This window comes from Populus nigra, chromosome 7 (assembly GCF_951802175.1).
Source record: "Populus nigra chromosome 7, ddPopNigr1.1, whole genome shotgun sequence".
NCBI lineage: Eukaryota > Viridiplantae > Streptophyta > Magnoliopsida > Malpighiales > Salicaceae > Populus > Populus nigra.
The window spans coordinates 16,245,255-16,387,337 of NC_084858.1; the positions used below are offsets into that span (position 1 = coordinate 16,245,255).

A 142,083-nucleotide genomic window follows, 5' to 3' on the forward strand; every position below is an offset into this window, starting at 1 on the left:
TAAAACAATAAAAAAAGAAAAGAAAATCATTACTTGGCCACATTGAAGCCATGAAAAAAGGATCATTCTTAATGTTAAGAGGGTTCCATTTGAATCCCCCCCCCCCCCTTTCATATTACTTGAAAACATAGATTGGGGTTTAGAGATGATTTTATTTTATTTTATTTTTTGATTTTGTGTTTTTAAATGAATTTAAATGTGTTTTGAGTTATTTACATTATAAGGATTTTTTGAGTATTTTTTATGTTAAAATAAGTTGAAAAATAAAATTTTGAGTAAAAAAACCCCTAGCTGATTTTTTGACCACTCTTTTATGATAAAAAAAAACTGGCTAGAAAGACGATATATTGTCCATCTTTAATTGTTTTTTAAAAAAGAAAAAGTAATAAAAAAAAGAAAAAAAAAAAAGACCACACCCGCATGTGTGGCCTTTTCTTTAACGAGCAAGACACATTAGGCCACCCCTTTTCTTAACTTTAATTTTTTAAATTTGAATTAATTAAAATAGAATGATTAAATATAAACGTGGAATGCTCAGCCTAGTAGATATTAAGTTTCAACTGAAATTAATTAAAAAAAAATTAAAAAAAATTATAGATTTTTAAATAAAATATCATTTAATTTTTACTTTATTTTCGAAAACGATTATAATATTTTTTTAATATTAGTAGGCTTCTTTTTGTACATCCCTATATGATATTTTTCTCCTTGAATTCTTCTTTGATTAAATAAAAAATTAGTTCCAAACAATAAAGTTATTAATCCATGACTCATGTTATAAAATTATATATTTTGATTCATATCTATTTCTTAATTTTTTCCAATTTAGTTTCTAATTGTGTTATCAACTTTCTCTCTCTCTTTTTGCGCATATTATTCTAGATATATTTAATTATATATATATAAGATTTTTTTATTTTTTATTATATTTTTTATATTAAAAAACACGTTGAAAAGCTTTACAAGTTGTAAAGCCATGTCAACGTATTTTATTTCAAGTTGTTTATGAAAATAACTTTTAAATTGACTCAAAATAAAAATAAAAAATCAAGCCAAAAATATTCTAAGTTATTTCTTTCTATTCTAGTTCTAGCACATCCTGTTTTGACCCTTTTTTTTTTCCCGCTGCTTTTTAATTTTATTTTGCGTTTCAAATTTACATCTGTGTGAGGATTGATGATATGTAAGGCCAGTGGTGGAAACAGAGAAAAAAACAATATCTTGATTGCTTTTTATGGAAATTCCTTTAGTTCTGGTTAAATTGCTATAATTCAACATAAAATTATTTTCTAAGCAAATATTTTGCAGTTAATTGCCATTAATGCAGTAATTAAAGAGGTAATAATATCCTCGGTGTTATAGCAGAAAAAACATCATTTCAATCAAAGTTTCGAGGATATGAGAGATCCATACTGGATAGTAAAATCAAAATCGCAACATATTCAACGGTAGTAGTAGAATATAAGACTTTATAATTTCTAATAATAGAGAGAGCGTAATTATAGGAAAATATTGCATTATGATGAGAAATCCTTTAATTTTCTTTCTAGTCAAATTTCCTAAGGGAATTGTGCTTTCCCCCCTCTTTCCCAGCTATCCTCACTCGGACCAAGACATAACTTTTACTTGTTCAAATAATAATTATGGTGAAGCAGGTCAGGAATAATAAATCTCTTTACGACAAACAACTCCTACAAAAAATCAGATTAATGACGTATACAATACTTAAATTCTTGATTTAGATATTACATAGTTGATTCTCATCCTTCAGAGACTATAAGTGTAATAGGAGCATCCGTTGACAAAAAGATCACCCTAAGATGATCATCTCATAACTATTGAGAACGAATCAAATCAGATGGTTCTTTTCTACTAAATAAAATAATTTTAATTATTAAACATCTTAAAATATAATTTATATTATTTTTTAACATATAATAAAAGATGAATACATAAGATGGTCGGCAAGAACCCCCACCCTTGCAAAATATTTTTTTCCCCGATAATTTTAAATCTTAACCCTAAAATTAGTAAATAGAAGACAATATATATATATTGCGGTGCAGAATGAACAGCATTGTCTCGCAGGGGACAGGCTCCAAAATTTGTTGGATAAAGGATGTGCAAGAAAGGCAGCCATTGTTTCTGAGGTTAGGGACAGCCCAAGTAGAGAGAAACCAGAGATTTGCTTGTGACGTCAACGTGTACACTACAAGATTTCTGGAGAAAAACAACTGTTCTCTACATGTTTTTCCATTACATCCAAAGTTTGTTGTGCAAGAAGTCAGCTATGCTCTGCTTCTCTGACACCTCTGTTGTAACTTCCAAGTACGTAGGACCACTCACTGCTTCTTCTTGACTTCTGAGATGTGTAGCTTCCCTACATTATTTTTCTTCACCTAATTTAAAGCATGTATGTTTTTATGTTGTACAAATATTTTAAAAATATATATATTTTTTAATTTTTTAAAAACATGTCTAAAGCATGTTTATTTTTTTATTTTTTTACTTTAAATTAATTTTTTTATATGTTATTAAAATGATAATTTTTTTTAAAAAAGAAAATGGTGATATATATACCATTTTCTTATTTTTTTAAATTATCATTTTAATATATATATATATATAATCACTGAAATTCAACCATCATTGATAATTGGGAAAGCTAAATCAATCAAATTATCCAGGGAAGAATTGAATATAAATGATAGGAGCTGGAATCACATGTAAAAAGTAAATTATAGCAAGCAGAATCAACAAATTCCTCAAGGTTGTGAACAGCTTGGAGCCAGCCCTGAGCCACTTGCAACACATTACCTAACACAGAGACCTCAGTTTTGATTATCTTTTTGTTTGCTTCTGCTTCTTTCAAAGACACTGCCAGCACTGCACATGGCCTTTCTTTGCCTTATTTTTCAAAGAGAACGGCAGCATATAATCTTTTGTTTGTAGGGTTTTTTCTGCTTTCCTTCTATCGTGCCATGCACACCAAAATATAGCTAGCCTTTTCCACTTCATAGATTGACATGAATTCTAGGTGAAAATTAATTGGCATGAATTCATGTTTGCTGTGGGATCCGGGTAGGATTACAACAATTCTAAAATTAATTTTATATAAATTATATTGTTCCATTTACATTAATCATAATGTGCAGTACATGTAATTAATAATATCTATATTACTATAAAAAAAAAGCAGAAAAGAGGAGAAAGAGCACTAAAAAAAAAACTTAATTTATAGGCTATGATAGCCCACCACATGTGACATTTAATTTATAATTAAAAGAAGTCACACCTGCTCTATTGGGAGTAGTTTATATATTGATATATAATTAAGATTGTGGGCTAACTATATAAGCCAGAATAACTTCTCCAATTAGTACTGTTGATGTTACACTTTACATCTAGGGGTTAGGGTTTGTTAATTTAATAATGCAAACTTTAAGAGAAATTGCATGTGCCTTGCACCTCATAATATTATTATTATTGTTATTGTTGTTGTTATAATAATTATTAATAAAAGCTAATTAACTGGAAAAGGACTTTCAATTAAACATATGTTTGAGAATATTATTTACTTGAATAATATTTTATGGTTTTGCCTCTCATACAATTTTTTTTTTTGACAAAGGCTATTAAAATCTTTTTATAAAATCTATTAGTCATTATTAAATTAATTTGGAGCAAATAAATCTTTTTTCATTTTAATTGCACAGTGAAACGACCAAAATATCATTGAAAGTAAAAAATTTAAAATTGGCTTCAAGAAGATTTTTTATTTTTCACAAAGGTTTTTTTAGTTATTATCACGTCAACTGATTGGTAATTTGGTATTTGACCTAATATAAAAAATAAATATAAAAAACAAAAGGCACAATGAAACAACTAAAATATTTTTACAAATAAAATCAATAAATTAGTCTCGAGATGTTTTTTTTGATCTTTTCACAATTACTTTTTTCGTTATTATTAAATAAGTTGAAGGATAATTTAGTATTTGAATAAAAAGATTAAGTCGCGTGTGATGCATTTTTTGACACGTATGGCGCTTTCTGGAATCTGAAAATGTCCTTTGATTATATCATTAAAAGCGTTGTCATGTATTTTTTATTGGTGAAATGTATATCAACAACTATGTTCTAGTTGATCCCCACATGGATTTTCCTCCCTTTTTGTTTTATCTCCCTTTAAAATTATAGCTTTCCCTTCAATATAGTATATGGTACTAGAGAAAGATCAAACCCCCTCCTCGAAATATTTGAAACAAAGACCAGCACTCATTGTGCTAGGGTACCAAACCCCAAATGTGTCCTTTCCATGGCTATTTTTAATAGCCTCATGGCATAGCTCCATTGAATCAATAAAAAGGAGAGAGCACTAAATTCAAATGGCACCTGTAGAAGGCACACTTTGAGGAAAGCATCACTTTGAGGAAAGCATCACTTTGAGGAAACACTGCCAAGGGATTGAGAGCAGAGATTATTCCATGAAAAGCTGCAAAATGAAGCAGCATTGATCTGCTACATAGAAACAGACACCTTCAATTCTATCTGTAAAAAAAACAAAGTTTCTTGATATTAGTGAACCTAAAGCACTGCCATGCGAGTTAAATCATTTCCTCTCATCAAAACCCTTGTTTTTTTTCCTTCGAACCTACTGTTTACTGCCTATTTTGATCTAAGGAAACCTATGCGTTTCTGCACGATGGATACTCAGTTGGACCCATGCTTTTCCGACTTTTACCCGGCGTAGAAAAGGGTGTGGATGCATTCATCTCATTCTTCTTCTTCTTCCTCAATCCATTCATTTTTAACTTGAAACGGTTAGATAATTATAAATTTTTTTAAAAATTATAGTTAATATACGTATTTTTTTTATTAATAAGTTTTAAAAATATATAAAACTCAACTCAGTACAAACTCATAAAAGACTTGATATTAAATTATGATATATTATATTTGACAAAACCCAATGGACAATGTACACAAGATGATCAAAATAATATTGAGTTCATGTCTATCCATTATTGTACCTGTTTTAAACCTTTTTTTTCTTCCACTTCACAGATTTGTATTATTGAGTTTGATGTGCCCTTAATTGTTTTTTGACTTGATTAAAAATATTTAATAATTTAAAGATGAGATAGATAAAATTATTGCACAAACCGATTTATACCATAAATACATTATGAATCATTTTTTAATATATTACTAAATGTGAAAATATTTATATTCTAGAAGCGATTTAATAAATAAATGATTTGAATAATTTAGTTATTTATAATAGTTATATTAAATATTTAGTTCATAAATTAATAAATGGTTAATAATTTCTTGAATTAGACATGATAGAAGACAGGTCATGATGATGATAGGCCATCCAATTGGCAGGACAAGAGCCTGACTTGGCTACCTTAATTGACTGCCTAACAAAAGAGTGACGAGACTCAAATACTTTATGCATATCATCCAAAAGAAATTCGAAGCTCATAAGGTTGTGTTTAAACGAACCAGATACTTAAATATATACTACAAGGAATTTCAAAATATTCATTCAAATTCAAATATATATAAGGTTGTGTTTGGTTAATGTTTTATGACAAGAGAAACATATTAAAAAAAACAAAAATATATTTTATTGGAGAGACAAAAATAAATACATGAAATAAATTTGTATCTGTAACAAAAAATTTCTGTTTTTTTTTAAAAAAATTAAATAGAATTGGTGCAAGACTGTATAACGTTAATTTCATATCTTACACAGAGCATCCATATAAATCTCTCTCTCTCTCTCTCTCTCTCTCTCTCTATATATATATATATATATATATATATATATATATATATATATATATATATATATATATATATATTCCATGAATGCATGGAATACAATTTCCATCTGAGCTTTGGATTCTTTCGAACCATGGTCAACAAGAATCTTGAAGATTTCATCCCAGACAAACAGTTGAAGTTAGTTGGAAAGAAGAGGGCCTTTTGTGACTAATCAAGGAAGTTGGCTTTTAGTTAAAATAATTAACATAAAAAAAGGATGATTATCCTTTTTCATGTTTTGATTAATTGTACCGCAGACATGCTGGGGGTATAACCTAAGACAAACGTCCAAGATTATGATCCAAAGCTAACAATGATATATTAATGCGAAAATAATGACAATTTAGGTTCCCCACAATCATAGAGCACTTGGTTTAATCATTTCAATCAAAAAGAGATTAGTGATGGGAAACGCGATTAGTGTGGCCAGTTTAATTAATTGAGATTTAGAGATTACTAGCTATATTTTTTTTCTTTAAAATGTTTAATTGAGATTTAGAGATTTAAAAATGTTTTAGACCTATAGAATTCCATTTTCAATCATATTTCAACCCGAAAAAAAAAACACTATAGACACCTTTAAAACATATCGATATCTTTTAACAACCTAGAAATTGGTTCTAAAATTCACAATCAATTCAAAATAAAAAAAATCTTTTTGGATTCAGATCTACAGTTGCAAGCAAGTTTAAAAAAGAAAAAACACCTTTTATAAACTTTTTTCATCAAAAAAAACTTATTGACACCAAAACCACCTGTTTTCATGGCTAAAATTGGTTTCAACCATGATTTTCTCTTTCCATTATTAAAATTCGGTCGTTTTCTCTCTTCACTCTCAAACAAGGAACCAAAAAATAAGAAAAATAAAGTTTAAGATCAAAATTGAATTTTATAAATTATTAAGGACTTAAACTTTATAATTTGAAAAATTTAAGGACCAAAGTGTATGTTTTGCCTAAAGTTTAGAAGAAGAAAACATATTCTTTTGCCACATTTTCCATCTTAGCCCCCTAGGTTTGAATCTTGCTCTTTCTTAATAAATGTGTTTTAATTGGCCATTAATTTAAGCATATAAGGGTGTAATAATTAAAAAAAACTATATAAAAAAACAAATCATTGTGGCAATCCACATTGATTTGTTCCTTGATAATCAATGGCATGACATGGTGAACATTATTTTTCTCATGCCTTTTAGAGTATTTATTAATAATTTAAGAATTAAAAATCTCAACCATAGTTATTAAACTTGACTTGGAAGTTGACTTGACACAAGGCTCGGGTCATGGGTTGAGTAGGTTAATCTCGGTTTATGCATTGTTGATCAATTTTTTTTTAAAAAAATTAAAACGATGTCATTTTGATTTTTTTAAAATTAATAGTTTTCAACTAGGTCATGAGTTAATTCATCTAGTTGATCAACTTAAACTTTTCTTTATTTTTTTGAAAGAGTGAAATGATTTATTTATCCTCAGAAAAAAAAAGATCTATTTACAAAGGATATTTTGGTATTTTTCCTTTTTTGTTTTAAGAACAATCAAATAACTTTTTTGCCCCTAGAATAAAAAAAATAAAGGCATGTGTTCAGGGGCGATTTCATCTTTTTACTTTGGATTTTTAGTTGATTTCAGAATCATGAAGGGTATTTTTAACATTTTATGCTTAATAATTGTTTTTTTAATCAAAAAGTTGTAGGCACGTTTTTCTCATGTATTTGCGCGTGTGTGACACTTGCACCTTTTGGGTGGCATGTGGGGCATCTTCGGGTGCTCAAATATGTTGTTTCATCATGTCATTGGAAGCTCATTTTCTTCATCTTTCTCCTAGTGCGGTATGTGATGGTAGTTGACGGGCGGTTTGTCGCCGATGGATGTTTATTTTTTTTTCTCTTTCTTCTAGAAAAAGTGCATGTTTGTTCTTTTCTTTTCATTTTTCAATTTCAATCCCTATTATTTTTTATCATTTATTTTTTTTCATGAACCTTTTAGAATTTTTTTTTAATTTTTTTGATTTAGTTCTTAAATTACAATTTATCATAAATTAATTTTTTTTTAATTCGATCCTTATTCTTTTGATTTGATTTTTTTTACTTAGCTCTTTTGTTAAAGTTTTGTTCATTTCAATTTCATCCTTTAATCAAAATTTATGTTGTTTTATTTTTTCTTATTTATCCCTCATTCTTTTGATTTTTTTTCTTTAGTTCAAGTTTTTTTTTTCTTTTCAATTTAACCCTCCAATTTAAACTTTCTTGATGCTTTTTAATTTATTTTTTATTTTGATATTCACCCTCAGTTTTTTAATTTTTTTTATGTGATTGGTTTTTTCTCCATTTTCATCATTCGGCGTTTGAATTGTTGGGGATTAAACTTTGTTGTTTTTCCATTTGTTGTATTTTTATATAATGACACGAGTTACGAGTTTTAAGAGGATATAGTTAGGAAACCTTTTTTTTCTCATTTTTTAATGATTTTATCATTCTGCATTGTTTTTTTTAGAAAAAAAGTGGTTTTGTGTTTATCTTCAATTTCTTTTCTACCATTTTATCCAGGTCTCATGGCTAGGCCATAAGTTTTGCAAGAGTTTTTTGAATAAAGGTTTTTTTAAAAAATGTTTTGTTTTGTATTTAATTTTTGAAGAATTTATCTTTATTTTATATAGATAAGCTTTATTTTATAAAAATATTTATTTTAAAATAATATTTTTAATATGTTTAGCCTTGAATAATATTTTTTCATTTTTTTTACTCAATCAATTTTATATGTATATGTATTTCTATTTTTATTATCTTTTTTTTTAGTTTAATAAATAAATTAAAAAGACAAAAACATGTAAATATCTTATTTTATGAGATCAAATATCATAATCTACGTATATTTCTCAATTTTTTTAACTTTTCTTTTAGTTATTGTTAATGATTTTTTTTGTTTATTTATATTGATAATTATCAGTTTATTTGATTAGATTTTTGAATAAACTTTTTAATTTATACTTTGAATTTTTTTATGTAAAAAATATATTGAAATAGTCATTAAATTATTTTTTTTTAGATATAACCGATGATAGAGCGCATGTTAAATAGCCAATGTTAGTGTGTGTGTGTCTAGTTTAATTATTTTTTTGTAATAAATAGATGAAAGACTTTGTACAGCCAATGTTATGCCAAGTACAAACACAAATTACTCTATAAATTTTCTCCGAGGCAACATTCCTTTAACAAGCTTTAATTTGAGTATATAGTACCAAAAGCCTCACTCAAAGCAAGCTCGCATCTATGAGAATTATTATTATTATTATTATTATTTTGATTAACGTAAGAGAATTTTTATTATGGGAGAGGGCTTTTTATTATTATTATTATTATTTTATCTGTTTTGTGGCCAGGGTGAAAAGGAAGAGTGTCTTCTGGTACAGGAGGACAGTGATGGAAGAGATGGGCTTTATTGAATGTCTCGAAAGGTATCTCTCTCTCTCTCTCTCTCTCTTATATATATATATATATATATATATATATATATATATATATATATATATATATATATATATATATATATATATATATATATATATTGTAGTAAAGTAATGGAGGTCCAAGTAATAGGGTTTTCTTGCCAGAGTGCTCATGTCTTTTATAAAGTCTCCAAAATAACCATTGTGTAACCGTTCATTGACAAACAAACCTGAGACACATTAGTTACTGCTTGCCCTAAGTCCACACCATTTTATGTCTTTGGATGATGATGATGATGATGATGATGAATGGCTGAGGGTCACCCCCTCCGGCCTCCTCAATTCCTACCTGTCCATTTTGCGTTTGTTGTCGCTCTCTGACCTCTTCTGTTCTTCTCAATTAATCACATAGGAGAGTTCACGTGGTGGTGTATAGTTTTCTTTTTTCTTTTTTAATATTTATTCTAATCAAAGTTATTAAAACTCATGACCCAACTCACCAATAAAGAAATTGAATACTACCGATGAAATATTTTATAGGTTTTGTTGCTTTTCATCTTGATTTTCTGCCATTAGCATGTCCAGGAATTCCTTTTCAATCACTCCGTTTTCATTTTTTGTTTGTCGACTGATTCTCAATCTACACGTATTCTTTATAGAAACACAGAGCATAGGAGATGACTGTGAAGGCAAAACATAATCTACACTATACCGAACAATTTGGATCAGAAACCCAAAAAATAAAAGGCAAATGGGCACTGGAGGGGAGGAAACACACTTATACTATATCTAATAATATTTCTTAATTTTTTAAGTATTTTTATTCCACCAGCAATTTTATCAATATTTAGTGATGAAAAATATTATATTTAGTGATTCCATTGTTGTTTGATAATCTCTCTCAAGTCATATGTTAAACAAGTGAATGTAGATCAATCAAAATAATAATAAAAAGCTAAAAAGTTAAATTAGGTTTTGATTGAGTCACGAATTTATTTGTCGGGTTAACTGTCACCTGTTTTTAAAATATAACTCGAGTAAGGTTATGGATCGACTCACTCACTGCGCTACTAGATTTAATAAAAATTGCATTTAAGGACCCTTTTCAATCATGGAGATAACTTGGCCTACGAATGACAAAGGAATTTTGTTTTTCTCAAATTTTCATCCCGGCCGGGTCATTCAAACATGAAAGGAGGTTGTACGAAAGTATTTTTCATGGATCGATGTACCAATTTTGATTAAGACAATTTGCTTAAAACTGATTTTCTTGAAAAAGAAGAAGAAGAAGAAGTTCTAACATGCAGAAACTAGCATTAGAACGTGTTTACTATTGAAGAAAAATCCAAAGGGGTCAAGAGTACTGATAAGATTGTTCAATAACTTTTACGAGATTCTTTTATGATGAATTAAAATCACCCAATCTGCTTTTGTTATGACTCAGACATTTCAAGAATTCTTTGAGAGGTTTCTCAAATTGCTTCTTGTGTAGACAACATATTCACCTAACCAGGTGATGAGTTACATCTACTATAAGATGGACAACTACGTATTTGGACACTAAATTTTACTAAAAGACTCCATGATTGTTAATTAATCCTTATCTCTATTATTGAGCTAGGGTCTGTGTGTAGTACTCCTACTGTCCTACACTAGCATCCTAGCTAGGGCTAGTCCTCAGTGACAAGAACCGAGCTGATCCATTGAAGACTATGATCCATGCATGCATTGCAAAAGTTCTCCACTTAGACCTTCACGTGTGCACTTGTCTTTTAATTTTTGGGATAGTTCACATAACTCTCTATCCCATTGTTTTATGCATTTGGTTAGCCGGATTCTGATTGACTAGTCTAGCAATGAGGTTTAATTTCGTGTAGTTAGATGATGAGGTTTAAATTATATTCAAAGATGATTCTACAAGCACAGATGTATAAGGGATCACTTCGTTGATCATCTGACACAGGTTTTTTCAAATTAAACACAAATAGAGTGTTGTTTTAATATTATATTATTGAATTACAAATTTTTCTTAAGAAAATATCATAATTTTCTCTCTAAGTCTCTGCAATTTCAAGTTACATTTTTAGAACTTAAAAACCTTGGTTTTTATTCACCCTACGCGCTCCATTAAAACTCCTCTAAATATTGGCCATAAAAAATTAAATCTAAAAATGAAAAAATAGCAAACCTTAGGGGTTAACAAAGTGACACTTTAAGGATTAATTGTGCTAGTTGCAAATTCAAGCACCAATTAGCAACCAAGAAAAATACAAACTTTGAATTAATTTTATCTCTCTTACAATTCACTCCAATTCAGTGTCGAGTCTTGACTTGTAGCAACGACGTGTCATGGGGTTTGGCCATTTGGGCAGGATGAATACAAACCCTTGGATTGGACTATATATATATATTATGGGTAAAAAACATGGGAGGGTTTTGTTAGATTGAAGAAGGAGGCAGCTTGGGACATGTGGGTCTCAAAAACGGAGCTTGTCACAAACCCTAGATCACAGATGGAATGGGCGTCTGAACGAGAAGGGATGCATCGGACACATTTAATTAATGATATGCCCAAAAGGCTTCATGTCCACATGCCTATGGAAGATGCTACAAGACAGTGGCATTGCTCTTGCTGACAAACAGGTATAGACATGCTACAAAAGTGCTTCCTCCTCGACCATACATGCCTCCATGCACTTCACCCCTGAAGAAATCTTGGAAGAGGAGTACTTGTGCTGGTGGGTTCCATTGCTATAAATCAGTGCATGATGCCCAGTACTAGCAGCGGCTCTAGATCCCGAGACACCTTCAACGTGACAGTTCTTTCTGGCATGCACAGAGAGTAAGGCTTTGATGGCATGTATATATAATATATGGAAGGGAAGATATATAGCCTAGCCTACAACAGACTGAATACTGATACATCGATCAATTGGTCATCAATACATGTCGACAAGCTTGAGGTCGCCCTCTCGATCGTGCAAAACTCACTGCCAGCTATATTTCAATGCCCTACATGAACACAGATCATCACTCACCGTGGGTCAGGTGATTTGTTTTTTTTTTTTTTAAAAAAAAACAAATAATCATCCAAGTTTATCAAATATATATATTTTTAAAAAAATTAATTATAAATTAAAAAGTCTATATATGTATTTTATTGAATACATTAAAAATTATTTGTGCCATTAAATACGAAAAATAAGGTGTTAACGTGCCTCTTTAACTCGCCTCGCTACGGTTCGATTAATTTTTTTCTAATGCAAAAGAATTATTGTGTATATGTTATTAACGTGTTTTTTAACATCAAGTAAAAAATATTATCGTGAATCAAAAAGTCGAATCTTACATATAATAAATTATAGTAAAAGATCATATGCGTTAATAAAAACATTTAAGATCTTAAGCTAATTTTTAACGTAATAAAAGAATGAAACAATACTGCAATTGATTAAGTGAAACACTATTTCCTTAGTCTTTATATAATTGTTTTTCAAAAATAAAAAAAAATGGATAGAAAGAAACTTAGAAAACAAATTACAAAAGAATAAAGATAAGAACAAAAATAATGGTATGAATAGTTAGGTGAAGTATAGAGTGATAAATATTCAAAATATAAGAAATAAAAAATAATATTTTTTCCAAAAAAAGTGTAAAGAAAAAAAAGAAAAAACTAAAAAAATATTACAAAAAATAAAGATAAGAAAAAAAATGGTGATAAATAGACCAAGTGTAAAATGATAAAAATATCAAGTATAAAGAGGAAAAAATAAGAAAAAATGTTTTCTAAAATATAAAAAAAAATTGGCAAAATTTATAATTATACTAATATTTCTATATACAAACATCATTGTTTTTAGTATTTGTATAATAATATTATCACTGATAACCATGGAAATAATTACTTTCAGATGTCAATGGGGTTTATATACAATTTCACAGGGAGAATCATAGTTTTAAAAAATCTAATATGAAAATATAATTATAATGCACTGGATCGATGAGAAAAAAAGGCCAGGGTGGCAAATTCGTGAAGCTTTTCAAATATTATAAAATGAGAGTGCAGGTTCTTCTATACATTTATATCTTGAATCTGTTCTTAAAATATAAGAGATGCATTTTTAAAATTATTTAGAAAAAAATACTAGTTCCTTGCAAGTGTGTTTGTTGTGGGTTGCACCTAAATTTTTTAAAATGTAATAAAATAATATCTAGATTGTAATTTTTTTTTGACATTGCTATTAAATTCAGTTTCACGAATTAGATTTAAAAAATCATGATATGACTTTTTGATTAATATTTAGTAAACTTGTCAAATCCACGACTTGATTTACAAACTTTACTAGATTAAATTAATTTTTTTTATATTATTATCTGATAAAAAATACAAAATTTAATTTACCATCATCCAAATATTAAAAATTAAAATTCAATAAAAGCTCCACTGAATTTTAAAAAAAGATATGAAAAGTTAAAAAAATTCCAACCACATTTTTTAATTAATATTTAATCAATTTATTAAATTCACGATCCGAGTTACGAACTCCATTAAATTATTTTTTTAAAAAAAAATTATAAGATAAAACTTATATTAAATAATAAAATTAAATTATTATTTTTATAAAAAATAATAAAAAAATCTATAAAAAGGGACAAGTAAAAATATTGCAACCACACTAGGTTAAGCTTATCCAAATTCCAAAGCAGCCAAGTGCGTGGCCCATTATTTATTTATTTTTTTATAAGATTGTGTTTTTTTTAATCAAGACGCTTGTCCTACATGATTTGTTTAAAATTATGATTATTTTGGTTGTTTTTTAAAATATTTTTTATTTAAAAAATATTAAAATAATATATTTTTTATTTTAAAAAAATATTTTTGATATTAGTATATTAAAATGATTTAAAAATACCAATAAAATATTAATTTGAAGCAAATAAAAAATAAAAAATAAAAAAATTTCAAATTTTTTTAAAAGCGTGTTTTGGAACACAAAAACAAAGAGACCCTTGATCAACTAAACTAAAAACTATTTTATTCTAAAATGCTTAAAATAATATATTGATTGGTTTAATTGTTTATATGAATAATTAAATCAACCCTGTTAATTGATAATACAGAAAAAAAGAAGAACCCATATGAAATTTGAACGTGTAAGGATAATTTTTAATTCTTGATTTAAAAGTTTCGTTTTTACTTGATTATTTTGTACATCTTTGATCATTTATGAGTTTAAATTTAATTAGAATGATTTTATTTTAAAATTTTGTTATGAGATAAAACCCCATACTAAATAATAAAATTATATAAAAAAATTAAAAAATCTCAATCTAACTTTTTGATTAATATTAATCAACCAGCTTAACCTCATAATTTTGGTCAAGACTCGACTAGATCAAATTAATTATGTTATTATATTATATTATAAAAAATAAAAAAAATAATTTGACATACATAAAGGATAAGATTAAATAAAAACTTTATAATAAATAGAAAAAAAAAGATAAAAACAAATTGTTAAAAAAGGTGCAAGTAAAAATAGCCCAACCACACTGGGTTGAGCTCGTCCAAAATAGCCGAGTGTGTAGCCCATTAATTTTTTTTTTTTCTTTTGATAAGGTTGTCCATGTTTATTTTAAATCAAATAGCATGGATAAGATGTCTCGTACTCATAACCATATGTTTATCCCGCATGTATGCTCTAATTAACTAAGAATTATTTTTTTTCTAAAATGCTTAAAATAATATATTAATTAGTTTAATTGTTTATATAAATAGTTAAATCAATTACACGTTTTAATTATGTTAATAATAGCATTGAAAAAAAATAACACGTGTGAAATTTGAACGTGTAAGGATAATGTTTAATTCTTGATTTAAAAGTTTAATTTTTATTTGATCGATTTTGTACAACTGTGACCATCCATGAGTTCAAATTTAATTGATGCCTCTCAACAATGAGAATATTTTGCACTCTACCAGAAAAATCAATGGGGATATTTCAAGAATTGGGCTGCATGGGCCCAGTCACACTCTTGTCTTATGTCCTTGACTAAGGCCCGGCCTGGTTTCTTTGGTTTTCGGAAATTCTTAAGACCTTTTTATTTTTGTGTTTTTTTTTTTAAAATAAATTAAATTTTTTTAAAATAATATATTTTTAATAATTTTAGATCATCTTAATATATTTATAAATAAAAAGCATTCAAAGTTTATATAAAAAATAAAACGAGTTAACCTAAATTATCTACATCAATCCAAAACTAATTAAACATGACTCGTATTCATAACGTCGCATTATCAATTAGTCTAATTATACTTTTTTTTATTTTAGAAAAATAAAATTATTCTTTGATATATATATATATATATAAAATAAACTCTTTAATATTTTTTTGATTGGATGTTAATATAACACTAACACTGTAACAAGTAATATTTAAATTCCACTCCACATTTAATCAAGGAAAAGAAAAACTAAGATTGAAGAAATTCTTAAAGCTTAAAAAAAGGCTAATTCCTTCTTTTTTTTCATTATTTTTCTACTTAATAACTATAAAAGTCCTAAATAATATTAAATAAAATTCTTTAATCACTCCTTATCTCTATAAAACATTATTAACAGTTTATTTTCCCATAAAATCTCTAAAAAAGTTTGAAAAACCAATTATATCAAAATTAAAAAAAACAATAAAACTACAAGTTCATTAAATTATTGAATTGGATCCTTATTTTTTTTTATTGTCTTATATGACTTCTACTCATTTGAACAAAATAATTCACAAAAATTATATTATTCTTTTTTACAAATTTTATTTATTAAAAAATATGTATTAGATGGAATTTTTATTAGTTATATTCACATAACATATAATTAAAAATAACACTTTCAAATAAAAATATATTTATTCTAATGCCATATTATTATACTAAAAGTTAATAAAACCCTCAATAAATCTTTTTTTTCTCTAAATAATGCACATTATATATATATATTAGCTTACAAAAACATCTTAGAAAAATAACCTTAGAAACGGTTAACTAACCTTAAACCCCTCACAACGGTTCTTTTCCTTACCTTAAACCCTACAAAAGCACACCGCCAGTACCGCCATATCTCTTCCAGTTAAACACCATGGCTCAAATCCTCCGCGGTTACGAACTCCGTCTCCTCCGCTGCACCCTAACACCGCCGCCTCCGCCGTCTGATTCCCCTTCTCCATGTCCACCGTCCGATCCTAACAACCTTCACTCCCACATCAATTTCCTCCTCACTTGTATCCAATCAGGAAATTACCTCCAAGCTCTCTTCTCTGACTCTGCCAAACTCGTCACTGCGTCAACACAACTTGACTCAACTAAGTCACCCGACCGAGTTTACAATGAGTTGGTGGAGCGAGTTGAGCAGTTTATAAGGGATGGCGGCGGCGGCGGCGATGAAGAAGATGGTTTCAGAGTTATTCTGGTCATTTGTGTTGCTATTGCTGCGTTCTTTTGCTTCATTCAGGGTAACATTACTGGGTAGGCTTTTGTCCCCTTTCTTAGGTACATTTTTCAAGTGGGATTTGATTATTTTGTTTATGTATGTATATATTTTTTTTATTTTTGTTCATTTTTTTTCAATTGTTTTTTTTTTTAATTATGAATTTGTTTGTCTATGTGTGTGTGTATATATATATATATGATTTTTTATTGATGGTTTTGTTTTTCGTTTTTTGGTGTTTATTAAATTTGTTTTTTAGGCCAGTGAGTGAGATACCTGAATGCCCTTTGCTATTGAAAGTTGAAGAATCTATAGAATGGGATAGTTGGGCTCGAAATCAGCTTATATCAGATGGCGCCCATTTGCTTGGGAAGTTCTCCAATCTTGAGGTACTGATATTTTGGTTTGCTAATGCAATTCATTGGTGTATTTAATTTGCAAGATGATGAGTTGGGTCTATAATTTTTAGTTATTCATGAAGTGAAATAGTGCTTTTGAGGGCAACTGTCGTGTAAAGTTTTCCCTTTTCAGCTGTTTCATGTTTTATTCATTGATAGCAGGAAATGAACTGTGGTTTTTAGCTTGTTCATAAAAGCATCTAGCGTCTTGAATTTGAATTGTTCATACCAATCAATTTTGTTTTGTTGTTCTGTAGTGTATAGTTTTTGCTAAAATGTTGGTCATGAAGGCAAAAGATTTGGAATTTGAAGGAAGCATCTCTTCGGCATATGGAATCAGAAGCATTTCATGGTGGCTTGCTAGGGTCTTGCTTGTTGAACAAAGGATTTTGGATGAGCTATCTTCTTCATTATTTGATTTATTGCAAGTGTCTATGGGTGAAACCCTACGCCATTTTGGCACCTTGGAACATGTAGCAAATTACTGGGGTGATGAGTTGGGTAATGAAGAAGCAGCTGATATTGTCTCAACAGTCCACTTGGAAGCAGGAATAATGGAACAGACCTATGGACGTGTCGATTCGTGCAGGTATTAGATATTTGTTAACTTAAGCTTTGAGGTTGACCTAACTTGTATTGTATCCTTATGTAGTCAGAGATTAGAAAAATTATTCTGGAGATGTTTATCTGTTTCCTTTTTTCTGTGAAAACTTCCTATCGTTCTGTTTATCAGTTACAATAGTTTTTGTATTCATGTTGAGCCTTTGTTTTGTTATACTTTCTGATTAATGTTGGTAGCATTAAAGCAAGGCTTAATTCGATGTAGTTTCATTTGTTTGCTTCCATAAAATTGGTGCGATTTCTTGATTTACACATTTTGTTGAACATAAGTAAAGAATCTTGAAAAAAATAGTAAATCCGGGCGAGGTTACTTCAAAATATGTAAATGTTGGCCATAACAGATCTTTAAGTAATTACAGTCTCTTAATCACTTAGTTGTCTGCCTTTAAATTCTTTTTTCTGAAGCATTTCTGCGGTGTCAGACTGCATCTTGAATCAGCTGAAGTAGCATCAGGGATTCAGCTTTCCCTTACGGGGGTTCTTGGCTATCGAACCGTGCATCAGGTAAATAATTTTAAATGCACTATTTCCGAATCTTTTGGAAGTTTTCTTATTGGCTTCAGGGATCATTCTTGTACACAGGTAGAACCGAAGCAACAAAGGCTACTTGTTGTGGATAGAAGCTTATCACACACTGGCGGTACCAGCTCCACAATGAGCCTTGGCATCAAGACACATGATTCGACTACTACTAAGAATGATCAGCATGAAATATCTCAAGCCTCTGACATTCATAGGACACCAGTATTATTGGAGACTGGTGACAAGTCTGAAATTGGAGCACAAGGTAATCAAAATGTTGCTCCTCACGGTGCTGCCCCTTTAAAAGCAGTTCAACAGGCAGTGATTCTGGCACGGTGCCTTTTGATTGAAATAAGCAGTCGACATGATGAGCTTCAAAGTAAGTTTCTTGAATACATCTGATCTGTGAAATGAACTGTCTGATTGAGTTTTGTGATCAACCCCATATTACTTATTCCAAAAGAAACTAGCCAGTTTTAACTGCATTTACGTAATGACCAATAAACTGTTTCCTTTATCCCCAATTTAACTCTGGTTCAACATAAAGTTCGTGTGGAACATAAATTCTAATATTCTCACATTAATATTCTTTTGGACGTAGATGATGTGGTAAAGCATGGAATGCTCTCTTGTAAATTTGAGGGTAGGGAAGGATGCTTATGCAGTGGCCCTTTTGGAAATATAGTAGAAGCTGTCTTTTTTTTTATATATAATTATTTTTCAAGTAGATTATAGGGGATGCTATGTACCTTTCCCCTTGTGGTTGGCGCAAAATTTCTTCTTTTAAGGCCTAATTTTCCTGGACCTTCTGAGTTGACTGAGACTAGGCAAAAACCCATTGTGTTTGTTGAACACAGTAGGTTGTTTGATACTTTGATGTACTTGCTGTTCATTTTTATTGGCCTTCTTTATTTGCATTTGTTAGGGTTTTTTTTTTTTTAAAAAAAAAAACTTGCATGCGAGGAGTTTTAAGGACTCTCACTCTTTATGTGGGTGCTTGATTGGTGTTACATGATATATGAATCCCTTGATCTAATAGTTTAAGATTCAATCAAATACTCTTCCGTCTAATTTCTTTCATCTCTCTATTGTTAAGGGGTGCAGTGGTTTGAACAATAGATATTGGTGGCTCCTCTTTTGTTTACTTATGCCGTAATTTCTGTTTCAGGATGGGATATGGCTCCATTCATAGAGACCATCGATTCTCAGCCCACATCATTCTTTACTGTAAGTTGATAGAAGCTTGTACTTTTTGTTTCCTTGAGTAGTAGATATCGCATAAAATAGAAAATTACAGGGGATAAGTGCACTTGAGGTCCTTGGCTCATTGAGCTTTTTAACAACTTTTTTATTAATATGGTTTATGAACTCATTGATTTTTGCCAATATTGTCCTTCAGGGAAAGGGAAATTAGTTAGTTTTTAACTTTTGAATTCAAACAATAACTGATATTAGTACTTTCATCATACAGTCCATTTGAATCTACATGTGGCTGTGTTTTGTGGTTGTCTTCTATATGTGTAAGGGTTGCTTCTGAAGCATTGAAGGTTTTATGCTTGCCAGTATTTTGTCATGCATTTAATAAGAAAAATGATCTAATTTTGATCGTACACTCCTAAGATTTTTGTGTTCCTGCTTGATTTCCTTGTTTAGTTACGGTGTTTTTGTGACCTCCTACGTATCCGATGGGAAAAAACTCGTTCTCGCACAAAGCAGCGTGCTTTAGAGATGATGGAGAAATTGGTATGCTGCACATCCTTCTCCCATATCAGTCTGGTCTTCTGTTAATATTAAGTTGTTTGGGCTTCGTTATTTACATTTTCCTTTTGAATCATTTGTTCTTCCCATCTGTTTCCCAACATTTCTTTAAATTGTCAGCACCTGTTTGTGCTAAATACATGATTATTGGTACAAGAAATACGCTAAACACAATCAAGAATTGGGAAATTTTGGGTTATTTGATCTTTTTGTTCTAATAATTATGCTATGGCATGCGATTATGACTAAATGCTGTCCACATTGTCTGTCACAAAATCATCCTCAACATTTTTTTCCTTAAAAAAAAAAAAAACAGAGAAAAGAGGCTTACCATCTGAATGTGTCTGAACAACAGCCAAAAAACATGTGACCCAAAGAGCTTAACTATTACTCATAGGAAATACAATAATGATTTGACCTTCTGTTGAGGCTTTTGTGGAAGCTGAGAATATTCTATATTTATGATATAACATGGGATCAGAGCTAAATTTTGTAACTATATAAGGGAGGAAAAACAGAGAATGGTAAAACATGATACTAAGTTGAGGTCTATACAGGCTTCTTGTATTTAAATTCATGCCCTTTCAGTGACTGCATATAATAATAGTATTTTTCTTGTTAATCCTTGCCAGTAGATTATATTCTTTAACCTTTTGTAATTGTTATTCAGTATAGCATCCAGCACTAATTATTTCTCCACCACTTTGCTCCATGTACTACTACTACCTTTTCATTGCTAGGGTATTTGAGTTCTCAAACACTCCCTTGGGGGGAGTGCAGAAGGGAGTTGTTTGATTGAGAATTTCACAGATACTGTTTGCAATTATTTCAGGTTGAGGGCATGCACAACTCTTTGCCTGGAGTGGCACAAAGGATTCCATTTTGTTATGTCGCCAATATACCTACTATTCCTGCCCTGCGAAAGTAATTTTTTTCCCTTCTGTCAGCAAATGGCACTATGTTTCCATTTATAGTTCCTTAAGTACATTTTAGTGATATGAAATATTTGTTAAAATTGAAAATGTGTTTAAGTGTTTTCTTGATTATTTCTAATTCCTTGTTTCATTTTTTTCTGATTTAGAGAACATGGTGAACTTCTAATTAGTTGTGGCTTGATGGGAGAGGCAATTACAATCTTTGAGAGTTTAGAGTTATGGGACAACTTAATATACTGCTACTGGTGAGATCACCCATGATAGCCTTGGTCAAACTGACATCAACTTGTTCTTATCTCTTCTTGTCAATTGTTTGCACTTTTGTGTTTTTTGTTTGTTTCCTGCTGCCAGTGGGAGTCTCATACAAGTTACTGCATAAAAAACAGCTTATTGGAGAAAAAGGCAGCAGCTGTTCAACTCATCAAGAAACGACTGTCTGAAATGCCTAACGACCCAAGGTTATGGTATGTCTGGTTCCATTTATTTAATATTCTCTTTCAAGTCTTTTGTTCTTTTTTCCTGTTTGATTTGTGAAACTATGGTAATCAAGGAGTAAGTTTAGGTTTTTATAAGCTATTATTGTCATTGAGAAAGATTTTCTTATCCAAGACAGACGTCATTGATGAGCTCATGTTGAGTTAGTGAATGCTGTGAGATCGAAGGGGATGTAAAGTGCATGTAATGGATTAATCTCTAGTAATTCGACTAATCTTATGTTAAAGCAATTGCTCTTATTAAGTGCAATTGTTGTTGTGGTTGTGCTGTTTTCTTTTCCTGGGAGAAAGATGGCTCAATGATTTTCTAACATTTTGAGAAAAAAACGCCTGGGAAGGACAGCATTTTCTGAATATGGTGTGACCATACTATAAAATGCAAAAACAATTCATAGAACTTCAGCTTGAACCAAATTAATTTCTGTTAAAGAGTTTAATCAAATTGAATTAAGAAAGGTAGGCCAACTCAGTTTTTTTTTTCTTACATTAAAATTTCAGTTTTCAAAGACTAGAACAGTGAGGTTTGTTTAGATTAGTAAGTTGCACAACAATGAAGGTTCCTTTTTTTTTTTTTGTATTTTAAGGAATTGGTTATGCTGTCATCAAGATGATTGCACCTTAAGTGTGTGCTTAATATATGCTAGATGTCAGCTTTTTCAACATTGTCTTCCGGCTTAGGAAATGTGGAATATGCTTGTTGTTTCTTGTGGAGAATGGCATATTTCCTCAAGTAGGGTGGAGGTCTATTATTTATGCACTCAGATGCGTTTTGGGAGCACAAATGGCTGTAAAAACTTGTAGAAGTGACTTCCTGTGCTTTAATTTGTGATATTTAGATCAGGTTTCTAGAATGCTAAAACAATCATTCTCTATCGAAGTAGTTTTTACAGCATGACATGCAAAATTGTTTACTTGGCCTCCTGCAACCTGCTTATGAGCATTTAGAATTGCATGTCACTTAGCTGCTATTTAGATGAACTAAAAGGCCCTTTTGGTTTTATTTTCTTCCATTTAATAATCTTTGTATTCCTTGCTCATATATATATATATGTTCTGTGTGTGCATGCGCATGTGCACTCAATGGACCCATTTTGCAATGATATTTCCTACTTTCATTTTTAGTTGAAATTGAGATTTGAGCTCCTTTGCTTTCCAAGAAAGATGTTATGGTTTTAACTTGTTCTCGAATTATTCTATATGTTTCTCCTCTTCATTTATTCTCTGATGGAATTTGCACATTCATGAACAAAAAGGAATGGGATAATGCAAGTAACTCTCGTAGTCACAGTTTTTGCTTTTCTTTTCTGTTCTGTTCTTCTTCTTCTTCTTTTTTTTTTTTTTGAGGGGGGGTCTCTCTCAACTGAATGGTTAGCATACTCCATTTCACATGTGAGAACTTATTTTGCAGGTGTTCGTTGGGCGATGTTACAAATGATGATAGCTGTTATGAAAAAGCCATTGAAGTTTCAAATAATAAGTCTGCACGAGCCAAGGTGATTTTCATTCAATACAAATAAATTGTCAATGATTTGCTTATATGATGATGCATTTTTAATATTATTGTTTTCTGTATGCCAGCGATCTCTTGCTCGTAGCGCTTACAATAGAGGAGACTATGAAACATCTAAAATCATGTGGTATGTTTACCTGTTCCCCTTCCTTTTCTGCTTCTACAATTGAATCTTATTATATTGTCAAACAGGGATAGATCCTGATTGCAAACTATTTCTTGGTTTAATTACAGGGAGGCTGCACTGGCCCTGAATTCTTTATATCCAGATGGTTGGTTTGCTCTTGGTTCTGCTGCATTGAAGGTAACTTGTGCATCTAGAACATATTGAAAAATCTTTCTACTGCGTGGTTACAGATTTTAAGACTTACTTAAAATAATGATGCAGGCTAGGGATGTTGATAAGGCACTGGTTGGGTTTACTAAAGCTGTTCAATTTGATCCTGAGAATGGGGAGGCTTGGAATAATATTGCTTGTTTGTATGTTATATTCACTTTAGTTATTTTGCTGTTTGTCCATCCCAAATTGACTCTCTCTCTCTCTCTCTCTCTTAATGCATCAAAGTCCCCCACAAACAAAGATACAAATTACCAATGACCTTGACATGGTGGAACATAAAACATAATTACTACTAGACCACTAGGGAAGCTGCAGCTAAAGCATAAACAACTATCGAGGACACTTTCCACTTGTGGCCCTTTTAATTATCTTATATTGACATTATGTTTGCTGAAAGATAATTATTTCTAGATGCTTAAATGTCACACACACACACACACAATCTTTTTCATTCTTTGAGAACGGCCATCTTCATTCTTAATTATGGCACCCCTCATTGACAACAGACATATGATAAGGAAGAGGAGCGAAGAGGCCTTCATTGCATTCAATGAAGCCCTGAAGTTCAAGTATGTCTTTCCTTGTTAAATACTGGATGTGCATGTTCACATTTTCTTTCTTTGTACTAAAGTTGGCATATAACTTCATGATAGACGAGACAGCTGGCAGATGTGGGCACAATATAGTCATGTTGCCTTGGACGTTGGCAATGTTCATAAGGTACACCTGCATATGCACTTTGTTCCTTTCACCCTGCATAGAAGTCCACATCCAACATGTTTCTAGAACTACCATCAGGTGCATTCTGATCTGATGTCAAATTTTAAAAATGTTTAAGCATCATAGGATATGCTTTAAGCAGGCTCTCAGGGACGCAATTCTGTTTAAAATGCTAGTGCTGTACTGCATGTGACACTGCAGCACTGATTTATAAAATTCCACTTTGGCACATCGTAGAACTTGTTGACTGACATGTTAATAGTAGAATATTTTCGTCATGGTTTTGCAGGCTCTGGAAGCTGTTCGGATGGTTTTGAATATAACCAGTGGCAAAGCTACTGGTAAAGAAATTGATGCCGATATATTAGAGAGAATTATGTTAGAAATAGAAGAGCGGATTTCAAGGAGACCTTTTAAGCCCCCCAATGTGTCGGATGATACTAGTCTTACCACTCAACATTGCCCTGATGATTCTCATAATGATTCCATAAACGAGTCAGAACAAAGAATTGCAGTTGGAAGGTCACGCGAAACTGAGCAGCTGGTGGAGTTGCTTGGAAAAATCCTACAGCAGGTTTGCAAATACTTTAATGTTACCCTTTTCCATAGCAAAGTTTCACCATTTTGGGCACAGTTTTGATGATTAGATTTGTACAATTTCATAAGTAATCTCTTTCATTCATTCTGTGAAGCCTGTCTGTTGATTACTGCATTGAGCATGTTCAAAACTAAATGGGCTTTAAAATCTTGTTATTGGTGATTTTGATTATGTTTGAATGGCTGCAGTCGTATATTTCTGATTGTTTTGATTATCTTTCTTGACTAAAGTGGCATATAGACATGTTATAAATATGGTAGATTCATTTTAACATCTCTGTTTTACGTTTCAGATAGTTAAAAGAGTAAGTAGAGCAGATATTTGGGGCTTATATGCAAGGTGGCACAAACTTAAAGGAGATCTTACAATGTGCTCTGAAGCCCTATTGAAGCAAGTTAGATCATATCAGGTATATACATATAGAGTAATAATTATTATATTATATTATTGCGACTCGATATTACTGCTTTTGATTCATTTCTAGAGCTTGTTTGTAGTACACAATCATTGCATATGTGACTGAGTAGGCTATGCATTCGACAAATTGATACTTAACACGTCATGTTATGGTCTTGTCAAATCATAATTTTTATGTGTATGTTTTCATTACACATAATTACATCAATTTTCTACTTTTATAATATAAATTATATCTTGGAACCTCATCTAATAGCTTAAGTTATTGAGTTGAGTTGGTTCTTTAATATGGTATCAGAGCCTTAATGACTAAACGATCATAAGTTCGAATCTCACCATTCCCATTTATTTGATAAAAATTAAGCACAAGACAATGCGAACTTGTGCAAGTTTCAAGCCTAAAGAACTTTTACTTAAGGGGATGTATTAGAAAATAATATAAATCATATCTTGAGATTTCATCTAATAACTTGAGCTATTGAGTTGACATCACTTACTGTAGCATCATAAATCAGGTTACTATTAGAAGAGAGATAATTGTACATTCTGAAATCTTAAATATGCATACACCAACAACCAAGCCTCAATCCGAAACAAGTTGGGGTTAAATGTGCATGATGTACAGGGAGGGAGGGATGTGACTGAGTAGGCTATGCATTTAATAAATTGATACTTAACATGACATGTTATGGTCTTGTCAAATCATAATTTTTGTATGTTTTCATTGCACATAATTACGTCATGTTTTCACTACACATAGGGAGGGAGGGAGGGATGTGACTGAGTAGGCTATGCATTTGTGTTATGGTCTTGTCAAATCATAATTTTTGCGTGTATGTTTTCATTACACATAATTACATCATGTTTTCAATACCGTCCATTGAAGTGTTGCAGAGATTCCAATACCGTCCTCTTCTGGCCTTGATGCTTGTTCTCCACCACTTCATTCTACTAACAGGTTTCTTTTGGTGGTAGCCCAATCTTCACTACCCAAAACTTATGCCGCCATCTTTCTGGTGTATCAATCCATCTTCATTCACATGGCGTTTGCATCTGCATCAACGCCCAATGCCCCTCTTATAGTAGCTTATCCTTACAAGTCATTTCCTTTTTCCTTTCAGATTCTTCCATCTTGTCCTTGCATGTTGAACTTGATTGTTTCTTTTCTTCTGTTTTCCTAACGCACATGTCTGACACTAGCAACCTATGCTAAGTTGTGATTGCCTCCCTGGTCCAAGGTTTGGTCAACTGTCCTTGGAAGGAAAAAAGTCTACTAACCACTGATAAAAATTAATTTGATGAGATCTCTCTAAAGCAGGTTTTGTTAACACTAAATGATAGACCAAGTCAAATTCTTAAAATAGCCCCTGAATCGGTGGCCCCTGCCACCATCTGAAAACAATTTTTATTGCTTTCATGCGCCAATTGGATTGAAGTTTCCTCCTGTGATATCTTTTGCTCATGGGTGCTCCTTGGATTAGCTTATCCAAATATTTCCAAAATTCATGCTGTGTCCATGTCCAAACCCGCATGTGATGGCCATGACATTAATTACGATGACTGTCTCCTAACGTTTGATGGGTTTGCTAGTTTTTTTAGTCTGCACCGTTATTGGGTATTGCTTGATATTCACTCATACCAGATGCAGAGATTCATCATGTCCTTACAAACAGATTTATTTTAGTTTAAAAGGCCATTGTTAGAATTGATTGTTTCTGTTAATTAGTTAAACTCTTTCTCAGGGATCTGATTTGTGGAAAGATAGAGATCGATTTAAACTTTACGCACGGGCATCATTGGAACTGTGCAAGGTGTACATGGAAATTTCATCCTCTACTGGTAGTCGTCGTGAACTCTCTACAGCTGAGATGCACCTGAAAAACATAGTTAGACAGGCAAGATATATGATTTAATGATTTTTACTGGAAATTGAATTGGTGCAATGTATTTTCCATGTCTTTTCCTGCTCAGTGTGAACATTTTAGCCTTAGTTGACTGTCCATTGTATGAACTAATTCAGTCATTCACATTTATTCTTCAATTGTTTTGTAAACAATGATAAATATGATGTATCTGAAAATTCAGGCCGGGAGCTTTTCTGACACAGAAGAATTCAAGGATGTTCAAGCTTGTCTTGATGAAGTGAAGAAACGTCAATCTGATTAAATGCCAACATAAACAACTTGGAAGACTGTCTTTGGATCAGGAACCATTCCATATGGTTAAGCGTGGACTAGTGATACTTTTGCTGATTAAAATATTCAAGCATGAACACTTTGCAGTATTTCCCTTTGTGTTGCTTTTTCTCTCCTTTTCTTCTCATTTGTCTCTCCATCCTTCTCTTGTACTAATGAAATAGCGAGGCATTATCCAGATACTCTGGAACAGCAAACCGTAATCATTCTAGGTTCTTGTTCTATTGCAAATGAGTGTTTTAGGTTCATAAGTTTGAGAAACATTGCTTAGTCTTGTGGTGCTTCTTTTAAAGTTGAGTTTAACCTCCATTGTGCACTATCATTAGCTGTGGCTTTGTATTACAATTTTGTTCTGTCATTTTGTCTGGTTTGAGAAGCTTGCTTGTCCGCTGAATGAATTGTAGAACAGACATGAACCAACTCCATCTCCTCAAATTAAAGGTGAATGTTATTTTTTAACTCTTTAACAATTTATGTTCTCTTCTATTTTTAGGATTTCTGAAGCTTGGAGACATACAGTACACGAGGGTGCAACTCTTTTCTGGGTGTTCGTGCATTTACTGTAAACGACACATGTAAAGGTAGTTTTCTTCTGGCTGTGGACTGGTATACAGTTAGCATGCTTTACCCCCTCTCCCTTTCCTCTTCTTTCATGATTCTTCCATGTAGATGTTTTGCAATTGCAATGAACATAATGGACGAGTTAAGTCTCTACTGAGATCTGTTTTCTGGCAAGGAATAGATTGCATCCCTATTGTGACTTCAACTGTGCCACTTCTCAGTGTTGATCACACACACACACAAACACAATGCCTTTGATACAACAAGAAGACAACCATGGAATTATCCCTTTCTTATTCACAGATACAGGTAGCCACAAGTGAGTTGAGAAAAATGGTTATTTTCCCTTATTCCCCCCCCCCCCCCTTATAGAAAGGACCAGAAAGAGACCATAGCTGACAACGCTAAACTCAAATGTGCATAAATCTAATTATTGCACAGAGTTGAAGGGGCATAGATGCATGCATTTGACTACTCAATGCCTTGCATCTTTCTGAACATGACAACAAAGTCATAGACCTTTTCTGGGTCCGGAAGAGCTTTGGCCACACTCTCCCTCTGCATACTCCTCTTAATCCAAGCTGACAGTTTCGGACACTCGGCCTCGACTGTGAAGTTTCCAAACTTCTCACTGGCATAAAACCAGCTGGCCATAGGGATTGCCACTATATCGACAAACCCAAAGGTATCACCACCAAAGAATTTTTTCTCCCCAAGGGCTTCCTCTAACACCTTCAGAACTTCAATGAAGTCTTTCTTGGCTACCGCCACAGCCTCTCCTGTGCTCCTCCAGACAGTGCAGGTTGCATCAAATAGCTGGCCAATGAACAAAAACAAAAACAAAAACAAAAATAAATATCTTCATTGATTAACGCAGCAAAATGCAAGGTAAAAAAGAGAGTGCTAGAAACCAACCTTCTTGTCAATGTAATCAGCCCAGAAACGGGCTTGGGAACGGCCATATGAACAAGCTGGCAGCAATGGGTGTGAAGGCCATTTCTCATCAATGTAGCCAACGATGATAGCGGACTCATTCAGTGGCTTCCCATTGTGTAAGAGCACAGGCACCTTCTGGTAAACAGGGTTTGATTTGAGCAACAACTCACTCTTCCCACCAAACAAATCCTCCTCTTTTGATTCATAGTTCAAACCCTTCTCAGCCAAAGCTATTTTCACCCTCATGCAAAATGGGCTCACCCAGAAATCCAAGAGAAGCAAGTCTTCCTTAGACATCTTTTTGCCAGTCTCTCCTGCAACCCTTCTCTTTCTGCTGGTGGGTGTAAGATGAGAATGATCAGATGGCTTATTTATAAAGGAGATGTAAACCCCATCAGGTGATGTTCTCGAAGTCTTTTTCTTGTTTTCTTTCTCCGTAAGCAACTAAAACTTTGTGATTATCAAGCCACTAAGTGATGGGTACTCTTCAAGTCGAACATGCTCAGACAAATTAAGCTTGTCTTCACCAGTATGGACAGTTGTTATGCCATGCCGGATATGAAGCAACATTAAAGCATGTTAATTGGTATTTTCACCAAGAAAAAACACAGAGTATCTTCAAAGGGATCGAGGTTTTCATTTTTCTTCTCTCTTAAAAACAAAAGCAATGTGTTTTACTTTTTACCATGGGAAACAATATCACGCGGAGGTAACCTTTTGTTCGAAAACATTTTTAAAGCACATGTCTTGGTTTGCGCTGCTTTTGGCCTGAACTCGAGTCTTGCTAGTGTGGGCCATGCTTCCCGTTGCCTTCTTTGAGATTCTCGTTCCTTGTACACCGTCCTTCTCATGCTCTCATCCTGATGCATCTGAGCTCCGAGACATTCGTAAAGATACTTGGCTGTGTCTTAGTTTTTATAAGGCCGTGCGACTGAAGGGGCTTGGGAGGATAAATTGGAGCGACTTAGGATTGAATCTTAATGGATCATAGCAACAAGATCACTTGTTACTCGTTGAGAATTGTACTTTAAGGCGGATCGTGTAGCTTGTTCACTGCTATGGCTTGGCTAATTACACATGCCTCCAGAGCTAAGAGACCTCACTGTAGGTCAGCAATCAGACGATAGGTACATGCATCTGATTTTATAACCAAGTGCGATGATCAAGTATGCAAATCAACAGTTTCTCTTGTACTGAATTGAATTATCATTGCGACACTATTATTAATACAGAGGATATTATATGGAGCATCTAGCTGGAGATTAATATGGAAATTATAAGAACACCTTGCTTCTACCGCAGGTGTGCCTAATAAATATATAGATTTTATTGCAATACTACTAGCTAGGTAGGATATATATGAAAGATTCCATACCTGAATTATCCGAGCCAGCCAAAAGCTCTACAAAGAAGATACGAAAAGTGTTTCAAAATTTGGAATACCCTCTCGTGTTTCCACAGCTAATGTGGCCAATTACAGTATGTTTATTTGTGAGGTGCATCACGCTGCGCATCTAAAAAAAAGCATGAATTTTATTTATATGGTTGCCTTGAAAGTTCATCATAGTGTATCTAGCCCCCATATATATTTCATAAGCCACATCCTAATTTTGTTTTTGGCATTCAAAAAGACAATTTAGCTCTTGAATAATTTCAATAATATGGTCTAATTCCATATATATGTATATATATATATATATATACATATATATGAGACCTCTTAAATCATTGAAATAACACCACATGCTGCTGAGTGCAGATTTATGCTCAGCTCTTGGTCTAGGGTATAGTCGTGGAAGGACTATTGCTGGTTTCTATTGTCAGACCTCTATGCAAACGTGATTTTTGTGTAGCTTTGTAAATGAATTTGCTAACTCTATACAATAACTAGTACGTAGAAAAGTCTAGTTCACTGGGAAAATTGTGAAAGCAACTTCATTAAGCAGCTAAACTTGACAAAATTTTGTTATTGATTTGAACAGGAAAAACTTAAAAGTATTAAACTGTTGCGTAATGTTCACGGGATACGCTCTTACACTCAGTCATCTCCCTGAATTTCTAATATGTCAGGTCCTTGACATCATCAGACTTGGCTGATACACTACGCGGCTCACCATTATACATGGCTCCAGAGATTATTCAGAATAAAAAGTATGATACAAAGGTGGTGATGTAGCATTGAGTTTACATGAAATTGACAGTAATTGAAGTTAATTTTTAAAGTATTATGATCACCATAATTTCTCATACATGCAGGCTGATTTATGGAGTGTTGGCGCAGTTTTATTCCAATTGGTAACTGGAAAGTCGCCATTTGATGGCAATAGTCAATATTAGGTTTTCAAAAGAATTATTTACAAACTAAACGTAATGAGAAACATTAAGTCTTTCCATATATTATGAAGTTCAAGTTTTTCCATATATATATATAACCTCTTAGGAGCTCGGGCCCTGCCAATCTCCCCCTATCTCCGCCACTCTTATTGAAAAAAATACCAAATTGATGTTTCGGCATTTCAAACAGTACTTCCAATTAAACTTGACTGTAATGGCAAATGAGCCAAGAAGACACTGAAGTTGAGCAACTTGTTGCAGCACATGAATTAGAAGATTTAAGCTCATTGTAGAAATAAGCAACCAAGGCAACAGACTAACACAAAGGCCACACAGCAATATAGAGAACACTATGAGAGGGGTCATTTCTAATCATTTCAATCAATAATGATAGTTCTTGGAAAGTGTTTCAGCCGGTGACTAACCAAGAAAGTGAGTCATGACATTATAAGAGCTCAAAATAATCCAGGAGAGCAATTTTATGTAGACGAACTGTATGGGATTGATGAGACATGTGCATAACCTTCTTGTTATTTCCATTGATCATGTAATCTGCCTATACACATATCCAAACAAAGTCAAGGAATTTTACTTCTACACCATAAAATTAAAAGTATGACAAGATCAAAGATAAAGGTACGAAGTGCATACAGAAACTTGATCAGAACATAATAGGCAGGTGTGAAAGAGAGAAAAGGTAAAAAAGAGAGATAAAAGACAAAATGAGCTGCTAGAGACATTAGTACTTCGGTCACTCTATAAGCTCAACGAATGGATTTGGTTTATTTGATGTCATTATAGTCGTCGCAAGTTTTCTAGGGAAACCGGATTCCGAGCAGCCATATTCGTCAGCTTGGTTCGCCTAATTTCACTGTTGAATCGGATTCATTTTTCACACAAAGGTTCATCCAAAGGTCCTCTTAGGTCTGAACTGTGGAAATCAGATTCCAAAATTCTTGGAAAGTTTTTTACTCCTCAGAGTACCTTCGGTCAATTTTCAGATCTAATCGCCTCTTTGTAGATTGCGTTTGATCTAACTGTTAGATCACTCTAGTTCTTTGATACGTTATATTATACCCTTTTATTTTGAACTAGATCATTGGATTTTAACTACTTTTATCTTTATTGTGTGTGTTGTTGTTTAGAAGTTATTGTCCAAACATGGATATAAATCACCCAGAAACTGGTCAAACGATTCACCTGAAAACGATCAGCCTGTTCACCACACTACCTATTTCCAACCTAGCTATAGCCATAAAAAAACCCTTTAACGCCTCCACAAACAAAACAAACACCGCAAACACCGCAACCACAAGCAAAACCACATCAAAACACCAAGACTAACCCTAAACAACCCCACAAAAAAAACCAAACTACCCCCACACAAAATACCACCACGACCCACAAAAACACAACCACCTTTAAGCATTTCATGGGCAAATAAAGTAAAGGTCTTAAATGTTACAACTCATGCCAAGATAACCTCTTTTCCATGGTAAGAGGTTGGCACCATTTTGGACATTTCAGATAATGTCATTGATGAGAGTACATCAAAATGAAACTAGTGCTTGATGAGATTCTTCTCAGGCTATAAGATGCCCTATCATGCAACTAATTTTATTACATTTCGAGTATAGAAGAATTATGGCCTTGAGAGTGTCATAACAACACAACAAGGTTTCTTGATCTTTCATTTTAAAAGTGAGGATGATGCTAACTCAGTTATGGAAAAAGAACCATGAATATTTAGAGGAAAATCCATTATCCTCTAATCGTGGCACATTTTGTTCTTGACAAGAACAAAATCATGAAAGTATCGATATGGTTTGTCTTCAGGGATTACCTTTCCCCTTTGTAATGAGACCGGTTTAGGCATGGCCACAAGTATAGTAGGAAGACCTTTGGCTTATGACGAACACACTCATATTGACACTCGACTTGATTATGCAAGAGTTTGTGTGGAATTAGATGCTTCACTACCCATGGTTCATGTTTTTCATCTTCAGTGTAGGTTATCTACAAAGCTTATTATAGTTACGATTGATTATGAATGAAAGCCAGTAACTTGTGAAATTTATGAAGTCTTTGGCCACTCATGTAAGGCATTGGTTGGCCGCAACTGTGTTAAAGGAAGATATGCTCAAGATACATACATATATATATATATATATATATATAAAGAGGAGATGATATTCATGTTTATAGCTCACCAATTATTATGACTGAAGGGGTTGTATCTCCTTTGATTGTTGTTGTTGTGGTAAAATCAATAACTCAGACACATAGATCAGGTGGAATTGGTAAACCGGTGTAGCCATCCATGAACCGAACGACCGGTTAAACATAATAGAGATTCCGAGAGATATTTTCCTTGAGAACAGTCGACTAGTTTAAACTCCAGAGGAATTGATCGACCAGTTAAAACTACATGCTACTGCAGAAACAATCGAACATTTTGATGCTGAGAGGGCAAGGATTATTGATGATTAGGGGTCATAAGTTGACTCGAATCATGACATGTTGCCTTCTGAGCGGGACCAACATCTATTAACTTCACCAATAAAGGGTTTTGCAATCATTAAGGTCCTTCCATCGGGTAGTCCGAAGCTCGAACCTATTTGGGACTCGATTACTTAGGCTATTTGTCGTGGAATATTAAGGTCTCAAACATCATTAAGAGGGATACTTAGGCTTTTCCATCGGGTAGTTTGAAGCTCCAACCTATTTGGGACTCGATTACTTTTAACCCATGAGTGCCTACCAAACCACTATGTCTGAAATGGTCACTCATCGGGGAGGTTCTCTATTGACTCGGCATGAAAGGTTCTTAGAGATTTCAGACCCACAAACTTTATGCACCATTTTCTCTAGTTCCCAGGTTCCATCCCGAGACACTTTTTTATCCTATGGCTTGCCTTTATAGGTCGTCTCAACACCATAGACATACTACATGCTTTTCAGATCATTCTCTCTTCAACATGTATCCTTTGTGGATCGTAGGTTGAAACACATAAACATTTATTCTTTTAGTGCCCTTTCTCTGCTACAGCTCGGGGTGTTATCATGAGCATGACCCTTGTGGGTTGGTCTTCTTTGACATAGCATCAACTACTTCAATGAGAATACACGCACTTTAAAAAGAAGAAAGAATTTACGCATCTCCTTGCTCGGTTAGCCCTCAGCTTCGATTTACTTTATTTGGTATGAAAGAAATAACAGATTCTTTCATCAAATTTATCAATTTTATCAGGATGTTTGCAATGACATTTTTTATTTACTCCGGTCTAGTTTAGTAGAGCTCAAACCAATGTTTTACATCTCGGGTACTTTCAGGTTCATTTGGTGCCTCCAAGAGTCATGAGATACCATTGCTCTTGCTAAATTCGAGATTATATTTAGCGCAGGTTCATATGTAATCAATCGATCGACTAGTTAAGGAATTTTCAAAAACCAGTCAACCAACTCATCTGTTGTTTGTTTTCAAAATCTGTTTTTGTTCTTTTTTTCGGTTTTCTTTTTAGAATTTTGCTTCTTTTCCTTTTTATTTTTTATCAGATAGACCACGGTAACAAGTATTTGTATTTCTTGGGATATATCCCTCGTACTCTATACAATTTCTTCCCTTTAATACAATTATTCTTATAAAAAAATGATCAGATATACATCCAATAAGGACGTTATGAATACAATATGGTTTTAAATAGATGATATGCTAGACAACTTTATGAACTTTTATTTAATTGAATCCAGGTACTATCCTTTTCTACTTTATGAAATACGGAGTTTTAATTTATAATACAATTGCATATTCGGAGCAGAGGTTTTTGTTATCAATAGCTATGGTAAAGGAGATAGTTTTTTATTAGTCAAGGAACCTGCAAGTGGTAGCGCTGGTAAAGGAGGGAGTTTTTCATTAGTCAAGGAATCTGCAAGTGGTCTATACACTTATAAGAGGGACAAGTTTTCAGCTCGTAATGAGGATCGTCACTTCTCAAAGGTGTTTATTGTTGAAGGAAGAAAATGGTAGAAATAGATTTCTGTTTTGTTACAACAATATTCTTTTGCTTAGACTGCTTCATCTACGTGTCCCCCATCCCTCTCTCTTGTTATTATTATTATAAATAGCTAAAAGGAATCAGTGTTTTACTATGGATTGCACAGTGCAGTCTACAGTAAAACACTGATTTTTTAGGCATTTTTGTTTTTTTTTATTTTTTTGTTTTTTTGTTTTTTTAAGTTGTCTAAGTTTTTTTAGCTGTTTTTTTATGCTTTTTGAGATTTTTTTTTTGCTTCTTTTTCTTTGTATTTTTAATTAAATTTTTTCGTTTAGTTTAGTTTGTTGATGTTAAATTTCTTTCTATTTAGTTATTAGACTTTTATGACACATGTCCCGAGTTTCACGAGTTAACTGGTTTCACGGGTGAACCCAGTTAATTCCGGGTTGATCCGTCAATTTTATTATTATTATTTTCATAAATATTTTTGTTTAATTTAGTTTGTTAATGTTAAATTTTTTTTATTTAGTTATCAGACTTTCATGACACAAGTACTAGGTTTAACAGGTTAACATGGTTTGACGAGTTAACCCGGATTTTTTTTCTTTTTAATTAATTTTTTTTGTTTAGTTCAGTTTGTTAATATTCACTTTTTTTTATTTAGTTACCAGACATTCATGACACAGATCCCGAGTTTAACGGGTTAACTTGGTTTGACGAGTTAACCTGAATTTTATTTTATTTTTTGCTTTTTTTTTCTTTTTAATTATTTTTTTCGTTTAGTTTAGTTTGTTAATGTTAAATTTCTTTCTATTTAGTTTTTTTTTCTTCTTAGAGGTTTTTTTATTTTATTTTTTTTAATTAATTTTATTTATTAATATTAAATTTTTTTCTAAGTAGTTCTCGGCTGATGCTTTTAGTTTTTTTTTTTTATGCCTCTGACTGTGAACTGCACAGTGCAGTCCACAGTGAAAAGGCTGATGCCTTTTGTTTTTATTTCTTTTTAATTAATTTTTTTCGTTTAATTTAAATTGTTAATGTTAAATTTTTTTCTATTTAGTTATCAAACTTCATTACACGGATTCCGGGTTTGACAGGTTAACCTGGTTTGACGAGTTAGCCCAGTTAATTCTGGGTTAACCCATTAATTTGTTTTTTTCTTTTTAATTATCAAACTTTCACGATGCGAATTCAAGGTATGACGGGTTAACCTGGTTTGAAGGGTTAACCCAATTAATTCATATTTTTTTTCTTTTTTTTTCATTAGTTTTTTTCTTCCTGTTGGTTTTTTTTTAACTAATCTATTTAATTATTACACTTTTATGACACGATCTTGCAGCGAGACCCACGTCCAATGCTATTGGGTCTGGTATTGCAGTCCAGACACTTTTATGCTAAGGGTTAACCCAAGTTTAATGTTATTATTAATATTATAAACATTACTCTTGGGTCAGGCGTTGCAACCAAACCTGAGACTCTTGAGTATAACTTTGCAAAAAACCTAACACTTTTAGATCTTGACTATTTTTAAAATGTAGAAAATAATTGACCCGAAGCATCGCGCGGGGCATGTAACTAGTTTTATACTGTTATTCATCAGGAAGCTGAAACTTTTATCCCAAGGGAGGTTCAATGGTATCAGGGACACACGTATTTCTGTTTCTCACATTAGATGATTCAGAGTCTCTCAAACCAAGAGGAAATTGTGTGTGAAAGGGTTGCTTGGAATAAAGGACCTCTCAAACAGCAATAACTATGAAAGAATTGATTCACAAACTTCATAATGCCATTTAAACTTCCCTGTTTCTGAAATAAAACTAAATTCTATGGTTCATTTGCAGTTGATGAACGATGGTTTAAAACCCCAGGCCAAGGGTGGGGTTTCAGTGAGTTCACGTTGCTAAGTACTCTCAAGGATCCATCCAAGGGTTTCAGAGAGTTCATAAGCATCAATCCCATGGTTCTTTGGTTTCTCCAAAGAATTGGTTAATAAATAATACGGGAAAGGAAGAATACCAAATACATTAATTAGATAGCTTTGAAACTATGTACAGAACATACAACTCCAGTATATAGAAAAACACACTCAAATCAAAGAATAGCCAGTAAACAGAACTTTATTTGCTGCTACAAGCTACCAAAAAACCATCTATTAACTTTTCCATACAAATCTTTCATGCCTGTAATGGCCATTGAATACAAGTTTTGTGAGTGTCCAATATTCATTCACGTGAGAGAGAAATAAGAAAAAATGGATTTCAATATGCAAGTAACAGTACAAAATTTTACTCTTGCATCAATCTAAAGGCGAAGGAGAAAAACCTGTACCTAATCAAAGAAGCAATACAGGTAGGAAATTCAGCCTCCTGTGTTTGTTGTTCTAGTGATCTAGATTGGTTCTGTATAGTCTTTTTGTGTCCTTCCAGTGTGAGCTGCTCAGCTTTGTAGAAATTCAAAACTATGTGGATCCAAGCTTCTGATGAGATTCAATCAGCAATGCATTTAGTAGAATATGAACAGCAGCTTCATAAACAGTTCCATCATAATGCATCCCATCATTTGTACACCTCGGTCCACAATTCCAACTCAATGATTGAATATCCAACAACAGAAGAGGACCACCGTAACTGCGCAAGATCCTGCTATCATGCAGTGCTCCATAATAAGCATGCCATATTTTATCATTCATCTTCTCCCTCTTCTCTTCTGTATTCAACATCTCATTTATCAACATCGGCATCCCAAGCCAGAACAAATGTGGAGACCTGACAGATACAGAACCTGTCACAGGCCCATCAGTACCTAATTCTGGCGAAAAGGGTAACAAGGAAACCACCGAACTCCTCAAATTCTCCAACGCAATATCATAATCCGAAGCATTGTTCACATGAAGCATATGCCACAACCCTGCTCCGATCACCAAGACATCAGGGTAAGTTCTATTTTGCTTAAACCCCACCATCAAATTCGTCAAATTAACCACATATGGAGCCCAAACAAAATCCAATTTCATACCAATATCATCCACAACAATCTCATAATCACTATGCCTCTTAAACAAATCCCCCATGATCATTCCCATCCTTTTCTCATCCAAAATCAAACTTAACAAAGACTGCACAAGCAACCGAGCTTGTGAATCCCCAGCCACTACAACCCAAGACCCATTAAGCAAATCTTTAACATCTCCCCTCCCCAACTTCTCAAAATCACAACCTTTCACCTTCCCATTTTTAGACCAATCCCATATCTTGTCATGACCAACAGAATCATTACTACTATCACCACCATTACTACTGATAATACGAGGTTTCACATTCCAAATAACTTCATTAACCAAATTAATACAAGAGTCCTCACGATTATCAAAAACAACAACAGATTGAACTGAAGTAACAAAATCAGAAACAGAAGGGAAATAAGGAGTCAAATGAACACCTACCGCTAGTGTAATAAAAAGGGCCCCACTAAAAAAAAGCATCTTGTTTCTGCTTAAATGGTAACCTGCCATTCCCATTGGTACAAATAACACCACACAAGCTGCCAAGACTCCTATCTGTGTGCCACCGAACATAATTGGCATAAAGTTTTGGTCTTTTTGGTTTGTTTCTGTTCAGATCATTGATGTCATGATTTGCTATTGAATCCTGAATGGAAAAAGGAAATGGAGAAGTGGGTTTTTTCTTGTTTAATGGATTTGTTGTTGGTTGTGGAGAAGATCAGAAATTGAGGAAGGATTGGTTTGGTATGGTATGGTATGGGGGGTTTGTGAATTGTAAATGAAGGGAAAAGTGTTTTTTTTTCTTTTTTTTTCTTTTCTGGTTCGTTGATGTTAACTGGACAACAACAGTTTAGTTTAATTTTTCACGAATTAGTTTCGGTAATCACCGATGATGTTTTTTTAGTTTATGTTTGGCACCGTGTTAGCTTACGTGGTTGCAATTTAAAATAAAATAAATAAGTTTTTAAAACATATTTTTAATTATAATTTTAAAATAATAGATTAAAAAAATGTGTGATTAAAACTGATAGAAAAAAGATTTTTGTTTGTAAAATAAATAAATAACGGGTTTTTATAAACAAAAAATAAATTATTTTAATTTTTATAAAATTTAAATTTAAAATGCAATTATATATAGAATTTAGTGTATAAATCAAAAGTTATTTATCCAAACAAATGAAAGAATGATTTTCTGGTATAGATGGGGATCAGTTGGACGTCAGCGAAGTAAGTAAATGGGGCAAGAACAATATTATATTGGACATTAATAGGGACGGCAAGTCGGCAAATTCATCCAAATATGACCTATTTGAATCCATTTAAATGTTTGAGTTCTAACTATCTAGTAGATAGTATAGTAGTAAGATTTAAGAGTGTGAAATTATAGGGTTTGTTTTACATGTGGTCTCAGGTTTAAGTTTTATAGTTGCTAATATAATAATCACTAGAAGTTTACACAGTGGTTAACTTCAGGGCTCGTAAGATTAGTCGAGGTACGCGCAAACTAACCTGAATATCCACGTTAACAAAAAAAAATGTTTGATTTCTTCTTATAGTTATTTTATTGAATAATTGAAATGACATAAACATTATCAAACTCTACTTGAAATCAGATTCAAACATAATTCAATGTGTGTGTGTATTATCATAACATATAAATCATAGTTTTGAAACCCGATTCGGTCATCGACCGGTCAAGTGATCAGGTCACGGATCAGATGGGTTGACCCGAGTAAACCCAAAAAAAACACCTATAAAAAAAACACATAACTAGTTGCAACACTTACATAAACCAAATTTAAATTATAAACCAAATAAATAGAATCTTGGGCATCAGAATAAGTATGAAAGGCAGATGAGTTCTACTAGTTTTAAGAAAAAATTCCTGGATTCTTTAAATGCAAGGAATGGAGGATTCAATAAAAATAAACACTTTACTCAGGTACCAATCTCAATTTCTAGAACTTGTGGGTAGAATTTATTTCTAAGCAGCCAAATCTTTGCATTTTTATTGGGATGCAGGTCAATGAGAAGGCTCTGGAAAGACATTATGAACTTGAGGAAGAAGAGAACCCGCAAGTTTTGTTCTACAAGAATTTGTGGCTCGAGGCTGAAGCAGCTCTTTGTTCCATGAAGTATAAAGCTTTTGTTCTGGGTATGAAAACTTAGATGGAAAAGATAAAGATGGCAATAAGATAAAAGATATTGTAATTACCTGAGCTCTCCCTTAAGGGCTTTCGATGCAACCTTCTATTCTTTTTGCCCTCTGCAGTGAGGTTGGTGATTTTATTGTAAAGTTCTTGCGTTGGGAACCCACCTTGCATCCAGATGTAATAAGCATCAAATCATACACAAACAGAACCATGATAACAGCATTCTAGAGTTCATCATCGATTAACATTAAAAACTGCATGGTTCATTTTTTTGACAGAAGTTGAAATTGGTCTGCAGAAAAGAAAAGACAGAAATTGATGTAGAAATCGGGCTAGAAAAACATACCTGAGGTGACTGGGTTGCGAATGAATCAACGAACAACAAATCGATGTTAGCGATTGAAATTGATGTTAGCGATTGGGTTGCAAAGGAATCAGTGCCAGTAATTCAGAAAACGGCCAAGAATAAAGAAAACAAAGAATAAAAGAAGGAGATTCAAACCTTTTTCGTAGAGAAACAACAGCGATCTGCTCCTCAGACGTCCTATGCTCCTCTACTCCTCAGTTGGGTTTCAAAGAGTTGGGTTAATTAGGTTTGCAAATTGCTTCGTTCTTCTTCACTTTTCAGTCTTCAGCATTTTGGCCTTTTAAAAGGCCAAAACGACGTCGTTTAATGACTGCCAATATAAAAAAAAAATTGACCGGGTCTCACCCGGGTGGACCGGGTCCTAGGTCGACCGGGTTTCGCCGAGCCAATTTTCAAACGGGTTTTTGCCTCCACCCGGACTGATCCCAGGCACGGGAATGCCGGGTCCCGAGGCGACCCGTCAGACCGGTCCAGGTTTTAAAACTTTGATATAAATACATATGTATAACATTCTCAGCGCTATGTTACAGCATGAACTTGAAGTATTTTCTTAACTCAAAAAAAGTTTGCAAGCATTGTTAATGGTTTTTCTATCATAAAATAAAAAATTACTTTAAATTGAAAAATTTATATGTTGATTAAATAAAATAAATCAAAAATTATATGTGTTAATAAATAATAACAAATTTATTGATTCTAATCAAATATTAAGTCAGGAAATTAAGATAAAAATATTATCGTTTTAGAAAAAATAGAAGTTGGATATATTTTTGTTTCAGATTTAAATTGAGTTCATAAATTTTAATTGGTTTGAATTAATAAAATTAAATTTTATTTTGTCAAAACAAGTATTAATTCAACGTCAAAACTAATTTTTAACATTGCAAGAGCTTCATTTAAGATCAATCAAAATAAAATATCAAACTCAATCTTAAATCAACTTAATATTAAAAGCTTAAATTGAGAATAAAAAAAGTCAAATAACATAAAAAAATAAATAAAAAAAAAATTATGGGTAATTATTACAACCCATAATATATTGTTCTTTTTTCTATATTATATTTTTATCATGTTTTTAATATTTCTTTCTCACACTGCCTCCCATGTTCATAATTTTAAAAATTATTTCACGATTTATCAAGTGTTAATTTTATGAAACTAAACTACAATTTTTTTAATGGAAAGGAAAAGGATGCCATAAAAAAGTACCTAGTTGAAGAAAAATGACCTAATAAAAAAAACTTAAATAGTAAATGAATAATAAATATTAATGGATAAAATAATAATATTTAGATTTTTCACCCTTTCAATAATTAATAATTATTAGGGTATAAATATAATAGAAACGCGATACCCATTCAAATCCCTGGGCATTAATTTATTACAACAATAGGTTTAATTTTATTTCAGTATCTATAGTTTGTTAAAAATAATTTATTGGTCCGTATAGTATAAAAACTAATTAATGATCCATTGATCAACACTTGTCATCCTCAATTTAATAATTTTTGGTTTAAAAAAACGCCTTCCTTCCCAATCTACCCTACCTCTCTTTCATTTTATAACCTATTTATTCAAATAATTAAATAAAAAAAATGGAGAAAACATGGAGTTGATGTGGAGATTAAATTATAAATAAATTTTAAAATATAAATATTTGATATGTAGTTTTTGAAACCATAAAGAGAAGATTAATCAGGTTTGTTAACTATACAATTTAAGTTATAGTTAAATCTTGGCAATAAATGCTTAAATATAGGGTCATAAAATTTCAAGAACCGAACCACCCTTGCTCAATTGCTCGGGGGAATTTTTTTAACCAATTTTGAAGTATTAGCTCCTGTGATAAATGAGTTTATTCTCTGAATTATCATTTTTTATGAGTTTTAATTCATATATATGCGTGCAAATACACCATGTATAGAATATAAATAACTTTTTATTTTTATGTTTTTTGAGCTTAGTGAATATATAATACTTTTAAGCTAGTCGTTACCTGTCAAAATTAGAGGTTCAATTCTTTAATCCAATACAAAATAATCTATCTACGTGTATTTGGTATCATAGATAATAATGGCGTTGGTATCATAGATAATAATGGCGTGCATAGAGCTATTTGAGCATCAAACATTACCTTTTATGGTGTTGCTTGGAAGGTTTTAGCATCCTCAACAAAATGGAGTGGCGTGTACACCTAAAACGCATCGGGTTTAGAGCTGAAAGTATTTTTTTTTTTTTCTTTTTCGTATTGAATTTAACATCAATCCCTTTAAAAATTCAGATCAACCACTGTAATTTATTTTTTCTTTATAATTGGTTCTTATTCTTTTAATTGTTATTTTTTAAATATAAATAATCTATAAAATTACAAATAGTTTTCAATTTAACCCCTATCTCTTTTTAATCTATAAATATTCTATCAAATTACAAATATTTTTCAATTTACTCCATGTGATTTTTTAATCTTTCAAAGTTGATTCTCATTCTTTAGATTGCTATTTCTTTTTGTTTAGGATAGTTTTACAAATTAATTTTTTCTGACAATTTCATCATCAATTTTTTTCTATTAAATTTTATCCTCATTTTTTTTGTAGCTATTTTTTTGCCTTCGTAAGTGTTTTTTTATTAATATTTTTTTAAGTTTCTTGATTGAACATAGATTCAAGATTTCATAAATTGCAAGTTTTAAAATTAAATTAAGTTTAAAATATTTATCCAAGTTTTCTTTGATTTTTTTTGTTTTTTTTAAGGTTAAGTTATTGCTTAATAAATCATCAGATGACCACCAATCATTACTTGGAGTTTAATCTCTATTCAAGCTGTTGGCAATTGTATTAGAAATTAAAACTCCATAACTCCATAAAAGTAAAAAAAAAAAAAAAAAGTGGTACTGGATTCAATTAGTGAAAAGTTCAAAAAGCTGTCTAGCATATCATCTCTGTTAAACCTTAACTGTATTCAGTCACCTCCATATTGGATATATAGCTGCTCATGTTTTCTATACGCACTTCATGATTTTTTCTATCATATTCTTAAGTTTATGGTGTGGATGTAAAACTCCTTAACCGTGTTTGGTTGTGTGAACAGGCAGATTACATAATCAATGGAAATTGCCGGAATGTTATGAAAAGTCTCCATCTGATCAAGTGGAGCTGTGGCGCGCTGTCGTGGATGGTGTGTCAGCCTGTTATGCATTATGTCTGTCTTATACTTTTTAATGCTCTGTCATAATACTTCTTGAACCAACCCAGGGAATCTTTCTGCACATCCAATGATGCTGAAATCAAACTCATCGGCATCCTAGGGTTCAATTATTATGTTCTTTTCTTTCAAAATTCAATATTGTTATGATAGAAAAAAACAGAGCTAGGATATATGAAAACACAAAGAAGAATTGAAAATGATTCTGAGTCAAGTAATTGTTTTCTTTTGGTAGTCAGACATTCATTCTTCGAGCAATCAAATTATAATCTTACAGCAATTAGACACTTTGATTATTGAAGGGGTACTGTCACATTCCCATGATACAAGTGTCTGGCTTCTTGTATTGGTTAAGACCGTTCTGTGCCTGGGCTGGGTGCTCTTTTGCTTGGCCAATGCTGAATTGGGCTCTGAGGATTAAAGTGACATTAGATTACCTCCCTTTAGGAACCCTTTCTTGTAATGGCTATGGCCCTTTTCTGCTGTTAGTTTTGCTCGTCGATTGAACACCCCTTTACTACGACACGAGGGTAAGTGTGTTTGATTTAAGGTTCCTTTGGCATGGCAGTCAAGTTTTGTACTATGTACCATTCTTTTTAACAGGTGATTGAGCTATGATGTGGTTTGCTTCAACGTCTAGGATTTGATTCTCAGCATCTTCTTCCTAAAGGACCATACGATTTCGAGCGCAACTGCAACCCTGGCATTGGGATGAACCTCTTGCCATGGTAAAAAGAAAAACAGAGAAACACGTTGCTTTTGTTTTTAAGAGAAAATAAAAATGAAAACCTCGATCCCTTAGAAGATACTGTGTGTTTTTCCTGGTGAAAATACCAATTAACATGCTTTAATGTTGCTTCATATCCGGCATGGCATAACAACTGTCCATACTGGTGAAGACAAGCTTAATTTGTTTGAGCATGTTCGACTTGTAGAGTACCCATCACATAGTGGCTTGATAATCACAAAGTTTTAGTTGCTTACGGAGAAAGAAAACAAGAAAAAGACTTGGAGAACATCACCTGATGGGGTTTACATCTCCTATATAAATAAGCCATCTGATCATTCTCATCTTACACCCACCAGCAGAAAGAGAAGGGTTGCAGGAGAGACTGGCAAAAAGATGTCTAAGGAAGACTTGCTTCTCTTGGATTTCTGGGTGAGCCCATTTTGCATGAGGGTGAAAATAGCTTTGGCTGAGAAGGGTTTGAACTATGAATCAAAAGAGGAGGATTTGTTTGGTGGGAAGAGTGAGTTGTTGCTCAAATCAAACCCTGTTTACCAGAAGGTGCCTGTGCTCTTACACAATGGTAAGCCACTGAATGAGTCCGCTATCATCGTTGGCTACATTGATGAGAAATGGCCTTCACCCCCATTGCTGCCAGCTTGTTCATATGGCCGTTCCCAAGCCCGTTTCTGGGCTGATTACATTGACAAGAAGGTTGGTTTCTAGCACTCTTTTTTTTTTTTTACCTTGCATTTTGCTGCGTTAATCAATGAAGATATTTATTTTTGTTTTTGTTTTTGTTCATTGGCCAGCTATTTGATGCAACCTGCACTGTCTGGAGGAGCACAGGAGAGGCTGTGGAGGTAGCCAAGAAAGACTTCATTGAAGTTCTGAAGGTGTTAGAGGAAGCCCTTGGGGAGAAAAAATTCTTCGGTGGTGAAACCTTTGGGTTTGTCGATATAGTGGCAATCCCTATGGCCAGCTGGTTTTATGCCAGTGAGAAGTTTGGAAACTTCACAGTCGAGGCCGAGTGTCCCAAACTATCAGCTTGGATTAAGAGGAGCATGCAGAGGGAGAGTGTGGCCAAAGCTCTTCCGGACCCAGAAAAGGTTTATGACTTTGTTGTCATGTTCAGAAAGATGCAAGGCATCGAGTAGTCAAATGCATGCATATATGCCCTTTCAACTCTGTGCAAAATTAGATTTATGCACATTTGAGTTTAGCGTTGTCAGCTATAATAGTCTCTTTCTGGTCCTTTCTTCTCTTTTTCAGTAAGGGGGAAAAAATAAGGGAAAATAACCATTTTTTCTCAACTCACCTGGCTACCTGTATCTGTGAATAAGAAAGGGATAATTCCATGGGTTGTCTTCTTGTTGTATCAAAGGCATTGTGTGTGTGTGTGTGTGTGTGATCTCGGGTTGCATGTTCGAACTACCCCTATAACTGGAAGTCTGGAACAGTTGAAAGTCACAATAGGGATCCTTGCCAGAAATCAGATTACAATAGAAACTTAACTCGTCCATTATGTTCATTGCAATTGCAAAACATTGAGCAGGAAAAAACATGCAGAATAAACTGCACCAATTCAATTTCTAAGCAAAAGAACAGTGCTTTAGCAATACAGAATCTACGCATACCATCTTCTTCTTTCAACAGTAAACACATCTGAGCAATAAGAATACTTGTTCAGAGCTGAAAAGTTATCAATCTTCTACACCCAGAAAGCTGTATGCCTTGGAAGAAGCTTGTACAATTTAGGAAGAAGCTTGTACAATTTAGGAAGAGATTTTGATTGATAAAATATATATATATATACTTCAAGCACATCCCCTTAGCCACCACCATACATAACATAGAAATCACACTTTGGGGTGGACAATTAGTTAGAGCTGCAGTGTCATAGCGAAACTGATTGCAAAAAAGGGGAAAAATTATCTTCTAGGAAAGTTTGTTCAATATCCAAAAACTACTCGGCAATAATAAGACAAGTAAAGAATGCTAGGAAGAACCAGAAAAGTTTGAGTAGAGCAAATATTGGCTAGTTAAACATCCCGTAAAAAAAGGAGTATTTAGACCACTAGCAAGTTCTTCGATGAATGAAAGACTCTCCCCTTTACCAGAGCTTTTGACAACAAAAACCTCCACTCCGAATACGCAACGATCATCGAGCAGGCAGCCATTTGAAGGGCCACACAAAGCATCATGGGAAAGAAATTCTAATTAAACCCCTTTCCATCTTCATCTTATGAAAGCCGCAATCTATTTGATGATTGCTAGTTTGGAGTTTCGGTCGAGCCAATCTTCACACCCAGCTGCAAAAGAACAATTCATGGTTAATGTTTATAGCAATCCACATGGAAGTTAAACACCATTCACTACAGTTTCCGCGTTGTTTGTAGAGTTTCTGAATCATCTAAGCTGAGATAAAGAGAAAGGTAGGTGTGTCCCTGATGCATTTGAATCTCCCTCAGGATAAAGCTGCAGAATCCTGATGAATTGCGCGCAGCATCAAATTAAAGAAACAAGGAAAGCAATCTAAGCATAAGAATAGTACTTTAGCAACACAGAAATTTACACATACCATTTTCTTCCTTCAACAGCAAATCCCTCAGAGAAGTGGTTATATTTATTCAGAGCCGAAAAGTTACTAATCTTCCAAGTGTATAGACCATTTGCAGGTTCTTTGACGAATGAAAGACTCTCTCCTTCGCCAGGCCTAACACCAAAAACCTCCACTCGATCCAAATATGCTACGATCATCGACCAGGAAGCCATTCGAAGCGTCACGCAAAGTGTCATGAGAAAGAAGCTCGATGAAACCCCATTCCATCTTCATCTTGTGAAAGCGCCAGTCTATCCGGTCATCATCTGAATACAAACATTTGTTACGTAAATTGAAATTGAAAAACATATACAGTCACACACTTGATCGTAGTCTAATACCTTGAACAACCAAATATCTGTCGTGAATTCCATCGAACACAAAGAACTGGCAACAACATTAACCTCCCACAATATGATTTAAATTGAATGCAAAAATAGAAAATGAATCATAAAAAAGCACATTGCAATAATAACAAGAAAAATAAATCATCAATATTATACTGGTAAGGAAAAGAAAGAAAAGATAGTTGAAGGCTTACCATCACTCAACCGTGAATATTACTCACAACCAAAAAAGTTTGTTAAGTTGGTTCAAACTCCACTGTTAAAGGATGCAAGACGAAATCAAAAGAAGCTGTTGGTTTGCTAGAGCAATGCCTTGTAAAAGCAAACTGAACAAAACACAATAAAGTGAATATTCGTTTATATTCAGACAATTAATTCTATTTAATTAAAGAAATTTTTTTTGAAAAAATATATTTAACAAAGAACAAAACATAAAAAGACCCTAGATAACCCAACCAAATAAAAAAAACAAATTATATAAAAAGCATATAAAAAAAACACAGAGTTTAAAGTAAATACTTGTCTTTTCCTCAATCAATTTAAAAATATCAAAATGTTTCAATTGAAAAGACAATCATGCCCTTAATCTCTAGCCAAAAGGTTTTTTAAAAAAGGTAAAGTGATAAATTCATTGTTTTCATCCACGATAAAATATATCTAGGGAAATGATAAATTCACCACCCCTTTTAGTTTATTTTAAAAAAATATACATGTAACATCATGAACCTCAATTTTAATTAATTATTTTTTATAAAGATAAAAATATCCCTTTATCCCTTATGTTTATGGTAATTAGTCATTTTACTTTAAATGTTTTAAACTTGATTGATTTATACAAAAATCGACAAAATATTGGTTATTGACCCTCTTTTAATTAGAAAGGAATTAGTGTGTGTGTATACATGTATTAAAAAATAGTCGATTTATTAAAAATCATTTCTTAGATTTTTTCTCAAAAAAAAAACAAAGTTAATTCTTGTATTTCTATCAAGTGAATTCGGCCCCCTAACGAGGGAAATTATTGAACCAATATTTTGTGGGTGTCAATTGACCAAATCTAAAACACAAAGGGTAAAACAACAATTTGCTACAAAAAGATGGCTTTGCCTTTCATAAAAGAAGCTCTATTCAAGTGCACTCAAACTACATGCCATCCAACTTGCTATCCCATCCTCACCAAACGACTAGTCTTCGGCTCTCCACCCTCACTTTTAGTGGATCACTACCAACCAGTCAAGGCCTTTCAAGCCAATCGAACCCCAAGTTCTAGCCATACCTTGCAATTTGTTACTCCATCAAATCCAGTCCAAATCCATCACAATAAAAGCTAAATAATGCTTATGTGGTGATTCTAATCTATTTATTTTTATGTTTTAAAAATATTTTAAAAAAATTATTTTTTTAATAATTTTATATTATTTTAATGTAATAATATCAAAAATCATTTAAAAAATAAAAAGAATTATTCTGATGTATTTTCAAGTAACCTTGAAAAACAATAGATATTATACTCTCATCAAACACTCTCTAAAATAAATTTATTAAACATGGGGCGGCTAAAAAACTAAATTACAAAATTACCAATCTAACTTAAATCAATTTTATATAATATTATTTTAAAAAAATCAAACTAAATTTAAATAGATTAATTAGTCAAATCCTTTCATTTTATCAAATCAATTTATAATCATTCTATTTTCACTGAACTAACTAGGTTACATAACAATATTTTTTTAAAAAAAGTATGTAGTTCCAGCTTCTTCTTTGGAATATTTAAAAACAATAAACAAAAAAAACCTTTCGATGATAAAGTAACTCATGGAAAAGGCAGGATTGGTGCAGAGTAGCAGAAATCAACATACTTGATCATTTATCAATTTACTAGTTTTGGGTGTTTGTTTAAACGGTAGCTTTTGATTTTAAAGCTTACCGTGTAAATATCTTAGTAATATAAGAATTCAATTGTTTTTCATGTGAGATTCATATATATTTTTGATGAAATACTATTTCATGAGAAGCAGCTGAGCCTCGTCTACAACCAGGTGAATATAATTTACTTGGTTGTAGACATGAGGTAGTGTTCAATTGAAGTGAACAGTATCCAGATGAATTATAATTTATTTTGAATAGGGCCAGGTGAATAACTATTAAAAAAATTATTTTTTTTAAATTATTTTTTACTTGAAAAATTAGTATTTAATATTATTTAGTAACACTACATAAATTAGAAGAAGATCGAATTTGATCACAAGTCCAATTATGTTCTTGCTGGGTCCGACCTAGTTAAAAAAAAATTCAGTTTTTATTTTATCCAAAAAATTAAAAAGAAATCATTTGATAACCTAACAAAAAATTCAGTTTTTGTTGTTGCACACTTAAAAAACCATAAAAATATAGTTCTTGTTGGATAGATTTCGTACCTGATGAAATTGCATATAGTTTAATAGAATAATAAAAAATATTTGATATCAATATTATTTATTTCATAATATAATAACAGTAGTTAAATTTACAATATTTAAATTAAAAACCATCAATATATATATATAACCTCAATTTGAAAAACATTCTTTTAACCAAACACATTAAACTACCTTTTCTTCAACCTTAATTTCAACTACAGTTTTAACCAAACATATTTTTTTTCAAACCAATCTCAACTAAAAATATTTTTTTATAAAATAATTTTTTTCAAACCACAACTATAATAACTACCACGATAAGATGGTACCAAACACATTCTAAGTCCTCTGGATCGTAGATAAAACCATAGATACATACATCTTCACCAGAACTGACAAAACCCACCACTCCACAAGCCTTCCACCCATGGCAGGAGAGCTAAACAAGAAAGAAAAAGAAAAGAATGGTCTCATCTATTTATCATCTTATCTTCTTGCTAGTACATTTAAGTCTCAAATTGCTTGCCTTCAAAGGCCTGTCCAAATCTCCAATCTTTGGGAGCAACATTGTAAGATATAACAGTCATCCTATCACTACTAGTGACCTCAAATGAGAGAGCTTGATTCTGTAAATTAGCATTAACATGCCAGTTCTGGCCCCAATTCCTGCCCATATCAAGCCAGCCTGTTCTTGAACCTTTAATCTTCACTGCAGTGACATCTCCAGCACCTGCAACATTGCTGATCAGCACCGAAAGGAAAATACCGGACCCAGAGATCGTAAACCGAATCCCTCCTTCCTTTCTGCATTTTATCCTGTTCAAACATGACCACAGTCAAGGATAAGCAAAAAAAAAAAACATTTGAAAACAGCAACAGCAAACTTCAAGAATCTGCATTTAAATTTCAGATGAAATGCAATATATCCATTGTCATCATAAAAAGAAGGGAAAGTCTACTAATTTCTGGAGTAATTCGAGTATACATAACTACAATGTTCTTGTTCTTGTTTTTGCTCCAGCAGTCAAAATAACATAAATACTTTCAAAGCAAATGCCAGTTAACAATACGAAGAGATATTTAGCAAATGAACTGTCACTATCATACACTAGTGATTAGTGGAAATTTTACTTCTTTTTATGCAGGGTTGGGACGAGATAGTGGGCTGTCTCCCATCATGCATTATTTATATTTTCCATCGAGCAATGAACCAAAAGTGTAGGGTAAAAACCCCTTTGAATTTTCAAAGCCAAAACAGTGTTCTCTTGATAACAGCCCCACAAAGAATCCCATGATACAAGTTAGCAAGAGACTGGGTGCACATTAGCACTGGCCAGGACACACAAAGCAATAAATTTAGATTGCCCCATCCCTGGTCTCCTTGCCAAGTTGCTAAAATTACACCAAGCACTTATTTTTTGATCACAAGAAACCTTCCTGTTTCTAACAATCAACAACTCATAAAGTTTAATCTTTCAAAGGCAGCTACAAAAAGCATAAAGCAGGGTGTCCATAATTTAGAAAAATGGAGCTTGGTAAAATAACTCAGAATGGTCGGTCTAATGGATCCTGAAAGGAACTGAGGCTGAAAGAAACAAAATTTGAAAGAAAAAATAGACTAACAAAGACAAACAATCACTGACATGGAAGTGCTAAATTTAGCCCGTGACTCTCTTCTCTTCAATTGGTAAATTTCAGTATCAGTGCATGTTAGCAAGAATGATTCAAGTAACAGAAGACACATTCATTGAAAATAAACAAACTAGACACTCAAATTTCAAATCTTGAAAGAAGTAGACCACATCTTCTCTTGCATAACTCGAATTTAAAGAGATAAATATGTGCCTAACTTACAAACTTAACTACAAAAACAACAAAATCCAAAAGGGCTTTCAGATTTTTACCTTCTATACTGAACAGGCATATTAGCAGCCTTCCAAATGGCAATCTTCTCAAAAGCTTCAATAGGCAGCACAAAATGCTTATTAGGAGGATTACATTTTCCACCACCATCAGAAGTGAACCCATAATTTGGAGCACAAAAATTAGTGACAGAAACAATAATAGAAGTCCCAGAAATACACCACCTCGGATCATCAACACACTTAAGTTGAAAACACGCGCCGCAGATCTGTCCACGTTCAAACATTGATTCACTCAATCCCACGGTTGCCATTCCATATCCTGCTTTAACTAAGTCCCCATATCCACACGCAACTCCTACTGTGTTCCGGGGATCGGATGCTGCGTAGTAAGTAGCGCGTGCGGATTGCCATTGGGATAGGGTGGTGGAGAGAGGTGGTGGTGTGGTGGTGGAAGAAGTGAGGGAGGTGGTGGTGGTGGGGAAGATGAAGAGGAGGAGGAGGAGGGGTTTTAGGAGAGTGTGAATGGGGTTTTGGAGGAATGGTGGTGGCATTTCGTTGTCTTAGATTAAAGGGAAGGATTTTATTTTGATGATGAAGTTAAGGTTGTCCTTGTTAATTTTATAACAGGAATGGTGGAAAGTGGAAACTAAAGATTGCTTTACTGCTATAGTCACCTTTCGCTGCTTTTCCTGTGCTGATGAGCAATGTTGTTCTGCCACCGTTCTTTTGTTTTCGCTGTTCAAAAACTTTTTTGAAAAAAATTATTTTATTTTATTAATGTTTTTAATTTATTTTGATGTGATAATATTAAAAATAAATTTAAAAAAATAAAATAAAAATTATTTTAAAGTATTTTTAAATAAAAAATTATTTTAAAAACAATTACTAAGTTTTAATAGCTAATTGAATCAACTTCGTAATTCATCAACACAAATCTTTTCTATAGTAAATTTTAAATTAAATCAAATAAGAATTGGTTGAGTTAAATCTAAAACTTGATTTATTAAAAACAATTAAAACAATATTATTATTTTAATTTTTTAAAAAAAATTAAAACAACATTATTATTTTTTATTAAGTTATATTTACCCAGTATTTATAGCCACAGAAGATGTAGCTTTAATAACTTTGATAATAATAAACCAAAAAATACAAAATTGTTCCCAACAAGGTCTATCTTCTATTTGTAAACTATTTGATTTGAATAAGATAATATAAATGATCCATTAAATTTAAATTCAACTGTTTAACCTCATAGTAAATTATATCTCTCAGCAAGCATTTTATGTACAGTTTCCGCGTTGTTTGTAGAGTTTCTGAATCATCTAAGCTGAGATAAAGAGAAAGGTAGAAAGGTAGGTGTGTCCCTGATGCATTTGAATCTCCCTCAGGATAAAGCTGCAGAATCCTGATGAATTGCGCGCAGCATCAAATTAAAGAAACAAGGAAAGCAATCTAAGCATAAGAATAGTACTTTAGCAACACAGAAATTTACACATACCATTTTCTTCCTTCAACAGCAAATCCCTCAGAGAAGTGGTTATATTTATTCAGAGCCGAAACGTTACTAATCTTCCAAGTGTACAGACCATTTGCAGGTTCTTTGACGAATGAAAGACTCTCTCCTTCACCAGGCCTATGAACACCAAAAACCTCCACTCGATCCAAATATGCTACGATCATCGACCAGGAAGCCATTCGAAGCGTCACGCAAAGTGTCATGAGAAAGAAGCTCGATGAAACCCCATTCCATCTTCATCTTGTGAAAGCGCCAGTCTATCCGGTCATCATCTGAATACAAACATTTGTTACGTAAATTGGAATTGAAAAACATATACAGTCACACACTTGATCGTAGTCTAATACCTTGAACAACCAAATATCTGTCGCGAATTCCATCGAACACAAAGAACTGGCAACAACATTAACCTCTCAGTCAAGAGAAACATCATCCGGGTCTGTCATTGCCAAGAATAATGATATGTGACTGTTTCCATCTTCCTTCTTTTTCCCATTTGGGTTGAGGATCATTCTCCTAAAAAACGATAAATTTGATTACACAAACAAAAGTAATTAAATCGACATGGAAGATCAGTTATGATTTATCGTAACAAACCATCTGTAGCCACCAGCGTCAAAATCTTAATTTGGTTTCATACATTTCCACCGTAGTCTCTAAAAGTGAAGAGAAAGACTCAATCTCAAAGGTATAGTTTGCTGGTCTAGTCTTTTTTCTAAATCTTTGCTTTCCTATAATTCACGGCACTTAAATTAAACATAAAAAAAAATAGTTTATTTATGTGGCGGTGATCGATGTCTTGCTGTGCTTGTTCTTCCTCTGCCGTATTTAGTTACTCAATATAAATTATCAAAAATAGTAAAATCCCTTTCTTTGTGAGAAGTTTTCTAAAATCTAGAGGGTAAATTTGGTCCTTGATGTTTTAAGAGGTTTCATTTGATAGCTTGGGATGATGAATTGGGAAGGAGATGAATGAAGGAATTGGAATGAGAGGTGATTAAACTATGCTTGCTGCCGATTATTGGAATGGGAATAAAAGAAATAAGTGATGAATTTATGTTTACTCATGAATGAGAATATAAATATAAATTTTTAATTTTGCCCTTGTTTGATCTCAATTTTCTAAAAAATCACAATAATATACACATCAATTACAAAACAAATGGGAACATCCATTATCAATCAATCTAATAAAAAAAATTATTAAGTAAAGAAAATGTTTGAGGGTTCATTACGAAAATCAATAAAAAAAGATTAGGGAATTAGTTATTACGCTATAATAAAATTTATTAATATTAACATTAATTAACAAAATAATAAAGTGCATGACTAAATTACTGTAGTTACACCCATTAAATAATATTTATTGAAATGATATTTTTCTTAATTTAACCTTCCAACAACACTAATTTTTTCTTATTATTTTTTTTTTCAAATTCATCCTTCAATATTATAAATACTATTAATTAGAATAATGTTTTATGTTGTTATTTTTTGTTTTGCTTTTTTTAATTTAACCCTTGAATAACCTCTTTTTTTTTCAAATCTACCCTTCAATATGAGGTTGTTTTAGGAATTATACTTCATTTCTTTTCTGTTGGGTTATATACTAGTCTTATAGATTTAGTTTTTTACTCAATTTCAACCTTCAATATTAAATCTATTGGAAGTTGGGCATCAAAAAAAAATTTATTTATTTTTTATAAATTTATCTCGATCTTATGATCCATGTCGAAGGTTTAATAGATTAACTCGAGTTAACTTGGGTTGTTTTTTTAGATCACTTTTTATAATTTTTTTTTTTTAATTTCATCATTCAACATTGAGTTGGTTAAAAATTAGACTTCATAAAGTTTTTTATGTATTTTCTATAGAGTTATCATAATCTTATGATGTAGGCCATGAGTTTAGAAAGTTAACTAGGGTTAACTCTGTTTATTTTCTTTTTCTTTTTCAATTGGGTTTCATAATTGTTTCAATTTGCTTTTCATGGGGTTATCTCGGTCTCATGATCCAAGTCACGAGTTTGTCAAATTGACCCTAATGACTCGATTATTATTTTTTTGTTCCTTTTTAATATATATTTTTTTCAATTTCACCTTTAAACAACTCAATCTTCTTATTCTTTTAATTTATTTATTTATCAATTTTATCTTTTAATATTAGGTTGTTTGAAAATTAAACTTCATATTTTTTTTTTAGTTTGCTTTCTGAGTTATCATGGTCTTATAGATTAAGTTTTTTTCCCCTCAATTTCAACCTTTAATATTGAATATGTTTGAAATGGAGTTTTGTAATTTTTTTATTTGTTTTTTATAAAGTTGCCTCAATCTCATGACTCGGGTCGCGGGTTTAACAAGTTAGCATGAATTGACTAGGGTTTCTTTTTGTCTTTTTTTTAATTGACTTTTTTTCCATTTCATCATTTAATATTGGGTTGATTGAAAATTAAACTTCATATTTTTTTTATTTTCTTTCATTGGAGTTATCCTGATCTTATGACCAGGGTTGTAAGTTTAACATGTTAACCTGTGTTGACTTGGGTAGTTTTTTTTCATTTTAATATTTTTTTTTCAATTTCATCTTTAAACATTGAGTTGATTAGGAATTGACCTTCATAATTTATTTTGATTTTCTTTCTATAGGATTATCATGATCTCATAATTTAGGATATAGATTTGACATGTTAACCAAGTCGATCCAATATGTAGTCGTCTCAATAATTGAAAAAAAAATGATATCCAATATACTATCGTATCAATAATTAAAAAAATATTTTGTCCACTATATATTATATTTTAACTATTTAGATACAAGATACAAGTATCAACATACTTTAAGTTAATGGCTAAATTTAACAATATTAGATTGTACTAGACTGGGATCCGTGTTTTGAAAAAAGTAAGAAGAACTTAATACTCATGTCATTTACTTGATTATATCCCATAAAATTGATTAATTTAATAATCTGATTTAAACCAAAGGCAAAAATAGAAAATGAATAGTAAAAAAACACCTTACAATAATAAACAAGAAAAATAAGTCATCGATATCATACCTAAAAGAAGAAGAAAAAAAATTTATTGGAGACTCACCACCACTCGATCTTAGACATCGCCCACAACCAATTAAAGAGCTTGTTGAGTTGGTCAAACTCCACTGTGAAAGGATGCAAGACAACATCGAAAAAAGCTATATGGTTCGCTAGAACAATGTCCTATAAAAGCAAACTGAATAAAAATAAAGTGAGTATTCGTCTATATTCAATCAATAAATTCTATTTAATTAAAGAAAAAAATTTAAGAAAATATATCTAACAAAGAACAAAACATAAAAAAGATCTCAAATAACCAAACCAAATAAAAAAAAAAATGATATAGAAAGCATATAAAAAACACGAAGCTTAAAGTAAATACTTGTCTTCTCCTCAGTCAATTGAAAAATATCAAAATGCCCCCATTTAAAAGACAATCATGCCCTTAACCTCTAGCCAAAAGGTTTTTTTTAAAAGGATAAAGTGATAAATTCATTGTTCCATCCACGGTGAAATGTGTTTATGGAAACAATAAATTCACCATCCCTTTTAGTTTATTTTAAAAAATATACATGTAACATCATGAACCTCAATTTTAATTAAGTATTTTTTATAAAGATAAAAATATCCCTTTACCCCTTATATTTGTGATAATTAGTTGTTTTACTTTATATGTTTTAAACTTGGTTGATTTATACAAAGATCAAAAAAATATCGGTTATTGACCCTCTTTTAATTAGAAAAGAATTAGGGTGTGTGTATACATGTATTAAATAATGGTTGATTTATTAAAAATCATTTCTTAGAATTTTTTTCAAAAAAAAAAAAAGCAAAGTTAATTCTTGTATTTCTATCAGTGAATCCAATCCCCTTATGAGGGAAATTATTGATTAGGGTCTAAACTGACCAATATTTTGTGGGTGTCAATTGACCAAAACTAAAACACAAAGGGTAAAACAACAATTTGCTACAAAAAGATGGCTTTGCCTTTCATAAAAGAAGCTCTATTCAAGTGCACTCAAACTACATGCCATCCAACTTGCTATCCCATCATCACCAAACGACTAGTCTTCGGCTCTCCACCCTCACTTTCCAGCCAATTCCAGCCATATCTTGCCATTTGTTACTCCATAAAATCCAGTCCAGCAACAAAAAAAAAAAAAAAAAAAAAGAGCAAAGCCATCACAATAACGGCGTCAAGAAAAACCAAAGCTCAGTCGGTCGCTTCTGTATTTGTTTTCAAGTATTTTAAAATAAATTATTTTTTAAAATTATTTTTTTAATATTTTCGAATAGTTTGGATCTATAAATATTAAAAGTAATTTTAAAAAAATAAAAAATATTATTTTAATATATTTTTAAATAATTTTCAAAATCAATCACTATCAACTAAATTTATTAAACATGATGATCGGGCTAAAAATCTAAATTACAAATTAACTTAAATCAATTTTATATAGTATCAATTTTAAAAAAATCAAACTAAATTTGACCTACTAGTTAAATCTTTTGATTTGTTCGAATCAATTCCTAATAAATGTTTTTTAGATTGAGGATTATCCTAAAATTAACTAGACTAGTTTCCATAAAAATATTTTTTTAAGAGGTATGGAGTCCGAGCTTCTTTGGAATATTTTAAGAAAAAACTACGATGATAAAGTAACTCATGGGAAAGGCAGGATTGGTGCAGAGTAGCAGAAAGCAACAGACTTGATCATTTATCAATTTACTATCTTCTCAAACTAAGTCCTTTGGATCGTAGATAAAACCATAGATACATACATCTTCACCAGAACTGACAAAACCCACCACTCCACAAGCCTTCCACCCATGGCAGGAGAGCAAAACAAGAAAGAAAAAGAAAAGAATGGTCTCATCTATTTATCATCTTATCTTCTTGCTAGTACATTTAAGTCTCAAATTGCTTGCCTTCAAAGGCCTGTCCAAATCTCCAATCTTTGGGAGCAACATTGTAAGATATAACAGTCATCCTATCACTACTAGTGACCTCAAATGAGAGAGCTTGATTCTGTAAATTAGCATTAACATGCCAGTTCTGGCCCCAATTCCTGCCCATATCAAGCCAGCCTGTTCTTGAACCTTTAATCTTCACTGCAGTGACATCTCCAGCACCTGCAACATTGCTGATCAGCACCGAAAGGAAAATACCGGACCCAGAGATGGTAAACCGAATCCCTCCTTCCTTTCTGCATTTTATCCTGTTCAAACATGATCACAGTCAAGGATAAGCAAAAAAAAAACATTTGAAAACAGCAACAGCAAACTTCAAGAATCTGCATTTAAATTTCAGATGAAATGCAATATATCCATTGTCATCATAAAAAGAAGGGAAAGTCTACTTATTTCTGGAGTAATTCGAGTATACATAACTACAATGTTCTTGTTTTTGCTCTAGCAGTCAAAATAACATAAATACTTTCAAAGCAAATGCCAGTTAACGATACGAAGAGATATTTAGCAAATGAACTGTCACTATCATACACTAGTGATTAGTGGAAATTTTACTTCTTTTTATGCAGGGTTGGGACGAGATAGTGGGCTGTCTCCCATCATGCATTATTTATATTTTCCATCGAGCAATGAACCAAAAGTGTAGGGTAAAAACCCCTTTGAATTTTCAAAGCCAAAACAGTGTTCTCTTGATAACAGCCCCACAAAGTATCCCATGATACAAGTTAGCAAGAGACTGGGTGCACATTAGCACTGGCCAGGACACACAAAGCAATAAATTTAGATTGCCCCATCCCTGGTCTCCTTGCCAAGTAGCTAAAATTACACCAAGCACTAATTTTTTTATCACAAGAAACCTTCCTGTTTCTAACAATAAACAACTCATAAAGTTTAATCTTTCAAAGGCAGCTACAAAAAGCATAAAGCAGGGTGTCCATAATTTAGAAAAATGGAGCTTGGTAAAATAACTCAGAATGGTCGGTCTAATGGATCCTGAAAGGAACTGAGGCTGAAAGAAACAAAATTTGAAAGAAAAAATAGACTAACAAAGACAAAGAATCACTGACATGGAAGTGCTAAATTTAGCCCGTGACTCTCTTCTCTTCAATTGGTAAATTTCAGTATCAGTGCATGTTAGCAAGAATGATTCAAGTAACAGAAGACACATTCATTGAAAATTAACAAACTAGACACTCAAATTTCAAATCTTGAAAGAAGTAGACCACATCTTCTCTTGCATAACTCGAATTTAAAGAGCTAAATATGTGCCTAACTTACAAACTTAACTACAAAAGCAAGAAAATCAAAAGGGCTTTCAGATTTTTACCTTGTATACTGAACAGGCATATTAGCAGCCTTCCAAATGGCAATCTTCTCAAAAGCTTCAATAGGCAGCACAAAATGCTTATTAGGAGGATTACATTTTCCACCACCATCAGAAGTGAACCCATAATTTGGAGCACAAAAATTAGTGACAGAAACAATAATATGAGTCCCAGGAATACACCACCTCGGATCATCAACACACTTAAGTTGAAAACACGCGCCACAGATCTGTCCACGTTCAAACATTGATTCACTCAATCCCACGGTTGCCATTCCATATCCTGCTTTAACTAAGTCCCCATATCCACACGCACCTCCTACTGTGTCCCGGGGATCGGATGCTGCGTAGTAAGTAGCGCGTGCGGATTGCCATTGGGATAGGGTGGTGGAGAGAGGTGGTGGTGTGGTGGTGGAAGAAGTGAGGGAGGTGGTGGTGGTGGGGAAGATGAAGAGGAGGAGGAGGAGGAGGGGTTTTAGGAGAGTGTGAATGGGGTTTTGGAGTAATGGTGGTGGCATTTCGTTGTCTTAGATTAAAGGGAAGGATTTTATTTTGATGATGAAGTTAAGGTTGTCCTTGTTAATTTTATAACAGGAATGGTGGAAAGTGGAAACTAAAGATTGCTTTACTGCTATAGTCACCTTTCGCTGCTTTTCCTGTGCTGATGAGCAATGTTGTTCTGCCACCGTTCTTTTGTTTTCGCTGTTCAAAAACTTTTTTGAAAAAAATCATTTTATTTTATTAATATTTTTAATTTATTTTGATGTGGTAATATTAAAAATAAATTTAAAAAAATAAAATAAAAATTATTTTCAAATAAAAAATTACTTTGAAAAACAATCGCTACCACAATACTAAATAAATTCTAAATTTAAACAGTCAATTAAATTAACTTGGTAATCCACCAACACAAACTACTTCTACAATAAATTTTAAATTAAATCAATTAAAAATTAATTGGGTTAAACTTGATCACTAGAATAAAATCAAATCTAAAACTTAATTTGGTTTTTTATTAAAAAAATTAAAATAATATTTTTTATTTTTTTTTAATTAAAACAACATTATTTTTTATTAAGTTATATTTACCCAGTATTTATAGCCACAGAAGATGTAGCTTTAATAACTTTGATAATAATAAAAAAAAATACAAAATTGTTCCCAACAAGGTCTATCTTCTATTTGTAAACTATTTGATTTGAATAAGATAATACAAATGATCCATTAAATTTAAATTCAACTGTTTAACCTCATAGTAAATTATATCTCTAAATTAAAGATTTTATCAATTGAATTTCTAGGGAATTTAGACATTCATCAATCAAGTCTTTGGGTTTTTTTTTTTTTTGTGGCTCTAACCTTAGAGGATGGTTTCCTTAGATTTTTTTTTTTTTTGTAACCCGAGGTGTCCGGGCCAGCTTACGCGCACCACAACTAATTTCCGGATCCACTGAACACCCTGCAAGCCCAGTAAGCATGTAAGACACCGCAGAGATGACAGGTGTGCACGCTATTCTTGGTTGGCTGGCTGAGGGACTATTTTGGCAATAAGTTGAGCATAAATGTGGCTAAAAGGAAAAGGCCTAGATAGTTTGGTAGGGGGAGGAACGAGTGACATATTGCTGCTGTCTTGCTGGTTATAAATTATCATAAATACTGTGGGGCTAATCTTCGCATTACCTTCATTGGCATAAAATGGCAATGTATTCATTAGTGTATTCATTAGTTTGAGAGGTTCATAATTGGAACTTAGATTAGAAGACACAACACATGATGCAACTCCATCATTTCCTTCCATAGGAGTAAAGTGAAATGTAGAAATTAGGACAAATTTATATTTATTAAACCTGGCTTAGCTCGATATATTGACATGCAGAATACATAACTAAAAATCCGACATGGACCGGATATCAAATTAAATTGAAAAAAACATTAACTTGGTGAATTGAAAAAAAAAATAGCATGATCAAGTTTTTAGTAAATCGGTTAATCTTGATCTGATTTGAAACAATATTATTTTAATAAAAATAATTCACTCGAGTTGATCTAACAACCCGTAAGATGAGTCAATAACTCAATGACCCAAATCTTTTTTCAGTCAATCCCCAATCCCCCGTATGACAACTATGACAAAAATATGGCTTACCATTTATCTCAAGCCAACTGAAACATTGATGCATTAATATGGTATGGTTGAAATTATATGAAAAGAAATAGAGCACATGAATGATAAATTAATACAGCAATAAGAAAAGAAAAGGATAATAAAATTAAAAAGTAAGGAAAGGAAAAGGGTGTATTTCCTTTGTAATTTTTCTATCCACTTCTGTTGAGCATTGAGAACAGAGGGAAAAAAAAATCAACTTTCCATTTCCTTCTTGATTTTCTTTTTTCCTGAAAAGACCAAACTACACTATCTCCAGCCACAATTACCACCCACCTCCTCTTCCTCCCTCTCCTCTCATTGAAAAAGATTCATAAATACAAATTCATTTTTTTTAATTTAAAAATATAATTAAACCAACTTAACCAAGTGCCGGTGAACAAAGGGTCAAGGATGATTGTTGAAAGCAAAAAATAAAATAATGAAGGAACAAAACTCAGAAGGAGATGCAAATTCATCAAGACATAATCAAAACCAAAATAAGCACAAAAAAGTTCATGTTTGAAAACTAAACGAATTAACAAGACACAGATTGAAATCATCAGACAATAGTTTCCAAATAGGCAAATTTAAGACCCATGCTCTGCAAATTTAAAGTACAAAAACTAATGCATGTTTCAAAAAACTAATGCATGTTCGACACAATTGCAAGCAGGCAGTAGACTTTCATTTGATATGGGTTGATGCACAATGATGAATTTTTTGTGTCCGTTAGTTTCTTGCATAGAACCTTCATATAATTCAGTTTCAAGCTAATAACTACATCTTGACAAAAAAAACAAATTCCTTTTTCTTTGGCTTCTGGGTGAAATAAACATCTAGTGTTCCTTTGTGGCCTAGCATGGCTTGGTGGTTGATACTATTCTTGCATCCTGGTAATCATGATTATTTACTCCTGGAAACTGTAGGAACTCAAGCAATCTAAATGGCTAGAACATAAGCGAGAGTCCTATTTGCTAGAACATTCCTAACTGCACATGATATCGACCTAATTATATTACGAGACACACTCAGTCCATGAAATGAACGCTCAAACAACAAAACAAAACTACTGCAACAAATTTATCGCTGTGGTGAAATCTAATTAGCACTATGTCTATCAAGCTTGAAAGTGAGAAATGATCCATTTCAACAGATTATCCGTCTCTGGTGAATTACAGATTAGAAAGAGAAATGGAGGTTGAACACTTAATGAGCAAAAAGAAACACAACAATATCATTAGGTAGCAACAATCCAATTAGCCACATTCACAAGTACAAAGACTAATTCACATTGCAAAATTTCACGCGCAACTCATGGACAATTCAAATTCATCACCCCTACAACTAATGCTGGGAATCATCTTCGTAGCATCAAATGACAGAAAAACTTAAAAGCAGTGCGAAAAAGAAATCAAACTTACACTAACCCAACTATACACGACTTCCCACTTTCTTGCATTCTTCACAGAACAAACCTCTATACACCAAAGAACGAGAAAAACCCACGTTTCTTTGGCTCTTCCTCCACCATAACAGCCTTCATACTATCCTGCTCAACAAGTCTCCAAGCAGCTTGCTCGAAAGCCAATCCAGCCAGTGTAGGTGGCTTATTCAAAACAAGTGGATACCCTCTATTAGTACTCCTAATCACCTCTGTATCCTCCGGAATCACCCCCAACAATGCCAAGCCCAGCATTTCTTGTACATCCAACACCGACATCATATCTTCCCCTTTAATCATATCCGTCCTAACCCTATTAACAATCATCTTTATATCCCTAATTCCATCACATTCTAACAAACCTACAACCCTATCCGCATCACGCAAGCTAGTAATATCAGGAGTTGTTACCAGAACAGCCTCGTTAGCTGGAGTTATCGCCGTAATGAACCCTGCATCAATCCCAGCTGGGCAATCAATCAAAATGAAATGCGGGCACCCTTCTTGCCGCGATTTCAAAGACTCGACAAGCCAAACAAGCGCTTTCCCACCAAACCCAAGTGGCAATTTCGACCTGGGTTTAGAAATGCACAACAGTTCAAAGTTAGACCAACGCTTATCGCGGACAAGCGCTTGGTCTAACCGACAATCCCCATTCATAACCTCAACAAGAGTATAATTTACACGGTTTTCTAACCCTAACAAAAGGTCTAGATTGCGCAAACCTACGTCAGCATCAACTGAGACAACAGAGAAGCCAAGGCGAGCTAAGGAGAGGCCAACATTTGCAGTTGTTGTGGTTTTTCCGACACCACCTTTGCCTGATGTTATCACGACAACTCTTGGGGTTTCACCGGCTAGTTCGGGCTTTCTGTTCCATTGTAGGACTGATTGGATTGCGGGGTTTGAGTGAGGTTTGAAGGGTTTTGTTAGGGTTTGGGTTTTGGGTCTGAACGGGGTTAAGGAATGGAGGAACGAGGGTTTTGTGTTTGCGGTTAAGGGTTTTAGTGTCAGCATTGTTTGCTAAGTGTTTGTGTTTTTGACTGTGAGAGTTAGGTGGGTTGCTTTAAGGGCGGATGAAGAGGAAGATCATTTTAGGGGCCAAACGAGGAAGCGTTGAAAATGATTGGCTTTGGGGAAGCTCTTGAGATTTCCTTTCCGATTGTAGCAGTTTTGGGTTAATTTACTTCTCACATCCCTATACTTTTGTATTTTGCTTAATGTGGACCCTCTATTAATTGTTTTTTCCTTTCTGACAGTAGCATTTTTGGGTTAATTTACTTTCCCATCCCTATACTTATTTACTTTTTAAATGTGACCCTCCATTAATTGTTTTTCGTAATCTAGCCCGTTTAACTTAACCTTTGTTTCCTAATCAAGTCCCTTTCATCCAATTTTAGGCATTAAATGCTGGTGTGGCTTGAAAAGTGGGTCCAATTGCTCAATTTCACTCGTCAAGATAAAAAGAGTGTATTAGTTGTTTACATATATCCTTATTTTTATGTTTATTATATTCTTTTTCTCCTTTCTTCTCCGAAATACAGAGGAAAAAAAACATAATTGTTGGCTAAAACTCCATTAGATGAGAGGGACCGAGCAACAAGACCCACTTTTAAAGTCTATTTAGCTGTTAACATCTAGAATTGGATAGAACAACTTGGTTTAATAACGAAGGCTGAGGGGTTAAATTATAAAAACTAATTGGTGAAGGGCCATGTGAAAAGGGCAAATTGATTTAAAAGTGAAGACTAAGAGGGTTAAATTATGAAGATTAATTGATGAAGGGCCATATCAAGACGATTATAAGAGTATAAGGATGCACAAAGCTAATTAACTGTCATATTTTAGACTGTTAAATGGGACACGAGGTAAGCATGAGGCTTAGGCCCAATTTTATTTTGGGTCTATAGATCTAATCTTGTAGGTAGATTTTAACTTAGACTCTCAAATCTCAACTTGAGAGCAAAAATAACGTCAACTTGTGTTTGTGTCGCCTTTGATTTCAAGCGTGTATGGCATGCTTTGTTCCCTGCATGATGGTTGGAAGATAAGCCATATAATGGTAAGACAGCTTGAATTCAGGTGTATTTGGTTCGGAGCATTGTTGTAATCTCGGATTGGCCTTTAAGATGAACCTGAACTCGATTGACTTAAGATTTAAATTGGTCTAATTTAAAGAAAAAAAACAAAAAACTTGGTTGATTTCATTAAAAACCTAGGTTGAATTGTTAACTCGAGCTCTACCTGATTAAAGTCCGACTTTAACCTATTAATTTTTTTTTCAACACAAAGATTTGATCAAAATTAGATTGTTATATATATATATTAAAGGTCAACTCTCCTAACCTATAACCTTGGATTTTGTTTTAGATCGAGTTTTACAATACTAAAGATGATAATTATTAAAGTCGATTAGAAAGTAAACCTGATACAATTATCGAGTAAAACTTAATTTTAAATGAAATCTATTAGTTAATTATTTTTAATTAAAAAATATTTTCTATAAAATATTTTCAAACAAATAGAAGTATTAGTTTATTTTTTAAATTAAAATTATTATTTGAACTTTTAATAAAACATTTTTATCTCAAGAGATACTAAGCCCACAATTCGTTCTGGTTTCTTTGGCCTCCATGGAGATTCTGTTGAATACCTTATCCTCATCGAAGATCCTTTCCAAACAATTCAAGTGATCTAAGTTCACTATGTGCAATGTGTCCTTTGATTCCATTGGATCCTTTTCGAAAGTTTCCTCCAGTTTTTCTTTTAGCGCGTCGATCTGTTGAGGAGGCAAACATCTTTTTTTGCCTATTATCCAGTAGCCATCTTTTAATCAATAGCAATTGTGCTCTATCCTCCAAGTTCTAGGACAACTGTTGTGAGATGCTTCGTTGCACTAGTAATTACATCCTAATCTTGTGTTGTTTTTAGGCCGAGGGAGAAAGAAAACGAAGAAGAAGCAAATGGGGAGCTGAAGGGAAGAAAGGATTTGGTTCTCTACGTGGCGGCTGCTAGTTCTGGGGATTAGAGATTTTTATCCGTGATAGAAAACAATGCCCTTAAAAAACAAACCGGGTCTTATCCAGGTTTTTTGGTTCGCTCGAGTTTAACCCAGAAAACTTCTTAAGAGTTTTTTAGTTAAACTGAACCGGTTTAGATTTTAGGTTGTTATCGGGTCTTTAAGCCTCTTCAAAACATTGTTAAAAACAAGTATAAATACAAATTAAAATACATGTTTGGTTTTCATTGGTTGAAAATTGAGACAAGTTTTTATGTAATAATGACAACAAAAGAGATATTGGTTATACTATTATAATTTCTTTATGTAAAGCTTTTTTATTCAATGGTTACAAGAGGTTAACATATGTTTGAAGATAACTATTGTAGGTGGATTTTGTATAAAGAAAGAGATAATAGGGTTATATTTAGAGGTAATTTTTGTTAGATATAATATATATATATATATATATATATATATATATATATATATATTTATAAAAAAGATTAAATACTTAGATGTTAATTTTTTTCAAATATAAGCGCAGAACTTCAACATTGTAACGAGTAAAATTTGATGTAATAGGTGATGTACTGATGTGCAAAACTATATAAGAAAAACAATAGGTATAAGCAATGTAAAATTTTACCAAATATAATTAATAGAAAATCTAATTTAAATTTTTATTAATGAGTATTTCTTCTTAAGCGAAATATTGTATTTTCAAGATTGTATTTCATATTCGAACGAACCTCATAATCGTAATAAAAGTAGGTATTTTTAGCTATGAGCCTAGCGAAAGAAAAGGTGGGATAGGATCTCCCCTTTTTAAAATCGGACGTGAAAATTTTCTTTCATCCAGCTCAAGTAGTTACACCAGATAAAAATAAAATAAAGGGTTCCTGCTTTCAAAATGAACCCCCCCTCCCAAAAAAAAAAAGAAAAAAAAAAGGAGTCACTCCTTACTCAAGTTCCCAAGTAATTTGCTTAGAGACAAGTTAAACAACTCTTTTTTTATATTAGTTTTATGTCTATCTTAAAAGGGGAAAAATTATAATAAATAATTACAGAGTTATTCTATGTATTTCTAAACTAAATAAAAAAAAAATTAAAAGTAACAAGCACAATATTTGATTTTATAAACTAAATAATAATAAAAATAATTAAGAAAACACATAATTTTCTTTAAAAATCCTCCTGCATAGCCTCCTCGAGGTAGAGAGATCCTCCTATGACGGTCTCCTTGAGAAATTGAGAACTAACCAAATACCGAGACAACTGGATAAAAATACCAAATTAAAAAAAAAATTGTAGCTCAATTAATAATTGATAAAATTAGAAAAAAAAAATAAGCAAGAAAAAATCAATTGTAATGGGTAAAATTTGGAGAGAAAAAAAAAGGAGAAGGAAAAAGGCTCGAGTGCGCAGGCTTAGAGTGCCATGCCACCAACCCCTTAGTTTTTTTTTAAATAGTAGGTGACGCGTCGCTTACCTTACCCAAATCTCGATTACCTCTGGTCGCTGAAAAATCAGGGTGTAATGTTCCAAATAAAAAGAGCTCATTTCCAATTATGTTTAACCCAAAAAAAAAACACCCTAAAAATATTGTCAAACATATCAATGGCCTTAAACAACAACAAACAAAATGCTTGAAAACCCACAATCATCCCATAACCAAAATTATTTGTGGGTTCATATCTATTATATAAGGCAAGTTCAATGACAAAAAACACTTAGAATAAACTCTCATCATCAAAAAGAACTCATCAACACTAAAATAACCATTTTGTAGCCTTAATCAATGTAAATGATGACTTTCTCTTTTTATTGCTAGAATATAACCACTTTTCCTCTCATTTCTCGAACCAAAAAGAAAAAAAAAGAAGTTTTGAACTAAAATTGGCGTTGTTTTTATTTTTTAAAGATTAAAGGGACCACATATTTGTAATTGATAAAGTTCGGGGATTAAAATAAACTTTCCATCTAAATTTTGTTAAAGCCACTTATTCTCTACGTGTTTTTCACTTTGGTCTCCTCTCTTTTAATCTAACAATTTCTTAACAAATCAATCCAAATTAGCCCTAATCTAACAATTTAAAAATGAAATTAAAAAAATTAAAATGAAAAAAATACCATAAAAATCCATGCTGAATTGTGAAAGAGGCAACACTGCATGAGGAAATAGTAATTCTCCCACCCTTTTTAGTTATAGTGTAATGTAATCAATGCATCATAGAATTGAACAATGTTTAATGAGACAAATAAAATCATCCTTTTTTGTTTTTTCCATTCTATATTCAATAAGATTGGATCTTGCGTGTATTTCACTTGTCCCCAACTTACGAGACATCATCAAAATACAATCCTTTTTTTTTTAATTAAATCTAAAATATTAAATTTAAATTGAATGTGCATAATTTAATATACATAATAAAAATAAAAATAACTTAACTACTTATTTAGTATTTTTCTGCCATCCAATCTAGATTACTGAAATTAAAATTAATGATGAAATTTAGAAGTAGAAGTTATTGAACTGACTTGTATAATTTTTTTTTATTAACGTGAGTGTCCGGGTCAGCTTACGCGCACCTCGACTAATTCCACGGGCTCTGAAGTCAACGACCATGTAAGCTTCTAGTGGTCATCATATGAGCAACCATAGGGTTCGAACCTGAGACCACAGAGGGAGCAAACCCCTTAATCTCAAGTTCTTACCACTAGACTACCACCTAGATGGTTAATTTAACATCTGATCGCTCTTGATCTAGGTTTGATTTAAAAAAAAATTAACTAGAAATTGTTTTAGTTTAATCTGAAAGATGAACTCCAACATTGATTGTTGACTTTATAATGTTTTTATAAAATAATGTTATTTAAATTTTTTTAAAAAAATTGTCCAATGATCCAATTCAATTAGAATTAATTCACCTCTTGAAACCCGGCATGCTTTGAGTCGCCCTTATGCTGATGTATAAAATTCCAAAATGCAACTCGTGAATTTACTATTTAGTCCTCAAGCAAGAGTTGATGATAACTACACTTGACTTCACTTGAAAAGTCAGCCCTAATTTCCAAAATCCAACTTCAACTCTACTTTACCACCCCAAAAGGCTAAACATCCCACCATCAAGCAAGCAAAGCAGGGACCACTTTCACCAATCTTGATCACTCTTACCAGAATTTGCCATGTGTCATGAATTTATCAGTGACACCATACAAGCCTCCTGTCAACAACCCATGATTGGCCACGTGTCTAAATCTGATCAGAGAATTACAAGACCGCCCTTTAGCCCTTGTCACCTATCTCATGTTAGCAGTTATTTCATCTCTCTTCTTAATTTTTTCTCACTTTCTCTAGATGCAAACACCCCATTATAAGCTCTGAATTCTCAGTTCTCTCTCTGTCTCTCTTTGTCTGTGTTCTCTTCACTTGTGGAGGGAAACGTGGAAACCTCTTCAATCTCTCAGTAAACAAGGTTTGATTTTTGTACCTTTGAAGTTTGGATTTTTTTTTCAATTTTTCTTGGACTTATTGATTTTAGTATGATTTTATTGAAGTGATCATTTTTAGTGAGTTTTGTGTTTTTCATCATGATGGGTTTTTGGATCTAGTGTTTTTATGTCTGTTTAACTGGTTTTTTATTGCATGTTTTATGGTTTGGTGATGTGGGTTTGTTTGTTTGGTTAAGATTTGATTTGAATTATGATGCTTGTAAAAGCTGTGGCCTTGGATCTGAAAAAGTATTGAACTTTGAATTATGATGTTATTTTCTGCCACTAGAAAACTGGGAATTGGTTAGAATTCTGATATGTGTTCAGTTTGTGTGATTTGTTACCTGAATGGTTAATTGGGTGTCTAAAAGTTGAAGTCTTTTGGGATTTGAAATCTGAACTAAGAAAGAGTGATTTTTAATTGACTTTATATAGGAGAGTATGACAATGAATTCAGATTTTATTGAATGGTGATGAGGATGATTTATTAAGGCGGTGAGGATCAGGTTTACTTTCCTTTTCTTTTAGATGTTTGATGATTAATAGCAGGTTGTTGAGTTTTTTAATCTAACCGCTTTAGACAAGGCTACGTTAGCTATGATTCTCATATTCTTATCAATATGATATGTGTGCCAGCACCTATGCACAGAACACAACTTTATTATTGTGAAGGGTCTTTTTTATTGGTTAGGGTCCCTCTAATTCGCAATTAAATTGTTGTGAATTATTGAAGTAGTTAAGAGGTAGGTGTCTTGAAACTCTTTTTGGTTTTTCTGTGGCTGAAACAAAGATCTAATGGAGGTTTAATATATTTGGTAGCTTTGTGCAGGATGGCTTTCTTATGTGTGTATAGCTTGCTTAAGTTACCTTGGATGGTTTCTTGTTTGGTTTCATTTATTGACTTGTTGAGTTTTTCAACTACAGTAGGGGAAGGCCATGTAAGCTGTTTGAAGTACTGGAGTGAGATTGTTGCTTTTGCAGTTTTGATTAGCTTTGTGGTTTTATTGGTGTGCGCACAGAATGGGCAAATGCAAGGGTTGTGGAAAATTAGGAAGAATGGTGCCAAGGGATGAGTCTGTGGATGCTTATCATTTCTCTCTCTTATTGTCTCCTGTTGTTTCTGTTTGGGATTGTATTGTCCGGAAGATGAGGTACTCCTTCAGACCTGAGTGGGTGTAGTTCTTGAACTTTTGAGATTACGTTAGTTTTCTATGCTGAAATTTGGTAGTATTGTTTAGTAGCAAACAAAGAGTGAAAAAAGAACAGATAAAGAACGAAAGAAAGTTATAGGGAAAATGTACACATTTTAGAAGAGTTCTTTGTGAGCTAATAAGTTGAAACAAGGGACAATATTTGTAGTTCAGTAGTTATCATGGATAGCATAGCATGTAATAAAGTGCAACCTGTTGCAAGGAAAGTGAAGAAGAAGCAGGTGAAAGGCGAGATGGATCGTCTCAGGCAAGCTGAGAAGAAAAAGAGGCGTTTGGAGAAAGCTCTAGCTACTTCAGCAGCAATCCGATCTGAGCTAGAGAAAAAAAAACAAAAAAAGAAGGAAGAACAGCAAAGACTTGATGAAGAGGGTGCTGCAATTGCAGAGGCTGTTGCTCTGCATGTCCTACTTGGCGAGGACTCTGATGATTCATGTAATATTGTGCTAAACAAAGAAGAAGGTTTCAACACTTGGGGTTGTGCTGGTAATATTGATGTTTTCATGGGTGAAAAGAGACCATCGCTTCCTCACGAGGACTGCTCGGGGAATTCATTTGAAAGAGTAGGGTGGCTCTCTAGTACTTATGGAACTGGATGCAAGTGGGGGAATAGGGAAAATAATGATTGGTCCTTTTCATACGAGTCTCTTCAAAAGAGTTTGCCAGTACAATACTTTGACGATGGCAGTTGGGGCACTACTGAGTTCTCAGATGAACTTATCGCAGCACAAGCTGCTTCATCGCTCCAGATTGCAGAGGATGCAGATGGCGACACATTCCTGTTCAACGGAATGCTAAGAGGGTAGACTAGCAATTCTCTGCCGCCTCTCAAAACTGAGTTCTTAAACAATGTTTTTGTATATATTCATGAATGTCTAAAAGTCATTTATCAGATTTGTGTGTTGCTGCTTCTGGTTTGAACAAATGTCGCACTTATTATCTGTGTTTTTCATGTCATTTGCTCGAGAAGCATGTTTTGTTTTTGTGACTCAAATATCATTTTACTGGTATTTTTGTTTTCCTTGTGGAACGATTTTTCTGACCGATTCTAACAGCCATCTTTTATTGACTACAAAAGTAATATTGCCCATTTGATTGAGATTCTTATTTCATTTCTGGTCCATACTTGTGAATCATTTTTAAATTTGATTTGCAATCTTCCAGTTAGGGTGATCCATCAGGAGTTAAATGTAGGGCATGCAATTGTCCTCAATTTAGCAGGATTCTAGACTGACATTATACACAGGCTCAACTTGTGTAAAGTCTAGGGCAGCTTCTCATGATATTGATGAGGTGGCTCACTTGTGCTAATGTATTGATTGATGATGAAGCTGAGCTCATGATTCTGTTGAGCAAGAAACTAGGGTTTCCATTCTGAATCCAGCTTCTTCTGTATGTTAATGAAGATGTCAACCAACAGGACCGTTCTTCTAGGTTTAAAAGAAAATCAATGGGAAACAGTGGGGTGTTACAATACAAATCTGAAAGGCTGGTGCCAGAGAGATTCACCTGTGCACTGGAAAGTGGAAAGTAGAGGTGAAACACGAAATATGTCTTGCTTTGCGAGAGATGGTGCTGCAGCTATAATCCATGCCATTTTTGCTAGAAGCCTCCTGTTTTTTCACCATCTCTTCTTTGATTCTCCACGAAAAGTCTTCACCTACCAAGATTCCAAGAGTGGTAGTTAAATTTAATGTAGCTTTTTGTATGCTATAAGCTGGATCAGAAGACAGCTAAGCAGAGCACGCATGGTCGCGGCACTCAACTTCCATTGCAACCAAGGAATTCCTTCCAAATTGTCCTGCTGTCCGCTGCTACATGAATACGATACGTATAGTGGGTAACAACTTTCTCTATATATAATGTCGGCACTTCACTTTTCAGATGCCCTAATTTCTCTATTATTTAACATAGTGATTGAAGCCACAGTATTCCACCTCAACAGCCTACCATTGGTCCCTACCAACCCTTTATTTATCTCTCTAATTGGGCACTTCATGTATCGGAAAACCACGTCGGAAGGCAACATGCAAACAACTATAATGGGTTTCCTCCAAGGATCACTATGTAAGACACAAAAAGCTCTTCTAGGATTACTTTACAAGGAAGAGAGAATATTGTCCTGCTTCGTATCATAGCTAACAATTACAAGAATTGAAGTCTGGATGTTTCTCATGATGAAGATTTCAGTTGCCAATTACTGAGATTTGTATGCTAAATGTTGAAAATTAGCTTCTTTTTTTGAGAAATAACGCATGCCACTTCAGAGGGCAACCATGGACTTCGCCTCCAATTGCCCAATGCAAGATTTTCATATATGTACAAGTTGGGTCTCAACCGTGGCATGTGGGATAAGAGAAAAAACACTTCATATTGATAACCTTTTCATCGTGCCTAGGTTCCTTTTAGGCACCATTGGAAAAACAATTCAGCTGGAAAAGCGATGAACAATTTTACAATCATACACAATGAAAGAATCTAATATGGGCTAGATGCTGGTAATGCTTCATCATGCCTAGAATCCTGATGCAGTGGATCTGATTCTTGTTGTGAGTTCTGCCGAGATAGTTGATCGGCCCCTTGCTTAATGCGTTGTTGCTGAAGCAGCATGTTTTCGTCCTGATTATCAACTTCTGTGCTACTGGATGGTTTGGCACCGTTTGCTATGAGATTTTTAAACCAGGTTCCTTGAAATCTTGGGACACCTCTGTTCGAGTTTTCAGGGGACTCAAGACCAGACCCGTTATTGGAAGTAACACCCACAAGGAAACGATAAGCAACTTTGCTGGCAGATACTATCTCAGTCTTGGCTTGTCTAAACTGCAGGAAACCAACCACATATTTTGGAATTAGTGAAATGTTAAAAACCATAAATATGGTTATTAAAACATCCACATCCATATCTAATTAATAATTCACATGTGGGCCGTTCTTAAACTGGTGTCAATAGAAGATGAAAGGGCTGCTAATGAAAGCAGTATGAGCCAAAGAAAGTATACTGGATTGTGTTAGGAGTAAACAGATTTACTGCATGAATGATATCCATAAGAGACTACTTTCACATTCACATATTACTGAGGCAGAACAACCCTAAAAAATAACTTGAGGAAAAATAAACAGGAATCACACCAGGACAGTTGCAAAAGGATGGGAAAGTGAAGAATAACACAGACTACACCTAACCAGAATTACAAGCATTAATGAGGCGTCCATTACAAATTGTGTGGGTGGGTTGGGGGGCATATTTCTATAACTCCAGTTAGTGCAAGTGTGCTAATTACTTGAACTTGACAAAGTTAAAATGACCCCAAGGGTAGAGATATGATCCAGGGAAGTAAGAAAAACAAAAACACGAGCATCTCACCCGGAAGGCTGTATTTCCTGCTACTTCCATAGCAGCATCGCCAGCATTGGCAAAACGATTGACCCAACCTGTCAGACAAATCACAGTAACATCCACTTCAGGACAATTGCAACAAGAACAAGAGTGTTGAGATCACAACCTTCTTTCTTAAGTTGAAAAGGGTGAAGAATGGTTACAATCCCAAAGAAAAGCTCATAATTCATATACAACATTACTTTATTATTGGCAGAGGAGCCACAATTTACAACTAAAAATGCAGGGCCAGCGGTCAAGTGAAATGGAGCAGCAATATGAAGAAACAGCAAAATGGATAATGTAACCCAAGTAACTCCAGAAGAATTTTGGATAATGATGCTATTTCACACAGATCTCGTTGGAGAAAGGGGGGCGGGGATGGGAGAGGATAACAATCTTGCCAGGTTTAAGGTCATTGTCAAACTAAAGAGGACATTTTTCAGCATAAAAAATCACACATAAATATCTCCACATCCTACAATATTTCTCAATCATAAATCAGAGTCTACTGAGGAATTGTATTCAGAAAGAAAAATTTTCTATTATAGAAGCAGTACAAACAAATCACACTCAACAGCTGGCCAATTAATCTTCAAACATGGAATGGATTCAAGTTTCAGAAATTCTTTGGGGTAATCTGAAAAACAAAAACAGAAAAGAAAAGTTATTACCTGGAAGTTTTGGCACACCAAGCCTTTCGCAAAATTCATCACAGAAGTGATTACAGTTCTTGGCCAACAAGTCATAGGCATCTCCAGGCCATTCTCTACTAAGTTCCCGCAAGATCTGATTCACCTTAAAGATTGAACAACTGGTTTTTCCTAGTACAATTTTCTCACGATATGTATACATCGGATTCTTACTAGAAGGGCAACTAAAAACTCCAGTTCCTTGCTCACAAAACCCAAAAGACCATTCATCATCTCCATGTATCTGTCACACATAAAACAAACAGATTTACTACCCTTAATTCATACATTCCAATTCAATATAACTTGATTTCAAGAGTAACGGAGACATGAAGACCATAAATAAATCCCAAAGAATCAGTAAAACGTGTAATATAGTAGTAACATACAAGAGCTCGGTGTCAAGTTTTAAGATACACATTCATTTGCCTGCATCTAGCCGCGTTATTGCATACTTTAGCACTTAGAAACTAACTATAGATGACAGATTAGGATTTATAATGACAGTTATTCAACACGCTGCTTGCACAAGACATCCATCGACTCAGTCTGTACACAAGTTCAATTTTCCACAAATAAGTTCTCACTAATGCTAGGAAACTTTACTCAAAACTCAATCAACAAAACAAACCCTTTAAAAATGCTAGGTCAAAAAACTAAATAAATTGAAAGGGAACTGCAAAAAACTTAATTACACAAAAATGCCCCCTCTGCATATTCCATGTCAAAACAAATCTCCTCCCCCTTACCTGTGTGATTACAATATCTTCAATACAGTTCTATGTTCAAAGCCAACCCAGTTTATAGCACAGTTGAAAGTTCCGGTTCTTGAAAAACAAACCAAATTAAATGTCTATCAAAATCAAAACCCTAGAACCACCATCAATTCGCCATGTCAATGATTGGGACCCAGCAACAGTAACTATCCCTCTAATCCACAATAAAAGTTCCACTACGGTAAAAAAAAACGCATACTAATAAATTTTATTACGCAACGATTCAACTGAAACTGAAACCAAAACCCCAGATCTCACACTCCACTGAAAAAAAAACATAAAATTAAACAATTAAAAATAAAACCCTAGATCTCTCTTTAATTTACACTAACTCCACCATAACTGCTGCAAATAAACAAATGAAAAACAGAAAGAAATGGACCTGAACGGCGCTGTGGAAGATGCCACCGAGACCAATAGCGTCTTTGAAGATCTTGTTGATGTTCAAAATTGTGTTGTTCGTCTTCTCCGATCCACTATTAGTCACATCATACACATGCAATATCACCTCCGTCATCTCCTCCTCCTCCTCCTTTAATCTTAGTTCAATCCAAAACAATAAACCCCAACCTATTTCACCAAAATCACACACACAGATGAAGCTCTCTCTCTCTCTCTCTCTCTCTCTAGTGTGTGTGGGAGAGAAGAATTCGAGTTTCAGAGGACTGGGAGGTTTTTGTAATTTGGCCTCGAAATGCTAAAACTTACTTTTTAGTTGAAGAAAGAAGGAAGGAAGAAGAGTTCATTTCAGATTTGTAGTGCGGTAAAAGTTGTATTTAAAAATATATTAAAATAATATATTTTTTATTTTTAAAATTTTATTTTTAATATTAAAATATCAAAATAATTGAAAAAAATATATATAAAATAATTTTATTTTTATCCTTCATCGATTTTAAGGATCTAAAACAAACTGTGAATAAGCATGATTTTTCTTTTATTTTTTAATGGCATGAAACTTTTTGGGTTTTCAAATTTGTTCCCTGACTAAAATTTTGTTTCAATTTAGTCCTTATATTATTTAGTGAGACTCAAACTTGCATTTTAAATTCAAAAATATTTTTTTAATATATTAGCCAAGAATGATACATTTTTTCTATTGTGAGGCTAATTATTTTTTACTTAGTATTTGATTATTGTGGTGTGGTAAAAAAACAAAAATAATAAAAATAAAAGTGATATTTATCTCGTGTACTTCATGTTTTATAAATACATAAATTTATTTCAAAATTATACCATAAATATATTTATTATATATATATATATATTCGATCAAATATGTTAATATTTTTATTTTTTTTGTTTTTTTTGTTTTGAGATAATAAACAAATGTTATTTTAAAGCAATTACTTCTTTATTTTTATTCAAAATTTACAAATTAAATCTCTTACTTTTTTTATTTGACTGACATAACAATATCCAAAAATTAATTATCATATACAATACATCTAGAGTTATTCGTGAATCTCATTTTCCCATGAAAGGAAAAGACACTTCTCTTTATATAATTTGAATAACTCATTTCATTTTATCATATGTTCCAATTAAGTTGCGAGATCTAAGAATGCTTGTAATTGTGATAATAATTGATTTTTAAAGTATTTTTTATTTAATAATATATTATAATAATAATTTTTTATTTTATAAATTTTATTTTTTATATTAATACATCAAAACGATCTAAAAAACTTATGTTCAATCGCTATCTCGAACATCATTAAAATAAAATTTTAAAATTTTTTTAGTATATTTATTTTTATGTTTTAAAAGTGTTTTAAAAAAAATTAATTTTATTTTATTTTTTCTCTATTTCAAAATAATTTTTTTATATTTTCATATTATTTTCATATACTAATATTTTAAAAAAATAAAAAAATATATTATTTTAATATAATATCAAATAAAAAATAATTTTAAAAGTAACCACTCGAGGCTGCTACGTTTGATATTAAGCTGTATAGATGGGGACTGATCTACAGTTAATCCAAACTTTTCTTTCAAAAGGAAAAGGAATTGAATATTATTAAATTGGTCCTAGAGATTTGATAGAATAATAATTACACCCTAAAAGAAGGGCTTCTTTATATATTTAACAACTGTCTGGATTTTGGAATCATAGAAGTTTACACTTTACAGTAATCGTTAGATGGAAGGAGTGGCGATTGGGATAAAAGTGGGACCCACAAATCGTGGCGATTATTACAAACTACAAAACCAGCAACCGACAGTTTTCTTACTGTCACGGTCAAGCCGTCCCTTTTTGTTTAAATTTTAATTGTTTTTTTTTTCCATAATGATTGAGCTTAGCTTTATCTAGCGGATTAATAAATAAATAAATGTGATTAAAAACTAATTTGAATGGGTTTTCAATTAAACCTATAAAAGTAACTCGGTTAACTTATAATTTAATTAGTTATATTACAAGAGTGGTTGTCTATGTTGTTGCATTTCTGTTTTGCTTAAAACACAAAAACAATAATGTTCGATAACAAAAGAAAAACATAAGTTATTATTCATGATTTCCTTCAAATTATGTGTTTGAAACACATGGAAAATGAAAGCAGGTCCTATTTGCTTCTTGCGGATGCACCATGTTGCACTGTTCAGTGAACAGTGCAGCATCTCTTTACAGTCGCATCTCTTTATGTAAAAAAAATAGTTTAAGATGAATTAAATTTATTCGTAAAGTAATCTCAATTTTATTTATGATAATATTTTACATAATTTTATTGCACGCTTAAAAAATCATAGAAACTGTAGTTTTTGCCGGATGAATTTTGTATGTAATAGAATTCTAGATAGTTTAATGGAACAATAAATTTTTTTATATAAAGTATGATTTATTTTATGATATAATAGCAATAGTTAAATCTACAATATTTAAATTAAAAACCATAAATATTAATATATATTTTTAAAAATTATTTTATAACTTCAATTTCAAAAGCATTTTTAACCAAATACATTGAACTACTTTTTGTTCAACCTAAATTTTAATCACAGTTTTAACCAAATATATATTTTTCCAAACCAACCTCAAGTAAAAATACTTTTTATAAAACAACTTTTTTCAAACCACAATTATAACAGCTACTGCAATACTAAACACACTCATATATCTAACATGGACATACTAAAAACACTCTTTCTTGATTTATTTTTTTTAAAAAATAATATTATTAAAATAAAAATAATTGATTCACAGATTAATTATATTATATCTAACACTTTTTATTTTTTTTCATGGAAATTCAACTAAAAAGGATGTACACCTTTAAATAATTGTGTCGGCAGCTCTTTGAATTGTATAAAGTTATATAGTAGCGTAATATATCACCCTTTGATCTTCGAAAATCTTAATCTTGAAATCAGGGCACTAGACTTTCCATTGTCAATCAAACAAGAGGTTTTGTCTCAGTGTTTGAAAATGTAGTAATAATTATTTTTTTAAAATATTTTTTATTTTAAAATATATTAAAATAATATTTTTTTATTTTTTTAAAATTATTTTTAATATCATTATATTAAAATAATTTAAAAACATAAAAAATATATTAATTAAAAAAAATAAAAACAATTTTAAAATTACTTTCCAACCACAATACCAAACATTGCTAATTACTTTCCAACCATGATTGTGATCGAACCCTAGATCCCTTTTGCTTGGACTTTCGGTGAGATGAAACAAGTTGCAAAGGGAGTTGATTGCTCTTCGGACTCCTCGAGTAGAGATATTTAGAATGTGTTTAGAAACGCCATCCAAATTATGTTTTTAAAAATTTAATGTATTTTTTTATTAAAATTTAATATAATTTATATATTTTAAATTATTTTGATATGTTGATATTAAAAATAATTTTTTAAAATAAAAAAATATTATTAACATATATTTTAACATAAAAAATTATTTAAAAAATAACTATTATTATATTTTCAAATCAAGATGATCATTTGCTATCATATCACGTCATTATTATCTTATTTTCTCTGGTAAATATTCTTGTCACACCTTTACAAGCCGTTACTTTGTAGGAGGTGGGACAAGACGGGAAATATTATTTATTTTTATATTTTAAAAATAATTTTTGAAAAATTTAATTTTTTTTATTTTAAATTAAGATTTTTTTATATTTTAAGATAATATTTTCATATGTTAATATCAAAAATAATTTTAAAAAAATTAAAAAATATTATTAAAAAATATTTATAAATAAAAAATATTTTAAAAATAATCATTACAACCACGGCTTACAGTAATGAAAAATCGTGTGACGCTGAGGAGACCCACTCGAGACTCACTTTGCTACGGGCCCAGGACGAGCCTGGTCCATGCACTCCCTCGAACTCCAGTTGTTTTCCTGTACTTGATAAACCCGACCGACCTCTGCTGGGTGTACTTGACAACTCAGAACATTATCTAGAATAAATTCCAAGTTAAGTTAAAAAAAAAATATCTAGCTAGTAAAACTCAGTTGATTTATCTACACACAGCCCCATTTGCGTCAATGTCAAGGATTCTTTTAATTTTTTTTTGAAAATATCTCTTTTTAATAGAAAAAAATCCTGATTAACTCAATAATCCAAATTGTTTCAAGTTCTTCGAGTAAGGATTGATATTTTTTCAATGGAGTTTTTAGAGATCTACTCTACACTATCCAACCGTTTTTGCCTTAATATTGATGATTTTGTTTTTTAAAAATTGAAGTTGTGTCGTTTAAATAAAAAAAATAACTAAATAATTCAAAAATCTAAGTTGTTTTTCAAGTTCAATAGCATGACGTTAGAAGCGATCACGGTGACATACAGAGGCAGACAAGTGAATACCAGCTTTGCTGCATAATTGACTTGTGGGCTAATTAATAATTTGAGTCTGAATCATCCACAGGAAGCCTCGAGATAGACATGGATGTGGGGGCACAGACATAATTCTTGATGTTTCGAGTCCTGAACTTCAGCAAATCGGCATCCTGCAGCTCGACAATGCAGCCGATTCACTAATGGAGGCTGCTTCATGCCGTAACAATGCTTTAGATAACTATCGAGAATAGTTTGTTACTTTTTATAGGTATTAATTATTAACCACATTGATTAAAAAAATAAATTAGATTCATAAAACCAAATAATTAATCAATCCATAAACATCACTACCAAACTAAATAGTAAATACATTGTTTGCAAGGAGGGGTGAGCACTGAGCACACTTGCTTTTGATCACGTTCCAGACGAATCTCTCACTCCCTCTCAAAATATTAAAAAATGATCTTGTGTAATCATTTAGTAGTAGGTAATATAGTGATAAAAAAAAATTAAAACTAAAAGATTTGTTTTCTCGTGATTTCAGGTTTGAGTCATGTGATTGCTAATATGATAGCCATTGAAGATTTACATAGTCGCTAACTTCAAGATCCATAGGATTAGTTAAGATGCACACAAGCTGATCCGAAAACTCATGTTGACAATAATAAAAAAAATACCTTGTGCTTTTTAATAACATCCCGTTAGAGGAAAGCTTATTATATAAATTTTACTTAAAAAGTTATACGAGTTTTTTTGAATGAAAATATATATAATTTTTAATTTAATTGTTGTATCAAATTAAAATTTTATAATCGCATTTTACAAACATGATTATATAGCGAATTAATTAGTTGTCTCGTTTTTATGCTCTGATTAGACTAAAAAATATATATTTTTAAAATTTTCTTTATTTTTCCTGTCATTTTAACACAGCAGGAATGCTAAATCTCAGGGGACAGAATATATAACCTAGATGTGTTTGAAACACTTGCAATCATATTCACTATGTAAATGAAGATAAAATACAGCTTAAAAGTAGTAGAGAAGGAAAAAAAAGATGGGAAGAGGAGGCGTCTCTAGTGCACCCAAGGAATGATGCCGAGGAGAAGTCCTGAGACATGATACAATGCAGTGACTTTGAAATTGCCCCCGCAATTTAGACTGTTTAAGTTAAGGTAAGAGTGAAGAAAACTATCTGCCATCATTGGTCATCAACTGTGAAAAAACTTGGCTGTTTTTAATCTCTGAGGTACCATCACCACTGTCTGTTTCAGTCTCAGAGTTATTTGATGGATCTTGGGGAGCTATTCTAGGTGATGGGAGCTCCGGTGCATTCACATTGCTGTCTTCGCGTGGTTCTCTTGATGGTTCAGAACCAGATTCTTGAAGCTGAAACGCGTGCTCCAAATTCCATAATACATCGCCCATGCTTGGCCTATCGACACCGTAGTCAGCCACACATTTCTCTGCTGTCTCTCCAAATTTCTTCAAAGAATTTTGCTTTATCTGTCCCGCGAGATGAGGATCGATAATTTGCTCGAGCATGCCCTTCTTCTGCCATTGCATTGCCCATTCTGCTAAATTCACCTGCTCCGTAGCAAGTAAGGGATCAACTGCAGGCCTCGCACAAAGAACTTCCAAAAGCACCACTCCAAATGAATAAACATCTGATTTGTCAGTAAGCTGCTGTCTTCGGAAGTACTCTGGATCAAGATATCCAAAACTTCCTTTTACACCAGTACTTACATGAGTCTCATCCAGACATGGGCCTGATCGTGAAAGACCGAAATCAGCAACCTTGGATACGTAATTTTCATCTAGCAAAATATTTGTAGACTTGATGTCACGATGGATAATGCCTTGAGCAGAACCCGTATGCAGGTAGTGAATTCCTCTTGCTGCACCGATGCAAATCTCAAGCCTTTGCTTCCAGGACAGATGAGAACATCCCGGGCCATACAAGTGTTCCTTCAATGGACCTTTTTCCATGTACTCATAGACAAGGATCATTTCTGACTGTTCTTCACAATACCCAATGAGGGAAACAAGATGGTGGTGGCGTATCTTCGACAAAACTGTTATTTCAGATTGGAATTCCGGGAGCCCTTGCCTGGATCCTGGCAGACCCCTCTTTACAGCAACCTTTGTGTTGTCTTTAAGAACACCTTTGAAAACAATACCAAATCCACCCGAACCAATTTTCAGACGGTTATCAAAATTGTTGGTCGCCAACTGTACGTCAGCAAAAGGGATCTTCAAGCTGCGATATTCATTCACAGTCACTTCTGACATTCTACCATGAGTACTACCTCCATAAACACATACAGGTGTCCATCCTGCACTTTCTACTCGTCTTGGTTTCGGTTTCTTCTTCTTGCATTTACAAGAAAGTGTTACTACAAAGACAATCAAACACAGAACAACAAAGCCTCCTATACTCGAACCCACCGCAATCCAAACAGTTCTCTTCTTGGAACCACTTTGCGAACCAGAAGGATTTATCATCTTCATGATCTCGACCCCATTCAAAATAGCATTGACTTTCAAAGGACCACTAATGGCCGAAGGTCCAACACTAACACGCACAGCCCCTAAATCATTAGAATCCACAATATAGTCTACATACATTGGAGATGAAAGTACATGGAATGTAAGGGATGACAAATCAAAATCACTTTCCGCGGAGTACTCGTTTAGGTACACATCAAAGTACAACTGATTAAGTGAAATACTGACAATATCACAGAAATGTAATCGAACCAAGTGCCGAACCCCAACAGATCCCACTGGAAAATCCCATGTGATGTTAAATCTTGACTGAATTGGGTTATTATCCTTATTCAACTGCTGTGCAGTCATATATACATTTTCAGGTGCAATCTCCCTACTAGCTCCCCCAATCTGATAATTGGGAGCTCGAGTAGTAACTGCACGTTTCGCAGCATATTTAAAAACAAGAAAATCCTCATCAGGAATCCAAGTTCTCCACACAGTATCATTAAAAGGCACCAATTTTGAACCTCCAACATTAATCCTATGAATTGTCTCTAAAACATGTGAAGAAAGATTCTTGTACACTTCAATTCCATTAGCACTAACCAATTTAGCTCCCTCATCAAGAATAAAATCCTTAGGAGCTGAAAACACTTCAATTGCATTCACAAATCCAAAACTTGATTTACCAACAGGACTAAACAAAATTTCAAGAGCATTATCATCAACTCTAAATACGTACTCTTTAAGCACAACAACTTTGGTACTAAAATCACTCAACAACAAATTCCCATTAACTAAAACACTAAACTTTGCAGTAGATAAATCTAAGTCTTGCGCTTTAAACGGAAAGAAATGCAAACGTATAAAGTGGGTCCCGTTTCTCTTAGTACTGAACTTGTAGCTTGAAGCAGTAGTGAAAACTCTAGCTGTGTTGTACAAAGTTGGTGAATTTGGAGATGGGTTTTGGTTCTTGGGTGAAATGGACAGGCCTTTCGAGGGAAAGATTGAACCTTGTGAAGTGGAATCAGCTCCAAAAATTCTGCTATCTGTAGGAATGAAAGAGGTGTTGGTGTTTGAACCACAGTTGATAAGGTAGTTGTCCGTAGGAGTGAAAGAGGTGGAGAAAGAGACGAGAGAGAGCAGTGTCAGGGAGAGCAAAAGAAGTGTTTTGGTTTCCATTGAAGCAGGTTTTTTGGGGTTTCATCAAGAGAGATTGAAGGGAGAGCTTTTAAGACATGGAGATCAGTACATGATTATGGTGAAGTGTTGAAGATAGGTGTGCCTGTGCAAGAACAGGATCAGTTGAAATTTGACTTTTGAAATTAGTCTCCAAATCAAGTTTGACAACCACGAGAAAAAAAAGCTAGTTCCTCTACATTTTTGTGTCTATTGGAAGTACTGCTGCTACCCAATTTTTCATTTCCAGAATCTAAACATTAACACAACAAAAAAATTGAAAACTTTCTATTAATCCATTAAAAAGCATTTTTAATTCACCTGATCCACTAGCTAGCAATAATATAGATATGCACTGATGACTTATTACTTGTAGTCCACTAGCTTCACAAAGTGGACGACAGATTTCATTGCATTCCTATATCATACAGAATAATTTAGAAAACCCTAATTCTCAACACTAAAGGATCAGTTGACAAATAGAATTCTCAAGTGTTTATCATTCATCTCGGCCAAACCCCAAGTTTCCTGCACAGTTGCACCACACATGCCATAGCAATCAGCCCCTCAGCCATAAATTTAAGTTGGGCGGAAAAAGATGTCAAAGAAGACACAAAATTTCTTCACCCTTTGACAAAGGGGTACCGCGCAATCAATTGCCATTATTATAGTCTTGATAGCTCTGGCCCCTGGATGCTCCATCAGCTTGTGGGTTTAGTGGCATCACCATCGTTAAGCAGATGGATGGGCGGTGTATTGCCTTGGTGGGCAAAATTTCTTTGAATTTGCTTTGCTTGGTGGATGTCATTTTCATGCATGTGTTACATGAATGAGCTGTAACCCTAATCATGATTCCATGAATTTTACCTCGAAGAGATGTGAGTGCTGCTGTTTTCATTATCTCTTAAAAGAATCCAAACACATTGAGGGAAACTGATTGAAAGAAGTATTTCATGGTAAAGTCATGATGAGAAAATATATTTAAAGGCATCGGAGAAAGAATGAGAAGATACATTATTAGCTAATCAATCTATAATGAAAAGCTTAATTCAATTAGATTAATGTGTTAGTCCTTTGGATTAAAGATTATGTCATCTTAATTTCCCAGATGAAAGAGCCCTTCATGAATTTATTGGCCCAAAAAGACTAAGTGGGCTGCATTGGGGAGATCTGATGAGGTGGACTTCGCCAGAATATCTGGTCTCATGAATTGGAGCTCCATTAATAACCCATGAAAGGGCATTACTCTCTCGTCTTTAATCCATTATGAACAGAACATTAAAAAAAACAAAGAAAATCAAAATTCAATTAAGATTTCCGAGACTTAAAAATTAAAACAATGCACTGTTATTGGATTTGTTGGGTCTACAAATCAATTTAGATCTATTATTTTTATTTAAAATTACATTGTTTTAGCTTTTTTAAATCCATCATTTAGTCTGAAATTAATTAGATGAACTTGATGAATAGCTTGGATTTAATCAAGTAAATATCAAAATTAATTCAAATTAAAATTTATTTCAAATTAAATTATGAATTTGAAATTTATTAAATTACTCAGCTTAATATCCATCTTCAATAAGAAAAAAAAGGGAGTAATATTTTTTTTTACTGTTTTAAAATATGATATTATTTATATTGGTAGGTTGATTCAAAGCTTAGGCCCCATTTTAATAAAAACAAAATAAGAATTAATTTAGTATGATAGATTAATTCATGACTTGATTAACTTAGAAAAACTCAATAAAAAACTGATGAAAATCCATTAATTTTTTTAAATTTAAAATAATATTATTTTTATTTTTTTATAAAATAAAAATTTGGTTGAATGAAATTAATCACCAAATTTATGATTCAGAACTTGTCGACTTTAAAATCTATGTTTTCTTCTTGAAAAAAAAAAAAACTCTTACTACTACGTCGTTTTCGTAGGTACTTAAGTCTTGAATAAAACCGACGCTAGAAATCTACTTTTCAGCGATGATCAAAATCCCCACTCTCTCTCTCTCTCTCTCTCTCAATTATTTTCTCACTGTAAGTAATCAAAATAAAATCTTTTCTTGATTTTGATTTATAATTTCCAATTTCTAGGGTTTTTCTTTACAAACCTTTTTATTTAATCTCCCCAATCTGATAAATCATTCAATATAATATCATAATTCAGCTTAAATATGCATAAATTTCGTTGCTTTATACCGATATGTATTGAAAATGCATAGTCAATAGTTAATGTTGGGCTCTGGTGTTTGTTTTGTTATTATAATGCAGGTATTTTGATGTTGGAAATCTCTTAAAGTTCCTTGCTTGAATCCCATTATGGTAAAGGAATTCACTTTTCAATTATTATTTTTTATTTTTATTATTATATGTGTTTATTGCTTTGTGTTTTTTAAGATTTGTAATTGTTTACCAAATTGACGCTTCTTAGGTTAGTCTCGGTAGTCACTGATCACGTTGATTAAACTTGGAGATTAATTTGCAATTGATACGGGTGTGTGTTGTGTTCGACAAGCATATCCATGTCCGACTTCGATATTTTCCGACATTTTACTTTGATTTGAAATGTCCAAGTGGTGGCGCCTGTGTTCGAGTATCTAGTATCTTGCACAGGTGTTCCATGGAAAAGTGAGTTGCTTGAGTAATACACAGAACATTAGGTAGGTTGCTTGTTGAAGGCAAGCTCGAGTATTTGGTTGTTTGAGACCATGTGGTCGGAAAAAAAACCTTTGCTGGTCTGCGCTTGGGAAGGGATGAGTTTATTGGAACTTTAATGAGAGTATTTCATTGTGTATTTGGAAGTTTTGATATAGTCGTTTAACTCTGAATGTTTTTAAAACCGCCTTTTGTTTTTAATCTTGATCATAAAAAATGAACCATGAGTAGACAGTTATACAGAAATGCTAGACCATGTTTTACTTTCAGAGAATATGTTACTTGGTCTTGGGACATCTGTATCTAATACAAGTTCATGTTCAACGTGCATACTTGTGTCGGAATCAGTTGCTATACAGAACTTCCTTAAACTTTTTCGTTTATATTAAGTGTTTAAGTGTCATAACCCATGCCTAGTTATTTCACACGGGTATTCTTGGGGGTAAAGAAAGAGTCAGAGTATCTTATGCAACATTGGGTGGCTTGTTGATACCAAAGCTCTCTTTCTCTTTCTCTGTCTCACAAGTGAGAACGGGCTGAGTTTTTTGAAGACATTGTTAGAGGCATTTTACCAGGGAATTGGAGGTTTTGATATGGTCAACATATGAATGTCTTGGAAAATGGGTTTTGACCAGTATCTCAACATGTCTTGATTGATTTGGTCCTCATATTCAAATGCTCAACATTTTTCGTAACACCGTGGAAGGCTGAGCTTAAGTGTAATCTTGGTGTGATGTTTTATTTCTTTCATGATGCATAATGGGATGATGGTTTTCTCGGTGTGATAATTGGATGCAGGATCCTAATTTTTTAATTGATGAGAAGGCTGAAAGTAGAGTTTATATCGGTAACCTTGACTTGAGAATAACAGAGTAAGTAAATTTATGGATGTCGAATTCATAATTTTTTGTGTGGTGCAAGTGTCAGCATAAATTCATATTATCATGTTTTGCTGTTTCGTTTACTCTCTGCATCTTCTTCAGGGCTGCGCTGATTAAGATGTTTACTCCCTATGGCAAGATTTTATCCGAAGAATTTCTATGGCATACTCGTGGACCAAAACGTGGAGAGCCAAGGGGCTTCGCTTTTATCCAGTTTAGCACTAAAGAGGTAAGCTGTATGCTTCTTTTGCTTTTGTACCAAGGCAAACTCCTGATTTCCACATTTAAAGTGAGTATGCAGGAAGCTAAACTGGCCAAGGAGAAGATGCATGGGAGGTTAGCTTGTGGCCGCCCTTTGGTTGTTCGTCTTGCCAGCGAGAAATACTTGGATGAAGCAACACAGGATTCTTCCACAGCACTTGGTGAGGCAAAGAAAGCTGGCCTTACTGGTAGCACTTTAGGGCAGACAAGTCGTAGTGCCAAGATAGCTGCAATAAAGAACAAATTGAGAGCCTTGGAAGAAGGGGGCCCTAGTGTGAAGAAGCAGAAGCAAGCTGACAGTGACTCATGTAAGGATAGTCTTGACCACTCACAAGACAAGGGATAGGTGCTGAAGAGAACTTTGAAAACTAAAGGGTTTCAAAACCCATTTACTGTTTCTTGGAATATACTCAGTATGGTTTTAGCCTTAGGATTATTTTGATACATAACATCATGGGAACATCATCTGCTGCGGGTTTCAATTGCTTGAGTTTTGTGCATTACCTTCTGGCTTGGTTGCTCGTATCAAAATTGTGCTGCTAACATTTCTAGGACTACAAAAATTGATTTTATCATATAGATTTTCATACCCCTTTGAAATGAAAATCTGGATGCTTTGACAAATATATATATCAATCGAAAATATAAGCTGTTAAATGAGGTTTGAAATACTTCATGTTACATGTTCTTAAAAGAGATGATTCTTATCTTGAGAATTGAATGACAAAATCTTGATTTTGTTTTTTACTTTTCTTATAGGAAAATTTGTAAATTTTTTATTGGACAAGAATCAGATCGATAATGGGATCTTTTTTTTCCTTTTTTTTTTCATACCAAAAATTTAAAAATGTTTTTTTGTAATAACGTATCTCCATTCATGTCACCATGGAGAATTGCACATAATTTATTATAATTTGCACAGAAAAATGATATGTATTCTATTCTACTGATGATAATAATTATATCTCAATTTTTGGATTGAGCTTTGTGCAATGCAATAGATGAATTTGGGGAGAGATGTTTTTTTTGTGGAATGGATATTTATCTGATTTGATGAAATCTAAAGGTGACTTCGGCTGTTTTTCTTCTTCTTTCTTTTTCAATGAAAGGACGATATATGGCCCAGACAACAGCTTAGAAGGAAAGAAAACACCCAGAAAAAGGATGCAATGAAATGCAGTTCGATTTTTCCTTTGCAATACGAATGGGAATGGCTAAGTTTTTGTTTGTGCTAGCCTGCGAATAATGGAGAATTCCACATTAGCCACTTTTTCTTGAGAATAATATGTTTTATATGTTCTACTGAGTACTGGTTGTCTTCCTCTCCATGTTTTCACATGATTTCTCATTTTAGGTTTGACATTGGAACTTCTAGTACAACCGTTTTTTATTATGTTCTTCTTGGCTTTTTCCTAAACAATTTTGTAATGCTAAATTTTGACTTCAAAATCCTTTTCATGTCAAGATGGATGCAGTTGTTTACCTGGCAGATGTCTATGACAAAGAGAGGTTTGAATGAAATACTTACATTAAATAAAATCTTATCTTTGAAACAAAAATCTAAATTTGAATGAAAATAATGTAATGGTAGATCATCTAAAATATTAGGTTACAAAGAATAAAAAAAATCCCAGGAAAGCAACTAAGATATACCAATAAATAAAGTAACAAGAACTCTCAATCAAAGGTCAACTTCCTCACGAAAGTTAAGAATCTAAAATAATATTTAATATGAAGAGGTGAATTCAACGAACTCAATGGAAGAATACCATTTAATATATATTTTAGCTATTTATAGGTATAAGGACCGAAACACACACACACACACACATGTACATTAAGCATAATAGCACATGGTAATAGAATACATGTCAAAGATAAGACAAAGCTATTGGATCAAATAATTGTTGAAACCCTAAGGTTTTGATAACAGACAAGGTTTGCGGCTCCAATTACCATGGAAGGATCAATCGCTACAAGTTGATGCCTCTCTCACCAACTAGGCATATAGAATATTATGTGCACATAAACTAACTACGTTTTGTTAGCATGAAGTTACTGACATGTATACCAATATCAAGATATAACAGATATTCACATGAATATCAAAGCAAATGAATGTCATATTGAATATAATACTCAAAAAGTGCATATATATATATTCAAGAATTAACTAATTGTACTCATAAAATAATCAATATACATATGGTATTTATATTACATGCATATTAAAGATTATCTCACTCACCCAGAAAAACAGAGCAAAAGACAAATAAATATAGAATCGAAGATTAATGAGAATCGCTAATAGGAACATCAACAGAACCTATAACAAATATGAAAATATACTAAAAACATCTCAAAGCAAATAGCATAAAATATTACAGCTTTAAACTTAGAGACCAAAATGTAATTATAAAGCTAAACTGATTCACTTGATTAACTCCTACTTTTAGGTTAATTGGTCAACTGAAACGACCAATTGGTCGACTATTATCACAAGCCAACCGGTTGATTGACAATATCAAGTCAACTAGTCAACCTTGATCGGTTGATCACGATTTCTAAAATCCTGATCTGGCAGTTCTTCAAATCTACAAATCCCATAACAATCAATATATTCTTTAAAACCTATAATTCCAGTCATCTAATCAGTTCGTTTTAATTCAACTAACACCCTGAAACATCAATTAAATTCCTTAAATAGTTCAATCATAAAATTACAATAAAAACCCTAAACTCTTCTTTAATCCTTCCACCAACAATTTCCTAATAAAAAACAATAAAGAGGGAGATACTTACTTGTTTCTTCAATCCTTTTTGAAACCCAAAACTTAAAATGTATAGTGAAACGATAAAAATACCCTAAAAAAATTAAGCTTAAGGACAAATGGTGTTTTTTTTTTTTTTTTTGTAATTATCATATCATGGACAATTCCTTATTTGGCTAAATAAAAAAAGATGGGTGTGCATGTAGCGCACCCCGGAACAGGTGGGAGGCGTCCACGCCTTTCGATCGGCGCCTCCTAGCATTAAAAAATGCTATTCTACTGTGTTGTTGGAGGCGATGTCATGTCCTATTTCTATTGGTGCGGCGAGTGTCATTGATGGTGGTCTGATTTGGTGTCGGTAAGTCTTTTTTTCCTCCTCCTTCTCTCTCCCTCCCCTAAAAATTATGGATGACCCTCCTGATTATTGATATTTTAACTTCAGTTCTTATTTTTTCATTTGTAATTTTTTGTTTTGTTCCTTTTGTAGAAGTTTTATTTATTTTTAATTTCATCATTTAATTTCAATTTACCAAATATTTTATTTTCCAACGTTGTTCTCATTCTTTGGATTTATATTTTTTTTCATGGTCATTTTGTAAAAACTTTAATGGTTTTCAATTTCATATTTCACCCTTTTTTTTATATAAATAAAAATTAAATCCACTATTTTTTTAAAAATATTTTTTGTAAAAACAAAATCAATTTAACCCTTCATTTTTTTTTAATTAACCCACTCGACCGTGACTTAAGTTTGCCCTAGCCGCCATCAGGATATGATTTTAAAACTAAGCATGATATGAATAAGAAATTCAACAACATATAATCATCTAGAAACGTACCTTCATAAATCTTAATTCCTTGTGGTCCCTTCTCCTGCAAATAAAAATGCTATCAAAGAGAACTCCTTACCTTGACCACCACTTTTCTCTTATAATCCGTGGTTAAGTGATCTAGAAACAAAAATAATTGAAGTATGGTAAGATTTAAAAAAAACCCATCAATTTCATCCTTTTTTGCATTTCAATTGTAACTATCATCATAATTATAAAACCCGACCCAAAAATCAATTCGAGATAAAACTTAAATCATGGGCCAAGAGGGTTAGCTTGTGTTAACATAACTTTTTAAATAAAAAAATCAAAATGATGTCATTTGAATGAGAAGAAAGTTCAAACAAAAACATTAACTAGTTGATGACTGGAGTTTATTACGGGTCGATCTGAATTTCTGACTAAGTCAGATAGGATCAATGTCTTAACTCATTTCTTCTTTAACTCGGATTGAATTAAGCTCCGGGTTGGACAGGTTCTAGATCAACTTACTAGGCTGGTCTAGATTTTATAACTAGACTTATCATGGACCTCAAATCATTCCTTTAGATTTTTTTAACTATCCATTAACTAAAATATAAATACACAGAAAACACATAGTGAAAATTAAAAATAATACACATAGTAAAAATTGAAAATAATTTTAGGTGATGAAATCAATTAAAAATCAGATTTCATTCAAAAGAGAATAATGGATGTGAGTTTTGACAAGTTGCTAGGTCTTAAAAAATAAGGATAATTATTATTGTTATTATTGTTGTTATTATTATTATTATTTAAGAAAGAGAATAAGTCTATTAGTTAATGTTAACATGTATGATCTAAACAACAACTAAGAAGGATTTAGAATTTTTAGATATTAATTCAACCAATGATCAGTCATTGATAATTAATTTATTTTTTAATATTTTTTAATTATATATCAATGCCACATATTTATTATATTTTCCACCATGTTAAATTTTTTTTTAAAAAATATATAATCTAAATATTCAATGAAAAAAAGGGAAAATAAAACCTGAAAGATTAAAACATTTTTTTAATAAAAAGTACAAGGACCAAAACGTAATTTGACAAAAAATTAAAGCTCCTATTCTCACTGTGGAAAAAGTAAAAAAAAAGTCAACCGACGTTTCCAACTTCACTTGCTCCTTATCCAGGTACCTCTGACCTCAACAAAGTCATCACTCTACTCTACTCTCTTCAATGGCATCAAGACTTCCATTTCTCCACTCTCCGGTTGTCCCATCACTGGAAACCCGCCGGCCATGTTTCATTTCCCGCCAAAATACTCTTACTACCACTGCTAACCCCACCAGAAGAACGTTACTATCAGGAAATAACGGGAACCAGACATCATTTCTTTCACCTCAAAAGAACCCGAATTTGATTCGATCTTCTGTAACTGTTAGATCCAATCTGATTCCGAATTTCCCTCTTATTTCCCCTACTGATCCATGGGGTATGTGGACTGCTCTCTTCGCCACTGGCGCTTTCGGTATCTGGTAATTCACCTTCCCTTTTCTTGCCTTTTCATTATAATATTTTGGTGTTTGTCTCAGCTGTGCAATCTGGGCTGTTCGTTGAATTCTGTATGCATGAACGTGGAACAACATTTAGTTGTCAAATTGACTTTTTTTAAGGTTAGTTTTGATGATTTTGATACGGTGATGTCAAAACCATCGGAGAAAGACATCTGAAAAGGAATGAATTTCATGTTTTTTCAGACGAAAGTACTTACAGGTTGTTTGGTAACTTTAGATTTGAAACCGAATCAATTCAGTGTGCTAAAATAGTTGGAATCGATTTTAGTATAGAATTGTTTCCAAAGAAAATTTTAGAGTTAATTGGAAATGGTTGAGGTGTATGTTTGATACTGTGAACTGATTTGTTACTGTTGCTGTTAAGGTCAGAGAGGACCAAGATTGGAAGTGCATTGAGTGGTGCATTAGTGAGTGCTTTAGTTGGACTAGCAGCTAGTAATTTGGGGATTATTTCATGTGAATCTCCTGCTTATTCTATTGTACTGAAGTTTCTGCTACCATTGGCTGTTCCATTGTTGCTGTTTAGAGCTGATTTGCGACGTGTAATTCAGTCTACTGGGACTCTTCTCTTGGCTTTCTTGTTAGGATCAGGTAATAATCAAACTTTTGATAGTCATTTCTTGTAGAGAAAATTAGGTTAAATGGGTTTTGATATATAATGGGGATGTGTTTGTAAAGAAATTTGTTTGTTCTTCTTTTCTATCCGGTTAGAAATTGGTTTTTGAGGGTTTTGTTTTGTGACAGTTGCGACAACAGTTGGAACAGTATTAGCCTATATGATGGTGCCAATGCGAGCACTAGGTCAGGATAGTTGGAAAATAGCAGCTGCTCTCATGGGTAGACATATTGGTGGAGGTATAATTCTGCTGGGTTGGCATGTTTCTTGCAATTGTATAGTATCCTCATTCGTGTAGTCATTGATGCCTTGTTTGCATTTGGAACTCATCATCTTGACTGATTTGGTGATTTGTATGGTTTGATAATTGTGTAGCTGTGAATTATGTTGCCATTTCGGAGGCTCTCGGGGTATCTCCATCAGTTTTAGCTGCTGGGCTAGCTGCAGATAATGTTATTTGTGCAGTGTATTTCACATCATTGTTTGCTTTGGCATCTAAGATTCCTGCTGAGTCTTCAGCATCAATCGATGGTATGCAACATTCCAACTTTACATTACTTGAATGTTAGCAATTCCACTATCTTTTGGTGGATGAGTTACTTGTTAAGTTCTGTTATATGTAAATGATTCAGAATTCTTCATTTTGATTGTTATACATGACTGCTGATCTTGTCCACCATTTTCCTTAGTTCCCCTGCTCGCTCTTTAGACTTTTATCCCATCTGTTGCTGTCCTGTCTTATGATTGCCTTCATGCCTTGAACTTGACTAGTGGAATATTTTCTGGCAGGTTCTGGAATGGACAGCGGGTCTGAGTCAGGCAACAAGCTTCCTGTTCTGCAGACTGCCACTGCCCTTGCTGTGTCGTTTGCTATCTGCAAGGCTGGAGAATATATCACAAAGTTCTTTGCAATTCCGGGAGGCATCCTGCCAGCCGTTACAGCCATTGTTGTTATCCTAGCAACTGCATTTCCAACCCAGTTCAATCACCTTGCACCATCTGGTGAGGCTTTGGCCCTGATTCTGATGCAGGTGAGCTGAGTTTTAGACAATTCTGTTTATTTAGTTGGTTTGCATCATCCATGAAGAAGCTGAATTGCTCTGAGTTATGCTGTTAAAACTCAACTGCATAGCTCGTCAGTAAATTGCTTTCCGAGCTCTTTTATCTTGCCCTTTCCTCTTTTTATCTCCTTAACTGTGGATTTTTTTTTTTTTTTTGTATCTAATAAAAAACAACACGCCTTCAATTTCCTTTCTGATAAACAGGTATTTTTTGCTGTGGTTGGTGCTAGTGGAAACGTATGGAATGTGATCAATACTGCGCCCAGCATTTTCATGTTTGCTTTGGTCCAGATTGCCATTCATCTTGCTGTGATCCTTGGACTAGGAAAGCTATTTCGCTTCGACCAAAAGCTGTTGCTAATTGCATCAAATGCTAATGTTGGAGGCCCCACAACTGCATGTGGAATGGCCACTGCTAAAGGGTGGAGTTCGTTGGTTGTTCCTGGCATTCTTGCCGGCATTTTCGGAATTGCCATAGCGACTTTTCTTGGCATTGCTTTTGGAGCAAATGTTCTTCAATACATGTGCAAGTTTTAAATTCGGAGGTTGGCTTAACCTGTATAATCTGTATAATAAGAAACAATTCTATGCACTACCCCTTGATTCCTTCTTGATACGTCATTCTGCTTACCATTGTCTTCCTTCATATTTGATGTAGGTAACTCAATAATTTGTCGGGTTTTGAGTTATGTTCATGCACCTAAAAATCTAAAATTGCAAGCTAATGATCAAACCCTCTGTATTTTGAAATTGGAAACGAGCATCAAATTGTAGATTTGAAGCTATTTAACCTTAGCCTCTGCTAGAAATGTCTTTCAGCCACATTTTCCTTGGTTCGATTTTGAACCAAAGTATGAAATATCTGGTTCAACGACTTGAGTTATGGTTGAACTAGGCCACAGACTTAGAGTTGAGACATGGCTGAATCAAGCCATATGAGTTGTGGTTGATGCTGAACATAGACTTGAGAGTTGAAATTGTTAGTATATATACCTTGTAGTTAATCAGCTGATTACACGTGGCATGGCATTGACTTTGTTTATGTGTGTGTGTATATAATTTATTAATAAAAGTTTATTTATCTTTAATATTTATCAAATATTTAATTAATAAATTTAATATTTGATTAATGAATATAGAATGAAGATAAAGTCTTTAGGACAAATGCTTTGCAAAGAAAAATATATAATTGTTATGAATATGAGATTTTTATTGCATCAAGATATTGTTCTTAAATGTTCTTGGTCAATTATCTATAAAAACTAAGTATTAATTAGAGCTATTGAGACTCATATATATTTTGTTCTTTCTTTTATGAAATAATACAGTTGTTCTCATAAACTAAGGTATGAATGATACTTTGAACTAATATGAATGTGCTTGTTAGATGACATGTATACTAAACTAACCCGCATGAGAATCTTATATGGAGATATCATTTATGTCTATGGAAAGGTTCATATGACGGTTGTGTAAGTGATCATTAGACTTGAAATCATTAAGTTATCTTATATAATGAGTGCTATGTTTTGATCCTGACTACACATTGTTCTAATGAAGGGTAACAAATAGACAAATATTAGGTATAACATGAACTATATGAAGGTATTTAATTAATCAAGAGAGGATTCATCATCCTAGGTGAATTAGAAAAAATATTTCATCTGTTCTCAAATAGTATTGATCGTAAATTCTTACACAAGGTGGAATGAGATTAGTAAAGAGTTTCAAATCTTATTCAAATAATCTATCACTATAATATTAAGAACAAACATGGTTTGATAAGGTAGACATACTCCATGCTATAATGTCTAAATCAAAATATTATTGACGAAGGAATAATAATTACATTGAAAAACTTGTCATTAAAAGATTAAGTCAAACCACATATGACTTTCCTAATATTTGAGAGATTATGATACGTTGCTAGACATTGTACTTGATCTTCAAATATAAATCAATCAATTGTTGAATTAATAATAAATCAATTTGTTGAATTTATTTTATTTAGAATTGTGATTTATATTTGGGCCAGCTTATTAGGGAACCTAATGGGTCACACATATAAGAGTCATTGATAGAAATTAAAATATGTTGATTAATATGACTTGATTATAAATAAGTTTTAGAAATTAAATATTAGAGTGTAAATTATATAGGGAATTACAATTCTAAACCTAAAAAATCAAGTAGGAACTTGATTGAATAAATTTCTAAAATTAGCCGAAAATAATATATGTGATATTATTTAAGGGCTAAATTGAAAATTTTTTATTTATAGAATTTTTAGGTTTCCTTATAAATAAAATGTTATGCCTCTTACTTTTTTAGAGTTTTAAGGTGAGAAGAGTACAATACATGAACACCTAAACACAAAAGAAAAGAGCTAGCACTATAAGGTATAACAATCTCTCTCTCCTAAAAGAGTTTATGAGATTTCTCATTGGTGGTTCGTGTGGATTACTTTTAGAGGCTAGATATTTTAACGGCTTGTGGTTTATGACAAGCCACTCTTAAAGCATATATTCAAAGCCAAAAAGAAGTTCAGATCCTCAGGTAATTTTCACATTAACCCTAAACAACTTTAGATCTGTTTAACAAGATTCTTGGGACTCCTCATATTAAATTTACCATTTCTGTTGCGTGTATATATTTCAAAAAACCTAACATAAACATAGTTAAATCCGACCATAGAGGTGATAGGATTTCAGAAACAACTTTCATAGATAAAAACATCACATTCAAACATAACCAACACAATGACCAAGCCTCGACATATACAAAAATAAATAAATCAAACAAACAAAACTCTCAAAGAATAAATCCTTTCACCTATTTCCTCTCTAAAAAACCCCTCAATTAATGGCTTGTTTAACATAAACACTTTACTTCCCTCTCTTTCCCTCATTAATAATACCTGTCTATTTATACACGAAATGAAAACTTGAAAAATCAGACTTCAAGTGTGAATATAAATGGTTAGTGGTAGTGTGAATACGACTTGTGGATATTGGTCAATGGTTGGTGGCTACTATCATTGACCTTCTAGATTGAGTTTACTATAGCAAATTTCCCCTTTAAAACTCAATCAAGGGATGTCGTTCCAAGCATTAACTTCAATCTAATAAATGTCTCTCCTTTCAATGACTTTGTAAAGATACCTACAACTTGATCATTTGTTTTGCAAGATATTAGTTCAACATATTTGTTCTTCACATGATCTCGGATAAAGTGATGACGTGTATCGATGTGCTTACTTTTTTCATGATACACCAGGTTCTTTTCTTATGCAATCGTTGATCGATTATCAATATAAATCTCTATAGGATTTTCTTAAGGAAATCCCAAATGCTTCAGCATATTCCTTAACCATATTAAATGGTATATAGTTAAGTTGACAACAACATACTCGGCTTCACAACTTAATGTTCTATCAATTGCTTTTTGGATGACCATGTGAAAGATGTATCTCCCATAAAAAAAAACAAATCTTGTTGTGCTTTTTCTTTCATCCAGGTCTTTTCCCCAATCATTATCTAAGTATCCAACAAGATTTAAGCTTTTACTTAAAGTATAGAATGTACCTCCGTTCATTCATTTGATGTAGTCGAGAATTCTCTTAGTTGCATTTAAGTGAGACTGATATTCTAGTGTCTCCATATATCTCCAGATAAGTCATACTCCATAGAGTATTTTTGGTCTAGTACATGTCAAGTGCCTCAAACTTCCTACTAAGCTTTTAAAGTAGGTTGGATCAACATTTCTTAATTCCATTCCATTTTCAATTAGAGTTGATACCAAATTGTGGCTTTCTATCATGAACTTTTCAAGAATATCTTTAGCATAACCATTTTAGGATGCAAAAATCCCTTTTTCTTTCTATATCACTTTTAGACCAAAAAAATGTGTCATTAGACCAATGTCTGTCATCTCAAACTCTTGCACCATATTTTTCTTGAAATCCTCAAACATGGTAGGATTGTAGCTGGTGAAAATCAGATCATCAACATATAGGCATGCAAATAGTATGTTTCTATCATCTTCTTTCTTAACATATATTGTGTGTTCATACAGATATTTTTCAAATTCATTTTTCTTGAAAAAACCGTATTCTAAGCATGCAGAGTTTGCTTTAAATTGAAGAGGGCTTTCTTCAACTTGTATACTTTGCCTTCATTAGCGACTTCAATGTATTAAAGTGATTGTTCAACATAGATCTTTTTTTCTAGAAAGTCATTCAGAATGTTGACTTCACATCGAGTTGATAAATCTTTCATCTATATTGTGCAGCTAATGAGATTATTAGTCTGATTGTCTCTAATCGGGCTACATAAGTAAATACTTCTTTATAGTCAATGCTTTCTATCTGTTTATAGCCCTTTTTTCCCTAATCTTGTTTTGTATCTTTGTACTTTACCTTTTGCATTCTTCTTTGTCTTATAAACCCATCTAGCATCAATTGCTTTCTTGTAGATTAGTTAGTTTTTATGTATCATTCTTCTCAATGACATGTATTTTTTTATCCATTGCTTCTATCCATTTCTCTTATATAATAGCTTCATTAAAGCTAAATGGATCATCATCTATGAAGAAACAAAATAAATATGTGTCTTTAATGGCTTCAGTGACATCATAAAAATTTAACAAGTTTTATCAATCCTTATTGGTTCTTTTGATGAGGATATTAATGGCGATGATGATGATGATCCTAGTGTTGATATGTTTCTCTTGTTAAATACAAGAAATTTATATACAGGAGTTTGTGGCTCATCTTCTAGTACTATTAGATCTTTTGTAAGTTTTGTTAGTACTTCCACTTAATCTGCAAGGATTAGATCAATATTGATCCATTAGACTTTTTATTGATCATCATTCCATTTCCAAGTTTTATATTCTTCAAAGATAACATCTCTACTCATAATCACCTTCTTTATGATGAGATTATACATCTTGTATCCCACCCTTCTATGATCATATCCAATAAAAATGTATTTCTTGTTTTTATCATTGAGTTTGATCCTTTTTTATATTTGACATCTTTGCATAGGCCACACAACCAAAGACTCAAATATGAGTAACACTTGGTTTGTGACCACTTCATGCTTGTTCTGGAGTGACATCTTGTAGAATTTTGATTGGGAAATGATTCAGTAAATACACTACATATGACACAACTTCAGCCCAGTATTGTTTAGGCAGTTTCTTTACTTTAAGTAGAATTTTTGCCATATCCAGAATAGTTCAATTCTTTCTCTTAGCTACAATATTTAGTTGTGGTGTATAGGCTGATGTTGTCTAATGCTTGATGCCTTGTTATTTACAGAAAAATTCAAATTCATTTGATGAATATTCTCTACCTTGATCAAATCTCACGGTTTTGATATTATAGCCATTTTTCTTCTCAATAATTGCTTTAAACTCTTTAAAATTTTTTGACACTTTTGACTTTCTTTTCAGAAAATATACCTGTCTTTCTACTATAATCATAAATGAAAGTAAGAAAGTACCTATTATGTCCAGTTAACATTGGCTTTATGGAACCACACACATCAGTATGCACTAACTCTAGTGGCTTTTTTGCTTTCTAGTTGACCTCTTTGGCAAAACTAGCTACATGTTGCTTGCTAAGAATATAGTTTTCACAGATTTTATCTGAATGATCAATATAAGGCATACATTTGACCATTTTCTTGATTTCTAGTATCTTTAGGCTTGTAAAATTCAGATGTTCAATCCTTAGGTGTTAGAGCCACTCTTCATTGTTGGTGATGACACCCAAACACTTTGTTATATCATATTGGATATTTAAAGAAAACATCCTATTTTGTACATCTTCACATAGGCAATTAATCTCCCATTATAGTCCTTGACTGTAAAATGATAATCCTTAATGAAAAGAGTATAACTTTCCTCTAGAAATTGGCCTACACTCAGCATGTTATGCTTTATGACTGAAATATAGTAAACATATGTGATGTAGCTATGATTTCCATTCTTCAACCTAATTGGGATGTTTCTTTTACCTTCTACTGGAACTTTTGAGGTATCTCCATAAGTGACTTGTCTTTATACAGTCTCTTCTAAATTACCAAACAAATGTCTTTGTCCACATATGTGACTGCTAGCTCTAGAATCTAGATACCAAATATTCTTCTAAATGTCACTTAGTCCTTGTTGGACAAATAATACAGTTGATCCTCTCATAATGGTATCTTTCTCTGTATAGCTGGCTTGTTTATGCACCTCTAAAGGTTCTTTACTTCGACCTTCAGTGCTATAGTGCTCGAACTAATGGCAACTATAACAATGGATATATGTCTTTTCACGATTACTGTAACTGCCTCCTTTTCCTCTAGGAGTATATACTTGTCCCCATCCTCCTCTAATGTTGTTTCTAACATCTCTACCTTTGAATCTTGTATTCTAAGATCCTCTTTCTTGAGATCATTGAAATCCTTTTTGTCCCTATTGATCTCTTCCTTTAGTGGTATATCCACTTGTTAAAGTCCTTTCTTAGTCATATTTCCTTTTTTTATGGATAATTTTTATTGCAAAACATGCTTTATTGCCCTATCTCTATTTTTTTTCACAATCTTCTGTTCACGAGCTTGTAAAGAATCCATTAGCTCATCCACTGTCAACTTGTCCACTTCTTTGTACTCTCCAATATCGATAACAACATAATTAAATATTGGATTTAGGGATCTTATAATTTCCTCAATAATCTAAACATCTATGAAGGCTTCTTTATTTCTTCTCATATGATTGACTATCACTATATTTCTTGTGTGATAATCAGAAATATATTTCAAGGACTTCATTTGCAATGATTCAAATTCACCTCACAAAGATTGGAGATGAATCTTCTTGATTTTGTCAGCACCTTTGTATTTTTGTTAGAGAGCCTCTCATATTTCATTTGATGTTTCTACAAAAGTGATGATCTAAAATGTGGCTTCATTGAGACCGTAAATAGTCTTGGCTTTGTTGTCTTTCTTTCTATTAGCTTTGAGGACTTGTTTATGTTCCTCTTGTAGAAAATCTTCTGCTTCTTTAGAGTTTAGTTCATTAAACTCATATCCCATGATCTATATACACTCGAGCCAATAAATGCCTTTAGTCTAATACACAAATTATAATAATTGTCTTTGGACACTTTGAGATGAGTGTTTGTGCATTTTCTGTAGTCATTTTATTCTTTGAGTTACTATATCACCTTGAAGGAGTTGAATTTGACACAACGAACATTGTGGATGAATCCAAAATAGTCAAAATAGTAGGGAATTGATCCAACTCGATTGAAAACAAGTCACAAATAGGCTGAATCAGTCAAAAAACCAATTTTGGATGTCGATCAGTTCACTGAGGTTGAAGCGGAAATATTCCAGACATATTCTTTAGTAAACGACTTGATGGCTCAGTTAAACGGATTTGGAGGCTCAGCTGATGACGTAGCTTAGGTGACTTGCCTCAGCTCAAATATGGCGAACGTGCACATCATTTGTCTTCTTCCTTTGGGTGCATGGGCTACTGAGCAGATGTTTCAGGCCATGCTTGTAGATCACCACAGACTCTGACTAGACTAATATTTGCACCGTTTTGTTCATAATGAAGAATACTATATTGTGGATATGTTTTTCACAATTTTAAAAATTCAAATGTATCTAAAAAATTCCTTTGTTTTTTACTAATAAGATTCTAATATCAATTATTGATGGAAGACATCACAAATGGTGGTTTTGAAACACTCATGGGAGATAAAACAATCATAAACAACAAACTTACATAAATTGCAAACTCTCACCCTCTCTTGCTCTTGAATTGCCTTTAAAAAGTCAACTGCACTTCCAGCAGTAACCATTGTACATTCTATAGCTTATGTAGCACATTTCTGAACTGTGCTCAAATAAATGATCACACTAACTAGAAGAACATTTATTGAAGAATGGCTGAGGAGGTCAGGATGTCCGATTGATGCATAACATTCACATAAATCAATCGTGCAAGAGACAATTCAGACCTCAGCTTTTTCTTTCAGATTGGTACGATGTGAAAATCTGTACTCTAATATGCTCGTGTTGTGTCCCCGTGTTGAGAAGTACTTAATATATAATTAAAGAATCTGTAACCAAGCGAAAGGGACTTGAATTGGTTCCGCACACAATTATGCATCTTAATGTATGCAAATATGCACATAAAAAGTCATTTTGGATAAATCATCATTAATTTTCGGTGCTTATGAAAAGGATTTATAAATGTATTTATAATACACATTCTGCAGTTATTATCTGTCTTTTCCTGCTTATAAGAGGCATTTTCTCATATTTAAGTGTTTTTGACTTTCCAGATTGAGCCAAATCGCATTGTTTGCAGAAAGTAATTTACCACAAATGGGGTTTTAAATGTGCATGAATCATGCTGTTTCTTGGTGCTTTCACTAATGATGGTGACTAAAAGACAGGTCTTATGTCGTATACAAATGCTTTTCAAAGGCTGTTTACTTATAGCACTTTTAAAAAGTTTGCAATTGCAGGGTTACAATTTGCAACTTAGTGCAAGGGCCTCCTTCCATAACAACTGCACAAGGCAAAGAAGATGAGCAGCATGACAGTCTTCAGGCTAATCTTCCTTGTGGTGTTTCTTGGATGGCTCGTGGTTTGGATTATGTTGCCAACGAAGTTGTACAAAAATACATGGACTCCCAAGCTAAACAGCAAGCTTAATTCAACGTATTTTTCAGGACAAGGTAGGTTTTCGATTATCCATTCTCAATCCAGATAATCATTCTGTTTTTTTCCATTTCATTTCATTCTTCTCATTGATTATTTTTGTACCATTGCTACAGGCACTAATCTACTGCTCCTTTCATTCCCGATGATGTTCATTGCTGCCTTAGGATGCATTTATCTCCATGCTAAGAAGCAGCAGAGAAGTTCATACTCCAAAAGGTTTTCTTTTCTTACTAGTTCACTTCAGTTCTTTCCATTATTTTGATACTAAAGAATGAAACGGGCGTTCGATTCTTGGAGTTTACCACGTTACTGTACATTATACTGGTTGCAGTGTTGTTACAAGCAATCGTTTGTCCTTCTTAAGACGTCCGGCTCTCGTGATGGCTCCTCTTGGAATTGTTACTGCAATGGAGCTTGCTTTTGTAGCCATGTTTATTGCACTCTTGATCTGGTCTCTTGGAAACTACTTGTATGTCAGTTTTGGTCATCTCCACATACATAAACAAGGGGAGAAAGTGTAAGACATATCCCTTTCAATATCTTTTTGTTCATTCCCACTTAGCTGGAATCATTTTTTCATGAAAACCTCTCATTCTTTCATTTTGTAGAAAGTCTTCTTCAAAATTCTTTCACTGAGGTGTTTCTTTTCATCAATTATTGCAGGTGGCAAGCAAAGTTTCGCAGTGTATCGTTGCGACTTGGATATGTTGGAAACATATGCTGGGCTTTTCTCTTCTTTCCTGTAACTCGAGGATCTTCAATTCTGCCTCTTGTTGGACTTGCCTCTGAGTCCAGTATCAAGTATCATATCTGGCTTGGTCATCTTTCGATGATTCTTTTTGCTGCACATACTGTAGGTTTCGTCATATACTGGGCAATGACTAATCAAATGGCTGCGGTACTTGAAATTACTATACTAATCTTGTTTAGTTGGGCTTCCTGGTCAATCTTGTGGTCCTTAGCTTTTGTATGGTTATACTTTTTATCCTATAATATCAGATCAAAGGTGTGGTATCCGAGTCGCGTCAACTTTTGTGTGATTAGAGCTTTATCAACTCTTTTTTCTTGGAAACGAATCTTGTTGTCTTTCTTGTTGGACAGAAGTGCGGGACCTGATGGTGGTCATATTCGTTTTGCACAAAGCTTTCCTTTCTTTTTCATGTTAAAAGTGGCATAGGGAGAAGAGAATTTTACAACCTGTGAGCATCAATTACATCAAAATACATGAAAGAAAAACAAGAAAAAAAAGGCTTATTAGGGCATAGGGCATGTTGTTGCATACACATTGCTGGGGTACATACATGAGAGTCTCATGCACATTTACATTTTATTTTATGATGGCATTAGTCCTTTAGCGGGTTTGCAAAGAAAAAAAGAAATTGTTTGAGTGCTCATAAATTCAAGAATCTCTCAACTCTCATGCATCAAAGAATGCCACACGTAGAAGTCAGGCATGTAGTGGGTAGCGTCATGAGTTTAGTTATAGCACCTCTTGGCATAAAGTGCTGGGTTCCATTCTCCCTCTGTAAAAGGAACCGAACCCAACACTTCTTATCAGTGTCCAAGGCGTGCAACAACGTGGACCAATCAAAGGGTTGTTGCTGACTAAACTTATTTGCTTTGATGTTATGCCTGAAGGTCTAGTGATGTCAATGGTGTTTCCTGAATTTGTTGTGTTCTTCACATTGAAAATTTTTATGGGACCCTTCAGATGCTGGAATGGGGCAAAACCTGGGTATCAAATGTTGCTGGAGAGATTGCAGCTGTACTTGCATTAGCAATGTGGGTGACTAGCTCTTACCGTATTCGGCGTAAAATGTTTGAGGTTTTCTTCTACACCCACCAGCTATACATTCTCTACATAGTCTTCTATGTATTGCATGTTGGTGCTGCCTACTTCTGCATGGTCTTGCCTGGGATCTTCCTCTTCGTCATCGACCGATACATGAGATTCTTACAGTCACAGCGACGGGCTAGATTAGACTCCGCACGTGTCTTACCATGTGGTAGTGTTGAATTGACCTTCTCCAAGAGTCCAGGTTAGAACACATGCATTTTGATCTAGATGCGGCAATCGAAACATTCTATATCAGTATAAAATTAATATTTAATATTCTTCTCCTCAGGGCTGTATTATAATCCAACAAGCATATTATTCCTAAATGTGCCTACCATTTCGAAACTACAATGGCATCCTTTTACTATTACTTCAAGCTGCAATATGGATCAAGATAAGCTTAGTGTAGCTGTCAAAAGACTGGGAAATTGGTCCCAAAAGCTTTGCCAAGAAATTTCTTCTTCCGTGGATCGTCTTGAAGTTTCTGTAGAAGGACCATATGGACCTAATTCATCTCATTTTCTAAGGTCAGTTTACTAGCTGGAAAGCAGTCCTGTGTTTAGAAGACTGTACATGGATTTCTGATATCATGCTCATCAAGTTTGGTTTATCTTTCCACAGGCATGAACTACTGGTTTTGGTGAGTGGAGGTAGTGGCATCACTCCATTTATCTCCATAATCCGCGAGATCATGTTCGAAAGCACGAAACCGAACTATCAAGTTCCTCGAGTCCTTCTTGTTTGTGCATTCAAGAACTCAGCTGATCTTGCCATGCTAGACCTTCTGCTCCCAATCAATGACACACCTGCAAACATTTCTCAAGTGCAGCTGCAAATTGAAGCCTATATCACGAGGGAGGAAGAGCAGCCTATTGCAGATAACCAAAAGCATATCCAAACCATTTGGTTTAAGCCAAATCAATTGGACTCGCCGATTTGCGCAGGTCTAGGCCAGAACAATTGGCTATGGCTTGGTGCAATAATTGCATCATCATTTATCATGTTCCTTCTCATACTAGGCATTGTCACTCGTTACTATATTTACCCCATTGACCACAACACTGAGGAGATATACCATTTTTCCTACTTTGTACTCTGGGACATGTTTTTGCTCTGTGCCTGTATTTTCTTAGCTTCTAGTGCAGTCTTTCTTTTCCGCAAGAAAGAGAATACCATAGAAGGGAAGCAAATTCAGAACCTGGAAGTTCCAACTCCAACACCATCACCGGGTTCATGGTTTCGCAACGCAGATAGAGAGCTCGAAAGCCTTCCTCATCGGTCACTTGTTCAAGCTACCAAGGTGCATTTTTGTGCAAGGCCTGATCTCAAGAGTAAGTAAATGCCACTAAAACACTTCCATCTTCGTATGATCACTTAAATAGCTTGCAATCTTTTTATCCATTTTTCAGCATTTCCTGTGGCATTGCAGGAATTTTGTTCGATTGCAAAGCCTCGGATGTTGGAGTCCTGGCTTGTGGGCCAAGGAAAATGAGGCACGAGGTTGCCAAGATTTGTTCATCTGGCATGGCAGATAACTTGCACTTTGAGTCCATCAGCTTCAACTGGTGATGCTAGTAATATATATACTTCTAAGTAGAATAAAAGTAGGGTTTGGTCAGTACCATCCACAGCTACAGCAAGGACTCTTTCTTTGTGATTATGTACAATAATTTGCTAGTAATATATATACTTCTAAGTTTTTATTTGAAAATATATTAAATTAATATTTTTTATTTTTTAAAATTTATTTTTACATCAAATTAATTCAAAAATATTTTTTAAAAAAATCATAAAACAGGCTCGGAGTAAAGTCGATAAAAGTATGTAATAAAACAAACCATCTTCACCGGGAGCTGAGCACTAAAGTACAAGGGACCTGGAAAATGTAATGCTGTTGAAATGCGTACGCATGCTTGCATTAGATGGTATCCAGCCCATTTGAAGCTGGACTTGATCCTAGCTCATTTCCGGTCCTTTTGCTTTGCCTGCTTGATCAAATCAAGCCCTCTACTTTTTAGATTATATCAAATTAGCCCTAATTCATTTTTAACAAAGCAAGGCGACATTCTCCGTCCATTTATGTCATCACACATGGCATTCATCTAGCCATTTGATTAGTCAAAAAGCTGGATGAGGGTGACTAAATCATCATCTTAAATTAAGAATAAATGGGCTGATTTGATCTAATTTTAATTTGACTAAGTAAAAGAAAATCTCTCTCTCTCTCTCTCTCTCACACACAGAGAGAGAGAGAGAGAAAGGAATTTTAACTTTATTGAATAATAATCCCATTTTTCAAATCTCAATTATCCATAAATTTTAAGGATTTATATAAATATATATTAAAGAATAATATAAATTATATTTTAAAATCTCATTTAAATTTTTAGTTGAATTGGTTTTTAACATGACATCAAAGCTTTGATTACCAAGTAGTCACGAGTTCGAATCTCATCATTCTTATTTATTTGATAAAAATTAAATATAAGATAGTGTGGGTCTTTATAAGTTTCAAGTCTAAAATGTTTTTAATTGAGAGAATGAGTTAAAAAATAATATAAATCATACATGGATTTCATTTAATAATTTAAACTTTAAGATTGAATTAATTATATATATATATATATATATAAAAGAGGTTGGAGCTTGAGATCTCTCTCGGGAAAAAAAAAAGGAACAAATTGCGAATTATGACGTAAACCCTTTATCAATCACTACTTGCCAGTAGTAATTAAGATTCAAATTAACCTTTAATGATCCCAAAATCATTTATCATAAAGAATTGGGGGAAGTTGCCAGTATGAACAGATCCATGTTTTTGCTAATGAATCATCATTCAATAGCTTAATGGTCAATTCTCCTAATTAATTCAAAAGAATATATGAAAAGGCACGCAGTTCCCATTTCGCTAGATATTGACAATATTGTTTGATAAAATATTAACAATCACCTTTTTTGTCTCTAATAATAATAATTAATGACACCTTAATTACTATTGTATCTTCTATTAAGTTCGTCTTAATTATATCATGCAAATCTGAATAAATTTTTATTATTTTTAATATGATTATATATATTATTAAATAAGTATTGGTAATTACAATTTAAGTGTTATAAGAAGGTTTCGCTCCGACATGAAAATAGTCGTTGTTGTCATCATCGTATCTGAACATGCAGGAGGGAAATGTTTTTCTTTGACATGCACGGTGCAAGTTAAGTACTGATAATGACAAATTATAAAAATATTTTCTTTCATGGACGAATAACTAATTGTTACATGCAAAGAATCCAAAAATCTACTTCGAAGATAATATCGTTGTTGCTTGAGATACCATTTAGACGGTCCTAAATCAATAAAAATATTTAAATCAAATTGGATTGAGCAAGTGCTGGCATCGATTAAAATTAGAGGATGTTAATTAATTTTTAATTAATGCCTTCAAGAGAATGATTGATTAGCTGAAGATATATACCTAAGGTTGACGCCTTGTTGGAGGCATGATTTAAGATACCAAATCTTTTTTTGAATGTACAGATATTCTCGATAAAGAATTTCCTGTGAGTATAATATCAGGATTAATTCATGAGTTTTATAGATCCAAGCTCGATGGCTCCATAGAATTATTTATATTTAGCAAGAGATGAACTTGGGATCTTGCGCGCAGATTGTCAATTTCCAGGTCTTTAAGATAACAAAAGTTGGTGGAGGTCTAGCTGTTTTGTACCAAGTTCTTTAAACATTCGATTAAAAAAAAAATCGACAGTTTCTTTGAAGATTTGCAAATAATTAATGGAAATATATAACAGTATGTGATTATAATATAGACTCGTCAATGTTGATGCATAATTAATATAGCTGTAAGAGAATTACCTAATTATTCCTAAAACCAAGAGAAAAATCAATATTTCGCAAATCAAATACTTTCTTTTTTTATATTTTTTTTGTTTCAGAATAATCATTTTTTGGTTAAAAAAACCCATCTCGTATATTTTTCTAAACTATATATTAAAGCTCATTAATTATCAGGGACATGTAATAATTCTATAATTAATTTCTTAATATATATATATATATATGCTTTCCAAAAAAAGGATTTTAATCATAAATGCAAAAGGAATTGGACGAAATCTTGGATATGTCAAGTGAGAAAAGAAAATGAAACAAACAAATGATTGCAGGCCAAGCAGCTGGTCTTGCTTATGACCACTGCTTTGTAAAAAACAAAACAACAATGGTGGCCAAAAGTGATCATACTTGAGCACCTCTTGCCTTATCTCCCAGGTAAGTCAACTTTTTTGGTCACGGATCCCAATACTTTTCACCCTTTTTTTATTCTATAATTGACACTTAATTCGTCTTGCAAAACCCTCTTCATCCATGTAGCGTTTACTGTATCTATACGTAAAGCAAAATAATTTTCTTGTACAAATCACTTAAATATAAATATATGTATAGATATTGAAAGATTTGGACCGTCACACTCATATGAGCAAGAACTAATTTGGTAAAATACATGAATAAGGATTTTGTTTATAAAGAAAATTAATTGAATTTGATCATTGGGTTGTATGTCTCTTGAGACATGCATGAACAATGACTTTTCACTAGTAGCTAGTTAGTTTACATCAAAAAGATTTCAAATAAAATATAGTAATTACTGTTCTTTAATCTGTTTCTCTGTGTGTGTGTGTGTGTGTGTGTGTGTGTGTGTGTGTGTGTGTGTGTGATAAGGTGGAGTTAACTATAAACTCATAAAGGCCAGACGTGGTGCTACAAGATAGAGAGCAAGAGATGGGTTCTGGACCTTCTGGTGCAGCAATGAAGCTGGTTGCAGCGGTGATGACGTTTTTGTCAATGGTGGTTTTTCTGGGATACATGATGATTTGGTCTATGAAGTCTACTAATACCTTTTACTTGCATTGGTGGCCTGATGTTCTGAAAAAAACAAGTTCCACTTATCTTGGAGAACAAGGTATGTTTTGTCAGGTTTTTTAGTTTTCTTATTGTAAGAAAAGGAGAGGAGGTTTATGCTCATGTTGTGTTGTTGCTGTTTCTGTGATATATAGGCACAACCACACTGATTTATTCATTTCCTATCCTCTTCATTGCTACCATTGGCTCCTTGTACCTTCATCTGGAGAAGAAGTATGATCATGATCATAGCACCAGGTAAATAATTATATACAAAGTTGAGTATCGTTGATTGTGGAAAAGCTTATATGAAGGGAAAGGCTAATAGGTATCCTTCGAGCACTTTGTAAGTATTGTAAAAATTATATTTTAAAGTGTTTTTTTTTTGTCAGAAAATACAATAAAATAATATTTTTTTTATTTTTTAAAATTTATTTTTAACATCAGTATATCAAAATAATCCAACAATACTAAAATTAATTTTAAACAATAAAAAATCAAATTTTGAGCAAGCAAACACACAAATGTAGTCCAATGATAGGTTTCTCGCCGGAGATTATGAGGATGAACATTAGAAGTATGAACTTCTCAAAATAAAATGAGGTCCCTAGTTGATTCCAAAGTTTTTTTCTCGAGGAAATACATGCATGACGGAGAAATAAGTGTGACATTAATATAAGATGCATGATGGTATATATTAATAAATAATCAATGCTTAAGGAAGATAAATTATTGACCAATGAATCAATGTTTTTCTTGAAATATCAGGTTCATTTCTCGGATTATCTTGTTGAAACGGCCGGTGATAACGAAAGGTCCACTGGGGATTGTTTCTTGGACAGAGCTTACATTTCTGGCCATGTTAGTTGCATTGCTGGTTTGGTCCATGTATTCTTATACGCATAATATGTTTGCATTTGCTGCCCTGGAAGCTGCTCAAGAAAAATTTCAAGTGTAAGCCTAGCCTTATCTCCTTCTCAGCTTAATCTCAGAGCAAAAGGGTTGATTGGTGTTTAAAGGGTTATTGATTTATGGAGCTTTTTGGCAGGTGGGAAGTTAAGTTGCGAAGTGCAGCTCTGAGTCTAGGGCTTGCAGGGAACACCTGCCTGGCCTTTCTCTTCTTTCCAGTGACTAGAGGGTCTTCAATTTTGCAGTTTGTTGGCCTGACCTCAGAGGCAAGCATCAAGTACCATATATGGCTAGGGAATATTACTATGGTCATCTTCACAGCTCATGGTCTAAGCTACATCACTTATTGGTCCCATACACATCAAATTTCACAGGTAATGTTCTATGGAATCTGCTAACTTTAGTCACTGTGTGTTGGTTTAGTGCTAGCTACTGAAGCTATGGGCCATGTCTGTGCTGAATGTGGCAGATGCTCAAATGGGACAAGTTCGTGGTTGCCAATGTGGCTGGAGAAATAGCTTTGCTTGCTGGATTGGTGATGTGGGCGACCAGTTTGGGACGCATAAGGCGAAAGCTTTTCGAGCTCTTCTACTATAGTCATCATCTCTACATTGTCTTTGTTATCTTCTATGTTTTCCATGTTGGTTTTGCTGAATCTTGCCTCATTCTTCCTGGTTTCTACCTCTTCTTGATCGATCGATATTTGAGATCCTTACAATCTCAGCAAAAAGTTCGCTCTGTCGCAGCACGCATTTTACCTTGCGAAACAGTAGAGTTGAACTTCTCCAAGAGTTCAGGTGAACTCAAGATTTTGTAACTAGATGTTACTCAAAGGTTTTGCAATCAAATTTTCCACTCTCGAGATATGTTTTTGACACTCTTTTGTTCATTGTTGTGCCAGGGTTGAGCTATGCACCAACAAGCATTGCGTTTATAAATGTGCCTAGCATTTCCAGGATACAGTGGCATCCCTTTACTGTTACCTCCAACAGCAATATGGATTCTGATAAGCTAAGTATTGTCATCAAACGCGAAGGAAGTTGGTCTCATAAGTTGTATCAGATTTTGTCCTCCCCTTCTCCTACTAACCGACTTGAGGTCGCCATCGAAGGACCCTATGGACCTCCTTCAACCAATTTTACGAGGTAAACAAATGTTAGCAGAATCTGTATATCAAGATTTAAATTTTTGTGGCAGCTAAACTAACATAGAGAAATTGTCCCAGGTATGAGAGGCTAGTACTGGTGAGCGGTGGAAGCGGCATAACTCCTTTCATCTCCATCATCCGCGAGATCATCTTTAAATCCAACACAACAAGCAGCAAGACTCCAAGGATTCACCTCATATGTGCTTTCAAGAAATATGTCGATCTCACCGTGCTTGACCTTCTTCTCCCAGTTTCTGGCACCACTCTTGACCTATCTCGGTTACAGCTACAAATTGAAGCCTACATAACCCGAGAGACAGAGTCAAAAACAGAGAACCAGAATTCTATCAGAACAATATTGTTCAAGCCTAATCCATCAGATAGACCAGTTTCTGCAGTGTTAGGACCTAACAGCTGGCTGTGGCTCGGGGCGATAATCTCATCTTCTTTCATCATTTTCCTTATCTTGATTGGCCTTCTCACACGATTCTACATATACCCAATCGACCACAATACCAACATGAAGTATCCTGTCCCAGCAAGTTCAGCTTTCAACATGTTATTTGTGTGTATAGCCATAACAATAGCTGCCTCTGCAGCTTTTCTGTGGAACAAAAGAGAGAATGCTGAGGAAACAAGCCAGATTCGAACCACGGATATGTCAACACCGGCACCATCACCCACTTCATTGGTGTACGAAACAGAACTGGAAAGCCTTCCTCACCAATCTCTTCGCCAAGCCACCACAGTGCATCTAGGTCAAAGGCCAAATCTGAAAAGTATGCAATCCTTTCCTCCCATGAGTGAATTTATAAACTTCTTACGTACTGACTTGTTTATATGTAAATCCCATTTCCTTTTGATATAAATTTTTGGATTCTTGATTCTTGCAGAAATATTATCAAAGTACAAGGAAGAAAAGGTAGGAGTTTATGTTAGCGGGCCAAGGACGATGAGGCAAGAAGTGGCAGCAATTTGTTCATCTTTTTCGGCAGATAATCTTCATTTTGAGTCTATCAGCTTCAGCTGGTGATTTAGAACAAGACATGTTAGAATCTAGCAGTTTGGTTTGAAAATTTTGTAAATTCCTGAAGTCCTTTGAGTGTTCATTGCAGTCCTCAACATCTCTACTTGCATTAGTTTTAGAAAAGCAACGAGTACATGCATGGTTATAATACTCCGGCCATGACGCGACCAAAGACTCAGGTTACAGGTTACGCAGTTAATGAGTTATATAGCATGTTTAGGAGAGATAATTGTTGAAAATATTTTTTGTTTTGAAATATATTAAAGTAATAATTTTTTTTATTGTTTAAAAATTTATTTTTTATATTAACATATTAAAATGATTTAAAAATATATAAATAAATCAAAATTTAATGAAAAATGAGTTCAATCATAGCTCTCAAATAGGATCTTAATCTAAAACAATATTTTTTCTAGATTTTTAAACAAAAATATATATTGAAATAAAGTTATTTTAGAAAAACGAAATCAAATTGAATCTCATTCAGTTTGTTATCAAGTCAATTAGATCATAAATTGACTTACCAATCGACTAAGTTTGATCGATTCACTATATACTTGATTCTACTTTAAAATTTAATTTAGACCCGAGCCCAACCGACAATTAACTCACCATATTGAGTTTTGTAATAGGTAGTACAAGTTTTGATCATTATGGTTTGTTCTAAATTCAGAAATCAGATTTAAAATTAGAATATAACTATCATTTCATTTTCAAATTGAATTTCATATTCTAATTTTATTTGAGACATAATAATAGCAAGGTGAAGGGCATTGAAATGAACACAAATATGAATTTTCATGTAATTTTGAATTCTTAAAAGAATCAAGCATGTACATTAGGTCATGACTCGGCTTAGTTTAGAAATTGCTGAGGCAAAAACAACATAAGTTTCGTTGATAGAAAACTATTTTATTTTTTAAATTTAGTTTTCTAATTATTTTTTGTTTTTATTTTTGATGAAGTTATTAAAAAACATGTTTATTTATTAAAAATCAAGAGGAATTTTTTCAACAAAAAAATAAAAATTATATCAAAATTGCAACTATTTTTCATTAAAAAATTATAATATAAATTATATTAGTCTTTCTTAATATTTATATTTGTGATCGTAAAATATTTATTTTATTTTATTTAAATTAAAAATTACAATAGAAAATTTTTATTGTTAATCAAAAACAAATCTTTACATTATATTCATTATAAAAATTAAATTTATGACACTAATTAAATATGAATATATAAAAAATAATTTTAATATTTTATATTGCTGAAAGAGTATATTTATATATAATTAAAAAAATGTATTATATATAATTAAAAAAATGTACTACTCATGCTTTTTAATTTGAAAAATAATGAAAACAATTGTGAATAACATCTCGAATGTGTTTTTTAAGCTTGGTAGAAATATTGAAAACAATTGTGAAAACAATTGGTAGAAAATTATAAGTTATAGAAAATTATAAGTTATAAAACTCGATGAGAACCCAGTTACCCAGTTAATCGACTCAGAGTATGGCCTGAATTGGGTTTCGCTTTGAACCGACTTTTTTCTTCAGAACATTGTTGTGATATTAAAAAAAAAAGTAATAATAATAAAATAGGCGAACCCACCAACCTACAAGTCGGCCAGTGACCTGAAGTTTTATAACTGGTATGTATCTTTACAGCAAGTCTATGCTTCTTCTTGGATGTTGATCACAAATTTGAAAAAAGAAGATGAGCATCAACTTAGCTCTCCAGAATCACACAAGAATAAATGGAAGGAAAAGGAAAGCACACGGAGGAGCAGCGCAGAATTTCAAAGCCTAGTTGTCTTTCCATGACTTTGAATTCAAGTTATTTGAATCAGACCACGACAATCAAATATTGCGGCCTGTCATTTTCCACGACAGATGCGCCACTAATCCAGTTGTTTCCCTCTGGCAAAAGCAAGAAACAGTGGACTTGTCTAGAGCTTAAATCCCCACCCACCACCATTAAAAGCAAGAAAAAAGAAAGGGATTTGAGCTTTCTTTTCCTACTAGCCTTGTATACATACAATAATCGGTAGCAGAAGTTGGCCAGTGGCATGGTAAGAGAGAGACAGAAAAGATTGTAGATAATCAGCAAAGGAAAACCAAAAACCACTTCTGATTTTCCGTTGATCATTATACCCTTAATGACCTCAAAACCGAGCTTACAAATAGCCAGAGTTGGCTTATGGATAGGTAAAAGGTGGGAAAATAAACATCATGGAAAGGAAAAAAGATATGTAGGATATGCAAAATCTAACTCCTATGAAAGGGGGAAAAATAAATGACTTGAGAAGCAGATCTTGCCAAGGAAAACCACACAAGCACCGCCAGCAAGAAAAAAACGATGGAATTGAGATGCTTCCAGCCCAAAACTTAAATGTTTGAACGATTAAAACAAAAGGGGGAAAAGGAACTATCTATCAGCAGATTAACCTAAGGCGAAGGCTCTACTCTTCTGGGTGATCTCTCAAATAAACTACTCTTCACCATCCCTCCTATGCACCCCTCCAGGCCTTCTGTCAGTTATTCTATTTCCTTCATCACAGTTAGGAGTATCATTATTAGCCACCAATGAATCTTCTGCATTAAACCGGAACCGCCGCAGACTATCTGTATCATATTGTCTAACTCGCTGAGCCATATCATATCTGTTATGCTTTCTCCTGTCATCATCACTGCCATCAAATTCACCTCCCCTGCTAGCACTCCCCATATCGTTAAATTTTCTGGATCGCATCATCGGTCTGAACTGATCCTCTGAATCCAATCTCCGGATGGTACGCACCGAATCAAATCGTTGATTTGGACGGAACATATTAACAGGTGATTTTCTTCCCCGGAAACTATCTAAACCACCATTTCGATCATCAAACCATCTGGGGTTATGCTGTGTAAAGTGATTTCTTCTTGTGGGTATAAAATCCCCTTCAAAATCAGCTGGAAAACGCTTCTGAAATGGCAACCTCACTCTATCCATCCTAGCATCGGTCCTAAAATCTGGAGACCTACTACGAAGTCTTGAAACCTCATTTCTGACCCTTGGTAAATATGAAGATGGAGAGCGACTTCTGGATCTTGACCGAGATTTCTTATGAGTGAAGGGATGGCGAGGTTGTCCTCTGCATAGAGGAGATATGCTTCTTTCTCTCCTAAGCATTCGTGGTGCAAAACGATTAGAATATTCAATCTTGTCCTCTGGCATTGGCCTGTGGTATTCCTCTCTCAAGCCTCCTCTTGCAACCTCTCGTGGAAATCTTCTAAATCCACTCCTGATTGGACTAACATCTCTCACAGGTAATGCTCCTGTATGCACACGGTATGAATCATCTCTGCTGGTAGGTGATCTCCTCCTGACAATCCGTTCATATGCACCAGTGGAAGAAGGATTAACAAATCGCCTGCGAGCACGATTGTCAGATCCTGCAAAACCTACTCCTTCAGAATCGGTATGGTCTGAAGATATTATATATCTGCGGCTATCAAATCCACCTCTTGTTCTAGGATGTCCAGAAGTGTAATTGCCACGATAATTAGATAAATATCGCCGCTCTGAGTCACAGTAGCCTGTTGCATGGTTGACAAAGCGATGGCCTCCAGGACTTCTGCCACGCATTTGAGGAACAGCCCTGTCCCTTCCCATGAATTTATGGGAGCCTGCATCCCTTTCATCTCGAGGATATAAATTATAAATATTCCCAGCTCTGAAATATGAGAACAATCACAAATTAGCAACTAAAACATTGCAATTTACGAAGAAAAAAATTAAAAGAAATCGAACTGATAAAGAATATGTAATTTACCTGCTCCTAAGTGTAGGATCCTTCCTAAATATGGAACTGGACTCCTCAATGCTTGACAGGAAATCTCTATTTGATGTCCTTGATCCAACAACCCCAGACAGGAAATCCTTGTCAGTAGTGACATCAGAAGTTCTTGTCTTTGGACTAACTGAGTCATCTCTCAGAGAATCCCCCATCCCATGTTCAATTTTTCGACTAGCATCATCAGATCCTGAACTGGAACCTCTCTCAACTTTCATTTCTTTCTCATTATCCATGCCACAAAGTCTTTCTTCATCACATTCAGACCCATAGTCAACATGCTCGACTTCCCCATCCTCTCCATTTTCATCCCAGTAAAAGTGTGCATCAGATTCCCTCAACTCCCCATCCTCAAACTGAGAATCATAACCAGCCTGAAGTTCTAAATCATTTTCAGTGCCAACTATGACCTTATCAGCTTGATAAACATCTGATTCAAAACTATCTTCCAGATCTTCCATATTGACATTAGCTGAAACACTTGTAAAACCATTACCATGTGCTCCACATGCATCTCCGGGAGTAACAGTTGAATCTGCAGAAGACTTCTGCATCAGTTCCTCAGACCCAGCTTGCACCGGAGAATGAACTTCAGCTTTATTGGCGGCAGAAGCTTCATTGGCTCCTCTTGCATCCACTTCAATTACAGGTTGGCCTTTCTCAGCAGACGGACTGGATGCAAAAATATCTCCACTATTAGGCAAACAATGGCAGCCACCTGATTCTTCTTCGCAACTTCCAGCTTCAATTCCAAGCCAAGCAGGTCCTATTGGTGGGAAGTTTTCCAAGCTACTCGTATTTTGAATTGACTTCCCATCTTCATGTGTACAAGATGATATCTGAGAATTCTCTCCATTATCATTTGAAATTGAGAGGTCAATCTCGCAAGTAACTCTCTCTAAGTTTGGTAGATGGTGTGAAGAAATGTTAATCGACTCGACTTGCATGCATTCCGTACGCAAAACTTTTCCCATTTGGTCATCTGATGAACATGTTTCTGAACACTGCTTGAGGGTAAGGCTAGGAAGTGTATTGCATGGTGGATGATCTAGGGATTCTTCCCCCTCAACAATCTGACTGGAAGATTTTGCAATGGCAACATCACAAATGGAGGGTTCCGGAGCATTACCAATTGGAGATGGAAAGAGCTCTTCATGATTTCCATCATGGAGAGAACATGCTTCAGATGGATGTTCCTCTCTATTTGATTCACAAGTCCCAAGAGACAAGCCTATCAAATCAACAGGTGTATTATCCCGATGTAAATCAGATGAAACCACTCTATCAGGAGGGATGTGTTGTTCTAAGGCTTCAGGTTTAGCCTTGCAAATCTGTAAATCATTTTCACTTGGATCAAAGCTCAAAGTATCACAAGGTTGCTCCCAGGCAACATTCAAGTCCAAATTCAACATTTCATCCCGTGACAATAGAGATCCTTCTCCTGTTCCGCCTTCCTCGGTTCCAGCAGATGCATGCAACACTGTAACTTCATTATTTTGAAGAGATAAAGCCTCTGTTTTATCTTCTTCAACACAAGGCAACACTGTAACTTCATTATTTTGAAGAGAGAAAGCCTCTGTTTTATCTTCGTGTGCCATATCTTTTGGGGATGCAGCAGTTTCTTTGATCGGAACAGCAGAGGAAGATGAGCCCACTCCTTCTCGTGTTGATTCTTCCATTATTGAACTTTCTTCAACACAAGGCAACACTGTAACTTCATTATTTTGAAGAGAGAAAGCCTCTGTTTTATCTTCGTGTGCCATATCTTTTGGGGATGCAGCAGTTTCTTTGATCGGAACAGCAGAGGAAGATGAGCCCACTCCTTCTCGTGTTGATTCTTCCATTATTGAACTTTCAACACAAGGCAACACTGTAACTTCATTATTTTGAAGAGAGAAAGCCTCTGTTTTATCTTCGTGTGCCATATCTTTTGGGGATGCAGCAGTTTCTTTGATCGGAACAGCAGAGGAAGATGAGCCCACTCCTTCTCGTGTTGATTCTTCCATTATTGAACTTTCTTCAACACAAGGCAACACTGTAACTTCATTATTTTGAAGAGAGAAAGCCTCTGTTTTATCTTCATGTGCCATATCTTTTGGGGATGCAGCAGTTTCTTTGATCGGAACTGCAGAGGAAGATGAGCCCACCCCTTCTCGTGTTGATTCTTCCATTATTGAACTTTCTTCAACACAAGCAGCATCATTAATCATACTGTTGTCGCAAGCAACAGCAGCAAGTATCTCGATACCTGAGAAGTCATCACTGTAATCAAACTTATCATTAAACTCAGAAATCTTCAGACTGAACTTAGTTGGAACATTCACATCAGTTGCTCTACGTCGTCGTTTTCCACTTGAATTGGGTAGAACCACTTCAAGGTGTGGAGATGTGGTATGAGAAGGTTTTGAAGGACCCTGGGCTGTGAATCTTCTTTTTTTAATGGGTACATGCTCAATTTTCTCATTTTTTCCACTGAAGCGACGTCCAAGAACAGCCACACCATGCTGCAACAGAGACAAGCTAATGTTAAAATCCTCACATAGCATGGAGGTGCTAATCACGATCAAGAACAATGAAATGCAAGATCAAAGATCAAAGAAGAAGGTAGTGTAAAGTTAACCTTCTCGGTATCTGAAACTGTCATATCATCCGCATTTCTGGCACTCTCATCTGATAGCTTTGTCTCAACAGTGAAGCTTCTCACAACTGGTTTACGCCTGGAGGCACTCCGGGAGCCTTTTGTAACTGTCTTCCAGGTCAAATCAGGATTTATAAAATTAGTAAGTTCTAGACCTACTGCACTCATCTTGCTCCCAGATCCAATAATTCCTAGCCCATCAACTGATGGCCCGCCACTCAAAGTCTTGCAGGACGCTGTTGCTCCTTGCTTTCTACTGACCACAGGAGTGGTACAGGATTTAGTCTGAAAAATTAAATACAAATCTGTCAGTTAAATAAAGACTAATATGAATCTCACAGAGACCCCTACCAAATCTGTAAAAATCTAGCCACAAATAACACATAATTATCAATTTACAATGACACATCACTTCTTTTTCATAATTAGTGTTCTTCTTACATTAACACCATCCATGTAACAATCAAAACTTCATACAAATGTGGAAACATTAGAAAATCCCAGAACTTACTTTGACTCCCCCAATCTTGACAGAAGAAATTTCCCCAGATCTAAACCTCTAACGTGCTGCTGCCGTTCCTACCTGCAAAACAAGGGAAATAACATCAGCAACTCAACCAAAATGGATTTCTACACGAATCAGAACAGCTATTTCAGCACATTGTCATATAGTTCAGAGCTGATAACAAGATCTTCAAGGAGATTATGTTAAACATAATTGAAGGACTGCAAAGACTCCCTCGGCTCAGATTCTATATAGCTTTGCTGCAGGTCTTCTTTGTATGTCATTAACAGAACATGAGACGTAGTAGAGATAGAGATCATCACTACTGTTTCTAAAACCTAAGGCCACCAACTTGCAAATAAATAGTTGTTTGAACAACAAAACAAGACAGCAAATCTAGTTGCTAGAGACACTAATTGTGTCTGGTCCAAAGATCATCCAGAACATCAATTAAAGAAGAAGCCATCTTCTAATCTCAATCAAAAGCAGAGAAGAAAACCCATATATTCACTGCCTGCGATGGATGGATTTGCTCAAACAAGTAGATGGTAAGCAGATGGGTATTCAGAAATTACAGATCCGAGACAACAAATCAACTGGAACAGAAGAACCCATCACCGAAAAAAGAAGCAGATTCCAAATCTCACTGCAACAAAGAAAACCCTAACTTCAAAAATCTTGCTCTGCAGAGAGTGGATCTGACTTCTCCTCCTGATCTAAGCTTTTCGTCTTCTCTTCTCGTCGACACACAATAACCATAGAAATCTATATCTCCAGTAATTCCAAGAAAACAAACAAATCGTATAAACTAATCAAAATAATACCTTTTTTGTCTTATAGATATTGTTTTTCTATTCCTTTAATAATATTCACAATCGCCGCCGCCTCCTCCTCCAGTCTTTGAAGCTAATGATAATATTATCAACAGAACATAGAAGACAGTCCGATCAGCAAAGTCTTCAGAAATATTCAATTCTTCGAGTATTTTAAGTAACCTTCGCCGGATTCCGATCGACGAAACTCCGATGAGTAGAGAGAATTTTTGAGAGATATTTCTGTCTAAGAAGGAGGAAGATAGCCAATGCCTTGCTTTAAAGAACAAACTTTAGATCAACGCCACGAAAGCCCTATCTCTATCTGCGCCCCTTTTTTATTCTCCACCTTATACCCAAACCGCCCTTCTTTGTTCTCACCAAATGACCATAATACCCTCCTTCCTGTTTGTCTGCTGTTGACTATTTATGCTTTTGTGGGTGCGTGGTTTCTTGGGAATTTGAGGATATATTGTATTTAGTGGGGAAAAAAAAGAGAGATTTGAATGATTTATTTGTATGTTTTCCTATTTTAATTAGTATTATTTTCATAAATTTAAATTTAAATTTATTTATTTTTATTTTTATTTTGCCCTTTACTGTGTCTTAGACTTGATGCTCGGAGATGATGTACAAGCAAAGTATTTATGCAAAAAGTCAAAGAGTCAAATAGTGTGCAAGGGGACAAAGGGCCTTTTTTTATTTATTTATTTACGTAGGGTGTCCGGGCCAGCTTGCGCGTACCACGACTATTCCTCACGGCCAACTGGACATCCTGCAAGCCCAGGGTAGATTAGACACCGCAAAGGTGACAGACGTGCACATAAAGGATCGAACCCGGTACTATTTTAGCCTTGGGTTTTGGTGACAAGCACGGCATCTTCCAATTTATTTTTTTGTTGGGAAGTTTTCTATTTTGATTTATTCTTGTGAAGTTGTGGTGTATTCGTCCTTTTCTTTTCCTTTTTATAAATTAAAAAAAAAAGAAAAACAATAGTGGATCTATGGGACACAGGCCCAATTACAGCCCGGTAAAAAGTTTGGGATGAAACATTAAAGCCCAATAACATAGCATCCATGTAAAAGGTAAGCACCAGAAATTTTGGCAATGTTCTATTTTTAAAAATGTTTTTAAAATTATTTTTAAAGTTTTTTTATTTATTATTTTAATATGTCAACGTCAAAAATTAAATAAAAAAATATCAAAAATTAATAAATGTTTAATTAAAAAATATTATGTACGCGCACTAAAAAATTAAAGTTTAGATGTTAACTTACCTCCCCACTATCTACATTATTTTTTTATATTCTCTATAATTATATATACATTAATAAAATTATTGGATAAATATGAAAAATATTATAAAAATAAAAATCTACTCAATTCTGAATTCAAGAGAAACATGAATAGACAAAAACTTAACCTAACTTGAGACATTCTCATCCCTGAATTAAAGGGTGTGGGCATGGATCCGCATGACCCAAGGGAAGCTTTCCATGAAATATGATAATTAGGTTAGAGAATTTTTATTTTTTTTTAATAAGTGGGAGGCTATAATGTTTCCTTTGTAATACGGCAAAACATAATTAATTAGGAGTAGACGATCATGCATAAATATGATAAGGCCAAGCATTATCTTAGATGTATGGAATGATTTTTCAACATTTAGAAGTTTAATATCATCTATGTTCTTGTTTTGTATCGTTTTTATTCCTGCTTTTTAAAATATTTTTCAAATTATTTTTCATTTGAAATACATTAAATTTATATTTTTTAAGTTTTATTTTGATGATTTTGATATATTGATGTTAAGAAAAAAAATATAAAAAACCATTATTTTAGTATATTTTTAATTGAAAAGCATCATATATCATAATATCAAACACACGAAAGTAGTTAGCTGGGATTTCCACCCAAAAATCATTCAATTTTTTTGGAGAAAAAAATGAGAAAGGATTTAGAAATGGAATATTTACACTTCATTGATGAAAATAATTAGAGGCCTTATCATGAATATATTTATCATATAGCATTTAATTATTATCTCGAGATAAAAATAAATAAAAATAGAAGAAACATATTTTTATAAATTTTTTATTTTGAAATGACAAAAAATTACTCTAAAACTATTATAAAACATATTTATTTTATGTCTAATTTTTTATTTTTTTATCATAGAATACTGATCAAATACAATAACTTTTTCTCCTTGTTGTTTTGGATTTTTTTAAAAAAATCCATTTTATTTCTCATACTTTGAATACATCCAATCCTCAAGTTTCAAAGAAAGTTTTTGAGATTTCTGAAAGGATTTTGTATGATCTATATCACGAGCAAGTTGTTCTCAAATTATCGAAGGTTTCATATAGTCTTCCAAAGTTATAAATAAAATTGAAAAAAAAATTGAGACACAATTACATTATTGGAGAGGAATTTGTTTGGTAGAAAAAAAAATCATTCAAATCACAATCAGTAAAGGACAAATTAACTATCAGTGAAGGACAAAGAGAAAACAAAAGGAATTTTTATCCTAATGTAAAAAGCAATTCATGACAAGATAAAGACATCATAGTCGAAATTTAGGGGACGTATCTTGTTTCATCCCTCCTCTTTTAACTCTAACAAAATTATTCTAGGTAAACTATCTAGTTGGTGGTCCAGTAATAAAAATTTGAGACTAAAAGGTTTGTTTTTTCTATGGTCTCAGGTTCGAGTTCTGTGGTTGCTCATATGATGACTACTGAAAGTTTACATGGTCGTTAACTTCAGGGCTCGTGAGATTAGTTGAGGTGCGCGCAAACTGACTGGGACACCCACATTAAACTTAAAAAAAATTATTCTTTGCAACCTCATAGCTTTTGAGAAAGAAAAAAAAATAGAGACCAGGAAACAATACAAAAAAAAGATAGATATAAAATTGTACTTAATATAGAAGTATAAAATCAAAATGATTGTTTCTATATTCTGTTTTGTTATGACAGACAAGATAGAATAAAACATGGAAAAAAAATCTATTTTACCATTAATATATATTGTTGTTAAATTTATATATATTTTAAAAAATAATTAGATATTATTATTTTTTACTTTTGTTTATATTGAGTGTTGAAATTAATAATATTATAATAATATTGATTATAAAACTACGACTGAATTAACTGGTTGACCTAGGAGCTGTATTGGTCCGGGTTTAAGAAAAATAGAGGAAGTATTAACTCAACCTAACTCGATAAAAAACCCAAATCAACCCTGGATAAAATATAGGTCAAAAACCCGTTGATTTAAAAAAAAATTGTCAAAACAAGGTTGTTTGATTATTATTTTTAAAATTTAGATTAACTGGGTTGACCCTCCTAGTCCACAACGTGAACCTTGTCTTAATTCAACTCCCTGTCAGATTTTAATACTATGATTATAATTATTTTTATTCATGCATTGACTAGGGTCAACCCTTGTTGATCTCTCAACCCGTGATGTGGGCCTTACCCTAGTCAACCTCTGAGTCAGGTTTTAAAACTATGACAATAACAACTATTATCCCTACATTGACCCTCCTGATTTGTGACATAGGTATTGCCCCGAGTTAACCTTCAAATTAAGTTTTAAAACTATGATAATAACTACTTTTATTTTAAGTTAACCCTCTTAACATGTGACCTAGGCCTTACCTCGAGTCAGATTTTTAAAACTATGATGATAGTCATTGTGTGTTCTTATGTGGACACATGTCAGCGGTCAACCTCACTTATGATTCAGGTCTTGTCCCGGATCGATTTTCGAATCGAGTTTTAAAATTATGTTAATAATCACTTTTATTTTTATGCTAACTTGGGTAAATTCGACCTGTGACCCGAGCCTCAACCATTGGCCCGGGTTTTGTCCCGGATCAACTCTCGAGTTAGATTTTAAAATAATAATAATAACCATTTTTATTCTTACATGTTTTAGTTAGATAATTTTAAAATTAAGAGCTTTTCAAAGATATTTTAAAAAAAATATTGTCTTATAAAATATATCTTTTTTGTACCTCCTATTTTGAAGATATAAATATTGACTATAAAATTATCCCAAAAACGAATTTATTTTTACATTTTCATATCTTTAACTGAACATAATAATTATTTCTTCAGTCTCTATCTTTTAACTCGCAAGACACAATAAAATGGATATCATATGAGTTGCTGTGAAAAGTCATCAGTTATTGCAAAAGCCCAGGTGAAATCTACTGTAAATTTTTGTGATTTTTGTCTAAAAGGCTCTGGAGGTCATGGTAGTAGGCTATGATTTTTAGTTTACATGGATTGAGAGTTGGAAAAAAAAACACAAGAGAAATTGAATTTTTCGGAGTAGCTGGTAGGGATGATGGCATGGAAAATTTTTATGGTATATATAAGTAATTAATGGCATTCTACTGACAAAAAGAAAAGAAATAAAATAAAATCCAAAATAATAAAATATCTTCACTTAAAATATTTTTTTTACTCATACTTATATCTTTCATTAAAATAGATTATAACAAATAACTATTAGGATATTATTAATTATAATTTGAACACCGTAATTTTTTTAAAATAAATCATTTATCTCGCTTTGAATATTCAATGCTATTTTTTTTTAACCGAATATCATAAAAAAAAAATCCAATGATAGAACTTAGAAAACACCAAGCTGCTGCGAGTGTGATGCAGTTAGAAGTGTTTGAGAACGCGGTGCAAACAACATTTTCTTAATTTTTATTTTTTTATTTAAAATTAATATTTTTTAGTGTTTTTAAATTGTTTTAATGCACTGATATCAAAAATAATTTTTAAAACATAAAATAATATTATTTTAATACATTTTTAAATAAAAAATATTTTAAAAAACAATCACAACCATCTCTCAAGCCACCTCTAAATCTCATGCAAAATGATTGCTAATAAACTATAGTTAGCCGTGCTAAATTCTAATTAGGGCACTGAAACAAGAATGATCACAAGAGCATCAAGATCGAACAACCACGCCATACAATAATGTTTATTAATGCGACAGACAATATATCAATTAATTCTTTATATTAATGTGTCAATGAACATTTCATTATTTTCGGGAATAATATTTTTTTCTCAATCCAAGATAGTCGAAACTCCTCCTACCCAGCACGTGTGAGTAGCATTAATTATTTTTATTTTTATATATTTTTTTTATCTATAAGAGAATTTATTTTTTCAATATGAATTATTAATTTATTTATTAAATAATAAATGTCAGCCAGGAGGATTTCCCTCCTGAGCACCAAGTGTATTATCTATAATCACATTAATTCAAAAATACGTCTCATATTTAATCAAAAATATGTCTCGTGGTGATAGTATACTGGCTTAACGATTAACTTGAAATCCAACAACCGATTTAATCTATGATGTTCTGTTTATTTTTGTATTTTAAAAGCAGTTTTAAAAAATTTTAAATTTTTTTTTCTTTGCTTCAAATTTAATATTTTTTAGTATGCTTAGATCATTTTAATACGATGATATCAAAAATAATTTTTAAAAAATAAAAAAACATTATTTTGATACATTTCTGAATGGAAAACACTTTAAAAAACAACCGCACCTACACTTCCAAACACGCTTAGGCCAGGGTTTTTAAAAAACTAACTCGGAATTAATTTATTTAACATGATCAACTTGACAAGTTAACCTGAAAACTAATGATATTATTTTAAAAAATTAAAATAATATTATTTTAATTAAAGAATTTGCCCAGAGAAGAAGTGATGAATAGAAGGAGGAGGAAGAGGGGTGGGATAAAGGAGGAAGAAAGAAAAAGAAAGTTCTTTGCATCACTCACCACCTTGCAATTTGCCTTCTTCAATAATTTGATACTTTCCTTTTTATATATATTTTATATTTGTTATTTATTATCTTATTTTCAAAAGGGACCCACACGTAAGCGCGTTAACTTTTATTCCACGCCAGGAACCCCACCACAATTGAAAAAGTCAAGATTCTTTTCTAAAAAATTGAATCGCACCTAATCCTTCCACGTCATCAAGAAGACCCACTTGAATGCCAGTTTTCACCAGTCATGGACGACCCAGATGCTCCCATTAAGCTTCTTTGGAAACTCTCTGAATCTTACCCTATCATCCACACATAGTAGTTGCCTCTTTTGGCATTCTCACCGTACAACACCGTTACTGTTTGTTTTTGTATCGCTTTTAAACAATTTATTTTTTTTCTTTAATTTTTTTTAGTATTATTACAATATATTTTTTTAAAAAAGCAAACACCGACTGTTAATCACAATATCAAATCTCCTTAGCTTTCCTTCCCTCCTTGGGCTGGTAAAATTTCCTCAAGTTGTCTCTTCTCTTCCTTCCTACCATTTCAAAACTTTGAAAGCAGGTCTAAGGATGGCAATGGAAAAAACTCAACCTAGGCAGTTATCTTCCCTGGTATTTTTCTTAGCTAACAAACATCATTTCTCTAGAAAATCTTCGGATAGACGTCTTGCAACATTTTAGCTCAAGATACCCGATTAAACTAGGAGTAGTGCTATAGATGCAAACAAACAAATCTTACGAAATTTCCATATTGCTACTTGTTATTTTTAACCAATTGTTTGATACTTTCGGGACCAGCACTTTTTATCATTTATTACATGATTGTCTGTACGAGAATTTAGTGTGTAATTTTGTTTGTGCGCGAAGTGTTTTTCGATCTAAAATGTTGTAAAAAAGGAATGCTTTTAGCATAGTCACATCCTAACAGCAACATTTTCCAGACAAGGACAGCGAGCAAAGCATCCACCAGCAAATTACAGAAAATGTAATCAGGTTAAGTCCAAAATATTGTGGTGGAGATATCAACACTCCACTTATAAAGAAGGGTGGTTAGGGAGTTAGTTGATCTCACCTACTACTCTGCACTCATATTTGACCCTTCTTCGCATTCTGAATAAACGAAACAGGTTGTGCTTGTGTCCTTTTGTAGCATCTTCTCTCAGGTTTATCCCTTCATTTTGCCCTTTTTCCGATAGACACCACCTATTCCGATCTAGGCACACTGTTCCCAAACTTTTGACTCTCTCCACAAAGAAGAGTGTTATTAACAATTGATAGAGTGCTAAGAACTCTAACCAAGATAATGAAATCATGATTCAACCAACTAACATGTCTACACCTCATGTGTATTATCTGCACAAGGGGTCCAACCTGCACACATGTAGCATATACCACTCGATCCATGTGTGTCCGTCACGACCTAGATTGGCACTTCACATGTTACAAAGCAAGTTGACATTTCCAAAGAAATTTAATAAGATGGGATTGATAGTTGCAAGGGATTGCAAAAATGATATTTTAAGTCCAATCTTCAACTTACTCTATCTCTGATTGTGATGGAAACACTTCACGCAAGAAACCCGCATCTAATGATTGTTTGGGAAATCTATCTTTACCACCTAAAACAATAGCTTTCCTCTTTCTCCATTATCTTTCATGGTAAAATAACATGATGCATTGCTTTGGTCAACCTCTTGATAAAAATTACTAAAACAAGGAACTGGAATCCATGACAAACTTTACCATGGGTAAACACGCTCTCCCAAATGAGACCATTTAAACGTCTGATGGGGGACATGACTGGATATGATCGAAAATCACAACTTTTTCTACTGGCTTGCTGCCAGTCATCAAGCATGTTTTAGTCCCTTGAGGCTGTTTGAAGGGGAAACACCGAATGGTTGCCCCTCTTTCTTCTTTTACTCTTTGCTCATCCGCATCACTACAGTCAACAAATACAGCATAGTATTAGACATGCTATGAGTCCCTCCTACTTTGATCTCAACACTGTAATTGTTTATCCACTACTAACATGAAGAAGAACAAAATAAACTACCTAGCTAACCAAAGACCCCTTGCCCATTTTTCCAGGGATATTGCCGCTTTGAGTTCATCATATGAGCCCACATCCATAATGTTAGTGCAAGAAAACATCAGAATAATATTAGATGTTTCTGACGAATACAGGAATCTAATGGACTTCATTACAGATGGTTGTGATTATTAGAATTGGTACACAACTACACAAGTAAAAAAAGCCTAATTGCAATCATGTGAAGCAGACTCTCAAAGCTTCCAGAACAATAATGCCATGCACAATGATAAAGTAACTAAATATCTAGATTTAGAGATTTGATCAAAGTGTCTGAGGCTATTAAGACGAAGCATAACTCCTAGTTTCATTGTTTTGGCAATTTCCATCATGTGACAAAGTTAATGTTATATGAAATAGAAAACCTATGGTCTTAGGAAAACAATTCTTACATCCTTGCTAGTAAAAAAGCAATTTATTGCTTCCTGTGAATCATGCTGGCATTCCTTTTCATTATGGTAGGATGGTCTTACTATGATGATTATGCCTCACATGTTTGAAAAAGTCAACTTATTATTTGCATTATTAGACCACAACTTGTTTTTCTCCTAAAAAAACCTATAGGTGTTATTACTACCTTGACATCAAAGCAAAGTCCATAAAGAAAAGGATGTGAGCAGCAGTTGCATAGACATAAATATTAGCATTTTTATTATGGCAGGGTGCAGAAATCATTGTTTATAAACAAATTCGTCACCAAGAGTTATGCTATAATTCTAAAAAATAATAATAGATGACCTCAATGAAAAGTAGAGCTCGCATATCCAATAATTGATGCACATAATAAGCTACCACTACACATAATGTTTGAGCAAGAGAATGCACCTATCTCAAAATGATGTTGTCCTACGCAGAACAGATGACTGGATCTCATCCAACTTGTCCTTGACATAAGCTTCTAAATTGAAGGCTCCATGGATATTCCAACACTTTTCCTTACTTTCCAGGAACATCTCTCCTGATTTGACCATGACCACACTTCCACTTGAAACATCCCGATGACCAATTTCAATCCTCAGAGGTATCCCCTCTTGAAACCAAAGTATTATTTAATATTTTCTTGAAAAAATAAGGGTTGTTCCACACGTTTCAAAGGCTTTTTTTTATGAAAAAAAAAACAACTGAAACCATTTTTTAAAAACGTTTCAAAGGCTTTCTTTTTATGAACAAGGATAAGGGTATGTGGTAGAAGTTATTTATCAAAGTGTTTTTCACTTGGAAATGAATCAAAATAATGTTTTTTTCATTTATGATAGCACATCAAGACGATCTAAAATCACTAAAAAAAATAAATTTGAAACAAAAAAAATTCAAAAGCGCGGTTGGGACTAATTGAAACTATTTTTAAAAAAATAAAATAAAAGTGAGGATCAGGTGTAGCAAGTCCAACACATTGCATAAGTCACATAATGACATAAACATCCAAAATTGACGTCAGGCACAAGAAGAAATGTACAATTAAGATTCTTTTTGACAGATTACCATAAGCTTTAATGACCGAGACACATCCAGGCACCTTTCATGAAAGTCATTATTAATTAAAGGGATAAATCATTAATTAATTATTAATCTTTTCTTTTATTCATGTACTTAAAATAAGAATAAGAACAGACCTTCATCTCCCAGAAATTGAACTTCCATCCTGGGGTTCTTTGATCCATGTCATCGAGTTTAACTTTGATACCAGCAGATTGCAAGTTTTCTTTTACAGAAGATGCTGTATTGAGAACTCCAATTTTTTCATCCTCCTTTCTCCAGATTGGCACAATCACCACCTGGAAGAATGCAACACAAATAAGAAGAACAAATTGAAATGGTAGTATAGCTCATAAAACGAGTTGTTTGTTATCTACTAAACGTGAAAATGGCAACTCGAAAACCTAAACTTTACTTTCATACAGGCACCTATCAGAAGACTGAAACCAAATGCTTATGCATAGACTGTCTTAATGAGATATTTTTCTCCAATTGACAAAAGATTGCTTGTCCAAGTACCTGAACATAGCAAGCACACCCCTGGGATGTGCTGCTATATTACAACCACAAAAGAGAGCAACAACAAGCTTCCTTAACAGAATGAAACATCTCTATTTCTAGATCAAGTACATAAAATTGAAATAAAAGTACCAAAGTACCTTTCATCTAAATGCATGTAAAACAACAATGATAATAACAAACACATATATGCTAACTTAAAAAATCACTAATAGAGATACACAAGTACCTTTATTGGTGCAAGTTTTGGTGTAGCATTAGACCAAAATCATCACCATGGGTCATAATTAATACCACCAACAAAGCAGGTGTTGATAACCCATGATGTCTGCCACACATGTTGCCTCTCTCCAATTTCATCCATAAACTGTACAGGCACATAATTTCTGTTAAGATCATAAACTTCTCAAATTATAAGTAAAATTCAGTAGTGAGGGGAAGGAAAGGATCGATTTCTTTATTTGATAGGTTAAAAGGAAAACATGAAAAAATATCAAGGAGAAAGAAGTCATTGGTAGAGAATAGACAATCAACAAAGTCTGGTATTCACCCATGCATCCAAATGCACATAGGCGAAGAATAAGCAGGATATTACCCTTTACTGGTGTTTATGTACACTTCTTGAAGACAATGGCAACACAGCTAAACAATTTAACAATCACACCCAGGTTAAGAGTGCAAAATGCTGGACCAATAAGATGATCATTGTTGTGCTGCCACTGAGTTAAGCTTAGACACATAGAAGCTGATAAAGTTAAAACTCGGACATGGCCAACTGAGCCACTTCATATCAGAGAATGCAATGGGAGATATATTGTAATTGCGTGCCAGAATAAGAATGGGTGCACGCAAAGGTCTTGGTGCCTTTAAGCAGTGTCTTGATAATGAGCAAGAACACAAGTGTCTTTGAGGGGCTGTGTACAAACATTTGTACTTATGTTTAGCTAGCATGTGTTCACCCATGTGCCCAAATAAGTAAGCCTCATAATACCTATATAAGTATGCATTCTCTTATATGCCAAACAAGCTTTGTTGAAATAAAACTCCATGTTATCATACAATCTTCTTTTTATCTTCCTCTTCTTTGTTTGCGTTATGCGCATCACTGCTGTGCAACCCAGTTGAGTTGCTATAAACAAAACAAGGAGGCTGCTATGCACAAAGGTCTATTCTTGTGATACATGTAATTTGTATAAGGACATGAAAGGTGGTGGTATGTATAAGGTTAACAAAGAGGAAAGCATTGGATAAAACTATAACGTATGTGTACTTGAGGATTCTTATTCAAAAGAGCTTGCTTGTTCCAAACACGATGCCTCCTTCTAAAGGTGTTAGGAAGCTTGGTTATTGGACATGTAGATGGATAGGTCTTACTTAACATTAGCCAAGCTTTCGTGCATGACACCTCAAAGACATTTGTCTTCTTGCATATTATCGGGACAAGACACCTAGATAATTGCATGCACCTATACACATGCTTGGATAATACACCTACACATTTGTATGCAGTTCTGCTTCTCGCACACTACATTGCTATATACTGCACATATATTACATAGGTTCCTTTTCTTCTTCATCATAAACGAGTGGCTACCAAACATAGGCATATGGTATTGGACAAAAACATTTTAAAACACTATGCTTAGGATAAGACTACAAAGTGCCGGACCCAATAAGGTGATCGAGAATTCAGGATAGTGCATGCACCGAATTAAGCTATTTGTAGGCTCTTATACAATCTAAAGCTCAGGTATTGCCATCTGAACTACTTCATGTAGGACATGGTATTTAAGAAGTGTGGTTTTGCGAAGAGAAAAAAAAACGAACCGCGTGGTAGGTTAAGCGTTATAAATGTTACATAGACAAAAAACAAAAGGAATAGTAAAGGTAAGTTCATTCAGACTAATTGTTTATAGATGCCAAAATGCACACTGGCCATTTTGTTGTTTCTAAATCAAATGGAAGGGAATTTCCTAGGTAAATTAACCAGGATTTAACTCAAATCTTAAGTTGCAACATTTGTTTTTTCACTATTCCATAATTATCCACAGGAATTGGCTGATAATTCACTAAAAAGGATTTAATTAATAAAATATATTTTCAAAATTATGTTGTTGGCTTTTCTTTACATTCAAATGATATCATGCGAGAAATAGAGCAACAAAACACTCAGCTAGCAGCAACTCATAAAGTGTGAAATGATCTTATCTAGTAACTACTGACTAAAATACCTGCGTTCCAAAAGCCCGAGAAAAGTTTTGCCCATGACTGTGGCTAGTTCCAGCCTGTGATGCCTTCTGATCACCTATCATAGCCTCTATTGTATATGTCCTATCAGCACCAGCAAGAGTTCCCACTTTTGATTTTCTACCTGTAATAACAGGTATTGCAGCTTGCTCATAAGCGAATTTTATATAGACGTCAATCATTTGTAATGTCTGTTATTTAGTAGCACAAATCCATTTAATGCAAATGCTAATACGCTATCATATATCAAGCATACTACAGCTCAATAAGATGCAAACCTCGTTTTCTGCCTCCTCTGGATTGGCATGAGTTGTGTGACCCTCCTGCCATAGAAATTCAAGAGTCCTCGCAAATGGTTTTGTGCGCATCTCCGATCTTGTGAAATTTACCCACTAAAACAGAAAACAAAATATTAATAGGAAAGGGAAGGGGGGAAAACAGTTGTACATAACAACCCTCCATGATTGGAAGCTATTCGCTACAGGTGACCAAACTTTTACATGGTTTACCTTGACAGGAAGATACGATAACTATGAACCCCTGAGTAAACATGTGATTCACTATGGTTTCACTAGTGGGTCAAACCTGCCACAACCTCAACAAGTGCAACAATCAAAGCCAAAACACAGGTCATTGTTTTTCAAGAAAATGAAACAACATAACATTTTCATCAACCTTTAAATTTCCAAAACGAGAAAAAATCAAATGTTACAACAAGTTTTTCTTCAAGTTCCTTTCCTCCCGTGATAGTTACAAAAGCCAGTTCTGGACTGAACCCCTCAACATGACTAGCTTCTTTCTCAATAAATGAGTATTGGTATAAACTACAGCACACAAATACCAGCATAAGAATTAAAGACAAACTCAAACAAAGTCCATCCACAAGAACACACACATGCAGATTCAATTGTAAAAACAAACCATGCTACTTCAGCTCAGCTCTAATTTGTCTCATAAAAACATCATACACAAACTCATTTGTACGCAAAGAAAAGCAAATCAGTCCCATAATTCAAATTCAATATCATTCACAAACAAACTCAAACAATTGAATACTCAGCTCAAAGTGTCTATGACCATATAATATGTCTTTAAGAATTGATTTTGGGAAAAGTTATATTAAGGCATACCACTTTGCTGTATTTCTAATAAAACAAAAACTACAAACTAATCCTTGGATGATAAATTGTTTAATTTCCTTAGTCGTTTTGTCACTATATCCTCAGCCTAAACCTAGACTTATTAAAAAAGTGAACAAACCGAGCTTGAGTACTTTCTTAACTCAAAGTTAACCTCGGACCCTTTTTCAACCTACCTAAACAAACCAAACACGGATAATAAGTCATAACACTCCACTCAACTCAAAACCTCAACTCAATCACAACACTGCATTTATAACATTCCACAGACAAATAAATAAATACCCCACAAAACAAGCCTGAGGAAAGTACGCGTTGCTATGTCTAGTCTTCTTATACTTCACCTTCGAATAATCCTGCAATGCCAAAACCCACAGAAAGCTCAAAACTTTCAACATCCCACTAAAAAAAAATCTTAAAATTATCTACTTTCAACCAAAAAGCTCGGATTTTTAAGAACCTGAATGGCTTCCCAGATGGCATAACCATAGGGACGAGTAACCATAGTACCACGAACCGGACCATAATCTGCAAGTTCAGCATTAGCAATGTTGTCAAGACACCAAACATTGAAGTCTAAGAGACCGAGAGTGATTGCAGTTTGGTCATGGTTTGTTTGTTTCTTGGGGTCTTCAGTTGTGGATTATGCATGCAGTTTGAGAAGAGAGGACAGCGCTTAGTGGTGGAGGGATTGAAGATTACCGCGGAGGGAGGAAGGGAGAGGAGAAGAGGGAGGTTGGTGAGGGGAGTATAAGAGATGCTACCATTTCTGTGGGTTTTTTTTGTTTTAGGTAATTTAATTAGATCATATTTTTTTTATGTTGCAAAAATATTTTAAAAATATTTTTTTTTCATTTGTAATTAATATTTATTTAATGTTTTTAAAATATTTTAATATATTAATATTAAAAATAATTTTTAAAATATATAAAAATATTATTTTAACTAACAATATCTAAATGGTGTGGGGGAATCACTGTCCCCCACACCTAAATCACTATGACTGTGGATTACAACAGTAATCGACAGTGTTTTTTTTTTTCAATTTTCCCTCTTTTTTTTCTTTTTCTTTTTTATTCTTCCAAAATTGTTTTTTTTTTTCCAACTTTGCTTTTTTTTTCTTTTTTTTCCATTTCATTTTTTTAAAAAAATTATCTTTGTTGATTTTGCTTTTTAAATATTGAGTTGGTTAAAAGTTCTGCTTTGTAATTTTTTTCCTTTAAAATATCATGGATTGCTAAGGTGTTTTCCCACGTAGCTTTTCGATTTTATTTTTTTATTTTTCAAAATTATATTTGTTGATTTTTTTTATATTAAGCTGATTGAGAATTTTGTTTTGTAATTTTTTTCTTTAAAACATTGTTGATTGCTACAGTGTTTCTCCACATAGTTTTTTTTTGTTTTTGTTTTTTTATGATTTTCTTTGAAATTATCTTTTTTATTTTATTTTTTAATATTGAGCTGGTTAAAAATTACAGTTACAATATGTGAGGAAAGCATTGTAACTTTCCTCGCAAATTACTGTGGATTGCTACAGTGTTTTTTCTCATATGGTTTTTTTCTGTTTTGTTATGTTTTTTCCTAAAATTGTCTTTGTCAATTTTATTTTTTAAATATTAAGCTGATTAAGAATTGCAATTACAATTAAATAAAAGTTTTTCCTCACAAAACACTATGGATGGATATAGTTTTTCCTCACATCATTTTTTTTTGTGTTTTCTTTTTTTATAATATTTTTTTCCAAAATTATCTTCGTCGATTTTATTTTTTTTAATATTGAGTTGGTTAGAATTTAACTTTGTAATAAAACTTAATCATGTGGGGAAAGCACTGTAGCTTTCCTCACAAAACATTGTTGAAAATTACAAATACAAGTCATTACAGATAAGGTTAAATCATGTGAGGAAGCACTGTAACTTTCATCACAAAACACTATGAATTACTATAGTGTTTCCAACATGATTTTTTTTCCATTTTTGTGTTTTTTTTAATATTTTTTCTCTAAAATTGTCTCTGTCGATTTTATTTTTTTAATATTGAGCTGATTAAGAATTTAGCTTTATAATTTGTTTTCTTTAAAACACTGTGAATTATTGCAATGTTTTCCCATATGATTTTTTTATTATTTTTTTCAAAATTATCTTTGTCCATTTTTTTTAATATTAAGTTGGTTAAGAATTATAATTACAATAAAGCTAAATCATATGGGGAAAACGTTGCAGTTTTCTCACAAAACACTATAGATTGCTACAGTATTTCTCTAAATGGTTTTTATTTTATTTTATTGGGGAAAGCACTGTAGTTTTCTTCACAAAACATTGTCAATTGCTACAATGTTTTTCCTCATGGGTTTTTTTTCTTTCAAAATTATATTTGTTGGTTTTTTTTAATATTAAGTTGGTAGAGAATTTAGCTTTGTAATTTTTTTTGCTTTTTATTAATAGAAAAGCTAAATCATGTGGCGAAAGCACTGTATCTTTCCTCCCAAAACATTGTGGATTGCTACAAATCATTTTGTTAAGTCTCTAAATTTTGATCGCCAACACAACTTTTTTTTCGTCATGAAATATTGGCTCCATCATACATTTAGTTTCTATTACTTATCTAGCACCGGTTCACAATTATAACACTATTAAATATATTTGTTTTATAAGCCCGCGGCAGCGCGCGGGCATGCATCTCGTACCTTTCTAAATAAAAAACACAAATCTTGATTATTATATAAATATTTTGAAGAAGATGAGGTTTTTGTTTTTCCATAAAGTGTACATTCTAGTTCCTATAGCTTACAAAATGACTCATACAGATCCTAAAAGTAAAACTCTCGGCCCAATCACAAATTTGCTATTTGTTGCAAAGTTAACCCTCAAGCTAATTAAAAGAAAATATTGATATTCAATTATACATCAAGATTTCCTCCCTTTATAAGAATATCATAAACCCTAACTAGATTTAAACATAGCTAAATGGGTATATGATGAGATGGGATCCCTTAAAGCCAATCCTCGTAACCATTTGGGTTTTTAAAAAAAATTGCCACATACATGCATCACGTCCTAGCTTAATGATTGGTTTTGACATAAAAAAATTTTAGTTTAATTAAAAGAATATTTTTGGACTAGTTTATATGTCAACTAAAATTAAATTTAAAATTTGGATTATTATCTAAAAAAACATATTAAATTCATCTAAATGAAATATATCATGTTTTAGAATTTTCTATGAATAATTTATACACAGGGATGGATTAGGATCCATTTCTTCTTTTTCTAGGCCTGGATTCCTTCGGCAGGTTTTCTTGGGTTGGGCTTGGAATGTACAAGGCCTGGCCCAGTGGCTACAGTCTTGAGCTTGTGCTATCGTTTTGGGCTTGGCCCTCCAATGAAACCATTTTCCTTGGGATCCCATCCTGCCTGAGCTAGGATAAGCCTAGTTGTTACTTGTCGTACCTCCGAAAAAGAATTTAGTTCACGTGAATATATTTATTCAATAATGTTATTTTATTTTTAAAAAAGTCATCGAATTGATCGGATCGATTGGATTTATCGATTTATATTAAATTAATATTTTATAAAATTCAATTTAAAACCTCATTCCAATTAAGACCCAGATAACGAGTTGTTTGTTCAGGATAACTCATGGGGTGGATCAGATTTAGCAACTAAAAAGGGGAGAAAAATTGAGATTTGAGCTAAAATCTTTTTTCTTCGAATTAAATGCTCTTGAATTAATTTTCACTATTAAGAGCATCGAGACCAACAAGAGCCGGGTGACACTCGTTCATGCGGTGCCACTGGATGAAAAGGGATAAAAAGTACCACAACTTTATTATAAAGTTTAAATAAAATGTAAATATTAAGAGACAAAAAAAGGGTTTTGACTTTACTATTGTGTAAAGTGACTTTGATCTCATGGCATGGTTGTTCTACCATGCTTTTTGGTGACATGTTCGTGATAATCTATTCAGCCCGTCAAATCCAACCATCTATGGACACCATTGATAATTTTCTTTATTTTACTCTTACTTTATACAGTGTAGTAATTTTAATTTTTTTAAAGAAATTAAAACAACACAACTTTCAAAAAAAAATTATAAAGTGTTGACCGAGTCGCAGCAAATTAACATGTTAAGTTGATAATTATTTAGGTGGTGTTCCAGTAATAAAAGCTTGGGACTAAGAGATTTGTTTTCTTTATGGTCTCAGATTCGAGCCCTGTGGTTGTTTATATGATGGCCACTGGAGATTTACATGGTCGTTAACTTCAGAGCCTGTGGGATTAGTCGAGGTGCGTGCAAACTGACCCGGATATCCTTATTAAATTAAAAAAAAAATATCAAGTTGATCAAGTTGAACCGAATTGAATTGAATCAAATCTCAATTAATTGAACTTCAAAATCATCTCAGGTCAGACAATTCACTCGATTAAATATTAGGCCGAGATTAATAACATTCGCTATTATGTCCTATGCTCCCATTTACTTCAAATTTCACAGAATTGGCCGAGCTAATTGAATTCTAATGTCAGTTATATTCTTTTGTTCTTTTTTTTCCTGCTCATTTCAAAAAGCATTTGTTTCCTTTCCCATTTATGGGTCACACATAGTAACTGTTTACCACTGCCATGTGTGTGAAACCTTCCATGACAACTCCAATTATTATGCATTTATTAGGGTTTTTCTATGGAGAAGTGTGCAACTTGTGCATCACACGTTTTGCTGGTGTCAATAAGCATCGAGTGATTGATCATTGAAGGTGAGTCCGAGTGTTCTGCAGAGACGATATTCAGTTATATTAGTTTTTTTTTTTTAAAAAAAAAGAAGGTAGTGGGGTGAAAATTTTTATCCATTGAACTTACCATCCATCATCTATATTTTTTTTAATAAAAAATAAAATTTGCAACGATTGATTTAGAGGGGTAACACAGGTCGAGTTTTATTATTCATGCTTGAACCCGAAATAACTATTCAAAGCATCATAAACTTTATTAAGTATGAATTTTTTATATTTGAAACCGACCTTCTCAGATTTCAGATATCCATTAAATATTCATAACTCAAACTTAAATGTTATAATTTATATTTATTTGGTACCCAATGAACTTGGTGTATGTTAAAAATTTTCAAGCTTCTAAAGCTATTTATTTATTTATTTCGAGTTGGTTAGGCATGTGTCCATACGAACCAGAAACCCGGCCTTCTCTTTCAAGTTTTTCCCAAGTCATATAAAGTCTAAATTTTTTTTGTATCTATTCAAGTCGGTTCAGTCAATATCCATAAGTTTCCGGTGAAATTATCATCACTAATAATAATTGATTCATGTTCGTGCTTGAAAGAACAATTGTCACTTTGGAACACTGAATTCGGGCTTATGGTTGCAAAGGTTTGCGGTTCCCCTCACTTGATGATGTCTTTTCATCTTAAAGTATGGATAGATGTTTCTAATCTTAGGTACCAAAATAGTAAAACAAATTCCCTTGTCCTCCTCGACCTCTTTGTGGATTCTAAAGAAAAACAACACCCGCCATCAATCTCTACCTCAATTATTCAAAAAAGAATCTCTTTGTAGCTCAAATTTTGTAAGAAATCATCAAGTTCTACTCTCATCTACACATGAATGTGAGAGTGAATCATTGAATAATCTTCTTGGTTAAGAGGGTATTTGATTTGGATGGGTGATAACGATTATTTTTTAAAGTGTTTTTCACTCGGAGATGCATCAAAATAATTTTTTTATTTTTAAAAAGTTATTTTTATATCAGCACGTTAAAATGATCTGAGAACACCAAAAAATATTAATCTGAAACAAATAAAAAAATTATTTTTTAAAAGCACTTTTAAAACTAAAAAATAAACGGTCTAACACGAAAGAATACACTTCTATTTTCAAGATTCCCCAAAATGGATGATAACTACAAATTATTATATCATAAAAGCTATCTTAAGGAAAGTTTATTTACTTATGGAAATCCAATCACTTCTATGATATCAATTTAATTATTGGAGATACTATATGATTGCTATGTATGTGTAGTATATGTATATAATTAATGGGTAATCAACACGTAACCTACAAACAGTGTGAATGCTCCATCCTTCTTTCTTCTTCCTCTTCGTCTTCTTTACCAATAAATATCCGCATCTTAACCAAAGTACTTAATAATTTTAAATCCAATAAACATATACCACTTAAAAAAAAAATACTAAACTCATTTAGTTAATGAATGGTATTATTAAAACCGACCCAGCATGTCAATCCAATAAACAATTGTTTTGAAATCTAGTTTGAATTATATTTTAAATTAAATTAAATAAAAATAAATAAATAAAACCTAATAAGTCAATCCAATAAATAGTTGTTTTGAAAACTAGCTTGAGATATATTTTAAATTAAATAAAATGAAAATTAACTCAATCAAAGTCTAATAAACCTAACAAATCAATCCATCATATGATTGATTCGATCAAAACCTATTTCATTTTTATTTCAAAACAAACCAATACAGTTTAAAAGTAACTCGTTTCATATCACCCAACCCCATAAACATTATAACAAGCCAAATTTAATAATTTTGGCGACAAACACTATGGGCAATTGAGAAAGTTTAAAGCCTTTTATTATCATTTTAACTATATCCCCTCTATTAAAATATCATTGATTTAAAAAACAGCAAGCAAGCTAAATCACACAAGTGTTAGCAAATAACACCAAACACATAGATTCCTTCACTCTCTCTCTCTCTCTCTCTCTCTCTCTCACACACACACACACACACACACACACACACACACACACACACACCTCATATTTAATAATAATAATAATAATAATAATAATAACAATAACAACAATAATAATAAATGCAAATGAAGAGAATCTTCCTTCCTCAAATTCATCCAAACACTCCTTTTATATTATTTCGTTTGGTGGATTTTCTTTCCATTTTCATAAGCAAAAAAAAAAAAAGTTAAAAATAATACTAAAAATAAGTATACATATACTTAACAATTAATAACAACAGCAATAATAATAATAATAATAATATAAAAGAAAGAAGTGAAGTTAACGCCAAGCAGATGCGACTGTGAGAGTTTTTCCCATCCAACCGAAACACACCCCACCATTCTCTTCTTTAACACTAAATCCTGGGTTAACTCTCTTTGCTAAACTCAATCTCGTTTTCATCGACTCGGCTACGTTTTGACTCAGAGGCTTTAACTCGAACCCTGCCATGCCCATCCGGGCCCGCCATTTTCCAAACACCTCGCATCTTTCAACACGGTCCCTCCCTTCACAAGCAACCGAGTTTACTATCCTCCGCCCCAGTCCCTCCTCGACCTTGGCTCGCTCCGAGTTATCCCCTTTAACCGTTGACTCAATCGAGTCGAATAGAGCTCCGTAATATGAACAGGATTCGTTCACGCGCGCCATGAATGGGGCCGTGTTGGTATTCATTTCTTGCTCCACTACAGTCACCACGCGCGGCGCCAGCCCCTTCACGCGCCTCAAAAGCTCATCCCTGGGATTCTCGGTGGAGGACACGCTCTCGTCCGGCATTCTATACAGCTTGAACGCAAAATTGACAGCCAATGCCTCGTCC

General features: G+C 33.2%; 16 protein-coding genes, 1 long non-coding RNA gene and 1 pseudogene across 25 annotated transcripts in view; 7 read left to right on the forward strand and 11 right to left on the reverse strand.

Annotated features, from left to right (window-relative positions):
- The first annotated feature begins 16,310 nt into the window (after positions 1-16,310).
- LOC133698312 (uncharacterized) lies at positions 16,311-28,033 on the forward strand. Of its 3 annotated transcripts, none has more exons than XR_009843059.1 (21): positions 16,311-16,797; positions 17,019-17,148; positions 17,415-17,746; positions 18,201-18,282; positions 18,361-18,679; positions 19,469-19,527; positions 19,954-20,043; positions 20,891-20,982; positions 21,140-21,238; positions 21,380-21,457; positions 22,896-22,980; positions 23,066-23,124; positions 23,232-23,301; positions 23,386-23,477; positions 23,844-23,906; positions 23,991-24,057; positions 24,347-24,631; positions 24,948-25,064; positions 26,815-26,967; positions 27,158-27,337; positions 27,761-28,033. XR_009843059.1 is itself a non-coding variant. In XM_062121192.1 (20 exons), the coding sequence occupies exons 1-20, from the start codon at positions 16,412-16,414 to the stop codon at positions 27,236-27,238; spliced, it is 2,739 nt and encodes a 912-aa protein (XP_061977176.1). In that variant the 5' UTR covers positions 16,311-16,411; the 3' UTR covers positions 27,239-27,643. The 3 variants fall into 3 exon arrangements, 1 of the variants encoding a protein (XP_061977176.1); XR_009843060.1 differs by lacking the exon at positions 16,311-16,797 and adding an exon at positions 16,799-16,821; XM_062121192.1 differs by lacking the exon at positions 27,761-28,033 and having other exon boundaries at positions 27,158-27,643.
- Positions 28,034-28,204: 171 nt separating this feature from the next.
- Positions 28,205-29,203, reverse strand: LOC133698245 (probable glutathione S-transferase). Its single transcript, XM_062121107.1, has 2 exons — positions 28,744-29,203; positions 28,205-28,644 (listed from the first exon to the last, which is right to left on the reverse strand). The coding sequence occupies exons 1-2, from the start codon at positions 29,059-29,061 to the stop codon at positions 28,300-28,302; spliced, it is 663 nt and encodes a 220-aa protein (XP_061977091.1). The 5' UTR covers positions 29,062-29,203; the 3' UTR covers positions 28,205-28,299.
- Positions 29,204-37,184: 7,981 nt separating this feature from the next.
- On the reverse strand, positions 37,185-38,958 carry LOC133698467 (protein ALTERED XYLOGLUCAN 9-like). The gene has a single exon (XM_062121388.1). The coding sequence runs from the start codon at positions 38,674-38,676 to the stop codon at positions 37,552-37,554; it is 1,125 nt and encodes a 374-aa protein (XP_061977372.1). The 5' UTR covers positions 38,677-38,958; the 3' UTR covers positions 37,185-37,551.
- A 4,540-nt stretch (positions 38,959-43,498) lies between these two features.
- LOC133698146 (probable glutathione S-transferase) lies at positions 43,499-45,925 on the forward strand. The gene is made up of 2 exons (XM_062120980.1): positions 43,499-45,256; positions 45,355-45,925. Exons 1-2 carry the CDS (start codon positions 44,939-44,941, stop codon positions 45,697-45,699), a joined length of 663 nt encoding a protein of 220 aa, XP_061976964.1. The 5' UTR covers positions 43,499-44,938; the 3' UTR covers positions 45,700-45,925.
- Positions 45,926-46,262: 337 nt separating this feature from the next.
- On the reverse strand, positions 46,263-47,657 carry LOC133698360 (uncharacterized). Its single transcript, XR_009843098.1, has 3 exons — positions 47,486-47,657; positions 47,124-47,410; positions 46,263-47,030 (listed from the first exon to the last, which is right to left on the reverse strand). It is a non-coding gene; the product is annotated as an uncharacterized LOC133698360 (long non-coding RNA).
- Positions 47,658-50,344: 2,687 nt separating this feature from the next.
- Positions 50,345-52,438, reverse strand: LOC133699027 (expansin-A13-like). Its single transcript, XM_062122148.1, has 2 exons — positions 51,798-52,438; positions 50,345-50,709 (listed from the first exon to the last, which is right to left on the reverse strand). The coding sequence occupies exons 1-2, from the start codon at positions 52,307-52,309 to the stop codon at positions 50,400-50,402; spliced, it is 822 nt and encodes a 273-aa protein (XP_061978132.1). The 5' UTR covers positions 52,310-52,438; the 3' UTR covers positions 50,345-50,399.
- Positions 52,439-58,003: 5,565 nt separating this feature from the next.
- LOC133698941 (expansin-A13-like) lies at positions 58,004-60,262 on the reverse strand. The gene is made up of 2 exons (XM_062122054.1): positions 59,610-60,262; positions 58,004-58,530 (listed from the first exon to the last, which is right to left on the reverse strand). Exons 1-2 carry the CDS (start codon positions 60,122-60,124, stop codon positions 58,221-58,223), a joined length of 825 nt encoding a protein of 274 aa, XP_061978038.1. The 5' UTR covers positions 60,125-60,262; the 3' UTR covers positions 58,004-58,220.
- Positions 60,263-62,962: 2,700 nt separating this feature from the next.
- LOC133698368 (septum site-determining protein minD homolog, chloroplastic) lies at positions 62,963-64,368 on the reverse strand. Its single transcript, XM_062121266.1, has one exon. It carries the CDS (start codon positions 64,208-64,210, stop codon positions 63,230-63,232), a length of 981 nt encoding a protein of 326 aa, XP_061977250.1. The 5' UTR covers positions 64,211-64,368; the 3' UTR covers positions 62,963-63,229.
- Positions 64,369-69,506: 5,138 nt separating this feature from the next.
- LOC133699496 (uncharacterized) lies at positions 69,507-71,786 on the forward strand. Of its 4 annotated transcripts, XM_062122753.1 has the most exons (3): positions 69,509-69,670; positions 70,611-70,837; positions 71,100-71,786. In XM_062122753.1, exons 2-3 carry the CDS (start codon positions 70,707-70,709, stop codon positions 71,698-71,700), a joined length of 732 nt encoding a protein of 243 aa, XP_061978737.1. In that variant the 5' UTR covers positions 69,509-69,670; positions 70,611-70,706; the 3' UTR covers positions 71,701-71,786. The 4 variants fall into 4 exon arrangements, with proteins under 4 accessions (XP_061978739.1, XP_061978737.1, XP_061978738.1 ...); XM_062122755.1 differs by having other exon boundaries at positions 69,507-69,670; positions 70,611-71,786; XM_062122754.1 differs by lacking the exon at positions 69,509-69,670 and having other exon boundaries at positions 70,586-70,837.
- A 1,460-nt stretch (positions 71,787-73,246) lies between these two features.
- LOC133700026 (uncharacterized) lies at positions 73,247-76,478 on the reverse strand. Its single transcript, XM_062123590.1, has 4 exons — positions 76,121-76,478; positions 74,945-75,206; positions 74,259-74,326; positions 73,247-73,714 (listed from the first exon to the last, which is right to left on the reverse strand). Exons 1-4 carry the CDS (start codon positions 76,253-76,255, stop codon positions 73,373-73,375), a joined length of 807 nt encoding a protein of 268 aa, XP_061979574.1. The 5' UTR covers positions 76,256-76,478; the 3' UTR covers positions 73,247-73,372.
- A 5,033-nt stretch (positions 76,479-81,511) lies between these two features.
- Positions 81,512-85,222, reverse strand: LOC133698577 (probable receptor-like protein kinase At5g24010). The gene has a single exon (XM_062121553.1). The coding sequence runs from the start codon at positions 84,208-84,210 to the stop codon at positions 81,727-81,729; it is 2,484 nt and encodes an 827-aa protein (XP_061977537.1). The 5' UTR covers positions 84,211-85,222; the 3' UTR covers positions 81,512-81,726.
- A 947-nt stretch (positions 85,223-86,169) lies between these two features.
- Positions 86,170-88,504, forward strand: LOC133698578 (uncharacterized). The gene is made up of 5 exons (XM_062121554.1): positions 86,170-86,241; positions 86,476-86,526; positions 87,658-87,731; positions 87,843-87,969; positions 88,042-88,504. Exons 2-5 carry the CDS (start codon positions 86,524-86,526, stop codon positions 88,345-88,347), a joined length of 510 nt encoding a protein of 169 aa, XP_061977538.1. The 5' UTR covers positions 86,170-86,241; positions 86,476-86,523; the 3' UTR covers positions 88,348-88,504.
- A 4,225-nt stretch (positions 88,505-92,729) lies between these two features.
- Positions 92,730-95,911, forward strand: LOC133698414 (uncharacterized). 2 transcript variants are annotated; one of them, XM_062121322.1, is made up of 7 exons: positions 92,730-93,107; positions 93,511-93,737; positions 93,891-94,001; positions 94,138-94,293; positions 94,552-94,793; positions 95,028-95,368; positions 95,482-95,911. In XM_062121322.1, the coding sequence occupies exons 1-6, from the start codon at positions 92,809-92,811 to the stop codon at positions 95,358-95,360; spliced, it is 1,368 nt and encodes a 455-aa protein (XP_061977306.1). In that variant the 5' UTR covers positions 92,730-92,808; the 3' UTR covers positions 95,361-95,368; positions 95,482-95,911. The 2 variants fall into 2 exon arrangements, with proteins under 2 accessions (XP_061977306.1, XP_061977305.1); XM_062121321.1 differs by lacking the exon at positions 95,482-95,911 and having other exon boundaries at positions 95,028-95,439.
- Positions 95,912-103,173: 7,262 nt separating this feature from the next.
- On the forward strand, positions 103,174-107,103 carry LOC133699976 (ferric reduction oxidase 4-like). 3 transcript variants are annotated; one of them, XM_062123526.1, is made up of 9 exons: positions 103,174-103,284; positions 103,357-103,569; positions 103,669-103,771; positions 103,887-104,072; positions 104,219-104,453; positions 105,267-105,594; positions 105,682-105,919; positions 106,014-106,723; positions 106,822-107,103. In XM_062123526.1, exons 2-9 carry the CDS (start codon positions 103,419-103,421, stop codon positions 106,959-106,961), a joined length of 2,091 nt encoding a protein of 696 aa, XP_061979510.1. In that variant the 5' UTR covers positions 103,174-103,284; positions 103,357-103,418; the 3' UTR covers positions 106,962-107,103. The 3 variants fall into 3 exon arrangements, with proteins under 3 accessions (XP_061979510.1, XP_061979509.1, XP_061979511.1); XM_062123525.1 differs by lacking the exon at positions 103,174-103,284 and having other exon boundaries at positions 103,326-103,569; XM_062123527.1 differs by lacking the exon at positions 103,174-103,284 and having other exon boundaries at positions 103,326-103,569; positions 104,219-104,408.
- A 3,002-nt stretch (positions 107,104-110,105) lies between these two features.
- LOC133699975 (ferric reduction oxidase 2-like) lies at positions 110,106-113,484 on the forward strand. The gene is made up of 8 exons (XM_062123524.1): positions 110,106-110,365; positions 110,460-110,562; positions 111,073-111,258; positions 111,353-111,587; positions 111,683-112,010; positions 112,115-112,358; positions 112,439-113,139; positions 113,254-113,484. The coding sequence occupies exons 1-8, from the start codon at positions 110,185-110,187 to the stop codon at positions 113,391-113,393; spliced, it is 2,118 nt and encodes a 705-aa protein (XP_061979508.1). The 5' UTR covers positions 110,106-110,184; the 3' UTR covers positions 113,394-113,484.
- Positions 113,485-115,492: 2,008 nt separating this feature from the next.
- Positions 115,493-121,488, reverse strand: LOC133699269 (uncharacterized). The gene is made up of 5 exons (XM_062122468.1): positions 121,196-121,488; positions 120,378-120,449; positions 119,849-120,151; positions 117,208-119,732; positions 115,493-117,108 (listed from the first exon to the last, which is right to left on the reverse strand). Exons 3-5 carry the CDS (start codon positions 120,032-120,034, stop codon positions 115,884-115,886), a joined length of 3,936 nt encoding a protein of 1,311 aa, XP_061978452.1. The 5' UTR covers positions 120,035-120,151; positions 120,378-120,449; positions 121,196-121,488; the 3' UTR covers positions 115,493-115,883.
- A 7,299-nt stretch (positions 121,489-128,787) lies between these two features.
- LOC133700113 (proline--tRNA ligase, chloroplastic/mitochondrial-like) lies at positions 128,788-139,348 on the reverse strand (annotated as a pseudogene).
- Positions 139,349-141,374: 2,026 nt separating this feature from the next.
- The window catches only part of LOC133699906 (scarecrow-like protein 8), a 2,309-nt gene continuing 1,600 nt past the window's right edge, over positions 141,375-142,083 (reverse strand). The window contains exon 1 of the mRNA XM_062123423.1: positions 141,375-142,083. This exon is cut by the window's right edge and continues 1,600 nt beyond it. Within this exon, the coding sequence (XP_061979407.1) occupies positions 141,546-142,083 (538 nt within the window). The 3' untranslated portion in view covers positions 141,375-141,545.

Bases quoted from the DNA above. Each gene is read 5' to 3' on its own strand.
- LOC133698312 (XM_062121192.1), top strand. From the start codon at position 16,412: ATGGCTCAAATCCTCCGCGGTTACGAACTCCGTCTCCTCCGCTGCACC. The intron at 16,798-17,018 runs GTAGGCTTTTGT...TTTGTTTTTTAG, and splicing joins ATTCAGGGTAACATTACTGG to GCCAGTGAGTGAGATACCTG. The intron at 25,065-26,814 runs GTATATACATAT...ACTCTTTCTCAG, and splicing joins AGCAAGTTAGATCATATCAG to GGATCTGATTTGTGGAAAGA.
- LOC133698245 (XM_062121107.1), bottom strand. From the start codon at position 29,061: ATGTCTAAGGAAGACTTGCTTCTCTTGGATTTCTGGGTGAGCCCATTT. The intron at 28,645-28,743 runs GTTGGTTTCTAG...TTCATTGGCCAG, and splicing joins CTGATTACATTGACAAGAAG to CTATTTGATGCAACCTGCAC.
- LOC133698467 (XM_062121388.1), bottom strand. From the start codon at position 38,676: ATGCCAATTATGTTCGGTGGCACACAGATAGGAGTCTTGGCAGCTTGT.
- LOC133698146 (XM_062120980.1), top strand. From the start codon at position 44,939: ATGTCTAAGGAAGACTTGCTTCTCTTGGATTTCTGGGTGAGCCCATTT. The intron at 45,257-45,354 runs GTTGGTTTCTAG...TTCATTGGCCAG, and splicing joins CTGATTACATTGACAAGAAG to CTATTTGATGCAACCTGCAC.
- LOC133699027 (XM_062122148.1), bottom strand. From the start codon at position 52,309: ATGCCACCACCATTCCTCCAAAACCCCATTCACACTCTCCTAAAACCC. The intron at 50,710-51,797 runs GTAAAAATCTGA...ATGTTTGAACAG, and splicing joins ATGCCTGTTCAGTATAGAAG to GATAAAATGCAGAAAGGAAG.
- LOC133698941 (XM_062122054.1), bottom strand. From the start codon at position 60,124: ATGCCACCACCATTACTCCAAAACCCCATTCACACTCTCCTAAAACCC. The intron at 58,531-59,609 runs GTAAAAATCTGA...ATGTTTGAACAG, and splicing joins ATGCCTGTTCAGTATACAAG to GATAAAATGCAGAAAGGAAG.
- LOC133698368 (XM_062121266.1), bottom strand. From the start codon at position 64,210: ATGCTGACACTAAAACCCTTAACCGCAAACACAAAACCCTCGTTCCTC.
- LOC133699496 (XM_062122753.1), top strand. From the start codon at position 70,707: ATGGGCAAATGCAAGGGTTGTGGAAAATTAGGAAGAATGGTGCCAAGG. The intron at 70,838-71,099 runs GTACTCCTTCAG...ACCTGTTGCAAG, and splicing joins TGTATTGTCCGGAAGATGAG to GAAAGTGAAGAAGAAGCAGG.
- LOC133700026 (XM_062123590.1), bottom strand. From the start codon at position 76,255: ATGACGGAGGTGATATTGCATGTGTATGATGTGACTAATAGTGGATCG. The intron at 74,327-74,944 runs GTAATAACTTTT...TTTGTCTGACAG, and splicing joins TGGTGTGCCAAAACTTCCAG to GTTGGGTCAATCGTTTTGCC. The intron at 73,715-74,258 runs GTGAGATGCTCG...GGTTTCCTGCAG, and splicing joins CAGGAAATACAGCCTTCCGG to TTTAGACAAGCCAAGACTGA.
- LOC133698577 (XM_062121553.1), bottom strand. From the start codon at position 84,210: ATGGAAACCAAAACACTTCTTTTGCTCTCCCTGACACTGCTCTCTCTC.
- LOC133698578 (XM_062121554.1), top strand. The intron at 87,732-87,842 runs GTAAGTAAATTT...CATCTTCTTCAG, and splicing joins CTTGACTTGAGAATAACAGA to GGCTGCGCTGATTAAGATGT. The intron at 87,970-88,041 runs GTAAGCTGTATG...GTGAGTATGCAG, and splicing joins TCCAGTTTAGCACTAAAGAG to GAAGCTAAACTGGCCAAGGA.
- LOC133698414 (XM_062121322.1), top strand. From the start codon at position 92,809: ATGGCATCAAGACTTCCATTTCTCCACTCTCCGGTTGTCCCATCACTG. The intron at 94,002-94,137 runs GTATAATTCTGC...ATAATTGTGTAG, and splicing joins GGGTAGACATATTGGTGGAG to CTGTGAATTATGTTGCCATT. The intron at 94,294-94,551 runs GTATGCAACATT...ATTTTCTGGCAG, and splicing joins GTCTTCAGCATCAATCGATG to GTTCTGGAATGGACAGCGGG.
- LOC133699976 (XM_062123526.1), top strand. From the start codon at position 103,419: ATGAGCAGCATGACAGTCTTCAGGCTAATCTTCCTTGTGGTGTTTCTT. The intron at 105,595-105,681 runs GTTAGAACACAT...TCTTCTCCTCAG, and splicing joins GACCTTCTCCAAGAGTCCAG to GGCTGTATTATAATCCAACA. The intron at 105,920-106,013 runs GTCAGTTTACTA...ATCTTTCCACAG, and splicing joins AATTCATCTCATTTTCTAAG to GCATGAACTACTGGTTTTGG.
- LOC133699975 (XM_062123524.1), top strand. From the start codon at position 110,185: ATGGGTTCTGGACCTTCTGGTGCAGCAATGAAGCTGGTTGCAGCGGTG. The intron at 110,563-111,072 runs GTAAATAATTAT...TTGAAATATCAG, and splicing joins GATCATGATCATAGCACCAG to GTTCATTTCTCGGATTATCT. The intron at 111,259-111,352 runs GTAAGCCTAGCC...GCTTTTTGGCAG, and splicing joins GCTCAAGAAAAATTTCAAGT to GTGGGAAGTTAAGTTGCGAA.
- LOC133699269 (XM_062122468.1), bottom strand. From the start codon at position 120,034: ATGAGTGCAGTAGGTCTAGAACTTACTAATTTTATAAATCCTGATTTG. The intron at 119,733-119,848 runs GTTAACTTTACA...TCTCTGTTGCAG, and splicing joins CAGTTTCAGATACCGAGAAG to CATGGTGTGGCTGTTCTTGG. The intron at 117,109-117,207 runs GTAAATTACATA...CTCATATTTCAG, and splicing joins GATCCTACACTTAGGAGCAG to AGCTGGGAATATTTATAATT.